Source organism: Danio aesculapii, chromosome 4, assembly GCF_903798145.1.
Source record: "Danio aesculapii chromosome 4, fDanAes4.1, whole genome shotgun sequence".
In the NCBI taxonomy this organism is placed as follows: domain Eukaryota; kingdom Metazoa; phylum Chordata; class Actinopteri; order Cypriniformes; family Danionidae; genus Danio; species Danio aesculapii.
This window is the reverse complement of record NC_079438.1, coordinates 29,736,202-29,880,380: the sequence shown is the minus strand read 5'-3', so window position 1 is coordinate 29,880,380 and position 144,179 is coordinate 29,736,202. Positions and strand designations below refer to the sequence as shown.

The following is a 144,179-nucleotide window of genomic DNA, read 5'->3' as shown; positions in this document are numbered from 1 at the left end:
GAGACAAAACTAAACAAAACTAGACAAAAGTAGACAAAACTAAACAAATCTAGACAAAACTAAACAAATCGAGACAAAACTAAACTAGACAAAACTAAACAAAAATAGACAAAATCAGGCAAAACTAAACAAAATGAGACAAAACTAAACAAAACTAGACAAAATCAGACAAAACAAAAGTAGACAAAATCTGACAAAACAAAACTAGACAAAAGTAGACAAAATCAGACAAAACTAAACTAGACAAAAGTAGACAAAATCAGACAAAACACAAGTAGACAAAATCTGACAAATCTAGACAAAATTAGACAAACAAAACTAGACAAAACAAAACTAGACAAAAGTAGACAAAATCAGACAAAACTAAACTAGACAAAAGTAGACAAAATCAGACAAAACACAAGTAGACAAAATCTGACAAATCTAGACAAAATTAGACAAACAAAACTAGACAAAACAAAACTAGACAAAAGTAGACAAAATCGAACAAAACTAGACAAAACTAAACAAATTTAGACAAAACTAAATAAACCTAGACAAAACAAAACAAGACAAAACTAAACAAAAGGAGACAAAACTAAACAAAAATAGACAAAACTAAACAAAATGAAACAAAACTAAACAAATTTAGACAAAATCAGACAAAAAACTAGACAAAATCAGACAAAAGTAGACAAAATCACACAAAAAAGTAGATAAAAGTAGACAAAATCGGACAAAACAAAAAACTAGACAAAAGTAGACAAAGTCAGAAAAAAGTAGACAAAATCAGACAAAAAGTAAACAAAATCACAAAAGTTGACAAAAACAGACAAAACAAAACTAGACAAAAGTAGACAAAAGTAGACAAAACAAAACTAGACAAAAATAGACAAATGCAGACAAAACGAAATTAGACAAAACTAAACAAAACTAGACAAAAGTAGACAAAATCTGATAAAACTAGACAAAACTAAACAAATCTAGACAAAACTAAACAAACCTAGACAAAACAAAACTGTACAAAACTAGACAAAATCAGACAAAACTAAACAAAACGAGACAAAACTAAACAAAAATAGACAAGGGTAGATAAAATCAGACAAAACAATACTAGACAAAACTAGACAAAAGTAGACAAAGTCAGAAAAAACAAAAGTACACAAAATCTGACAAAACAAATCTAGACAAAAATAGACAAAATCTGACAAAACAAAAGTAGACAAAAGTAGACAAAATCTGACAAAACAAAACTAGACAAAAGTAGACAAAATCAGACAAACAAAACTAGACAAAAAACTAGACAAAAGTAGACAAAATCAGACAAAACTAGACAAAAGTAGACAAAATCAGACAAAACGCTTCTAGACAAAATCAGACAAAACAAAACTAGATAAAATCTGACAAAACAAAACTAGACAGAAGTAGACAAAATCAGACAAACAAAACTAGACAAAAATAGACAAAATCAGACAAAACTAAACAAAAATAGACAAAATCAGACAAAAGAAAACTAGACAAACGTATACAAAATCAGACAAACAAAACTAGACAAAACTAAACTAGACAAAACTAAACAAAACTAGACAAAATCAGACAAAACTAAACAAAACTAGACAAAATCAGACAAAACTAAACAAAACTAGAAAAAGGTAGATAAAATCAGACAAAACAAAACCAGACAAAAATAGACAAAATCTGACAAAACAAAACTAGACAAAATCTGACAAAACAAAACTAGACAAAAGTAGACAAAATCAGACAAACACAACTAGACAAAACAAAACTAGACAAAACTCAACAAAAATAGACAAAATCAGACAAAACTAAACAAAATGAGACAAAACTAAACAAAACTAGACAAAATCGGACAAAACTAGACAAATCTAAACAAATATAGACATAACTAAACAAACCTAGACAAAACAAAACTAGACAAAATCAGACAAAACTAAACAAAACGAGACAAAACTAAACAAAACTAGACAAAGGTAGATAAAATCAGACAAATCAAAACTAGACAAAAATAGACAAAATCAGACAAAACAAAACTAGACAAAAGTAGACAAAATCAGACAAAACGAATCTAGACAAAATCAGAAAAAACAAAAGTAGACAAAATCTGACAAAACAAAACCAGACGAAAGTAGACAAAATCAGACAAACAAAACTAGACAAAACAAAACTAGACAAAAGTAGACAAAACAGACAAAACTAGACAAAATATACAAAATCAGACAAAACTAAACAAAAATAGACAAAATCAGACAAAACAAAACTAGACAAAAGTAGACAAAATCAGACAAACAAAACTAGACAAAACAAATCTAGACAAAACTAAACAAAACTAGACAAAATCAGACAAAACTAAACAAAACTAGACAAAATCAGACAAAACTAAACAAAACGAGACAAAACTAAACAAAACTAGACAAAGGTAGATAAAACCAGACAAAACAAAACCAGACAAAAATAGACAAAATCAGACAAAACAAAACCAGACAAAAATAGACATAATCTGACAAAACAAAACTAGACAAAAGTAGACAAAATCTGATAAAACAAAACTAGACAAAAGTAGACAAAATCAGACAAACACAACTAGACAAAACAAAACTAGACAAAACTCAACAAAAATAGACAAAATCAGACAAAACTAAACAAAATGAGACAAAACTAAACAAAAATAGACAAAATCAGACAAAAATAGACAAAATCAGACAAAAGTAGACAAATCAGACAAAACAAAAGAAGAAAAAAGTAGACAAAATCAGACAAAACTAAAAACTAGACAAAAGTAGACAAAGTCAGAAAAAAGTAGACAAAATCAGACAAAACAAAAGCAGACTAAATCAAACAAAAGTTGACAAAAACAGACAAAACAAAACTAGACAAAAGTAGACAAAATCAGACAAAACAAAACTAGAAAAAAATAGACAAAATCAGACAAAACTAAATTAAACAAAACTAAACAAAACTAGACAAAAGTAGACAAAATCTGATAAAACTAGACAAAACTAAACAAATCTAGACAAAACTAAACAAACCTAGACAAAATTAAACTAGACAAAACTAAACAAAAATAGACAAAATCTGACAAAACTAAACAAAACGAGACAAAACTAGACAAGGGTAGATAAAATCAGACAAAACAAAACTAGACAAAAATAGACAAAATCAGACAAAACAAAACTACACAAAAGTAGACAAAATCTGACAAAACAAATCTAGACAAAAATAGACAAAATCTAACAAAACAAAAGTAAACAAAATCAGACAAAACGCATCTAGACAAAATCAGACAAAACAAAACTAGACTAAATCTGACAAAACAAAACTAGACAAAAGTAGACAAAATCAGACAAACAAAACTAGACAAAAGTAGACAAAATCAGACAAATGTAGACAAAATCAGGCAAAACTAGACAAAAGTAGACAAAATCAGACAAAAAGAAATTCGACAAAACTAAACAAAACTAGACAAAATCGGACAAAACTGGACAAAACTAAACAAATATAGACATAACTAAACAAACCTAGACAAAACAAAACTAGACAAAATCAGACAAAACTAAACAAAACGAGACAAAACTAAACAAAACTAGACAAAAATAGACAAAATCAGACAAAACAAAACTAGACAAAAGTTGACAAAATCAGACAAAACGCATCTAGACAAAATCAGACAAAACAAAAGTAGACAAAATCTGACAAAACAAAACCAGACAAAAGTAGACAAATCAGACAAAACAAAACTAGACAAAACTAAACAAAACTAGACAAAATCAGACAAAACTAAACAAAACGAGACAAAATTGGACAAAACTAGACAAAACTAAACAAATATAGACATAACTAAACAAACCTAGACAAAACAAAGCTAGACAAAATCAGACAAAACTAAACAAAACGAGACAAAACTAAACAAAACTAGACAAAGGTAGATAAAATCAGACAAAACAAAACTAGACAAAAATAGACAAAATCAGACAAAACAAAACTAGACAAAAGTAGACAAAATCAGACAAAACGCATCTAGACAAAATCAGACAAAACAAAAGTAGACAAAATCAGACAAAACGCATCTAGACAAAATCAGACAAAACAAAAGTAGACAAAATCGAACAAAACTAAACAAATCTAGACAAAACTAAACAAACCTAGACAAAACAAAACTAGACAAAACTAAACAAAAATAGACAAAATCAGACAAAACTAAACAAAAAAGAGACAAAACTAAACACAAATAGACAAAATCCGACAAAACAAAACTAGACAAAATCAGACAAAACTAAACAAAACGAGACAAAACTAAACAAAAATAGACAAAATCAGACAAAAGTAGACAAAATCAGACAAAACAAAAGTAGACAAAATCTGACAAAACAAAACCAGACAAAAGTAGACAAAATCAGACAAACAAAACTAGACAAAACTAAACAAAACTAGACAAAATCAGACAAAACTAAACAAAACGAGACAAAACTAAACAAAAATAGACAAAATCAGACAAAAGTAGACAAAATCAGACAAAACAAAAGTAGACAAAATCAGACGAAACAAAACTGGACAAAAGTAGGATTATTGTCTATAGGATATTTTTGATTGTCAATTAATTATTTTTTAGATCACTATAGTATTAAATGTTTTTTTAAAGACCTATGATTTTTCTTAAAGGATATTGATTATAATATGAACATGTAAAATTACAATATAATAAACAATTCAGTAAACATTATATATCACATTATAAATATATTAAATTAAAATGCTGATGAAACAGGGGATGCAGTGGCACAGTAGGTAGTGCTGTCACCTCACAGCAAGAAGTTCGCTGGGTTGCTGGTTTGAGCCTTGGCTTGGTCAGTTGGTGTTTCTGTGTGGAGCTTGCCTGTTCTCCCTGTGTTTGCGTGGGTTTTCTCCGGGTGCTTTGGTTTCCCCCAGACATGTGGTACAGGTGAATTAGGTAGGCTAAATTGTCTATTGTGTGTGTGTGTGAGAGAGAGAGACAGAGAGAGAGAGAGAGAACTGTGTGTGAGAGTGTAGGGAGAGAGTGAACATTTAAGTGTGTGCAGGGCAATGTACGTGTGCGTGTGTGTGGGGGGGATGAGAAAGAGAGAGACTATGCATGTAAGTGAACATGCTGAATTATCTCATGAGTGAAGGGATTTTCTGGTGAAAGAGTCTGACGATTTGAGTTCTTGTACTATAGAAACTATTGACATCCATCATATATCTACAAAAAACAAACAATCAAATATCGATTTGTTACAGTTGTGCTAATGCTGGTACACAAGTATTTTCCATTTAAGAGGTAATCATCTTTGAAAGTTGTGATTTCCACACATAAGTTCTAAATAAAAATTCATTATATTTACCCTAAAAATATCCTAAAAGTGTCAAAAAATATATATACTTAAGAAATGATCTATATTCATAAATAAATAACAAGCTGTGTCATATTTATTCTGTGAATGATCAAAAGTTGATATTTCTCAGCAAACAGTCCATTCAGACTGCAGAAATGCAAGTTATGAAATCATTAGTTTTGCTTTTCTACCTTTACTATAAAGTGACAAATCAACCTTTTGGTCGAGCATGTTTTTGAAACATTAATACAAACACACTGAATATTTTTCATGGCACCAAGTAACATAACTTTGTAAAGTTAGAGCTCTTATGTCAAAAAAATATGCTTACCTTGCAAATTTTTACCAAAAACAGTTCACATGATGTCAGGACTGATTTCCTTGTTTTTGATTTGAATGTAGAAGTAATGTTGTGACGAGTGCTTTTGATTGAGTTAGAGACAACTAGTGGATTTTTTTGGCATAACATACTTCAACCAAGTGGTAGAGATGGCTCAATCAGGTTTAGTTAAGTTAGGTACTCCTCTCAATAAGATATGGTCAAAATATGCCAACCATTTGGTCGAGCAGGCAGTTAACGGAATAATATATAAATATTAATATATTTATAGATTTTAATTTAAAAAATTCTTGTGTTGTGAAGAAAAAATCTAATTATGTGTGGAAATCATCGTCAATGCTTAGATATAGATTTGAACTGAATCGATGGCATGATAATCGTAACTGAACCAAACCGTGAGACCAGTGTAATTTCACAACCCTACTCGTTACAATTATAGACCTTTTTCTTGGCTGCTGCATGGAGGGCGCCATAGCGACCAGCGTCTTCCGGTAGAATGTTTAGAACTTCCGTTTACAGCGTTTACAACCGGTAATTTGCGCTCCGAAAATGGGTTTCAATAGCATTTTAGTGGATTACGGAGTGTTTTTGAGACAACTTTGAAAGGTGTGTGTTCTGAGATCTGTAGTTCAAGTGCGAGAGAAAAACAGTATTGTAAGCCATGTTTCTTTTCGTTCTGCTTAATCACGTGCCCCAAAAAAGGATATTTAAAATAAACAAAACAATATGATGTCTTTTGACTGCTTTCTTTAATAACTACATTACACAATACTTGTACTTTTACTTTCAGTACTTGAGTAGTACATTTTGAAATAAACTACTTGCAATACTTAAGTACAAAAAATTTTGAATACTTTAGTACTTCAAGAGCACTTCAACTTCTACTCAAGTCACTTTTTGCTAGAGTGCCTGTACTTTTACTTAAGTCTGGGTCTCTAGTACTTTATACATCTCTGCTAAGTTGTTGCTAGTTGGTTGCTAAGGTGTTGCTAGTTGGTTGCTAAGGTGTTGCTAGTTGGTTGCTTAGGTATTGCTAGGCAGTTGCTAAGGTGTTGCCAAGCAGTTGCTAACCTGTTGCTAGGTGGTTCCTAAGGTGTTGCTAGAGTAGGCTGAAAGAGTAGGGCTGGAGTTTTTGTTTGAATGTGGAGCTGGAGGCCAAGGGAGGGGGGTGGGATTGCTTTTTTGGGCAATGGCTAGAGGTTCGATAACCAGAGCGAACAAGGGAGGTGAGAGTGGGCATCCTTGCCTTGTTCCTCTCCCAAGAGGGAAGTGTTTTGAATAGTAATTGTTTGTGCGTACGCAGGCTAAAGGGGAAGTATACAAAAGCTTTATCCAAGATATAAAATAATCATCTATTCCAAATTTTTTAAGAGTATAAAATAAAAAAAATATCCTACTCAACTCTGTCAAAAGCCTTTTCAGCGTCCATGTATATAATTAACTCTGGAGTCTTTTTATGTGGACTAGTGTAAATAATGTTGAAGAGACGTCTGAGGTTATGAAAAGACTGCCTTATTTTTAATGAAACCAGTTTGATCTGGGGAGATTATAGCCAGTAGTAGTGGTTCCAAGCGACATGCTAGTATCTTAGCAAATACTTTTCCATCTGCACACAGTAGAGAAATGGGACGATAATTATTACACTAAAGGGGGCCCTTATCATTTTTATGGATTAAAGAGATAGAGGCTTGGCGTAGAGTTTGAGGAAGTATACCAGATTTGTAAGATTCATTAAACATGTTCAGAATAAGGGGTGATAGTTTCTAAAGAGGTGATGTTCTAAAAAAAATTCCGCTGGAAACCCATCAGGACCTGGGCACTTTCCACTTTGCAAACGGCTCAGCTTTGTCTTAACTTCATTGAGAGTGATGGGATCATCCAATTTTAAGGCCAAATCAGAATCGATAAGGGGAATATCAAGATTATTGAAAAAACTATCAAGGTGTGATTCTTCGTTAAGGCTTTCTGAGGTGTACAAGGAGTTGTAGAAATTTCTAAATTGGTTGTTAATGAGAAGTGGGTCAATTGTGGGTCCGGAGAAGTTAAATAGTTTAGGGCAGAGGACTGACGTAGCTGGTGTGCTAATAGTTTACTAGGTTTGTCACCAAATTCATAGTAATTATATCGGCTTTTATGAAGCGCTTCAGTGGCCTCATTCATTGTCAGCAGGTCAAATTCAGTTTTTGTTGTAAGTAGTTTCTTAGACAAATCTAGAGTAGGTGAGGTTTCCATTCTGGATTGAAGCTCCGCTAGATATTTAAATTAAAGAAGACTTCTGTTCAGATACCTTTTTCCTCTGATGTGCTGAATAAGATAGGATTTCTCCCCTCAGAAAGGCTTTACAAGCTTCCCATATAATACCAGCTGAAGTGCTAGGGGTAACATTTGTCAGCACTTGTAAGATGAGTTTCTTGGATAAAAGCTTTTTTAGGTTTAGCTGCTTCAAATGGTTGAGAACTTTATCACGTTTTATAGGTGAGTTAAGCCCTTTGACATTCCAGCTGGAAAATGTAAATACACCAGTAGGTGTGCCACTGAACACAGAAGACATTAAAAACTATTTGTCACAAAAAATTTCTCTGGCTCCCGCAGAAGAGAAAAAAAAACAAACAAAAAAAACACCTACCCGGACCCTCCTAACCCACACACATAACTCCAACAAATGATGTAGGCAAGAACATCTACATCATACATATCTCCAACCAAAAACAGTTGCAAGCTTCCTTCTTCCTTTATACAATCCCTCCCCATGTTTTACTACACAACCTCATAGTTGTATTTATATCATCACTACATACAACAAACAAAAAATAAATAAATGGAATAAACATTATTTGAACTATGACTTATCCGTAAGCTGGTAACAAACATTGTATACAGTTTAACAAGGCTTTATCTGCAGAACACGATGATATATCATCATCCATGAAAAAGAAAAATAGGCGAGAAGAACGAGTCACCATTGTCATCAAAAAGCAATAACAGAATTGTCCGGAAAAAATAAATCACACTGCATCATGACATACAAACGTCTGTTATTGTAAATCGAATAGTCACCCAGTAGTAACTCCTTGAAGTGGCATGAGTTTTACAAGAAAAAAAAAATGCTCCAAGCAGTTTATAACTAGAGATGTGTTTATATCATATCAAAGTCCAAAGCAAAGAAGTGAACTACTATGCGTCTAAGTTCCGAATGTAGTTGTTGGTTTCATTAGCTGTTAGCAACCATAGTTTCTCACCGTTCGGTAGAGTGATGCGTAGTTTAGCTGGACAGAGAAGAGCAGGTCTGAGTCCGAACTTGTAGAGCGCCGTCATGGCATCTTTAAATTAACTGTGCAGCTTTAGGACATCTGGGCTGTAATCTTCAAAGATCCGAATCTTGTGATTTCGAAAGGTCAAAATCCCTTTTTTTGTCCGAGACTCACAAACTACGAAATTCTTCACCTGGTAAGGATGAAACCGCAGAACCACAGGATGCAGTCTCTTTCCTGGGGCAGGTTTGGGAGCAGGGATTCGGTGCGCTCTGTCCAGTTCAGGCGGTGATGCGAAAATGTGATCTCCAAAATGCTTGCTGAGATTTTTGGCTAAGAAGTTAGTTGGTCATGGTCCCTCAATTGACACAGGGAGCCCCACAATGCGAATATTCTGCCGCCAGCTGCGCCCCTCTAGGTCTGAAATTTTAGACCGCAGCCACTCGTTTTCTTTTGTGAGGCCGGAGCACGTGGCCTTTAGGTGTTCAAGGTGCTGGGTCACCTCCGTGAGTCCCAATTCGAGGCAACTGATGCGCTGGTCGTGAGCCGCGACTGTGGAGTTAATATTGTCCAACTAAGTGTCCAAGCTTTCAAAAGAGGCTTTAAAATCCGCGGCAAGAGAGGCTCTGAGCTCTCGTGCAGGGCGCTGATTTCAGCTAGCGTAACACTAGAGCTAGGCAAGGATGACGCTTCACAGTCTTTTTCCACCTGTTTGCCCTTTCCTTTCGACATGTTAAGTGAGAATATAATACTACGCACTCTAAGAAAGAAAAGTAAATAGATTAAGGTTCCCAAAAAGTTCTAAAACAGGGAAGTTTGTAAAGAAGAAATGAAAAGTTAAAGGGAGCTGGTCGCACTCACAGCTATACCAAAGGCGACATAACCGGAAGTCCTCAGGTGTGATTCTAAGATCTAGTAATAAGAGCTAAAATTCATTTGGGACGGTTGTCAACTCATTTTGCACAAGCACCAGAATTGAGAACTACTGCTCTGAGATACTCAAAATAAAAAACTATCATACTCAACATGAATTGCCTTTCTAAAGTTACTTCTCTACTTCAGTATATCCCTGTAAATATTTCTCTACAATATTTAAAACAGTTTGATCATTTAGTCAATTAATTTCTCTGGAACAATAAGCACCATAGGTTGCATAGGAGTACATCGCAACAACCAGTTGATAATAAAAAGAGTTGGGGCTTCCTGAGCACTTATTTCATTAAAGAGCCCATATTATGGATTTTTGAAAATGCCCTTCCATGTAGTGTGTCACACAGCTCTAAGTGAAGTGAAATATCCAGCTAAGGCTTAAATCTGTAAGTGTACAGTGTTAAAAACTATTGATTCATCTATAAAAGAGTCGACTCATAGTGCTTCAAACGAGTCGTCTTGATAACGAGTCATTAGGTGTTTCGCGATGACGCAGCTACGAAACACAAGTAGTTGGGCGCGCAAACCCGGGAGATTTGAAACCTGCGGCCCCGCCCACTAACAGAAAAAAAAGTCTCACACACACAGAGACACACACAGACACTGGTCGAATGAAGTCACGCTGTGCAGATGGATATTATGGACAGTCTAATCAAAGATGAAACATCAGCAATATAGCCCAGCCTTGAGCAGTTCTGAGTGCTTCTGAAAACTATATGCTTTCAAAGAAGACTTCATCAGTTTGTTAAAGGAAGGATCAGTAAAGACTGATGGATCAGAGCATCATGAATCAGTTTCTACCCCCATTTCACAAGTGTAAGTAAGTGCGATTAAAATTATTGCCTCGTTTACTCTAGCTTGCAAATTATGTATTTAGTTGTGTTTTGTTACTTGTAACTGAGTGTACTGTATCAGGTTAACTCTTTATATTCTCATCGCGTGTAAAGCCACGTTGAAAACGCGACGCGTGCCGCTTTGATTGCGGATCGTCAGCTGTTTACACACATGCAACGGACAAGTTTCAAAATATTTCAGCTCAATATTATTGTCTCCTCGTGTGTGTAACGCACGGGTATTCGCGGATATAACTGAGCGCCGCTCCTCTATGGACACGCCGGCCCTGTGTGTGTGTGTGTGTCTGTGTCTCCTCGTGTGTGTAACGCACGGGTATTCGCGGATATAACTGAGCGCCGCTCCTCTATGGACGCGCCGGCCCTGTGTGTGTGTGTGTCTCCTCGTGTGTGTAACGCACAGGTATTCGCGGATATAACTGAGCGCCGCGCCGCGCCCTCTCTATTCAGCCGCTCCTCTATGAACGCGCCGGCCCTCTGTGTGTGTGTGTCTGTGTCTCCTCGTGTGTGTAACGCACGGGTATTCGCGGATATTTTCTAGTCCATCGTCTGTGTTTACATTCACCCACTGGCAGCCAAAATCCACTATGAAGCGTGTGTGCACTGTGACTACTTTTATATTGTAGATTAGCAGCTGGGCATTTCACTCTCGTGCTGAAGCCTTGTCCATGTCGACCAATCGCAGCAGGCTGTCATCGGTCCAATCAGCGCAGATTAGCTTCGCGCTGAGGAGGGGTTTGGGAACAAATGAATCGCTGAACGATTCATATGGGAGTCGCTGGGATAATTAGGTAAAAATAAATGCAGACTATAAGACCATCAAAGTGTTTTTTGACCTTGCATGCATATTAGACTGTTGTTGGAGACCCTTACAACCTAAATATGACCCTATTTCATGTATAATATGGGCTCTTTAATACGCCTTCAGTCTGAGACATCTCGCGCACTGGTCCCTCCCTCCTGAGAGAGCTCAGTCTTGGTTTATGGTTGAACAAGCCATCCTATTTCCCCTCCCACCACTACAATGTCTATTCGTCCATCTATTTATTCGTTTTATTTTATAAATGTGTTATTTTTAAGGCTGATCTCAAAAATATTATATTTTTTTACTGACAGAATTTTAGGTGCAGGCTAGGACCGTCTCTGCCATTTCCAAATAACATTGTCCTTTTGACATTTTACAAAAAGTGTTATGACCCGCTTGTTTGAGTTGCAACATAAAAGAGAGATGAGCCAACAAAATAGCCTAAATGCAAATTATTTATTATAAAATGTAACTCAGAACAATCAATCAAAGCAACCAACAAATGTCTAGAGGTAATAATGAAGATAAAGAACTTAAGATACAATCACAACAACATGATATGTAAGTAAGTAATGCAAAACAAAACCATAAGGTTAAAGAGTCAATGAGATGGCAGGTCTTGACATGAGGACTCCTGAGAAGCAACAGCATCCTGGGGTAGCTAGCACAACAACTTTTATATACCCAATGATGAGTAATGCAGGCATCCAATCAGGATTTACCACATACTCCAATCTGGAGTCTTGGGATCATCACAGTGTATTAATATTGTAAAACTTAATACCTGTCACTCTGCCTAAATCATAAAATATTCATCAAGTTTGTATTCTACTCAAAAAAGTAAATGTAGTAAACTAGAAAGAATCTTGAACCTAAAAGTAAAGAAACTTTACTAATAAAAGCTGCAACACAGGGCAATTAAATGGGCTTTCTAAACTTGAGGCCCTGGTATACTGCAAACTAACCATCCTGGAGCTCCACCTTCTTTGAAGTGCGGTGTCTTCCCAGTGATTTGTTTCTCATTCTAGGAGTCAGAACAACACCAGCTACATGAATACACTGGAGAGTAGAGTACAGATGTATCTGCACTGTGGTACTGTTTGCCAGATGTTTTTTAAACTGTTCTCTCAGCCGCCATCATTGTGTTTATGGTAAACGCAAGGAGCGCAACAAATTTACAACCCCACCTACTGCAGTGTAGGACTGCTGGAAAACAGTATACCGTCACTCAGCCTTTTCTAACATTATTCAGACATGAAAAATCCTGTGAACATGAGAAAGTGTTTTGCTGCATTCATGTCATGTGTGCAACTTTTTGTCCATGTTTTTTAAGCTGCGCCGAATGAGCGAAACTCTGTAGACACTGATCAAATCTGTACGGTTTCTCTCCAGTATAAATCCTTTTTTGTGTTTTCAGATGTGTTAACTGAATAAACCTCTTGTCACAGTGTACTGTCTCTCCAGTGTGAGTTGTCTGGTGCAGTTTCAATTTTGGAGCTCATATATTCACACCAGTATGGATCTTTTTGTGTTTATTAAGGTTTGCTGATCGGTTGAAACTCTTCCCACACTGAGTGCATGTGAATGGTTTCTCTCCAGTGTGGATCCTTATGTGTTGATTAAGGGATGATGATTGGCTGAAACTCCTCCCACACTGAGTGCAAGTGAATGGTTTCTCTCCAGTGTGGATCCTCATGTGTTGATTAAGGGATGATGATTGGCTGAAACCCCTCCCACACTGAGTGCAAGTGAATGGTTTCTCTCCAGTGTGGGTCTTCATGTGTTTATTAAGGTCTGATGATTTTTTGAAACTTCTCCCACACTGAGTGCAAGTGAATGGTTTCGCTCCTGTGTGGCTCATCATGTGTTGATTAAGGGATGATAATTGGCTGAAACTTTTTCCACACTGAGTGCATGTGAATGGTTTTTCTCCAGTGTGGATGTGAATCTTAAGATGGTCTTTTCTTCCAAAACTCCTTCCACACTGAGTGCAGGTGAAACGATTCTTGTCTCTCCTTTTCAAAATACTATCAGTCTGTAAATTTGTTTTTTCCTCAATTTTGACATGATGTTCCTCCTCTTTACTCCCCTCATTCTCTTCAATTAGGTCTGAAATAAATAAATAAAACATAAGTTTTCATTAAGTCCTAAAAACTCATCAAAAGCTGAAAAGTGAAAAGACACTGGAAACATTGGCTACACACACTGTAATTTTGATGCACATTAAATGCAAAATAAATCAGATCATATTTTGTTCAGTCCATTAACGTGTACACATTTAAGCAGATTCAATTCATCTTTCAAGAGTTCACACTTAGCTCATGATTGATTTTAAGCAAGTTTGGCATTCTGTCCCTGGAGAGAGCCCTGAGCTCAAAAGGTCCTTGAGCCCTGGGCTCCCTCCCATTTGCAGGGCGAGAGGGGAGCTCTGAGCTCAGGTAGGTCTCGAGAACTCCCCCATTTTTGATAAGAGCTGATGACGGAAATTTTTTGTTATAAAGATATATGCTGCTGGATGTAAGTTTGACTGTAGTGCTAAATTTAGATTGATCAATTAACTTGTAGTGCATGTTTTTGGAATGTGGGAGGAAACCGGAGAACCCGGAGGAAACCCACACAAACACGGGAAGAACATGCCAACTTTGCACAGAAATGACAGCCGGCCTGTTAAAGGACTAGAGCCGGTGACGTTCTTGCTGTGAGGCAACAGTGTTAATCACTGGGCCACTGTGCCACCCTATGAAGAGAAAGGTGGAGGAGTAGGGTTGGAAAGGGGGATTCTTCAAATCGAAGATGACTATAGTGAGAAACCTTGGCTCTTTATATTGGGTTAGGAATCATTTGATTGGCGGTGATACGTAGCTAATGCAGAACCAGCCATGTTCAATCTTAATCACGTGATCCTCTCAAAATTAGTTTATAAATAAACTTCACTTCAAGAGTTCACACTTAGCTGATGATTGATTATAAGCAAGTTTGGCACGCTGTCCCGGGAGAGAGCCCTGAGCTTAAAAGGTCCTTGAGCCCTGGGATCCCTCCTGTTTGCAGGGCGACAGGGGAGCTCTGAGCTCCGGTAGGTCTCGAGAACTCCCCAAAATGCTCTGCACGGGACAGCAACTGCGTATTTTTAAGAACCCCCTAAAAGGCAATGAAGATCAACGCAATACCTGGCTGCTGGTATAAAAAAGGTGTTAAAATGGTACTTGAATAGCTTGTAGGATCAAAAACGGGGCCGGTGCGGGTATAAATGGAGAGATAAGAGTTGCTACCTGAGTGGTGTACTGACTGATGGAATATGTACAACTATATATGCTCCCGGGGCAGTGTTAATTGCATGGACCGGGCTGGAGAGTGAGGTAAATGTAATGACTTGAAGCATGTAGGCGTGAGCTCTGTTAGAGAGGCTTACTATGGCAGTGGTGAAATGTAGCTATGAAGTTCAGCAGAGTGTCTCTGCTGCTGCACATGTGCGGTGAGTGTTAGTATCATGGAATTATTGAAGAGTAACTATGCATGCACAGAGGCATTTAAACTACTGTGGCAAAACAGAGTAGAGTATCAGTGAAAATGAAAATTTGGAAGTGTATCAGAGGTCAGGCAGAGCGTCACTGCTGCGGCAGTGGTGCAGAGGGGAATGAAGCTCAGCGGAGCGCCTCTGCTGCAGAGGTGAAATGGAAGTCAATATTGGAAGGGAAATTTGCCTTCACAGAGACGTTTTAACTGCTTTGGCAGTGCTGGGGAGTGTATCAGTAGTGAATGGCTAAATGGAAGTGTATATAAGCTCAGCAGAGCATCACTGCTGCAGCAGTGGTGTAGAGGGGAATGAAGTTCAGCGGAGCATCTCTGCGATTGCAGAGATGCAATGGAAGTCAGTATTGGAAGGAAAGTACACCTTTGGAGAGACGTTTTAACTGCTGTGGAAGTGCTGGGGAGTGTGTCAGTAGTAAATGACTAAATGGAAGTGTATGTGAACTCAAGCAGAGCGTTACTGTTGCGGCTGTGTTGCAGAGGGGGAATGAGACTCAGCAGAGTGACTCTGCAGCTGCAGAGGTGCATTGGTAGTTAGTGTCTGGAGTGTTATGTGTGCTCTTACGGAAATGTTATGATGGAAGTGGATAGGAGCTCAGCTAGACTGACACTGTTGCTGCAGTGGTGCGATGATTGAGTGAAAAATTAGCAGATTAGAGAGTTGTGTGGAATCCCGCAGGAACATTGGTTCCGGTCAATAGTAATGTGGGTATGAGCTCACAAGACTAATGAACGATGAAGGAGAGAGAGTTACCTTTCTCTAACCCTCATCTGCTCTTACCTTCCTCTGACCTCCTCTCCTTTGAGTGCAAACAGCTAGCGCAGCTGACCATGAAGGCCTGAGACTCTCTGTCCATGGGATGGGGAACTCCCTGGCCACAGAGCCATGATACTCTTTGGTCATGGATGCCGGTACCCTCTGTAGGCACCGGTACCTTGGGTAGCGTTTAATGGCTTAAAACTGTCTAAATAATAAGCATGTAATTGTTTGTATGTAGATTCTGGTTCTTAAATGTACCTGGGAACAACTATACATTTGTTCACATAAGACATGACCTATAAGTTTAGCTGACTATTAGAACTCTTGACTGAGTGGTCAGACCACATTTTACAGTTGGTCCTTAGTGATTTGTAATGTGTTCTTTGATGTAATAGGTAAGACCCAAATGGTGTATGGGTACTTGTATCTCTGAGCATAATTCAATATGTCAAGTCTTCACTGATATTTGAGGTGTAATTATGTGCATGACCTGATTTTGGAAGTATAAAAGCGCAGCCATACTGATCAGCTTTGCGCTTTCTGACTTATCTATAATGAGGGTGGTTGCTCTTTATCCTCAACGAAGGACAAAGTAAGGATTTAGTTTCTGTTATTTGTCTTTTGTTTATTCTACTTTTTCACTGGATTTTATTTTATTAATAAAAGTGTATTTTATTAAATTTTTTTCACTGGAGTGGACATTGACTTAATTTTCCAGAACCCATCAGAGTTACCCTGTGTGGTAAAGTATGAATCTAATTTACTATTTTTTCAAAAACATTATAAAGACGATCCTTTAACTAAACTCTAGCTAAGAAGTATTGCGAAGGGAGGATCCTGGTTTATCTTTGTTTAAGTGGGGTAATTAAATAAAGTTAATCCAGCACATAGTGCAAAGGTTGAGTATAGCTCAGTAGAGCTTCTAGAGCATTGTTACTGCTACTATGTAATGTAATTAAATGGTGGTCAGTATGGAAGCAATATGTATCCCAGCTAAGCCTTTGCGGTTGAATTATTGCGGGGAGTGTGATGATGGTGAATAATATATATATATTTTTTTAAATAAATGAAAGTAAGTGAAATTATGAAGAGGAAGAGAAAAAGGGGAAGATAGTAAAAAGAGTCCTACACTAGTAGGGTGAAAAATAGGGAGAACTGCTGCTTAGAAACTAGAGTGTTGTTATTGGCTACCTAGAATCAGCTGGGCTTCTCTGAGGTGATATTGGCTGAGGCGAATGTATGATTTGAAGGCGTTAGAAGACCAACATCCGAGAGTTTGTATCTGTTGTTGGGAGAGGCCGTTGTGGGCTGCTGTAGTGGCTGCTCCTATCCTGAATGAGTGTGTAGAGATTGGTTTGGGGTGGTGGGAAGCCTGAAATGCAGAGAACTTCTTTTAGGGGGTTTTGAAACCAAAAACGTGTTACTGGACGGTTAGCCTCATCAGTAAAAAGGGAGGCGAGGGGGTTATGTTCTTGGGCTCTCCTGTAGTGCAAGAATGCTAAGAGGGTTTGGAATGGATGTGTGGGCAAGGGGATGTCAAAAATGAAATTAGATTGTTCTTTGTATAGCTGATCTGTTTTGCTTTGCTTATTATTGAAAGATAGAGTTTCTTTATCCAGCAAGGTTAGGTCAGATATGGTGGGGTGGATTGTGGGATTGAAATTAGATGTTATCGTTAGTTCAAAACCCCAAAAAATCTAGTGTGAACATGGCATCGAGTGTGCGGGCTGTATGTGTGGAAATAGAGTGTAATGGGTTGTCTGGCGTGGGGGGTGGGGGGAGTGGGGTTTTTTTTGTATGCCATTGATAAGGAGGGTGGTTTGAGAATTTGTAAGGACATCTGAAGGAGACCCGTGTATCAATTTGTGAAAAAATTGAATCCCACTTAGGTAGCTTCGAATTGAACTAGCTTGTATATCTTTTGAAATGTATAAATGTGAAATGAATGAGGTGATAGAGAGGAAGGAAAAGGTGTTTTATACAGAGAGTAGAAGTGTTTGAAAGAGCTCCATGCAGTGAGATATGACTGGAGAGTTCTAGGGGCGACTGCTTGAAGGATTAGGAAAATAGAGGATTCTTGGAGGTGATATAAAGGGTGGTTTATGGCAATGTCGTCTCTGAATAATGAGGAACAAGTGTTGGATGAGGGTCCGCTTCTGGCGCCAATAGCTAAAACTTATGAAAAGAAAAACGAGTCAGCAATTACATTTTTTGCAACCTGGTACATGTTCAGCAGTTATAATCAATTGTTTTGTGGCTGCTATCCAAACGAGGCGTCTTAATAAGAGCATGATTGATGGTGAGTGCGAGCGCCCTTTATTAATGTTTTTTTATTTTATTTTTTAACAGATAAGAAAATGCTATGGAATTTCACTGTGGACCAAGAATGGTTTAGTTACCTGTATTGTTCAAAATATCATGTTTTGTGTTCATCTGAGGAGAGATTTAGAACAAGGGGAGGGTGAATTAATGATGACAGAATTTCCATTTTTGTGTAAAATATCCCTTTAATAAATCCAGTGTACTGTTTGTATGGCATGGATTTAAGTGCTGTTTTTGTTTATTTATTTTTAGATTGCTCAGGACGGGTATTTTATACCCACGCACCAAAGAAACTTTTTAAGATTTAGGGAGATGCATCACTGCGGTTTCTCTCATATTGCAAAAAAAAAAAGAGAAGAGAGCCTTGGATCTACCAGTTCAAGCAAACATTTCATCTGGTGAGACAATCCTGCATAACAGCTCTGTTTTAATCCCAATTTGTAGCATTTCACCTTTGATATTAGGGGCTTGTTTTGAGTTTAATTATTGTGATTTCTTCTGTTTGATATAAAGACAGCCTTGGAGATCCCACTTTGGAGAGGGTGCTTTAACAACTCAGCCAGCTATCATTTCTTTACTGCCATACAGATTGTGCAGCAAAATACCAGGAGGCAAAACAAGAATTTGTTGATTTTTTACCTCTAGGTGCATTATTTATAACAATAAATGTTGGACATTATTTAATTCATGTGTGTATACTTGTATTTCATTCAGTACTTAGTGGAGGAGCAACAGAGACAGAACCCTTATGTCCTGCTGCTTGGGGATGAACTAAACTGCTCTCAGGCATTTATTATTGTGAAAGGAGTGGCACTAAATTCATGGATTTAAATAAAGCTTAGCCAATGTATTAAAAGCTGTGTATTTTTTATTTACATATAAAGATGACTACTACTACTATAATAATAATAATAATACAAATAATTTATTGCTATATAGTGGTTAAGCCACTTTTTGGCAAAATAACCCAACAAATTAGTTATTTTTGTGACCCAAATTGTTGGGTTAACCTTATCAACCCTATGGATTGGGTTAAAATAACCCAACAGAAAGTCGGTGCCAAATTGACCCATCTATGGGTTACCTGTTGGGTTATTATTAACCCAACTGTTTTAAGTGAGTATACATTTCTCACCTTAAGGTGATGCTCATGCAGACATCCCAAGTCTCTTGGAAGTTCCGGGAGTATCCTGCAAAATGAAAGATAATCTCCCGGAAATCGCGCATCTCCCGCCTGGTCCTTAAATACGTCGCACACCACTCTCCACCGCATCCCTCCCAGCTCTTCAGGTATGTCGCACGCAACTTACCCCCACCGCTCTTCAGGTACGTCGCGCGCAACTCACCCTCACCGCTCTTCAGGTACGTTACGCGCAACTCACCCCCACCGCTCTTCAGGTACGTCACGCGCAACTCACCCCCACCGCTCTTCAGGTACGTCGCATGCAACTCACCTACACCGCTCTCTTCAGGTACGTCGCGTGAAACTCACCCCCACCTCTCTACAGGTACGTTGCGATGTTAAATTCTGTGCCCCAGTATACCTATACTTTGCCCAGTGTGGCCATATACACATCTTATTTGACGGAATGCAAACTGGCAAAGAGATGTAAAATTTTTCATTACAATAAAAGGGAGGGTGGCATGTGTAATTTATTAAACTATCGAATCACTTATTTTTTCTTTTCTTGTCTATTTCTTATCTTATATTTCTTTTACTGATGCACAGGTGTAATCTGTGATTAAAACCTCGGCCTCTGTAAAGTGCGTTGCGCTTTTTTTTTTCACTGTGACTTGAAAATGCTTTCAGGTATGCGCCGTGCGCGCGCATTAACCCATGGTTATCTTCAGAAGGTTGATTTAACTAACTCTTATCAGCTGTTTTGGAACCGACATACTCACAATAAGCAGGTTTTGGGTTAATCAACCAAAAGTTCAGGGTTTAGCAGATGGTAAGTTAACCCAGCTTTCTGGAATATCCCCCTGGTCTCTAATCTGAGCTGCTGTTAACCTGCAATTTCTGAGGCTGGTGACTCGGATGAACTTATCCTCCGCAGCAGAGGTGACTCTTGGTCTTCCGACCTGGGGCGTTCTGCATGTGAGCCAGTTTCTTTGTAGCGCTTGATGGTTTTTGTGACTGCACTTGGGGACACTTTCTAAGTTTTCCCAATTTTTCGGACTGACTGATTTTCATTTCTTAAAGTTATGATGGCCACTCTTTTCTTGTCATAATACAAATTTTAACAGTCTGTTAAGTGGGACTATCAGCCGTGTATCCACCTGACTTCTGCACAACACAACTGATGGTTCCAAACTCATTTAGAAGGCAAGAAATATCACTAATTAAACCTGACAGGGCACACATGTGAAATGAAAACCATTTCAGGTGACTACCTCTTGAAGCTCATCAATAGATTGCCTAGGCGTGAATAGAAAGAGTGTGCAAAGCAGTAATTAAAGCAAAAGGTGGCTACTTTAAAGAACCTAGAACATGACATATTTTGTTACACATATATTTCCACATGTGTTAACTCATAGTTTTGATGCCTTCAGTGTGAATCTACAATTTTCATAGTCATGAAAATAAAGAAAAACTCTTTGAATGAGAAGATGTGTCCCAACTTTTGGTCTGTACTGTACCTTGCAGAATATTTCATTTTGGGGGTCAGAGAAAAACAAAGCTCTTTTTGTGCCTGTGGCTTTAAATGCAAATGATCAAATGCACTCGCTCTAGATTACTCATGTTGTGTTCCCTCATTTGTATCTTCCACTGGATTTAAAGAGCCCATATTATGGGTTTTTGAAAATGCCCTTCCATGTAGTGTGTAACACAGCTCTAAGTGAAGTGAAATATCCAGCTAAGGCTTAAATCTGTAAGTGTACAGTGTTTAAAACTATTGATTCATCTATAAAAGAGTCGACTCATAGTGCTTCAAACGAGTCGCCTTGATAACGAGTCATTAGGTGTTTCGCGATGACGCAGCCAGGAAACACAAGCCTCGCCAGTAGTTACGCGCGCAAACCAGGGAGATTTGAAACCTGCGGCCCCGCCCACTAACACAGAAAAAAACACTAGACACACACACACAGACGCCGCCGGTCGAATGAAGTCACGCTGTGCTCAGATGGATAATATTGACAGTCTCTACCCAAAGATGAGTTGTGAACTGTGAAGAGTCAGTGGTTGAGGTTTATTCACTAGTGTAAGTAAGTGCGATTAAAATTGTTGCCTCGTTTAACTTGCAAATTATGTATTTATTGTGTTTTGTTACTTGTTAACCTGGTACAGTACACGCGGTTACTCTTTATATTCTCTTATCACATGTAAGCCACGTTAAAAACGCGACGCGTGCCGCTTTGTTTACGGATTTAACGTTAAAGGCTTTTGTGAGCTCGCGTTCCACTGCCGTTTGTCGTTGCTATGGTGATCGTAAGCTAGGAGACAGGAGACTCGCGTCGCTTTCCCTAGTTCTTCTGAGGAGCGTTGTGTGTGTGAGAGAGAGAGACTCGCGTCGCTTTCCCTAGTTTTTCTGAGGAGCGTTGTGTGTGTGTGAGAGAGAGAGAGAGAGAGAGAGAGAGAGAGAGACTCGCGTCGCTTTCCCTAGTTTTTCTGAGGAGCGTTGTGTGAGTGTGTGAGAGAGAGAGAGAAAGAGAGAGAGAGAGAGAGAGAGAGAGAGAGACTCGCGTCGCTTTCCCTAGTTTTTCTGAGGAGCGTTGTGTGTGTGTGTGAGAGAGAGAGAGAGAGAGAGAGAGACTCGCGTCGCTTTCCCTAGTTTTTCTGAGGAGCGTTGTGTGTGTGTGTGTGAGAGAGAGAGAGAGAGAGATACGCATCGCTTTCCCTAGTTCTTCTGAGGAGCGTTGTGTGTGTGTGTGAGAGAGAGAGAGAGGCTAGGAGACTCGCGTCGATCTCCCCAGTTCTTCTGAGGAGGGTTGTGTGTGTGTGTGTGTGTGTGTGTGAAAAAAGCCTTACACTATGAAGCGCGTGTGCACTGTGACTACTTTTATATAGTTGATTACCAGCTGGGCATTTCACTCTGTCTCGTGCTGAAGCCTGTCACTGTCGACCAATCGCAGCAGGCTGTCATCGGTCCAATCAGCGCAGATTAGCTTCGCGCTGAGGAGGGGGTTGGGAACAAATGAATCGCTGATTGATTCATATGGGAGTCGTTGGGATAATTAGGTAAAAATAAATGCAGATTATAAGACCATAAAAGTGTTTTATGACCTTGCATGCATATTAGACTGTTGTTGGAGACCCTTACAACCTAAATATGACCCTATTTCATGTATAATATGGGCTCTTTAAAGTAATTAATGATGGCTACTCGCTTTTTCTTTACTTAGCTGCTTTTTTCATGAAAATAAAGAAAACTCTTTGAATGAGAAAGTGTGTCCAAACTTTTGGTCTGTACTGTACCTTGCAGAAGATTTAATTTTGGGGGTCAGAGAAAAACCAAGCTCTTTTTGTGCCTGTGGCTTTAAATGCAAATGATCAAATGCACTCGCTCTAGATTACTCGTGTTGTGTCCCTCATTTGTATCTTCCACTGGATTTAAACATTTGTAACTTGCTTAAAAGGCCTGATTGAGACAGATCCTGCATGTTCACAGCAAGTACGCATGAGTCATGCTTGTATTTGTGAGTTTGCATTATTGTATATAAATTATGCAAATGTTTCCCAGTACTGGGTTGCAGCTGGAAGGGCATCTGTGGTTTAAAACATATGCTGAATAAGTTGGTGGTTTATTCCGCTGTGGTGACCCCTGAGGAATAAAGGGACTAAGCCAAAGGAAAATGAATGAATGAACTTATGCAAATGCTTAATGCCACGTTTGCTGTAAACTGGAGTGATGAGGAGATGGCAAGATGACATACTTTGCTACTTGTTTTCATTCAGTTGTACTTTTGTCTTTGTTTTCCTGCCTTTGTGCATGTCCTGATGCTTAGCTGAAGACCAACATGACGACATGTTATATACCTTATAAGATGCAGAAATGCCATTTAAAAAGGTGACCTGCTGTTTGTCCAATGAGGGACAGTAACAACATAAATATAAAAATAATAATGTTAACCAGGGGTTTGCAAATGTGGACTGTCTGTTAATGAACACCAGGTATAGCATGAGCAGTGTGGAACGTGATTACAGATAACCCAGGATTCTGTTTTATAGAGGGTTAGAATGACCCAGGGTTAAACATTTGAAGTGTGAAAAGCCCTAAGAATACTCAGCATCAGATCTCAGAATAACCAGAGTACAATGACAAACAGCGACAATTGTCTGTCATGTCATGGTGACCTGATCTCATATGCTATTGTTTTAGCACTTCCAATTCAGTTGACAACTGGAGAAATGACCAGGAGTTATAAACGGCAGAAAACGGTCACACTACTTGTTCTACAAAACAAGTGTGTACATGACTATACTTACAAAGAAAAAAAAAAATGAAAATTTGACTTTGCAACATCAAGCAGCATTAGGCATGGTGATCAGGTTAAATCATTCAAATGAATCATTGACTTCTGCTGTCTTCATTTGTTTCAGAAACACAGATTTCTTTACTATTTAAAATGGCATCTTTGGATATTTTTTCTGCTGGAGATACTGTCCTAAAAAAACTTCAAACGTAAAAACAAAACCTTAGATATACAAGGTTTTAAAAGCTTGACTTTTCCAAACTGTGGTATACCTTATAAACTGTTATCGTCTCATGCCTAAGCAGCATAACACTGTATTTACGATCCAAAAATTAATTCTTAAAAAAAAAATTTCAGGCAAAAAGATTCTAATGACGGCGCCTGCTGGTATGTGAAGAATATGGTCAATACTGACGAACTTTACACTCAAATGTTTGCATATCATCAGCATGCTGTAATCCATTTCTTAAGCAGCAAAAATCATTTTAGACTAGTTTGTTGGCCAGTTGTAGTCAGTGCAATGCTAAACGTTATTGTTCCACTATAACTTGTTTGTTTTATTTCACATCGTCCCTCAGCAACATCATATAGTTTAGAATACTGTACAATGTTTAATATTAATTACTTTAGTGTCAATTTCATTCAGCATATTTAAAATTGGGGGCCTCCACATTTTCTGACATTCTTTAACCCAGGTTTCTTCAGGTTTCACCAAGTAAAATGCAATATTTTTATGACATTTTCAAGACAATTATGAATGAAATTTTAGACTCATAAAGGGAATTTTTCAAATGCCCCAGATGGAAAAGATTTTTATCTGCTCTATAAAAAAAATGTTATGATTTAATACATTTAATAATACAATAATAAATGAATAATAAAAAATTACAATATTTTAGATATTTCTTAGCAAAAGATTTTAAATATTATGTAAAAACAAGCAAGCTTTACTTGAATCCAAACACTTTTCCAAACACAAACTTTCTTTGAAAAAAATCAATAAAAAAAAAATAAACAAATGTTTTAAAAGTTAAAAGACTTTAAGGCCTAAAATTTAGATTTGGGAATTTAAGACATTTTAAGACCCCACAGAAACCCTGTTTAAACACAAAAGTCCTGGTAACTAGTTATTATAATAATGATGTAATTCTAACTCAGATACTATCTGTGAGAACTAGTAACAACTACTAGAAACAAGTTTAAACCCATAGAGAAGTTGATAAAAAAGGGAATTGTGATCAACGTGACATATGCAAATGGAAAGTACCAAGCCAACATCACTGTAATAGCAGATATCTTCTATGAGAATACTGTAGGTCAAATATCCTTAGCTCAGTTAAACTTTTTTAATTTATTGTTTTTATTTATTTTATATAGCGCCAGTGCTTAAGGATGCTTTACAAACAGTAGAAGAATAAGAAAAGCAATAACCTTAAGAAGGTAGAGAAATGGGAGACTAATCATACATAAAATGAATGACAAAAGACACGAGAACAAGTGACGAAAGAAACTCATTCCTGTCTTTCAATGAGTGCTTTTGTGCATTTAGGAGAACTAGGCAGCCTACTCAGGGCTGCAAGATGGATTTAATTTAGTATTCTTATTATTAAAATATATCTGAATGAGGATCAAATGACTGAGTTGGTCTTTGAGAATGAAAACCAACCTGTTTGTTCCTGCAGATCTTCCTGTTTGACTCTGAATGTTTCTTCACTCTTCACATCTTCACTCTCCTCTTTAATAAACGCCATCTTTATAACAGTGTGGAGATCAGTCGCTTCAGCAGTTTTTCTCTGCGTTTGGACACTTTATCCTGTTTAAAATGAACAAAACAATTTAAAAAAATGTAATGAATAAATTAATGAACAGAAACAAAATAACTTCTCTTCAACAATTGCTTCAACAGTTTCTTTATATGAGAGTAATTAACAAAAATAAATCAGGTAAGTTAAAGGAAAAAACAATAGCCACAAATGAGCTGATTAAAACTAGTACTCCATTTCTTATATATATAGTGATGTATACTTAGAATGGAATGACATTATACTATTTAATAAATTAAACCTTCATTAAAACACTTATTACACACATTTCTGCTCAAACAATAGTCCTCATTACTGTGAGTAAAATAATACTACGTTGTAAAAAGGGTTAAAATATTATTTTCAACAACAGGTACATAATTTAGCAAAGGATGAAAAAACCTGAAACTTTAATCAATCGGTTTATATATGTGTAAAAGTTTTAAAACAAACCTTTCTTCAGTTGAATCAAAGCATGGAATCACCGTGGAGGAGCGGCGCAGCCTTATGACATCATACCGCCACGCCAAAATAAAAGTCTTTTTTAAAGCTTTTTGCCACTTACTTTTATTCATGACTTATTGATAAAATTTTCCCCTCGTTTTCCCCTTTCCACTATATCTGCTCTCTCGCACACACACACACACACACACACACACACACACACACACACACACGCACACACACACACACACACAGGCATTCAGTATTTATAAACTTTAAGCATTTTTAAGACAATTTTGAAAAACATTTTTAATCCACTTGCATGTCTAAAACACATCACTTCCTATTAATATGAGTCCAAATCTCCTCCTCGTAATCATGACCTCTTCCTTCCTATTTTCACAACTTCCTATCTAAGGTTTATTTTTTCAAATAATATCTGTAATATAATATATAACTTTACCTTTACTTACAGAAGCATATAAGGGGGTAGTTCACACAAAAATTACAATTCAGCCAGAGCGGCCCACTGCAGATAATCAAAATGCTACCCATCTGTCCATGCCCTTGAATATGTTTAAATAAGCACAAAAGCCATACACACAAGTCTTCACACAAGTAATCAACATTTTGTTCCAGTTCCTGCCTGACTGCTTGAATCCATAAGTGATTCTTTTCAATTTACACACCAGTCTCTCTTTTCTTTCCGATTTTACCTCAAAATTAGGTCCAGACAGAATCTGCTGACATTGTTTTTGCAATTTCTGTGGAGAATTTTAACTAAAAACTTAACACATGAAATGAAAAATAATAGTTTATGTATATATATATATATATATATATATATATATATATATATATATATATATATATATATATATATATATATATATATATGTATTTGTATATATATATATATATGTGTGTGTGTGTGTGTGTGTGTTGTAGGACTCAAATGGTCCATTGCATGTTCAAAAATTGACGGAGATCTGAGTTGAAAATTAAGAAGTTTTATTTTGAATGCAAGAAGTTAGAGAATACATGTTCTGCGCAGAAGGGATATAATGGCAAATGAGCTTCCTGTATTCAGGCTTTTATACTGTCTCTCACACACTCCCTTAGCAGCAGGCCTCCAGTAGCAGGAAGTTGGGTTCCTCTTTCTTGTACACACATTATCAGTTAACCCTTTAAAAGAAGAAACCCTTTATGTTTGCATTTATTAGTAAATGTTTAGCAAAATCTAACAATAAAAAAATGCTATCCTTCAATCCCTCTCTTGGCCTCTGAAAAGAGGCCACACCACTTTAATAAACACTTAAAAAATCTCAGAATTCTTGGTCCAATATGTCCAGATGAGCTTGGGTCGAAAACCTCTGTGAGGAAAGACACCCAAGCGGCCCCCTAGTTAGCTTATGGGCAGCCACCACATGTTCACCTGACACATCATATCAGACTACTAGAAAGAAAAGTACTTAAAATGTAATAATAATAAAAAAAATAACATTCCCTACAAACCAGTGTGCTCAGGCTGGACTGGGCCGAAAACCCCTGTGGGGAAAGGCACCCAGTCGATTCCCTATTTTATGTTTGGGCAACCACAACATGTCAGCTGAGTCAATCACACTGAAATTATCTAAACTACAAACATTTCAATAATCAAAATTTAAATCTTAACACATTTTCAAACAGCAAATTTCTCAAACATCAATATCTAAAAAACACATAGCTTGTGATGTATCAGCATCTGCAAAGAAGCACAGTTATTGGGAAAAAACAATATTTATAAGTCATATTCCTCTTCCTCCTCATCATTATTTCCTGGAGATATCAGCAGAGGCATTGTGTAAGGGGGTGGAGCTCCATCTTTCTTTTCAATTGCTGCAATTATCACCCTGTTACACAATGTTCTGATACACGGCATGCTACACTATCCACAGGTCACTATTATGGCCACAAAGGTAGCTATAGAGATCAAAATTGATGTAAACATGGTTTTATATTTTCCAAACACACCGGTCAGCCAATCATCAAAAAGAGTGTTCTGCCATTGTTTTGGAAAGGGGTTTTAACCATTCTAAAGCCCTCATTACTGATCCGTCTGTGCGGTATTATTGGTAATAAAAGTGCAGCAAAATCTTGGAACATGGCACCCCTTTTCCGCCAATAGCATGTCTAGTGCTATTCTATTTTGTATTGCCATTAATGAGGTTGGAGCCAATTGTTCTGATAATCCTTCTACGGCATCTTGTGTCAGATTTGCCAATCTCATCACATTATAGTGCACATAATTTATTCTATCCACATTTTACTTGGGGTGACCGGGAATAGGGCTGAAATTATTGGGATATTCTCGAACCCGGCGGCAATTTGGTCTACTAGTTTGTATTCATCAAGGACTCCTCTCGGACTCCTATTTAGTCTATATAGGTTCGACAATTAGTAGTTAGATCAAAGCTTCTCCTTCGTCTCGTGGCTGTAATTTGGTGTTTATGTCCAATCATTGTGACTAGTGCAGCTAACCTGACCATTGCACATATACCTTCTGTAGTTTTCCCTTTTATTCTTACAAACAATCTTTTCCCTCCACAATAATAATATAGTCCTCCCCGCGCCCAAGGTCCTATTATATCCCCTGCATTGTTGATAATCTGTTTGCACCACAAAGGTTAATATGCTTTCTCTAGTATATCTTCTGGGGTTAATTTGGTATAATCCATTTCTATCACAACCCTTCGACCTCTAATTTCTCAACTATGATTTCTGATTGGGGTCCTATAGTTGTTGTCTTGCTTCTATCTATTACATTGACCTTATCTAAAAACTCAACTTCTATGATTCCCAGGGGGTCAGTTCCTGATATCTCAACTCCTAATAGTATATGGAGAAACTTAGGCGGATTGTTTTTTCCAGCATAATGGGTCTCATCTAGGGGGTATCCTGTCCACTCCCCTATTGACATAGTAATAGGGTTCTGGGTAGGACTATAATCCCTTTGTATTTTCAGTTTTCTCCACTCGTTTTTAAAATTCCCTAACCATGTTGGGTTTGGCGTCCATTTCCCTGTGTACCCCACTACTTGATCCCACCCTCTACACCACCTATTATCTGCCTTACCCATTGTGTTACACCATGCATTCATAGTCTGATCAAAACAAACATATATGTCATATCCTCGCCACGAACTATTGTGTCCCCCACAGTCAATTACCTGACATAGATCAAATGTGTAAGATGCTGTCTCTCCCTTTTAGATGCTCCCTCCCTCCCTTTACTTGGAACACCTCTTTTCTTTCCCTAGGGATCTTTTTACTCTGGTTGGTTTTACAGTTGAGGTTTCATTCCTGTTGTGACTTTTTCCTACTCCTAGAATTGTCCCCACTATTATCAGTGTTAATATCCCCACTATCCCCAGTAGTTTCCAGTTTTCCCACAACTTGACCCTCATGTTTTATTGATGCTGGTTTTCCTTATTATTCAATTCTGATCCTCCCTTTATCTTATTTTTCACAGTGTTATTGTGTTAACAGCAAATAATATATAATCAATATCAAAGCTACAATAAAAATAGCAAGCACAGTAAACGTATTCTAACGTATAAACTGAAATAGTTATATTCTGGCCTTTAAACGTCTTTTCAATAATGTGGAGAACTCTATAGAATTCCAACTTGTCCAAACCACACCCCAGCCGGGGTATTGACAATCTGGTGATGTGTAATTTGTCACACCACGTTCTCATGCAGATTAGACTGCTCTCAAAATCCTCATATGTGGGTAGGTCTCTAGCAAGTGTTTTTGTGATCAGGTGGAAAACTATTCTGTCTGCCTCGTGAGTTAAAGCACAGTCACCTTTCGTTTTCCTCTGGGCCTTTACCTTGTCAACCCCATATCTTTCTCTGAATTTTTCCGCTATGCCCGCTCCAAATACACAGTCTGCACTGACACAATGGGCTACAGCTTCTCGTTTAGGGCTGTGAATAAGTCCCTAGTTTTGTGGTCCACCTGCAAAGTTTGTAGGTTACTTTGTGATGGATGAAAATTTTTCTGTGTGTATGTGTTTGTGTGTCACCTCCTTTTCTGGTACCCTCAGTCCCTCCTGTATCTCCTGTGGTATACTCCCTCTCTTGGACCTGCAAAGCAAGGTCCACTCTGGTGTCGTTTAATTATCTGGACTGTGGGTCCGCTGGACATTACTTAATTTGAGCAGACCAGCGAGGCTCTTTCCATTTACACCTGTAGATTCTCAATATCACCCAGTCCCAAGTTTGGTCAGGTAGGGGTGCTGGATATTCGTGTCCCCTAAAATCAGTTGGTAACATTTTGTCAAAAGATTCAATTAGAGCAGTCAATTTGTCATAGTAAATTTTGTGTGATAACGGTTGTACTGGTTCCAATTGTAGTGTGGTCAGTGGGCCAGGAAATTGGCGACCAGTCAACAGTTCGAACGGCGTGTATCCTGTTGCCCTACTCACAGAGCTCCTTACTGACATCAAAGCCTGTGGAAGAGCAGCTAACCATGTCAATTTAGTCTGTGCACAGATTTTAGCCAATTTGTTTTTCAATGTTAGATTCAACCGATTCAACCGCTCAACCTTGACTGTGGGTGATAGACTGCCCCGAAATGGTGTACTAAACCCAATGCATTTTCTACATCAGCCAAATGTTCATTTTTAAAGTGTGAGCCGTTGTCAGATCTTACCCGGCTCGGAAAACCATGACGTTGGATGTAATTGTTTATCAGACATTTAATGACAGCAGTGCTGTCTTCCTTGCCCACCGGGAAGGCCTCTGGCCATCCAGTATATGCATCAATCTTAACAAGCATGTATCGTTTACCATTTACCTTTTCAATCATGTCAGTGAAATCAATTATAACTTCATCTCCAGGGCCATTTGCCAATGGGAACGATCCCTGAGATGGTTTCATAGTTGGTTTGACATTGTGCATCTGACAGATGTCACATGTCTTTATGTACCCAGAAATTAGGTGTGGCATAAAGGATGCCACCATGATTGCAATGCTCGTGTCATTTGCTTATCACCACAGTGTGCATGTGTGTGGGCATCTTTCAACACGCTTGGGACTAGTGACGTTAGGAGCAAAGCTCTACCATCCGGTGCTGTCCAAAGGCCATCCTCGTGTCTGATTGCCCCTTTGTTTATCCACACAGACTTTTCTTCAGGAGCAGCCATGTCTTGCTGCTTAGATAAGAATTCTCTTGAGAATTCTGGTAGGAGGGATGTCACGTCTGGCTCAGATGTGACCACAAACTGACCCTGTAGGTAGTCTAAGGCACGTTTTGCCGCCAAGTCTGCTGCTATATTCCCTTTTGATATTAAGTCAGTTCCTTGAGAATGACCAGTGCACTTAATAATAGCCACTTTGTTTGACAACATTATGGCTTCAGAGAGCTCTCTTGCTTCTTTCTCATGAGTAATAGGCCGGCCAGAAGAAGTTGTGAATCCACATCTGATTCACACAGGCGGCTCCACGTGGGCTGTGGACACTGCATATGCAGAATCAGAGTAGTTGACAGACTGTCCTTTTGAGTGTCTCAATGCATTGATTAGGGCCAATAGTTCTGCTTTTTTGTGCAGATTGTTTGCCAATTAGGGGTTCAGATTGTATAGTGACCAATTGATCATTCTGTAATTTAACCACAGCAAAGCCTGATTTCATAGTTCCATCATCTGCCCTGTGGCAGCTACCATCCGTAAATACTGTGATTAGGTTGTCTGTTTCAGGAAGTGGGGAGGCATTCAGGCCCTCTCTAGCAACTGCTAATCTGTTTTTAGTTAACTTCCTTTTCTCAAGCTATAGTTTCAAAATTCTTTTTTTTTTTCAGCTTTAACAACTCACTTCCTTCTTTGTCCGCTCTCTCTACTGCTTTGTCTATGAAATCTACTGCATACCTTTGCATTTAGTATCATCACTGCCTGGTACCTCAGGAGACTGTTCCATGGCCTGGGTGACACCAGCAGGAGCTCCTTGTAATACTGCTGATCTGAAAATTCTATTAGTAACAGCGTTAGACATTTGGTTTTCATCGCATGCTTCTTCTCAGTCTTTGAAAGTATCTATTTATGTATGCTGCTCCTTTTTTACTATCCCAATGTTTAAATTTCATGTTTTCTATTGACCACTAACTGCTTCGACTGCTAGCTTATAAATGGGTTTTGGAGTGATCTTGGTATAGTCTCTGTATGGTGGGGCATAGGGCGTCGCTATCTGATCAGTCTTAGTCTCAGCCTCAGCTTCCTGTTTTTTACTCAGTTTAGCTTCAGCTTCTTTGCTGTTCACTTCCCTTTTCTTTGATTTTAGTACAGATGCTGCGAGTGTAACTCTAGAACTTCTTCTCAAATCTTTATCTAACTGTTTTTCTTTCTTTGCATGGGCTCGCTTGTGTAACAGCCTTACTTCCTCTTTTCTGTGTCTGAAAACAGCTTCTTGTGCTCTTTTCTCTTTTATTCCCACTTTCTGAAACAGAGACCGCTTTTTGTACATACAATCAGTACTATAATGTTTAATCATTTCGCGCGTATATTTTCCCAGTTCTTTTATCCGTTTTTCCTATCTTTTTTGATCAGTTTGTGCCAATAAGATATCTACCATTTTATCCCATTGTTGTCTTAAAGGAGGACAATCATATTCCTCACGTTCTCTATCAAATTCTCGTTCCATTTTTTAAATTTTTTATTTATTTATTTTTATTTTATTTTTTTTTATTTTATTATCCGTATCCCTACACTCTCACTATTTCTCAATTCACTAAACCTGCTATCCTTGAGAAATGTCTTGAAGATATCAAGTCCTCGTCAAGACCAGAGGGATCTTCAAGTTTTTTGCCTTCTCAGGAAAAAGGACTTCTCCGTTAGATAGATGTAGGCCTTTTACATACACTATCCATCCTGATTGTTGAAGAGTCAATTGTCTTCGTCAAGACAAAATTTCTTCAACTAGTTTTGCCTTTTTAGGGAAAAGGACTTCTCTTTAGACTCTAAAAGTCTACCCTAAGTGCCTCCTTAGAGAAAAGGACTTCCCCTAGATCCTAGTGATCTACTCTAATTCTCTTTATTCTTTCTCTCACAACTCATTAATCTATATTCATTCACAATTTCAAATTAGTTTAATTTACGTATTTTATAATTTCTTGCATGTCAAAATGTCATCAAATACATGAACATTGTATTTACTGATGCCAAAAACCGTTCATTTAGAATATTCAATAGCAGAATTTAAGTAAAAGGTTTCTGCTTACCTTTGTATAGAGAGGCCTCTCTGGTTTTGGCATCAGAAACAAACGTCCATATATTTGACAATCTCCAGTCAATCACGTCGGGGTCACCAATTGTAGGACTCAAATGGTCCATTGCATGTTCAAAAATTGACGGAGATCTGAGTTGAAAATTAAGAAGTTTTATTTTGAATGCAAGAAGTTAGAGAATACATGTTCTGCGCAGAAGGGATATAATGGCAAATGAGCTTCCTGTATTCAGGCTTTTATACTGTCTCTCACACACTCCCTTAGCAGCAGGCCTCCAGTAGCAGGAAGTTGGGTTCCTCTTTCTTGTACACACATTATCAGTTAACCCTTTAAAAGAAGAAACCCTTTATGTTTGCATTTATTAGTAAATGTTTAGCAAAATCTAACAATAAAAAAATGCTATCCTTCAGTGTGACCTTGATAACTTTCACATTGTAACACAAAACATAAAATAACAGTCAATATGCAGAATCTACGGACATCTTTGGTTATTTCTGTGGAGAATTTTGTAAAAAAATCTGCTGATTTATGTGAAATTATTTTGGGAGTATCTTAACTAAAAACTTAACACATGAAATGAAAAATAATAGTCTGTGTGTGTGTGTGTGTGTGTGTGTGTGTGTGTGTGTGTGTGTGCGTGCGTGCGTGCGTGCGTGCGTGTGTGTGTGTGACATTGATAACTTATACATTGTAACACAAAACATAAAATAACAGTCAAAATGCATGAGTAGTTTTGGGATTAATAAAAATAAAAATGTTTTAAAGCACCAAATCATTAGAGTGATTTCATGTAGGACACAAATGCCTCAAATGCAGCTTTCACATCATTGGAATAAATTATATTTTAACATATTCAAATAGAAAAGTTAACATATTAAAAAGGAATAATTATTTACAAGGTTACTTTTATATCTGCATCTTTATAAAATAAAGCAGTCGTCCCGAACCTTTGAAAAATAGTCCATATTGACTTTATATTTTTAGATAGCTTCATTTATTACTAACTTTATGCTTTCAAAATTATGCAGTTGAAGTAATATTGTGCTACTTTTGTACATAGTCGAAGTGAACTAGTTTTGTTTTGTGTTTAAGCCACAATGGCCATGCATGTTCATAACCACACTTCTTTGTATGAGTGCTTTATTGGGACCTTATATGCACATTTTGTGCCTGGACTCAACTTAGTATTAGTGAGACCTAACTATTTTTTAATTACTAAATACCCACAGAGCATGCTCATAGGGCATACTTCTGACCCAGATTCTGTGCCCGAGTATACCTATACTTCGCCCAGTGTGGCCATATACACTCCACTTTGTGTGGATTTGCTATGGGCCCACAGTGGACTTCTGTTTTGTGTGGGCCAGCCCACAGGTTGGTCTGGCGGCATAGTTTATATTTTTGGTCTAGGCATGTTTGTTTGGAAATTTGTGCACTAATACTGCACATCCAAGTATCCTGCATGGTGCCTACAGAGAAGAGACTGTGTACAAACACAAAAATGGTGCTTACATATAAAGCTGGTGGGTTGTTCAAGATCCATAAACAAATCTAACAACTGAATCATTGCCGCTCCTTTTTTTGTCTGTATAATTTTACATGTTGGACTGATTTAGATCAGAAGTCCACTAAATGTTCATTAACTAAAGTCACAGCAAAAGCTGCTACAATTAACATAAAAACACCATAAAAAGCACAGCACCGCTACGTTTTCTATGACAGTCGCAGGGCTTGTCCAGGATTCAAACCTCTTAGGGGACCTCTCGCACCCTAAGCGAGAATCACACCCCTAGACCAACGAGCCCCATAAAAGCACTCTGCAGTGCCACAAAAAATTCTGTGAGACTGATCCGATCTACTCTTTGTTCATGTTGTTTTTGTTACGTGTGTCAGCAACTCCCTGGAGGCATATTACAGTTCACAGGCAGTAAAAAGCAGCCCAGTGGCCTAATGAATAAAGCACCAGCCTTCGAAGCTGGGCATTGTGGGTTTAAAGTACCAACTGGGTTATCTTTGATGCAGTTCCTTTTAAGTTGGCTGTGCAAGACAATCCAGTGTGACCTTTAAAAAGCTAGGTTCATACCCTTAGGTCAAAAAGACATGACAATGGAAAACTCCTCAGAGAAGCTGTTTTGTCATTAGGTGTACACACCAGATCGTCTGAATGCAATATGGCATAGGGATCCTAAAGTACTGTTTTCTGATATGATATGACAAGATATGACAAAGGCTAGTGTTGACCCAGTGGCCTAATGGATAAGGCATCAGACTTTGAAGCTGGGGATTGTGGGTTCAAGTCCCATCTGGTTTGTGTTTGTTGGGTCATGTTTAAGTTGAGTGAAAAAATTCCGACTTGTCTTCTCAAAACTTAGGCGTGATGATCTGAGGACAATAGTTAGCTTCAAATTCTCAGACTTGCTGCACACTTCAAATAAGATTAATCCAATCTTGCTAGAATCTCACTGTCACATTACAAACCTAAAAGGTTCCGCTAAGCTTTGGTAGTTAGCGGGTTTTGGTTTTCGGCAGCTTTCATTTGCATTCTTCGAGCATACCTATTGAGACAAAGTTTAGCATTTCTACTACAGTTGGATTGGTCTCTGAGTCTCTGTGACGCAATCGGTTAGCGTGTTTGGCTGTTAACTAAAAGGTTGGTGGTTCGAGCCCACCTAGGGACGAGTTAAGCTTTTTCTCTGCCTTGCAACTGCTAACACGTGCACCGAGCAATGGTCCTGGGCCACGTGCTGTCTGGTGTTACAAGATGACATCAGGATTTAGCAGAAGTTTGTTGTCCAGTGCCTGGATCGGCCAAGTTACTCATTCCAGTTGACTTAAAATCAGCATCAAACTTTACACAGGTAGGGAATGTATTGATCAAAACAGTGACTAGGATGTACGTATCAGAAGGCCTGCTAGCTCAGTCGGTAGAGCATGAGACTCTTAATCTCAGGGTCGTGGGTTCGAGCCCCACATTGGGCGTTTCTGTTACCTTTCTCTCTCTCTTTTCGGCAGCTTTCATTTGGATTCTTCGAGTATACCTATTGAGACAAAGTTCAGCATTTCTACTACAGTTGCATTGCTCTCTAAGTCTCTGTGGCACAATCGTTTAGCGCGTTCGGCTGTTAACCGAAAGGTTGGAGGTTCGAGCCCACCCAGGGACGAATGAAGGCTTTTGCTGCCTTGCAACTGCTATGACGTGCACCGGGCAATGATTATGGGCCGTGTGCTGTCTGGTGTTACAAGATGACATCAGGGTTTAGCAGAAGTTTGTTGTCCAGTGCCTGGATCAGCCAAGTTACTTATTCCAGTTGACTTCAAATCAGCATCAAACTTTACACAGGTAGGGAAGGTATTGATCAAGACAGTGACTAGAATGAGTGTCTCACAATCCCAGCTAGCTCAGTCGATAGAACATGAGACACTTAATCACAGTGATGTAGGATCGAGCCTCATGTTGGGTGCTTCTGTTACCTTTCTCTCTCTCTTTTCGGCAGCTTTCATTTGGCTTCATCCAGCAGACCACTTGAGACAAAGTTCAGCATTTCTACTACAGTTGGTTTGGTGTCTGAGTCTCTGTGGCGCAATCGGTTAGCGCGTTCGGCTGTTAACCGAAAGGTTGGTGGTTCGAGCCCACCCAGGGACGAGCGAAGGCTTTTGCTGCCTTGCAACTGCTAACACTTGCACCTGTGCAATGGTCCTAGGCCACGTGCTGTCTGGCGTTACAAGATGACATCAGGATTTAGCAGAAGTTTGTTGTCCAGTGCCTCTATTGGCCAAGTTACTTATTCCAGTTGACTTAAAATCAGCATCAAACTTTACACAGGTAGGGAAGGTATTGATCAAAACAGTGACTAGAATGAGTGTTTCACAAGCCCGGCTAGCTCAGGTGGGAGAGCATGACACACTTAATCTCAGTGACGTGGGTTTGAGCTCCACGTTCGGTGTTTCTGTTGCCTTTCTCTCTTTCTTTTCAGCAGCTTTCATTTGGCTTCATCCAGCAGACCACGTGAGACAAAGTTCAGCATTTCTACTACAGTTGGTTTGGTGTCTGAGTCTCTGTGGCGCAATCGCTTAGCGCGTTCGGCTGTTAACCGAAAGGTTGGTGGTTCGAGCCCACCCAGGGACGAACGAAGGCTTTTGCTGCCTTGCAACTGCTAACACGTGCACCGGGCAATGATCCTGGGCCACGTGCTGTCTAGCATTACAAGTTGACATCAGGATTTAGCAGAAGTTTGTTGTCCAGTGCCTGGATTGGCCAAGTTACTTATTTCAGTTGACTTTAAGTCAAACTTTACACAGGTAGGGAAGGTATTGATCAAAACAGTGACTAGAATGAATGTATCAGAAGCCCGGCTAGCTCAGTCGGTAGAGCATGAGACTCTTAATCTCAGGGTCGTGGGTTCGAGCCCCACGTTGGGCGTTTCTGGTACCTTTCTGTCTTTTCGGCAGCTTTCATTTGGATTCTTCGAGCATACCTATTGAGACAAAGTTCAGCTTTTCTACTACAGTTAGATTGGTCTCTAAGTCTCTGTGGCGCAATCGGTTAACGGGTTTGGCTGTTAACTGAAAGGTTGGTGGTTTGAGCCCACCTAGGGACGAATTAAGCTTTTTCTCTGCCTTGCAACTGCTAACACGTGCACTGGGCATAGATCCACGTGCTGTCTGGCGTTACAAGATGACATCAGGATTTAGCAGAAGTTTGTTGTCCAGTGCCTGCATCGGCCAAGTTACTCATTCCAGTTGACTTAAAATCAGCGTCAAACTTTACACAGGTAGGGAAGGTATTGATCAAAACAGTGACTAGAATGAGTGTCTCACAAGCCTGGCTAGCTCAGTCGGTAGAACATGAGACACTTAATCTCAGTGATGTAGATTCGAGCCTCACGTTGGGTGCTTCTGTTACCTTTCTCTCTCTCTTTTCGGCAGCTTTCATTTGGATTCTTCGAGCATACCTATTGAGACAAAGTGCACGAGACTCTTAATCTCAGAGTCGTGGGTTCGAGCCCCATGTTGGGCGTTTCTGTAACCTTTCTCTCTATCTCTTTTCGGCAGCTTTCATTTGCATTCTTCGATCATACCTATTGAGACAAAGTTTAGCATTTCTATTACAGTTGGATTGGTCTCTGAGTCTATGTGACGCAATCGGTTAGCGCATTTGGCTGTTAACTGAAAGGTTGGTGGTTCGAGCCCACCTAGGGACGAATTAAGCTTTTTCTCTGCCTTGCAACTGCTAACACGTGCACTAGGCATAGATCCTGGGCCACGTGCTGTCTGGCGTTACAAGATGACATCAGGATTTAGCAGAAGTTTGTTGTCCAGTGCCTGTATTGGCCATTTTTTATTCCAGTTGACTTAAAAACACCATTAAACTTTACACAGGAAGGGAAGGTATTGATCAAAACAGTGACTTTCTCTTGAATGAGCATCTCACAAGCCCTGTCTGGCGTTACAAGATGACATCAGGATTTAGCAGAAGTTTGTTGTCCAGTGCCTCTATTGGCCAAGTTACTTATTCCAGTTGACTTAAAATCAGCATCAAACTTTACACAGGTAGGGAAGGTATTGATCAAAACAGTGACTAGAATGAGTGTCTCACAAGCCCGGCTAGCTCAGGTGGGAGAGCATGACACACTTAATCTCAGTGACCTGGGTTTGAGCTCCACGTTCGGTGTTTCTGTTACCTTTCTCTCTTTCTTTTCAGCAGCTTTCATTTGGCTTCATCCAGCAGACCACGTGAGACAAAGTTCAGCATTTCTACTACAGTTGGATTGGTGTCTGAGTCTCTGTGGCGCAATCGGTTAGCGCGTTCGGCTGTTAACCGAAAGGTTGGTGGTTCGAGCCCACCCAGGGACGAGCGAAGGCTTTTGCTGCCTTGCAACTGCTAACACGTGCACCGGGCAATGATCCTGGGCCACGTGCTGTCTGGTGTTACAAGATGACATCAGGATTTAGCAGAAGTTTGTTGTCCAGTGCCTGCATCGGCCAAGTTACTTATTCCAGTTGACTTAAAATCTGCATCAAACTTTACACAGGTAGGGAAGGTATTGATCAATACAGTGACTAGGATGTACGTATCATATGGCCTGCTAGCTCAGTCGGTAGAGCGTGAGACTCTTAATCTCAGGGTCTTGGGTTCGAGCCCCACATTGGGCGTTTCTGTTACCTTTCTCTCTCTCTTTTCGGCAGCTTTCATTTGGATTCTTCGAGTATACCTATTGAGACAAAGTTCAGCATTTCTACTACAGTTGCATTGCTCTCTAAGTCTCTGTGGCGCAATCGTTTTGCGCGTTCGGCTGTTAACCGAAAGGTTGGAGGTTCGAGCCCACCCAGGGACGAACGAAGGCTTTTGCTGCCTTGCAACTGCTAACACGTGCACCGGGCAATGATCCTGGGCCTTGTGCTGTCTGGTGTTACAAGATGACATCAGGGTTTAGCAGAAGTTTGTTGTCCAGTGCCTGGATCAGCCAAGTTACTTATTCCAGTTGACTTCAAATCAGCATCAAACTTTACACAGGTAGGGAAGGTATTGATCAAAACAGTGACTAGAATGAGTGTCTCACAATCCCAGCTAGCTCAGTCGGTAGAACATGAGACACTTAATCACAGTGATGTAGGATCGAGCCTCATGTTGGGTGTTTCTGTTACCTTTCTCTCTCTCTTTTCGGCAGCTTTCATTTGGTTTCATCCAGCAGACCAAGTGAGACAAAGTTCAGCGTTTCTACCACAGTTGGTATGGTTAGTCTGAGTCTCTATGGAACAATCGTTTAGCGAATTCGGCTGTTAACCGAAAGGTTGTTGCTTTGAGCCCATCCAGGGACGAACGAAGGCTTTTGCTGCCTTGCAACTGCTAACACTTGCACCGGGCAATGATCCTGGGCCTTGTGCTGTCTGGCGTCACAAGATGACATCAGGATTTAGCAGAAGTTTGTTGTTGAGTGCCTGGATTGGCCAAGTTACTTATTCCAGTTGACTTAAAATCAGCATCAAACTTTACACAGGTAGGGAAGGTATTAATCAAAACAGTGACTAGAATGTATGTATCAGATACCCGGCTAGCTCAGTCGGTAGAGCATGAGACTCTGAATCTCAGGGTCGTGGGTTCGAGCCCCATGTTGGGCGTTTCTGTTACCTTTCTCTCTATCTCTTTTCGGCAGCTTTCATTTGCATTCTTCGATCATACCTATTGAAACAAAGTTTAGCATTTCTACTACAGTTGGATTGGTCTCTGAGTCTCTGTGATGCAATCGGTTAGCGCATTTGGCTGTTAACTGAAAGGTTGGTGGTTCGAGCCCACCTAGGGACGAATTAAGCTTTTTCTCTGCCTTGCAACTGCTAACACGTGCACTGGGCATAGATTCTGGGCCACGTGCTGTCTGGCGTTACAAGATGACATCTGGATTTAGCAGAAGTTTGTTGTCCAGTGCCTGTATTGGCCAATTTTTTTATTCCAGTTGACTTAAAAACACCATTAAACTTTACACAGGAAGGGAAGGTATTGATCAAAACAGTGACTTTCTCTTGAATGAGCATCTCACAAGCCCTGTCTGGCATTACAAGATGACATCAGGATTTAGCAGAAGTTTGTTGTCCAGTGCCTCTATTGGCCAAGTTACTTATTCCAGTTGACTTAAAATCAGCATCAAACTTTACACAGGTAGGGAAGGTATTGATCAAAACAGTAACTAAAATGAGTGTCTCACAAGCCCGGCTAGCTCAGGTGGGAGAGCATGACACACTTAATCTCAGTGACCTGAGTTTGAGCTCCACGTTCGGTGTTTCTGTTACCTTTCTCTCTTTCTTTTCGGCAGCTTTCATTTGGCTTCATCCAGCAGACCACGTGAGACAAAGTTCAGCATTTCTACTACAGTTGGTTTGGTGTCTGAGTCTCTGTGGCGCAATCGGTTAGCGCGTTCGGCTGTTAATCGAAAGGTTGTTGCTTTGAGCCCATCCAGGGACGAACGAAGGCTTTTGCTGCCTTGCAACTGCTAACATAACCGGGCAATGATCCTGGGCCACGTGCTGTCTGGTGTTACAAGATGACATCAGGATTTAGCAGAAGTTTGTTGTCCAGTGCCTTTATTGGCCAAGTTACTTATTCCAGGTGACTTAAAATCAGCATCAAACTTTACACAGGTAGGGAAGTTATTGATCAAAACAGTGACTAAAATGAGTGTCTCATATGGAACAAAATCAATGCCAAAAGTATTGAAATAAAAAGCTTGTCGAATTACACTAACTAAAAAAAATAATGCATAGAATTAACAAGTGCTTGCATTTTAATGACATGAATTGTCAGGGTTTGTATTTTTATGTCCCGAAATTTAACATAGCTGTTTATTTGAGCTGTGAATATTTCAACTAAAAATATTTTGCACTTATTTTCATACTTAAATTCATTAGTTCATAATTCACCATTCAGAATTCAATTCCAAAAGATTCAGTTCTGTTTAAAAATACGATATATATTATTCAAAATGCAATTTTCAGTGCATTTTATTTCAGTTCAAAAATTCGCTTCCATAAATTCAGTGGTTCAAATTTGACTGTTAAAATTTGACATTACATCCGGGAACTGCAGGAAAAAGCAATGGAGTACGGATCCAAGATCACTCTCTACTGTTAGACGTCCTCGCCAGCAGGTGGTGCTAGTGTAACGGGTGTCCCTTCAGCAACACACCCGTCCATATTAATCAACAAGCAAATGCAAGACGACGTGTTAATGGGCAAAGATGGACCAAGAGGTGAGTATTAAACACTAATTAAGACATAACATCTAAGATTAATTCTTCAAATTGCTTATAATAATATGTAATTCATCTGAATTAAAGTCGAGCTTATGTCACTGTAACATTAAAGGGCTCTCAAGTTTAAGGAAAACTTTGGCGTGAAATTAAGGAGTCGACTGTTTTTTGATTGTTAACAGCGGGGGAGAGGAGATGGGGGTTGATTGATGGGGAGCTTGGTCGGAGAGACCTTTGTATATAATAAACGCAATAAACGTATTGGGTCGTTTACGCCAGATGCGGCTTGCACTAATATATCACGCCATTTGCGCGTAAATAGACGCGTGGACATTTTGAGTGAACTTGCTACACGATTCGCGCGTAAAATTTCCGCTGCAATAGACGCGGATTATCGTCATGGAAGGCGCGTCCCCTCAGACGTGCACCAGCTCTATGAGTTTATCAACACTTCTAGAAACTGTGCCTGGATGATGAAGGGTTTATTTTAAAATGTACTGTATATGGCTTGCAGTAGTCACTGAAAATGACTAAAACTCAGCCACTGAAATATGTTAGGCTACCTTATTTGTTGACTGATTGTAATATTCGAGAAAGGTTATGTGTCAGTCCATCATCTTGCTTTTTTATAAAGCAAGTAATTTGAATCTATATTGCACAAAGTACATTTCATAACGAATCCTACAAACTACCAGCCTAGCAGGAGACAAAGAGCGACAGAATAAAATTTTATTTTTTACAAGAATTTGAATGGTCAAAAGTCACGACTACATTAAAGCACTTCCATGAACCTGTTTTCCAAATCCCAGAATTGAAAACATCCTTTTACAGCACCGAGTATATTGATTATGTGAGCTCATTTGCCCCAGTGTTGACATTTAAATTTACACATTTATATCTGGATACATTATCAGAATCAGAATCAGAAAGAGCTTTATTGCCAGGTATGTTCACACATACTAGGAATTTGTTTTCGTGACAGAGCTTCTACAGTGCAACAGGATTACAGAGACAAGACAAAAAACAGATAAATATATTTAAAAAAAAAATAGAAGTAAGTAGTGAGTGCAAATATACAGATTGACAAGTGTATGTACATGTTTATTACTATATACAATGTTATATGTGCAGCTGTTATGTGCAAATTGGCATGTAAAGTGTGTTGTTAAATAAGTGTATATGTGTATAAAAGTGTATAACAGTAGTGATGTTGGTTCCGCAATTATTATCATCAAGTGTTCATGAGATGGATTGCCTGAGGGAAGAAACTGTTTCTGTGTCGGGCTGTTCTGGTGCGCAGTGCTCTGTAGCGTCGACCAGAAGGTAAAAGTTCAAAGAGGCAGTGTGCTGGGTGTGAGGGGTCCAGAATGATTTTGGCAGCCCTTCTGCTCGCTCTGGATAAGTACAGTTCTTGGGGAGTAGGAAGGGTTGTACCAGTGATTCGCTCAGCAGTCCGAACTATTAGCCGTAGTCTTTGGAGATCGTATTTAGTAGCTGAGCTAAACCAGACAGTTATTGATGTGCAGATGACTGATTCAATGATGGAGGTGTAGAACTGTTTCAGCAGCTCCTTTGGGAGGTTAAATTTTTTCAGCTGATGAAGAAAGTACAGCCTCTGTTGAGCTTTTTTGACAATGGAGTCAATGTGAGTGTCCCACTTCAGGTCCTGAGAGATGGTGGTGCCCAGGAACCTGAATGACTCCACTGCTGCCACAATGCTGTCCATGATTCTCAGTGGGGGGAGAGCAGGGGGGTTTCTCCTGAAGTCCACTATCATCTCCACTGTTTTGAGCGTGTTGAGCTCCAGGTTGTTGTGGCTACACCAGACAGCCAGCTCCTTAACCTCCTGTCTGTAAGCAGACTCGTCACCGTCCTGAATGAGGCCGATAAGTGTGGTGTCGTCTGCAAACTTCAAGAGCTTCACAGAGGAGTCTTTTGATGTGCAGTCATTCGTGTACAGGGAGAAGAGCAGTGGGGAGAGGACACACCCCTGGGGGGCGCCAGTGCTGATTGTGCGGATGCTAGATGAGAATTTTCCCAGCTTCACCAGCTGCTGCCTGTCCGTTAGGAAGCTGTTGATCCACTGACAGACAGAGGTGGGCACAGAGAGCTGAGTTAATTTGGGCAGGAGAAGTTTTGGGATGATAGTGTTAAACGCCGAGCTGAAGTCAACAAACAAGATCCTCACATAGGTCCCTGGTCTATCTAGGTGTTGCAGAGCATAATGCAGTCCCATATTTACTGCATCATCCACAGACCTGTTTGCTCTGTAGGCAAACTGAAGAGAGTCCAGTGAGGGTTCAGTGATGTCCTTCAGGTGGGCCAGCACCAGTTTTTCAAAAGACTTCATGACCACAGATGTTAGTGCCACCGGTCTGTAGTCATTTAGTCCTGTAAGTTTGGGTTTCTTTGGGATGGGGATGATGGTAGAGCGTTTGAGGCAGGAGGGCACTTCACACAGCTCCAGTGATCTGTTGAAGATCAGGGTGAAGATGGGGGCCAGTTGGTCAGCACAGGACTTTAAACAGGCTGGTGTTATGAAATCTGGGCCTGGTGCTTTTTTCCTCTTCTGTTTCTGTTTATCTTAAATTATCTTAAATGAAACCGACTTGCATCAATATTGTGCAGGCAACAAGAAGGTTATTGTTTTGATTTCTGAAAAAAATTGTATTGGAAGAAAGTCAAGATATGAACAGGTATAGCACCATTTGAAAGAATTTCAAGTGAATGTCAACACATATGTTATGAGAACTTTTAATAGATAAATTATTTTGTGGTTTGTCAGATCATCTCAGGTTGTCAGACCGAGAGTTGCAACTCTGGGGCCATCATCGGTTCAGTCAGAAATGACTAGGTCAGTACAAAGTCACCTTTGTTTATATAACACTTTTTTTTTTTTTTAATAAATACAATTTTTTTCCAAGCAGTTAAACAGTGGGAAAAAATATGTGATGTTTGCCAATTGGACATTAAGTGAACTGACTTAGTTTAGTTAATCGGTTATTAATTTGGATAATTTAATCTATACTACAGCTCTGCAGAAAACAGTGCTGTATCCAGCCAACTCAGTTGAGATGTGAAATAATTGAATTCCACTATACAGTTAAAAAGGTGTCTCTATGGCACAAAATTAATTGCTCAATCAATCAAGGTGAATGCAACAGTGGCGAGGAACCTAAACTCTGATTGGAGACAATAAATAGGCTTAGTCTGGAGGGCTTGTTCTCTTTTGACCATCAAAGCTCCAAAGCTGTAAAATGCATTCCTACATTTTCTGATGTAATATTTCTGTTCTGATTTTGTTCTGGTATTCTGATTGGTCCTTTCCTGGATTATTCACAAATCAAAGAGGGAAACGACGATTCACTGGCACAGGTCCTTTACCAAATAAACCCAAACCATTTCAGGTGACATTTCACCTACTTCCGGGCCAGTGTGAACGGTCTCCTAGTGGTCCAGATCAGCTTCTACATACTCAAGCAGGACTAGGGCGCAGAACTGCAATGCTGGATGAAAATATGACTCATCAGGAGGTACCTAACCATACATAACATAATGTGCCTTTAAATTCTGCTCATATTATTTTTATGAATGTTCATACGGAGAAGTGATAGCAGCTTGATTAATTATTCTTGTTGTCCTTAACAGTTATGTGATAAGCTCATCGAATTATATCCTAAGCTTGGTGGGGTAATGGGTGGTTGGCTTCTTTACAAAGCATCAGGTAATATTCACTGTCTTGAGTAAGATATTGTAATTGTATAAAAGCATAGTAAATAGTAATGTGTGTAAATATGCAGTTTGTGCCTAGTTGCTTTACACATTTGTTCTTGTCATATTTAGTTTTTTTTACCAATTTCAATCTTTTCGATTGGATAGTTAACTTAAAATTAAAAATGTTGTCATTTACTCCTCTATATCTTGTTCTAAGTTCCTTTCTTCTGTTAAGCACAAAATATGTTTTTTGTAATGTTAAGAAGCACCCATCTGTAGTAGGAACACAAATATTATGGCTAATACTAAATACTTGTTATTGATAGAACAAAGAAATGTGTGTGGAAAAATCTGAGGGTGGATAAAAGCCAAGATTTTATTTTTTTGATATCCCTTTACACCTGGGTGTATGCACACAAGACAATGTTGGCTTTAATGGAGTCCAAGCTCAATTACCACATCCCGTTTTTCTGTTTATTATACTAAATGCTAATAATGTTTAATTTCAAAAATGTGTTACATTGGCACAAGCTGTTAGTACAATTTGCTTTTAATATGTTGTTAGGTAAACAAAAAAATGTATGTAATTATGGGTGTAACAATGTATCGTAGTACAATTTATTGCAATACAAAAATGTCACAATATGCATTGTGGCGTTCTGACAATTTTATTGCAATATGACATCTATTCTCTTATTGGTTAAGCTACATTCCACCTGCTGTCACATGCATTCAGATTGCTCGAACTAGTAGCAGGGCAATATGTGTGTAGCTGAAATAGAGGATGACTCATTCTCTTATAAGTCCAACATCTGGCAAAATTTTGGTTTTCCAGTTACTGAAGAGGACGGTAACAAGAAAACAGACAAAACACAAACTGTGTGTAAAGACTGTAAAGAAATGCTGCCATACAAAGCTGCAAACACAACAAATATGATGTGTCATTTAAGCCTCAACTATAGCACCAAAGTGCAATCGAGTGTCTCACTTAAGTGTCAAAGCTGAAGAAATGACGAGATGCATAGGAATATTTATGGTAAAAGACATAATGCCATTTTCTATGATCGAAAAAGTTGGATTTTGCTAACTGAATATAAATAAAATATTGTGATGCATATTGTATCGTGAACATCATATCGTGAGCTGAGTGTATTGTTACACCCCTATAAGTAATAGAAAATGAATTTTAGATTACTCATTTTTTATTTTATTAATAACATATAATAAGGCATTACGTAGCAGTCTTGTTTCTACTTTCAGGAGGTTGGGGAAGTCGTAAACTTGTCCTAATGGCACCTGCAGACTGTGGGTACACTGGCAGGCTCATTAAAGCTACCAAAATAGGAGAGAATTCAGTCCTCTACATAGCTCCTCTTCAGGATGAGCTTGATACTGCTTCCTTACCACCATCTTCTGAAGCCTTTCGTGATATGCCTATGGCAATATGCAAAAAATGCAACGAATCCTACCCACTTCAGCTTTTAACCAATCACATTAAGTCCTGTACTGATGTTGTTGTGGTGGAGGATGAGAATGATTCTCAAGATGAGTATCAGCAGGAGGCAGAATGTGAGAACAAGGACAACGAAGTCAAGAACAATGAACAGGTTAGTTTCTTGCTAATGTATATTTGACCCAAGGTGATATAAAGTTGAATTTTTTGTTTATTTGGTTATCGGCATTATAGGCTTGCTGTCCTATTTGTCAAGAAGTAATGCCATTTGGAATTTTAGAAGTCCATGCCAGTGAATGTGGGGAAAGGTGTGCTAGCTGTAAAATATTTATTTTGTGAGACACGGAAAATATGTTATATTTACCTTGCACTGTAACATTTTCCATAATTTTAATTGTTTACCATTTTTAAATTGTAGTCCAGTGAATGATGACAGTAACAACACAGCTGAGTTTTCTTTCATGGATAATGAAGTGAACAACACTGCTGATTTTTCAATCATGGATAATGGTAATTATTTGTGTGTGTGTTTTTTACATTGTTGTGCTGCTGATGCATTGTTAAAATAATGTAATTTAATTGAACAGATTGGAAGACTCATTTGGATCCAAAGACAGCTGCATTGTTGTACAGAAAACAAATACTTCAGCTACATGAGACAGGGAAGCCCCTTTTCATGTCCATGGATCTTAGATCAAGTGTGGAAGAACAGGACAGGCAGCTAATCAACTTCTACAAGCAAAGAAACGTGGAGTGGGCATGTCCTGTTAAATGTCAGCTTCAAGGTGCAGCCTAGAGTAAAAGAAAGAAAAACTTGGATGCAATAAAATATGCAGTTCATATAGCATATTCATGCCTATAGCTTTAGTTACTATATCTTCATTGTTTTAGGAGATGCTGCAGTTGGTGATGGTGTTTCCAGACATTTTTTTTTCCACAGTTCTGGAAAAACTGAAATATGGTTTCAGATTGAACTTCGGTATGACATTTTAATACTTGCACTACAAAATTTATGTTTTTATTTTTTTGATGGGATTTACATAATACTGATTTGTAACTAACAGGCAACACTGGAGTCACTTGCCTCTTTGAGGGTGAGGCAGACCACCTAGTGCCTTCATCATCGCAGTTTCTCATTGAAAGTGATCTCTTTCAAGTAGCAGGGAGAATGCTAGGCCATTCATTTCTGCATGGCGGGCCATGCCTTGCTGGGCTTAGCAGAGCATTTGTTCATGTTCTTCTTCGAGGCTCTGAGGACACAGCAACCTTACAGTTAGAAGATTGCCCAGATATCGACCTTCGCGAGACCATCAACTTGGTATGTATATATTTGTAAACTTGTTTGTAAATTTTTTTAATGTTTACATCTATTTGGAAAAAATTGTTGTTGTTGTTGTTTTTTCTTTTAGCTCAGTGGACAGTCTCCACTGACTGAGGATGCATACACAAAAATCCTGGAACTGTGTTTATCCTGGGATCTTCCTGGTCCAACAGATGAAAACAGAAGGTGGCTTTACGAACGCCTTTTGTCTCATGCGGTAATTAAAGTATATATGTAATGTCTGTGACAATAGAAAGTGCCCAAGGTTTTCTATACATTTCCGTAATTTTTTGCAACTGATTTTTCTTGAATACCTAATGCAGTTTAGTCATGCCTTTAATGGCTTGATAAGAATATATACAGCCATTTTAAATTAGTGATTTAATTTCACTGTAAACTGCTTTAAAGCAGCATCTCATAATTGATGTTGTGTCAAACTTAGTGTTTGTGATTTTGATTATTGGATGTTTCTTACATTTTCAGTTTTCAGCTATTTTATTCATTTGTGGGTGTGCTGATAATATAGTTTTTTTAGGTTATTGGGAGAAGAACACGCCAAATCAAACAAATTAAACGAGGGCTGAAAGACACTTTTGTTTGGAATCTTTTAACTGAGAGGAAGGATGTGGTATTCTTCCCAAATGAATCAGAGGACCTGGTCACCTCTGAGGTAAGGCTTCCTTCTGGTTTAGAGAACTGCAAATGCCGTTCCCCTTGCAAAGACCAAGTCATTTTGATTTAGGGTTTCCGTGGGGTCTTAAATATGGAAGGTAAATCCTGCCAATTTTAAATAAATCAAATAAACATTTGAAATGAAAATGAAAATCAGATTAACAATTTCATTTTAAAACACTGTTCGCAAAATATCTGCCAAAATTGAAATCGAAATGAAATTATTTAATTTTCATTTTCACTTTGACAACACATCGTCCCTGTCAAATTGATAATTAAAATAAAGTTTCCAATTTAAGATTTAATTTTCACTGCATTTCCGCGTCAAGACTGCCAATATTAAAATGAAAAGCCAAACTGAAAAATAAAATGCAAACACAGTTTTTACAAAGCATGTTATTAATGTTCACGCTATAATAGTGACAAAATTCAAATTAAAATGTAAATTTAAGCTTTCCTTTTATTGACACTTTTTCATTTCAGTTTTCATTTACGATTTCATTTTCAACGTCAACCTGTATGCAAAGCCTATGGTAATTAGTGGGAGGGGCGTATTTAAGTGACGTCGAGTGTTTCCACAGCTCGAGGGGAGAAGCCGCAAAGCCGGGTTTTGACAGCGAGAGTTACTAACATTACTGTTACGTTTATTAAAAGGAATAAAATGGAAAAAACGGTAAGCCAGCTTTTAAGAGAAGCAGCTGCTGCATTGGAACAGCAGGAGGAACGACGGACACAGGAAACACAACCGTCAAATATTCATTCCACAGCAGTCCCTCAGGAGTCACGGGCTTCTTCAGCAGCAAGAGAAACTGTACAGCGTAAGTACGGTAACGTTAGGCCATGTGATAAATTCGTATAGTACACTGTATTCGGTCTTGTGTGGTAATGTAACGATTCACCGTGAGCCGATTGAAAATGTATTAAATTATGTGACGTTTCAAACCGGTTAAATGAATCGCGATACATGTTTTGAACAGAGGGGGCGCTGTGATTACAGGCGCAAGCTTACTTTACCTGCACATAAGCGGCGAGCAAGAGGTGGGGCGGCAGAGTAAAGTAAGTAGCAGCAGTGAAGTGTACCAATGCCAGAGAACTACTGTTACAGACGTCTACCCAAAAAAAAACTATTAATAAGCCAAACCGCGCTGACCGGTTGATTTGCAGCTCTGCTAGCTCTGACGAGTGCAACGGATATCACACAGTGCATCAATGTTTTCATAGCGCAGGTGTAAAAATGATTTTCAGATTGAAAGAGAAAGTTGTGCTGTTACAGACCCAGGTATTACTTAGTTTTACCCTCTCCTTATCAAATTAGTTTATGCATATTTTAATAGTTTGTTTATTGTTATTATTATTATTATTGAATAATTAAAGTTTTTACAAGATGATCTCCTCTTAAGTGCATCACACTGATACTTATACTATTTAAATATACAAGTAATGATAATTATTTATGTTTATAATCATGTTTAACTCCTGTCTCTATCCTACTATATAATTAGTCATTTTATAATCAGAATTTTTATGCCGGTGTTTAGTGGAGGAGCAGATGGCCTACTGACCTCCACTATACACTGGTGTTTGGTTTACGGAAGGCTTTCCTCTCAACACTAGCCATCTCAGCCACCAGTGAAAGAGTTTTTCATCAGCAGGGGACATTGTAAATGTGCAAAGACCTCCGCTTATGCCAAAAAACAGATATGCAGTTATTTCATTTTAAAACTGTAAAATCCCAGCACAGTCACCGCTTTAGTTTGTTTATACTTATTTATATTAGTCTTTAGTTTTTTTGGGAATTTGATTTTAAAATAGCAATGTTAGTTTTGGCAGAAAATATATTTTGCTAAAAATGTGCATGCATTCATATATATATACACACACACACACACACACACACATACATACATTATATATATATATATATATATATATATATATATATATATATATATATATATATATATATATATATATATATATATATATACATATACATACATACATACATACATGTATTATAATTATAGTTAATTTTGTAAAAAAAAAAAAAGTGAAAATCATGTATCGAATCGTGAGTCAGGTGAATCGTTACATCCATAGTCTTGTGACATTAACAACTTGTTTGTACTAAAACCTTTCAAAGACTGTAAAATTATTATTACCAGAGCTAAAAAAATTCCCTGTGTTACATCAATTCTGTGACCATTGAAATCTTTGACTCGTGGTTATCACTGCTGCGTGATGACAAAGTCTATAGAAAACTGGGAGGCATGCATTATCAGTGCTGATATACAGCCATATCGCACGCTACAAGTGTGATATTGCGTTTATACGACAGTTTGACGGCACAATAGGGTATAAAAAAAAGAAAATCAAACACAGAGTCTAAAATCCTTTTGTATTAGAAACTAGTTTTTTCCGCCATTCATTCCAGTGTTTCTTTAAGGATTCTTTTCAGCTGTGGCAGCAGGCCTTTTTTTTTTAACACAGAACTACCTGTGGAGTTATTTTAATGGCAAATGTCGTGAGCGCAGTGTTAGAAGTCGCGATTTAGTGAGTTTATGTAACGAGTATGTCTCCAACATTTATTAGATTTGCTAGGAATATTTATGAATCTCTCTAATAGACCTACACAGCGACATTAATGCGTCCTGAAGTAAGGTGAAACTGCTATACGTCATGTTTGCTGGCCTCACGCATCTGTCAGTCAGCCATTCTGTCAGCACGTAACCTTAACAGGGTAAACAAATAATGGACAGCACTACTACGGTTGCAGAGAAGTTTGCGATGTTATAATTATCACTTTTAATACGTTTCGGTGCGATTATTAACCGCTATTAAAAAAATAAAATGTTTTGAATGAGAAGATGCAATGTAGCCGTGGTGGGATGAATTTTGTTGTGGTGCCCCACCATGGAAGAACGAATGTAGCGGAAACCATGTAAATTATGTATGAAGCACAGTATAAAGCAAAAATATGTAGACAGACAGACAGACAGACAGATAGATAGATAGATAGATAGATAGATAGATAGACAGACTTTGTCATCATTGGTTTAATAGGCAGAATATACGCAGTTTGCATAGGTCACACAGCAGAGTGATATAACCACATCCTCTAGGGTCACAGAGTTCGATTGTCACAGAATAATACATAATATAATATATTTAATTTTAATATAAATTAAACCGAGGCGCATGTCTCAGCAAAATGTTTCATGTCTGAAAAAAAAGGAAAAACTTTATCAATCTAATGAAAGTTAGTTCTGTTAAACTATATGTGTCTGCAAAACCTGAATGATTTGAATACTAAACATCCTGTAAAAACGAGCCATCAGGAGGGATTCCTTCTTTTGCGAATGTGCAACATCTTAATGCTATCAAATCTGTAACTTTAGCAGTTACTTAAAGCCGAAAATATTTCATCTTTTGAGTTTTTGATTCGAGTAGTTCAGTCATTTGTGGAATTAGTTCATATTTTTGATTATGTTTATTCATATTTGCTTGTTATTATTATTTTTTATTATTATTCATTTCCAGGTAAATAATGCATTTGTGGTCTGAAACTAGCTTTATATCTTACAAAATTACAAAAAAGAGACTTTTTTTTTCAACAGATATTTTCCATAACATTAATAATAAAATAAAGACTTGGATTAAACTTTAAACATCATGTGAAGTAATTATTTATGAATTTTTGGGGTTCTCGTGATAGTCGAACTGCATAAACCTAAAGATTTCAGTGAAGACCTAATAGTTTTTCTTCTACTTAAACTGCATGGACTAAGCAAATTTCTGTCATTAGATGAACATATGATGCAAATCCAAAGGCTCACAAGATTATCTAATATTTTCGGTTTTTGGACTAGTAAACTTTATAGCTTTGGATGTATAAACCTGCTCTTCATGTCTCCACAGGTGAAGTGTCAAGACTCTTTACACCATATGCCCATAGTACTCCATTTCTTATATATATAGTGATTCATACTTAGAATGGAATGACATTATGCTATTTAATAAATTAAACCTTCATTAAAACTCTTATTACACACATTTCTGTTCAAACAATAGCCCTCATTACTGTGAGTAAAATAATACTACGTTGTATAAAGGGTTAAAATATTATTTTCAACAACAGGTACATGATTTAGCATAGGATGAAAAAACCTGAAACTTTAATCAATCGGTTTCTATATGTGTAAAAGTTTTAAAACAAACCTTTCTTCAGTTGAATCACAGCATGGAATCACAGTGGAGGAGCGGTGCAGCCTTATGACGTCACACCACCACGCCAAAATAAAAGTCTTTTTTAGCCACTTACTCTTAGTCATGACTTATTGATACATTTCTCCCTCGTTTTCCACTTTACACTATATCTGCTCTCTCTCTCTCACACAGACACACAGATATTTAGTATTTGAAGCTGATCAAAACTTTTAAACATTTTTAAGACAATTTTTGAAAAATGTTTATAATCCACTTTATGATGACTTTCATGTCTAAAACATACATACTACTGCCTTTGCGCATGTCCTGAGGCTTAGCTGAAGACTTGCAAGATGACATTTTATATACCTGACGAGATGCAGAAATGCCATCTAAAAAGGTGACCTGCTGTTTGTCCAATGAGGGACAGTGACAACGTAAATATACAAATAATAATGTTAACCTGGGGTTTGGAAATGTGGACCGTCTGTTAATGAACACCAGGTATAGCATGAGCATTGTGGAACGTGAACGTCAAGTTAAATCATTCAAATTAGTCATTGACTTCTGCTGTCTTCTTTTGTTTCAGAAACACAGATTTCTTTACTATTTAAAACTGCATTTTTGGATATTTTTTCTGCTGGAGATACTGTCCTAAAAAAAACTTAGATATACAAGGTTTTAAAAGCTTGACTTTTCCAAACTGTGGTAGACCTTGTAAACTGTTATCGTCTCATGCCTAAGCAGCATAACTCTGTATTTAGGATCCAAAAATTTATTCTTTGAAAAAAACAATTTCAGGCAAAAAGATTCCAATGGCGGCGCCTGCTGGTACATGAAGTATATGGTCAATACTGACGAACTTTACACTCAAATGTTTGCATATCATCAGCATGCTGTAATCCATTTCTTAAGCAGCAAAAGTCATTTAGACTAGTTTGTTGGCCAGTTGTAGTCAGTGCAATGCTAAACGTTATTGTTCCACTATAATTTGTTTGTTTTGTTTCACGTCGTCCCACAGCAACAGCATATAGTTTAGAATACTGTACAATGTTTTATAATAATTAATTACTTTAGTGTCCATTTCATTCAGCATATTTAATATTGGGGGCCTCCACGTTTTCTGACATACTTTAACCCAGGGTTTCTGCAGGTTTCACCAAGTTAAATGCAAGAATTTTATGACATTTTCAAGACAATTATGACTAAAACATACTACTACCCATTAAAATGAGTCTAAATCTCCTCCTCGTAATTAAGACCTCTTCCTTCCTATTTTCACAACTTCCTATCTAGGTTTTTTTTTATATAATATCTGTAATATAATATTTAAGTAGTTCACACAAAAAAATTTGCAATTCTGTCCTTTACTCATCCTCTACTTGTTCCAAACCTCTTTGATTTTCTTCTGCTGAATACAAATGAAGATAGACTAAAGAATACAGGGGCAAACTACAGCCATTACATGGTTCAACAGTTCCATGGCTGGACTGAGACAAAAAAAATCAGCCCTGGCATTTTGGGTCAGAGAGGCCCACTCCATATAATCAAAATGCTACCCATCTGTCCATGCCCTTGAATATGTTTACAACTCCTATTCTATAAAAGCACAAAAGCCATACACAAGTCTTCAAACGAGTAATCAACATTTTGTTCCAGTTCCTGCAAGACTGCTTGAGGTTATAAAGTGATTCTTTTCCATTTACACACCAGTTTCTCTTTTCTTTCAGATTTTACTTCATAACTAGGGCCAGACAGAATCTGCGGACATTTTTTGTTATTTCTGTGGAGAATTTTGTAAAAAATCTGCAGATTTATGTGAAATTATTTTGGGTGTATCTTAACTAAAAACTTAATATATGAAATGAAAAGTAATATTTTTTGAACGTTTATTTAATGTTTACAATGCAAATCTATCTAGATCCACTTGTTTGGTAAACAAAGCAAGTCTCTCATTTAATTTCTACTAAAAGACAGAAAATATTACTTTACACACTGTATTGTAGATAAATCAAACAAACACTTTCATATTAGTTAATAATATTATTAAAATTAATTTAAAAAATTTACACACATTTATACAAGTAAATAATTAGACTCACTGAAGGGCTAAACATCTGCGGATTTCTGCACGCGCACATTCCGTGTGGGCCTACTCATTAAACCCTCTGGCTGTTTTATAAAAATGTCACACTCTATTGGTGCATATAAATATGCTGCTTTTACATCCATCTGGTGAACAATCAGGGGCGATGCGGTGGCCCAGTGGGTAGCATGTTCACCTCACAGGAAGAAGGTCACTGGTTCAAGCATCTGCTGGGTCAGTTGGCACTTCTGTGTGGAGTTTGCATGTTCGCGTGGGTTTCCTCTGGGTGCTCCAGTTTCTCTCACAAGTCCAAAGACATGTGGTACAGGTGAATTGGGTAAGCTAAAATTGACTGTAGTGTATGTGGGTGTGTGTGGATGTTTTCCAGTGATGGGTTGCAGCTGGAAGGGCATCTGCTGCGTAAAACATGTGCTGGATAAGTTGGTGATTCATTCTGCTGTGGCGAGCCCAGATTAATAAAGGGACTAAGCCGAAAAGAAAATGAATAAATGGTGAACAATCAGATTTTCTTGTACAGCTTCTGCATTAACACTCTTACACTAGTCATGTTAGCAGTTGGAGAAAAACTCTTGTCATAGTTCACACCTTTTTCCTAGTTGTACCATTTGGCAAAATACCATGTTTTGTATTTGTCAGACCTTCACTATTTTTCTTAATTGCAAAAATCCATTTACCCCCCACAAGATCTTTGCCTTCAGGTAGGTTGGTAAGAGTAAAAGTTGCATTTTTTTTTCACGATTGCATTTCTTTATCCATAGCTTTAACCCATTCACTTGCATTCACTGATGTTACCTTTGTATGTTTGTGGTACATTACACACAAGTCTATGACAATAATCAATGTTGACCACATCACCTTCAAAACCACAAGCATAATTGCTTAAATAAGCTGTTTTTTTGTCTCTCTCTCTTGCAGGATCTCTTTACTTCTGGTTCATTTTCAACCAGTTTGTCTACAATGACCTCTTTCTCAGCACTTTGTGGGCTCAGTTCTGGTTCTAACTTTACAGACTCCCTAGAACTCTTCCTGATCTCAAAATCATTCTCAACAACTGCAATTTTTGATTCAGCATTTGTTTCAGATACATTCTGAACAAGTCTGTGTTTCTGTACTTTGCTGCTGTAAGGATAGTAGATTATGTATGCTGGACTGTTCTTGTTCCCCTCTCACACCTTGAATCCAACTTTCCTAACTTTGCTTTGTCATTTCTGTGAGCGTAACATCCTAACCCACACTTCTGTATTCTAGCAATGTTAGGCTGTCTGTCAGTAAACATCAAGTATGGTGTCTGTTTTGTGCAGTTGTTAAAACACTATAGTTGCTGTTTGAACTGCATATGTCCACAGTGTCTTCAGTAACCCGCTCTATATTATCATGCTTCTAGTCATTTCAAATAATGTTCTCCAATTTCATTCAGCAGTGCCATTTTGGTGCAGAGAATATGGTGCTGATGCCTCATGTCTACTACTTAGAAGTATTTAGCACTCTCTCTCTGTGAATTCTGTACTATTGTCGGACCTGATGAGTTTAACCCTTCCATATGGAGTTACATCAGACAGGAATTTTTCAGTAGATGTAAAGCGCCATCTTGCCGACAACATAGTTTTAACATGTCCCCATAACTTCAAGTTACATTTCTAACATACTAGAAGTTACGCTCCAAAAGGCCCCTTCAAGTTACGCCCGTCTTGCAGTCCGCAGACAAACCCTATTCAAAGTGCATGCTTGTAGGGGCGTTATGCTTTTCCTGGTTACATGGAGCCGGTCCACGACTCACAGCACATTATGTTATCTGACCAATCAGAGCCTCTTGATGGCGGGCCTTTCAGAGGAACTAGGAAATATGACAGTCATTTTCATGTTAGCTGAGTAGCTGTACATAATGAAAGTAAGTGATTTTCTACAAAAGAAGCATGCGCACACATTCCTTTGCATCCGATAAACACAACCAAGCTTTAAAAATACACTCTGGACCACCCCTTTAACAGAGTACTTTTTTTGCACAGCGTTCTTAATGTGAATAATCACACACGACATGAACTTGCACTTTTCTTACTGCAGTCACACCGACTGGCATAGGCATTTTATTTAAATAGAGAACATGTATTAACTGTTTACATCACATGAAATAATTGGTTGTCATGAAAAACAAAATAAATACAAAGGAAATTGAGAGCATACATAAATATTCAACGATTATTCCCATAGACTGTAACCACAGCCATTTATCTGTATCTGCATCACTCATCAGTGAAAAACAACAGAGCCAAGCTGACTGTTGATGCCAATTGCAGCCCTTTCTGTTGAGTGTGGGAACACAATGAATGACCAATCACAGGTTTTTAAGAACTCGCTTGGCGGGGGTGTGGTTATGACTCTGAGCTAGGCACATCCTTTTTTGTGAGCTCCTGACATCTTTCGTTGAAAATCCTGAATTTCAGCCTTTTTATTCACCGACACGTTTTCGACTTGATTTATTAACCCTTCGTGGTAATTCAACAACCAAGATACCATCGAAAAAAAGTCAGGTCAAAATTGAACTTTTCTCGAGCTTCGGAACATGGCGAGGAAGACGATTAGCTCATCTGATACCGTGAACAGTTCACCTCAAAAAAAGACAACCTGTGACAATGCTTGCCAAGAGTTAGATGTGATTAAAAACTGGACCTTATGAGAAGTGACTTTATCACAAAGCTTGATGGAGTGTTAAGCGCGATTCATGATATTAAAAAAGGACATGAAAGATTTTTCTGGGCGCATGGATATGGCGTATAAGTAATGTTGAAGATGTGGTTAACTCAGAAAAGAGCAAGCTGGAAGAAGCTACAAAACACATTACCTTCCTCACACGCAAACTTGACGACCTTGAAATTCGCTCAATTCTGCCTTATTCTCTGATAAAAATCGGAGGGAAAGATTACACTTTGTGTTTTTATGAGCATTACCCATCATCCTCCGCCTCATGGGTCATTCAACGCATTAATTCATCTCATCATTGCGCTCATAGCTCCATTCAGGTAAGTCATGACTCATATAATGATCGCATAATGTCTAAATGTTCAGCCTGATCTCACGAGAAAACGTAAGTATTTTACGTTTTGTCAGTTTAGTGGCTAATTCGTACGAGTTCAGTCGTACGAAATTGTACGATTTTAAAAAGGAGGCGTGGCACCTAACCCCACCCCTAAACCCAACCATCATTGGGGGATGAGCAAATCATACTAAATTGTAGAAATTAGATCGTACAAATTCATATGAATTAGCCACTAAATCAAAAAGTTACGAATTGCCGTGAGATTGTGTTGAAATGTTTACATTTATGCCTTTCTTTTTGCAAGCATTAAACTGACATGTTGTACATTTTAGAGAAAAAAAATCAAAACCCGATTATAGGTTAACATCTCATAGACAAAAGTTAAATAAAATGTAGGCTTGTGAAACATGCTAAACTTGGTTAACTTAGCTACTTAAGTACAAGCTAGCTCTATTAAGAAAAAGAAATCCAAGACGTACTACATTCAGTCTAAAAATGTAAAAAACAAAACATTCAATCATGGCCATCACTACTAATTATTTAACATAATTTCAACACTGTACATCGGTGCATTTGGCCTTAAGTTTTCAGAGTTTGGCTATAATCAATACATAGCGTTAATATCAACAGGTGTAACGTTGGACAGTATTAGTCAGTAATCTTTAATAGATAAAAAACGTAAAGGTACAGAGATTCAAAGTATGAAATAAATAAATGACCACTTATTCCTAGTAAAAGGTAAATCTAGTTTGTTATCAGCTGAAGGTGATCTCACTTTCTTTACATGTGAGATCAGGAACCTCAGGCCCATGTTTTATGCCTTTTAACATGTAGTAATAATAATAATAATAATAATAATAATAATAATAGTAATTAATATGTTCTGTTCTACTTGCAGATTTTCTCGAACAAGTCTCCTGTCACAACACACACGCACAAACACAAACATTTAACGAACCCAAAGGCACTTTTAAGAGCCAACATCCATCCATCCATCCATCCATCCATCCATCTATCCATCTATCTATCTATCTATCTATCTAAGTTCAAGTTGCTGTATTGGCATGACATTCAATACAGTATTGCCAAAGCACTTCAAGTATGTAGTATATTAAAATCATTAAATAATAATAATAAAATAATAAAATATAATAATACAGTAAATAAGACATAAATGACAAAAAAACAACAACAAAAAACAAACAGATAATAGATAAATATAACAATTATAATAATAAAAAGTCTAGATTATTTAAATAAGATACATAAATTTACATTAACCATTTCTTATTGTGTGTAGGGTGTATACATATTTTGCAGCTAGTCTATACGTCAATTCATTCTCTCCGAGTACATGGTAAAGTTTTTAAATTCATTTAAATTAAAATTCATTTAAATTAAAAAAATGAATCAGTCAGTGTTTCAAATTGGGGGAAAATATTTCTCTAGTTGTGGTGTATTTGGGGCAGAACAGAAGGAAGTGCATCTCATCCTCTATTTGTTTTGTCACACTGTTTGCATATTCTATGTTCTTTAGGAGACCAGGATTATTTATGTCTGCCTTTTTCTATTTCTAGGTCATGATCACAGAGGCGATATTTAGAAAGAGTGTGTTTTTCTTTGAATTGTTTTAAAGAGCCCATATTATGGGTTTTTGAAAATGCCCTTCCATGTAGTGTGTAACACAGCTCTAAGTGAAGTGAAATATCCAGCTAAGGCTTAAATCTGTAAGTGTACAGTGTTTAAAACTATTGATTCATCTATAAAGGAGTCGACTCATAGTGCTTCAAACAAGTCGCCTTGATAACGAGTCATTAGGTGTTTCGCAATGACGCAGCTACGAAACACAAGTAGTTGGGAATAATGTTATTGTCTTAGGAGATTTTAATGCTGTTTTAGAAAGGATAGATGTAGATGATTATATGGTTTATAGAGCAGATGTTGGAAGAAAAGAACTGAAATACATGATTGAAAAACATAAATATGTAGATGTATGAAGAGAGAGAAATAGAGCCAAAAGAGAATACTCAAGAAGGCAGTGGGTGAATACAGTTTTAAAACAAAGTAGATTAGACTATGTTTTATGTACAAGAAGATTAGAATCTTTTATTTCAAAGATTTTTTACAAGATTTTTAGCTGTAGTGACCATGATTTTTTGTATGTAATGATGGATTTCAGTGGAGTTGAAAGAGGACCAGGTGTATGGGTGTTTAATACAGAGCTCTTAAAGAATGATTTTTATAAAATTGAAATAGAAAATATTATTAATAGTGTAAATGATGAGTTATATGATGAAGAAATAAGTGTGTGGTAGGACAATGTCAAATTAGAGGCCAAAAGATTTTCAATAGAATGTTCAAAGAAAATGCAGAAAGCTAATCGAGCTAAAGAAAGACAATTAAACAAAGAATGGGAGAATGAAATGGAAAAGATAACAGAAGGAAATATGGATATTAGGAGAATAGTGATATTAGAAGAGAAACTGAAAAAAGCAGAAGAGGAAAAATGTATGGGAGCTAGAATAAGAAGCAAGATGAAAAATACAGTGGAAGGAGAAAGAAGTACAAAGTTCTTTTATGATTTAGAAAAAACACGACAAAAAGCCGATTTGATAAAGAATGTCTCAATAAAAGGGGAAAATGTCAAAGATAAAGAAAGTATTTTAAGAACAGTTAAAGATTTCTATGGAATTTTGTTTAAAGGAGAAGGAGTTCATGAAGAAGATAAGGATTTTTTATTGAATCAAATAAAGGTTAAAGTAAGTGAAGAGGATAAAGAACGGTGTGATAGTGATATAACTGAAGATGAGATAAATGAAGCTATAACACAATTAAGCAATGGGAAAAGCCCTGGTTTAGATGGTTTGTCATCCGAATTTTATAAGACTTTTAAAGATGTTTTAATTCCAATTTTAAAAGATCTTTTTACTGCTATTTTTAAAAAAGGAGAGTTGAGTGAGAGTATGAAGAAAGGAATGATTAAAATAATTTATAAAAATAAAGGTGATAAAGATGATTTGCAAAATTATAGACCTTTAAGCATGCTTAATACAGATTATAAGATATTAGCAAAGATTTTAGCAAACAGACTTAAAAAGGTAGTTCCCACTCTTATCACAACTAATCAAGCTTATGGTGTAATAGGCAGAGATATAGCAGACACAATAACAAGTATAAGAGATTTAATCTGATACATATAGATAAAAAAGGATTTTTATTCAGCATAGACCTAGAGAAAGCTTTTGATAGAGTTGAGCACAGCTATTTATTTGACTTAATCCAGAAATTTGGCTTTGGTGAGAATTTCATTAAGTGGATAAAATGTTTTTATACAGACATTTTTAGTTGTTGTAAAATAAATGGATTTTTAACAGACTAGATTGAGATTTCCAGATCTATAAGACAAGGATGTCCTTTATCAGCGTTATTATACACACTAGTTGCTAAAATCAGCATCAAACTTTACACAGGTAGAGAAGGTATTGATCAAAACAGTGACTAGAATGAATGTATCAGAAGCCTGGCTAGCTCAGTTGGTAGAGCATGAGACTCTCAATCTTACGGTTGTGGGTTTGAGCCCCACGTTGGGTGTTTCTGTTACCTTTCTCTCTCTCTTTTCGGCAGCTTTCATTTCGGTTCATCCAGCAGACTAAGTGAGACAAAGTTCAGGGTTTCTACCACAGTTGATACGGTTAGTCTGAATCTCTGTGGCACAATCGGTTACCGAGTTCGGCTGTTAACTGAAATGTTGGTGGTTCGAGCCCACCCCGGGACGAACTAATCTTTTCTCTGCCTTGCAACTGCTAACAAGTGCACTGGGCATAGATCCTGGCCCACGTGCTGTCTGGCGTTACAAGATGACATCAGGATTTAGCAGAAGTTTGTTGTCCAGTGCCTGGATCGGCCAAGTTACTTATTCCAGTTGACTTAAAAACACCATTAAACTTTACACAGGTAGGGAAGTTATTGATCAAAACAGTGACTTTCTCCTAAATGGGCATCTCACAAGCCCTGTCTGGCGTTACAAGGTGACATCAGAATTTAGCAGAAGTTTGTTGTCCAGTGCCTCTATTGGCCAAGTTACTTATTCCAGTTGACTTAAAATCAGCATCAAACTTTACACAGGTAGGGAAGTTATTGATAAAAACAGTGACTAGAATGAGTGTCTCACAAGCCCGGCTAGCTCAGACGGGAGAGAATGAGACACTTAATCTCAGTGACGTTGGTTTGAGCCCCACGTTGGGTGTTTCTGTTACCTTTCTCTCTCTTTTCGGCAGCTTTCAATTGGATTCTTCGAGCATACCTATTGAGACAAAGTTCAGCATTTCTACTACATTTGGGTTGCTCTCGAAGTCTCTGTGGCGCAATTGGTTAGCGTGTTCGGCTGTTAACCGAAAGGTTGGTGGTTCGAGCCCACCCAGGGACGAATTAAACTTTTCTCTGCCTTGCAACTGCTAACACGTGCTCTGGGCATAGATCCTGGGCCACGTGCTGTCTGGCGTTACAAGATGACATCAGGATTTAGCAGAAGTTTGTTGTCCAGTGCCTCTATTGGCCAAGTTACTTATTCCAGTTGACTTAAAATCAGCATCAAACTTTACACAGGTAGGGAAGTTATTGATAAAAACAGTGACTAGAATGAGTGTCTCTCAAGCCCGGCTAGCTCAGACGGGAGAGCATGAGACACTTAATCTCAGTGACGTTGGTTTGAGCCCCACGTTGGGTGTTTCTGTTACCTTTCTCTCTCTTTTCGGCAGCTTTCATTTGCGTTCATCCTGCAGACCAAGTGAGACAAAGTTCAGCTTTTCTACAACAGTTGGTATATTTAGTCTGAGTCTCAGTGGCACAATTGGTTAGCGTGTTCGGCTGTTAACCGAAAGGTTGGTGGTTCGAGCCCACCCAGAGAAGAACGAATGCTTTTGCTGCCTTGCAACTGCTAACACGTGCACCGGGCAATGATCCTGGGCCACGTGCTGTCTGGCGTTACAAGATGACATCAGGATTTAGCAGAAGTTTGTTGTCCAGTGCCTAGATTGACCAAGTTACTTATTCCAGTTGACTTAAAATCAGCATCAAACGTTACACAGGTAGGGAAGGTATTGATCAAAACAGTGACTAGAATGAGTTTCTCACTAGCCCGGCTATCTCAGTCGGGAGAGCATGAGACACTTAATCTCAGTGACATTAGTACAAGCCTCACGTTGGGTGTTTCTGTTACCTTTCTCTCTGTCTTTTCGGCAGCTTTCATTTGGGTTCATTCAGCAGACCAAGTGAGACAAAGTTCAGCGTTTCTACCACAGTTGGTATATGTAGTCTGAGTCTCTGTGGCACAATCGGTTAGCGCGTTCGCCTGTTAACCAAAAGGTTGTTGCTTTGAGCCCATCCAGGGACGAACGAAGGCTTTTGCTGCCTTGTAACTGCTAACACGTGCACCGGGCAATGATCCTGGGCCACGTGCTGTCTGGCGTTACAAGATGACATCAGGATTTAGCAGAAGTTTGTTGTCCAGTGCCTGGATCGGCCAAGTTACTTATTCCAGTTGACTTAAAATCAGCATCAAACTTTACACAGGTAGGGAAGGTATTGATCAAAACAGTGACTAGAATAAATGTATTGGAAGCCCGGCTAGCTCAGTCGGTAGAGCATGAGACTCTTAATCTCAGCGTCGTGGGTTCGAGCCCCACGTTGGGAGTTTCTCTCTCTCTTTTCGGCAGCTTTCAATTGGATTCTTCGAGCATACCTATTGAGACACAGTTCAGCATTTCTACTACAGTTGGGGTGCTCTCTAAGTCTCTGTGGCGCAATTGGTTAGCGCGTTCGGCTGTTAACCGAAAGGTTGGTGGTTCGAGCTCACCCAGGGACGAATTAAGCTTTTCTCTGCCTTGCAACTGCTAACACGTGCAATGGGCATAGATCCTGGGCCACGTGCTGTCTGGCGTTACAAGATGACATCAGGATTTAGCAGAAGTTTGTTGTCCAGTGCCTGTATTGGCCAATTTTTTTATTCTAGTTGACTTAAAAAAAACATTAAACTTTACACAGGTAGGGAAGATATTGATCAAAACAGTGACTTTCTCTTAACTGAGCATCTCACAAGCCCTGTCTGGCGTTACAAGATGACATCAGAATTTAGCAGAAGTTTGTTGTCCAGTGCCTCTATTGGCCAAGTTACTTATTCCAGTTGACTTAAAATCAGCATCAAACTTTACACAGGTAGGGAAGGTATTGATCAAAACAGTGACTAGAATGAGTGTCTCACAAGCCCGGCTAGCTCAGACGGGAGAGCATGAGACACTTAATCTCAGTGATGTTGGTTTGAGCCCCCCGTTGGGTGTTTCTGTTACCTTTCTCTCTCTTTTCGGCAGCTTTCATTTGCATTCATCCTGCAGACCAAGTGAGACAAAGTTCAGCGTTTCTATCACAGTTGGTATATTTAGTCTGAGTCTCTGTGGCACAATCGGTTAGCGCGTTCGGCTGTTAACCGAAAGGTTGTTGCTTTGAGCCCATCCAGGGAAGAACGAATGCTTTTGCTGCCTTGCAACTACTAACACGTGCACCAGGCAATGATCCTGGGCCACGTGCTGTCTGGCGTTACAAGATGACATCAGGATTTAGCAGAAGTTTGTTGTCCAGTGCCTGGATCGGCCAAGTTACTTATTCCAGTTGACTTAAAATCAGCATCAAACTTTACACAGGTAGGGAAGGTATTGATCAAAACAGTGACTAGAATGAATGTATCAGAAGCCTGGCTAGCTCAGTCGGTAGAGCATGAGACTCTTAACCTCAGGGTTGGGGGTTCGAGCCCCATGTTGGGCGTTTCTCTTACCTTTCTCTCTCTCTTTTCGGCAGTTTTCATTTGGGTTCATCCAGCAGACCAAGTGAGACAAAGTTCAGCGTTTCTACCACAGTTGGTGTGGTTAGTCTGAGTCTCTAAGGCACAATCGGTTAGCGCGTTTGGCTGTTAACCGAAAGGTTATTGCTTTGAGCCCATCCAGGGACGAACGAAGGCTTTTGCTGCCTTGTAACTGCTAACACGTGCACCGGGCAATGATCCTGGGTCACGTGCTGTCTGGCGTTACAAGATGACATCAGGATTTAGCAGAAGTTTGTTGTCCAGTGCCTGGATCGGCCAAGTTACTTATTCCAGTTGACTTAAAATCAGCATCAAACTTTACACAGGTAGGGAAGGTATTGATCAAAACAGTGACTAGATTGAATGTATCAGAAGCCCGGCTAGCTCAGTCTGTAGAGCATGAGACTCTTAATCACAGGGTCGTGGGTTTGAGCTCCACGTTGGGCGTTTCTCTCTCTCTTTTCGGCAGCTTTCAATTGGATTCTTCGAGCATACCTATTGAGACAAAATTAGGGATTTCTACTACAGTTGACTTGCTCTTGAAGTCTCTGTGGCGCAATTGGTTAGCGCGTTCAGCTGTTAACCGAAAGGTTGGTGGTTCGAGCCCACCCAGGGACGAATTAAGCTTTTCTCTGCCTTGCAACTGCTAACACGTGCACTGGGCATAGATCCTGGGCCACGTGCTGTCTGGCGTTACAAGATGACATCAGGATTTAGCAGAAGTTTGTTGTCCAGTGCCTCTATTGGCCAAATTACTTCTTCCAGTTGACTTAAAATCAGCATCAAACTTTACACAGGTAGGGAAGGTATTGATCGAAACAGTGACTAGAATGAGTGTCTCACAAGCCCGGCTAGCTCAGTCGGTAGAGCATGAGACTCTTAATCTCAGGGTCGTGGGTACGAGCCCCACGTTGGGCGTTTCTGTTACCTTTTTTTCTCTCTTTTCGGCAGCTTTCATTTGATTCATCCTGCAGACCAAGTGAGACAAAGTTCAGCTTTTCTACAACAGTTCGTTTGGTGTCTGAGTCTCAGTGGCACAATTGATTAGCGTGTTCGGCTGTTAACCGGAAGGTTGGTGGTTCGAGCCCACCCAGGGAAGAACGAATTCTTTTGCTGCCTTGCAACTGCTAACACGTGCACCGGGCAATGATCCTGGGCCACGTTCTGTCTGGCGTTACAAGATGACATCAGGATTTAGCAGAAGTTTGTTGTCCAGTGCCTCTATTGGCCAAATTACTTCTTCCAGTTGACTTAAAATCAGCATCAAACTTTACACAGGTAGGGAAGGTATTGATCGAAACAGTGACTAGAATGAGTGTCTCACAAGCCCGGCTAGCTCAGTCGGGAGAGCACGAGACACTTATCTCAGTGATGTGGGATTGAGCCCCACGTTGGGTGTTTCTTTTACCTTTCTCTCTCTTTTCAGCAGCTTTCATTTGGGTTCATCCAGCAGACCAAGTGAGACAAAGTTCAGCGTTTCTACCACAGCTGGTATATTTAGTCTGAGTCTCTGTGGCACAATCGGTTAGCGCGTTCGGCTGTTAACCGAAAGGTTGTTGCTTTGAGCCCATCCAGGGACGAACAAAGGCTTTTGCTGCCTTGCAACTGCTAACACGTGCACCTGGCAATGATCCTGGGCCACGTGCTGTCGGGCGTTACAAGATGACATCAGGATTTAGCAGAAGTTTGTTGTCCAGTGCCTGTATTGGCCAAAATTTTTTTATTCCAGTTGACTTAAAAACACCATTAAACTTTACACAGGTAGGGAAGGTATTGATCAAAACAGTGACTTTCTCTTGAATGAGCATCTCACAAGCCTGGCTATTTCAGTTTGTAGCGCATGAGACTCTTAATCTCAGGCTCGTGGTTTTGAGCCCCAAGTTGGGTGTTTCTGTTACCTTTCTCTCTTTTTCGGCAGCTTTCATTTGGATTCATTGAGCATACCTATCGAGACAAAGTTCAGCGTTTCTACCACAGTTGGATTATTTAGTCTGAGTCTCTGTGGTGCAATCAGTTAGCGCGATCGGCTGTTAACTGAAATGTTGGTGGTTCGAGCCCACCCCGGGATGAACAAATCTTTTCTCTGCCTTGCAACTGCTAACACGTGCACTGGGCAATGATCCTGGGCCACATGCTGTCTAGCGTTACAAGAGGACATTAGGATTCAGCAGAAGTTTGTTGTCCAGTACCTGTATCGGCCAAGTTACTGATTGCAGTTGACTTAAAAACAGCATCAAACTCTACACAGGTAGGGAAGGTATTGATCAAAACAGTGACTATAATGAGAGTATTAGAAGCCTGGCTGGCTCAGTCGGTAGAGCATGAGATTCTTAATCTCAGGGTCGTGGGTTTGAGCCCCATGTTGGATGTTTCTGTTACCTTTCTCTCTCTCTCTTTTCGGCAGCTTTTATTTGGATTCACCTGGATACCTATCATGACAAAGTTCAGCGTTTCTACCACAGTTGGATTGATTAGTCTGAGTCTCTGTGGTGCTACCTGGATCAGGATCGTCTGTCTCGGTCTCTCTACTCGTCCAATCGTTGCGCTCGCTCTCCATTGTGAGAATGGATGGGAGCCAATCGCCGCTCTCGCTCTCCATTGTGAGAATGGATGAGAGCCAATCGCGTCGCGTGCAAATGAATGACAACTCCGCTGTCTTCTGACGAGAGTACATCATCATATAACCGATCAAGGTAAGTTATTTTTGTCAACGTCTATATCTACTGATAGAAGTTGTTTTGTCGATTGTAGTCTTTTGTTATGTCAGTCTTGGCTGATTTATAATTTTATGACAAGAACTTTAACAAAAGTCACCCTAAATTCACGTGCATGGTGTCAAAGGTCACGACCCCGCACCCTGTGTGTTTAAATTAATAACTGTATCTATATATACATGCATATATACTGTATATACAGTTGTTTGGATGTGTTTATCAAAACGTTTCTCGACGCGTCAACAGCTCCCTCCCCCCGTATTTCTTAGCCAAAAACAAAATAAAGTTTACACAAAAATATAGGCTTTTTCTGCTAAATATTCATTAGCTAAATGAATTGTAAGAATAAATTAAAAGGTGTAATTGCCTGCCTTTTGTTGCTAACTGTTACTACAATGGTGTACCCATAAATGATATTGCTACTAAATGATAATTAGCTATATGAATTATAGTTATTTATAACTAATGTGTTACAGTCATTCTACAGTGAATAATAAAAATGTCTGTCTTTTGAACCTAAATGTTTATTATAATGTTTACTATTGTGTTATCGTGTTATAATTACCCATCTGATAACATTATCAATTAATTAAATATTTCATGTTTCTATTAATTAATATGTTTTAGTACTAGGGACTTTTAGTCCCTTTACCATAGCAGAGAAATTACCTGGGAAATGTGATCTTTCTTTCGCTTGTTTCAGGCAACAGGCTACAGTATTGTAATTAATGCACTTGTTAAGTTTTATTTACATTTTATGTTCAGATGAGCACTAAGCCAAAAAGCCACAAGGCCATGGGTGATGGGGAGTGGATGGCCAGGTTGAGAGTCTTTGCCAGCTCTGGTGTTTGGCCTTCTGGAGCAGGCAATCGACCAGCTCCAAGACGGAGGAAGTGATATGACATTTATCAGAAGGTAAGGCAAAATTACTTATACTTCATGACATTATATGTAGTATGCAGATTGGTTGGCAATGGTGCAAACAATATCAGTGCTTTGACGTTAAAAACTCTTATCTCCTAATCATGAAAATAAATAACCATAGAATAGAAAAATAAGTACACAATGTCAAAAACAATAAATATGTGATTAAATTACATGAAGAATGTTTCTAAATAATGATATGATTAATTAAAGTATTCGAAGCAAAACACAGAGGTTAGAAAGAATCCTCAGATCTTTCAAATCTATCTTTTCAGCATGAGAAATGTCCCATGCATGCCCGCGGACAGACCACCCTCTTTGGGGGATCCAGGACCTGCAATTGTGTATTTCACACCACTAAGGTGATATACTAAAAAGGCATTAATGATAATGCAACAAATATATATTTTTATTAGTGCTGTTATGCTTTTTCACTATATCTTTTTTTTTTTTTTTGCAGCCTGCCACTTACACCCAGTCTCCCACTGCACCACCAGTCTGAGGCTTCAGGCACAGCTTCTGGCACCACTGGCCCACAGTCTGAGGCTTCAGACACAGCTTCTGGCGCCACTGGCCCACAGTCTGAGGCTTCAGACACAGCTCATGGCGTCATTGGCCCACAGTCTGAGGCTTCAAACACTGCTCCTGGCACCACTGGTGCACAGTCTGAGGCTTCAGTGCCATGGTCTTTCCTAAGGCCCCCTCTAAGTTTGTCAATGGTGAATATTTTCTGTGTAATTAATGCTTGCTTAAAACCTTTTAGTATGTTTTTGACAGGATGTACATACCACTAGCTTCAGAATGTTTCTAGCATAGTCCTGCAGGTTAATGGTGTGGATGCCCTACCACCTGTGGAAGGTGAGGTTCTCCTGCCCAACTTGTGGCAAGAATCTGACAGGTTTGGTGTCCACAAGAGGGCTCGAAAGGTCCTGGACATTGACAGATACTACCTGATGTTGATTGAGACACTCAGGTGCACTATGTGTTCTCTGAACTATCTGTCAACAAGTCAGATTGTCCGCGACCAGCTTGACCTGCCACACCAGAAAATGTTCAGACTGATTCTGACCTGCAAGTAGGTATAGCAGAGTAGAAAATGTGGTAGTTATGTAGACCCAAACCACTGACCCTCCAATAATTACCTGCAATTAATTACAACAACAATGCGCATTTCAGGTATGCCTGTGACATCCTTGTCATTAGGTTGCTCCGGGACAGGACATTAGGCAACAGTCCGGCTCGACTGGTGAAGCAGCTGAGAGAAAACCATGGGGAGAAATGGCTGAAGAGGTTGGCACACTATCTTGGAGAGTGTGCTGACTTTGTTGATCGACCCAGCCTTTTTCCTGTGGCCTGCCAGGAGCCTCCAGAGCCCATCGACATCCCCACCAGTCGTTGGCTACTCTCAGTGTATGGCAGGGACATCCTCTCCAGGCTAGACCACATTAAGGCCAGCATCACATCCATCTTTGGGACTATATTAAAGATTCATTCTACCAAACAGGTAATGCATCACTGACTCTCAAAATTCTATATTATTGCCATATTATTATTGTTGGCTGTGATAAAATTCGAACATAAATGCTTTGCTACATTTATAAATTCCAGATCACAAAGAAGTTGGCTGGTCATGGACGTGGGACAGCACTCTGGGTGACCTCCATTAGCAATGAGATTGGCCAGATTCTGACCAGTGTCCTGACAGTGCAAGAGGGGCCAGGGCTGAACAGAATGGTGGCTGGTGTCATGGAGCGGTACCGCCATGTGGACTGTGGCTGCTGCATATATGAGGGAGCGACCAGTAAGTTGCAGAATAGGTTTAGAGAATGGCCAGATCTTCACATAAGGCTGGACATATGGCATTTTATGAGGTGGCTGGCTGTGGGCTGCACCACTGATGCCCATCCGCTATACCCCACCTTTATGGGATGCCTGTCCGCCTGTATCTTTGAGTGGGATGCAGGAGATCTCAGCCTGTTGCGGCAGGCAAAAAAAAAACAGCTGATGCAGGAGGGTGTGCCATCTATAAGTGATGACATGGTGGACAGAAGCATCACCAAAAAGGATCTTAGCCGTTACTGCCGCAGGAGGACACGTGGCGAGGAAGACACCATATGCCTGATTGAGAGGCTGCTGCAGGAACTCGGGGAAGCAAATGGGAGGGACCTTATGGGTGTGCCCTTAATGGATGAGGTGCACATGGAGCACATCTGGCGTGTTCAAAAACATCATATCAGATGCATCCAGGATGTGCCTGGAGTGCCACTCTATATAGAGGTAGGCACCACCACAAAGTCTGGGGTCATTCTGACAAAGTATCGGTGTGCTAGACGGTCCACATCCCTGGAGTCTTTTCACTGCCACCTGAACAGGTTCATTCCAGGTTGGTATCTCACATGTGTGAACTTCTAAATAATTTTTAAAATGTAGAAAATTGCGCCTTTTTATTAATTTGCTTTTTTCTGCTAGGAACCAGTGCCAATGCACTGAATTTTCAACTATACCTCCTGGAAGGCCTGAACAGGTGGAACCAGGATCAAGGGACTGCGGCTGTGACCAGCAAGCCAGCATCCCTTCTCACATACTCCTGGCATATGGCCCACTCTGTCAACACCAACAGCCTGAAGGTGTTTGGTCGGGCTTTTATACCAACATTCAGGCCTCCTGCCCAATACACCGGTATGTCATACACTTATGTGCATAATACTTTTGGTTTGGGGGTGTTCACTGTTATTTATTTATTTTTTTTATTATTTGCATCACCAAAGCCAACCATGTGGTGAGTGGCAAATACAGAAGTCTAGATATTATTGAAAGTCTTTGTAGTATTATTATGGAATGCTTTAAATATGATAAGTCATAAATGTCTGTGTCTTTTTGTTCTCCATTTGTAGGAGAGCTGCTTGGTGTTGACTACCTCCTGAGTCAGACTGGACAGCCCATGGCATTAAACCCAGACTCAGGAAATGTTGGAGGATGTGGATGAAGGTGGGGAAGAAGATGAGGGCTTCGGGGAGGATGAAGTATATGATATAACTGTGCCAAGTCTCTCCGATGACCCAAACTTCTCCATCTCCTCCCACTTCCTGCCCACCTCTGAGCCCATTGCCATGACCCCAGCTGCTGTCTCTTCCATCCACCCAGCTGCCTCCACTGCCCTGGCAACTAACTCCTCTATCCATCCTCCAGCCTCCACCACCCTGGCAACTACCTCCTCTATCCATCCTCCAGCCTTCACCGACCTGGCTGCGACCTCCTCCATCCACCCTCCAGCCTCCACCACTCTGACTGCCACCTCCTCTGCTGTTTTTACCGGCCTGGCTGCTGCCTCCACTGACTATCCTGCTACTGTCTCCACCCAGTCTGCTGTCTCCACCGCCCTGGCTGTTGCCTCCACTGCCTATCCTGCTTCTGCCTCCACCCAGTCTGCTGTCTCCACTGCCCTGGATGCTGCTGCACGCTCCACCCAACCCCCTGCCTCCTCCATCCAGCATGCTTCCTCCTCCCAACCTGCTGCAATCACCATCTTCTCTGATGCCTCCTCCCAGCCTGTTGCCCACTCCACCCAACCTACTGAACCCTCCACCCAGCCTGATGCCTCTGCCACCCTGGTTGCTGCCTCCATGTTGCAGCAAAGCACATCGACATCTGAGTCTGGTGTATGTAAATATCTTGTAACCTATCTATGTTTACGCATCTACAATCTATGTTTTGTGCCTATGTTTGTTATGTGTGTGTGTATTATAATTATTATTTAAATTTTTTTAGGCTGTGGATGGCTCAGGTGTACCAGGTATGGACAGAGTGGACAGCCTGGCAGAGTATCTTGTGGACCTGAGGAATCAGCCCTCCCTTGTCCTCACCAACTAGCAGGTAAGGAATATAAACCCACTCTTTGTTCACTCTTTAACTTGTCATACTTGCTTACCTTTTGCACATTTTGCTTTCTCATTAGCATGTATTATCTGCTTTTTCTGCTTAGGTGAGCAATATTGTTGCTCTTTGGCAGAACCTGCTGGACTATGACAAGCAGAGGGTGGTGTTTGCAGCCAGGCATCAAGCAAAGCTGGACACAGGGAGGTTTAGGTCCCCAAAGAAGAGGCAGGAGTTTACCCCAGGAGTGGAGAGTTTGAAGAGGCATGCCCTGACCACCTCTGCTCCACTTGCACAGTGGCCAGATTGCTGTCGCTTGGTTGAGACTATTTTTTGTCAGGCTCTGTGCCATACATAGAACACCCAAAAAGAAGGGGACCGGCACAGTGTCGAGATGGGATCCCATCCTGGCAGACTACAGAAAAATCAGGTGCAGCATTCTGGCCAATGCTATAGTGATGAAGCAGATTAACCTTCAACTGGTGGATGTGAGTCACACCACCCTGGTACAGTGGCATAATAAAAAAGTTAAACAGCAGGACACTGCAGTTGTGATTGCAACTTCCAAGCCGCTTGTCTGTGGTGGCTGACCCCCTATTGCCTGCCAATGTGCGCCCCCCCATCTCCACCACCTCAGCAAGGCCCGGCTAACCAGTACCACTTGGCCAGTAGCACTGTGGGCCAGGCTAAACTAAAAAGAAAAAGGACCATTTTGTCAGACCCACCAGCTTTGCCACCTGCTCAGATGCAGCAAGCCCAACGGCAACTTATTCCTGCTCCACCACCAGGGACTCAACTGGTCATCCTGATGCCAGTGGCCTCACACGGGTCTATGATGGCTTCTGCTTCACCGGCTTTTGGGTTTGGCCTCCCTTCTGCCCCTCCTGCCATTCCATCCACACCTGGTACTGCTGTTGCTCCCGTTCGTAAACTGACCCGCAAAGTACAGTATAATACATGTAAGAAATGTGGGCAGTTTAGAACAGCGGAGACTGGACTCTGTAGAGGCCTTGCCGAAGAAGCAGTGGTTGGAAAGAATTAAAAAAGGAGAAAAATAATAAAAATGTTCCAGAAGACCTGGGCACTTCCTGAAGTGTTTATTTTTAATATTGACATTTAAATATTTTCAGGGGTCTTTTGTTTTACTTGTTGTTGTTTTTTACTTTAAATTATAATTTAAAAAAATGTAAATTTCTAATTTATTTGTTTTTATCATTTGTTTATTTGCACATTTTGTATTATTTTTATTTATTCCAAGAAACATTTATTTATGTAGACTGCTTTATTTATTTATGTGTGTAATTATTTTCTCTTCTTTTGCACTTGTTTGCACTGCTGTTGAGCTATTATATTGTAAATGTTAATAATTGGCTATGACTAATTTTAAATAAACTGTTTCTCTGCTTGTTTCTTTAGCTGGTTGTGTTTTGCCATAGTATAATTCAAAAAATTAAATGGGCACAAAATGAAATAGTCCAGAAAATAATGTTTCAATAAAGAAACTAATTTGTAGTTTCTCTATACTTAGCAAAATACTTAGCAGAAATGTACCTAAAAGCAAATATATTTATAATAAAAAAGCTAATAAAATATGTAGTATTAATCAAATGTTAATAGTACAGAGTGACTTTTTTACCTGTAAATAAATTATTAAAAACTAAATAAAAAATATTTTCCTCTTCCGCCCATTTTTCTTCTCTTCTTTCTCTTTTTCCCTCCTTTTCTTCTCTTTTTTCCTCTCCTCCCTCTCTTCCCCCTTCTTCCCTCTCTTCCCCCTCCGTAACAGACTATTGTTCCCCAACACTCACCAATGTATATCAAGCAGAAATGGGAAAGGGAAGCCAATATAATAATAACAAATGAGGAATGGTTAACTATTTAAAAAACACAGATGGTCACAATTCAGATTCATGAAGGGAATTTATTTGGAAAAATGTAATCAGGTTCTTTATAACACCTGAAATAAAATACTTTCAAACTAGAGATCAAAAAATGGTGAATGCTGGAGAAAATGTGGAAATGTATTGGCAGATCATTTCCACATATTTTGGCACTGTAATATTATACACACCGTTTGGCAAGATTTAAATAAAGAGATAAATGTAATAATGCGATTGAATCTGGAATGTAATTTTAAAACTATGTACCTGGGAATTTACTCTGCAGAAATACCAAAAAATGATGTGTATCTTCCTAACACACTACTAACAACTAGCAAAAAGGCCATTACAAAGAAATGGCTCAAGAAAGATCCTCCATCTGTAGGCGAATGGTATGATATTGTTAAAGAGGTGTATGACATGGAAGTACTGACATTTACCTTGAGACAACAAGACTATAAAATGTCTGCATACTGGGGTAAATGGTTGAGAAGAAAAGTATTGTTTTAATTTCATTGTGGTGCTTTTATTTTATATGTTTGGAGCCTGTTGATCTTTGACATGAAAACCCTTAACAAAATTTTATATAGCAACATTTTATTAACAATAAATATAAATGTAAATAAGATTGTATTCGGTTACCTTTGACACTTGTATGTCTTTTTTGTTTCCATGTTCCTTTAAAAATGTCTGATTGTGTGTTTGCTTGTTTTTATTGCTGTTTTGTTCTAAACTGTTTTGAAAAAGGAAAAAAAAAATGTATCATCATCATCATCCTGACGCAAACTCAGCATGCAGTTTTGCTGCTGTTAGATCAAAAACAACGGCTGCCATTCATGTTCATACACTGTAAAAATAATTCTGTAGGCCTGTCTGTCTTTATAAATAATGTCTTACATTTTACACTGAATTTTGTCCAAAATATATTGACTTTTTTTTCTCTTTTGCTAAAATAAATTCTTATTGTATTTGACTGTATATTATCTCTTTTGAATTAGGCTAGCTGCCTTATTCTCTTCAAAGAGCAGCTCTCATACAGAGCCTGTTATTTCAGTGTTTTTCCTTCTTTCTTGTCCTCGGCTGATCAAATGGTAAATTTGGAATTTGATCATTGAGTTGTTTTTCCCTGTCATTTTCCTTTTTTTCTTATTTATTTAAACTATCACACACTTTTCAGGTGAAGGGGAAAAGTGTTGCACTTATCTGAAAAACCTTTTTATGTATTAAATAATAAAGTGTTTTTTTTTAAAGGATTACTTGTTTTTAAATGAAATAAATAGTTAGAATTATTGTTAAATATCCTAAACACTGTGTCTGTGTTTACACCTTTATTTAGTTTAAAAAGCATAAAATGAATGTGAAATAACAGTACAGTGGAAGACTATATATAATAGTAATATAAAATAATAACTACACTAAAGAAAATAAACAACTTCCAGTACATACTGTAGGACTCTAATGGTCCATTGCATGTTCAAAAATTGACGGAGATCTGAGTTGAAAATTAAGAAGTTTTATTTTGAATGCAAGAAGTTAGAGAGTACAAGTTCTGCGCAGAAGAGATGTAACCTCAGTTCAGCTCTTTTTAAGGCTCTCCTTCATGCTTTTATACTGTCTTTCGCACATTATCTAATCCCAACCCTCTTGATTTATATGGTGTCGCCTTGACAGTTTGACCATTCAGCAACCAGACGTTCCTCTTTCTGGTCTCTGTGTATACCACAGAAAACTGAACAAAATCTGAACATTAATCAAACAACATAGAGACAACATAGGTAATGTCTTAAATTAAAAATGGTGGTGAATCCTAGGATGAATATACTATAGCTTGCTTAAAGAATTAACATGCCTGGTTAATTCTCAGCAGTGAGGTCCATGGCTTTTTTTGTGGTTGAAATTAAGGGTTCGTGGGAGGGAGGGTTACGAGCAGCTTCAGCATACTTACCAGGCTGTAATTCCACATGTGTTGCAAAGAATCCAGAGAGAGAGGAGAGAATATGGAGTAGCCTACTCACACTCTCACTATTGCATAAAGGAAGCTTATGAGAAAAAAAGAGTGAAAAAAGACAAGTCAGTAAGAGAAAATACAGTTCTCTGGAAGTGAAGGTGAATGGTTTGTAAGACCCACTCATTCAGCCTATTACAACCAAGTCTCTATTTAGAGAGAAGTGTTGGTGCTTGACATTGCAGGAAGAATCCTTCAGGGTGAGAAGAGCAGTGATGGTTGTCCAGAGTCCAGAGAGAGAGGAGAGAATATGGCCACAGGTGGAAACTTGGAGTTGGACATGTTAGAAGTGAGTGAGAATGGGGGATGGAAAGATGTTCTTTCACATCCAGTCCAATTCCAGCCCTTTCCCGGCAAAAGATCTCCTCTTTGAGCCATAATTATAGAGTAACTCCTCATCACTCAAAATGTCTTTTGTAGCAATGAAGAGAATGATGTCTCTATCATTAAGGACATACAGCCTGGGCCGGATATTGGCTCTTTTGCTGGAGTGACGTATCAGGCGTCCGTAATTGAACTTCATGGGATGGCACTGGCAACTTTCTTCATGTGCGTCAATGCACATGGCTTCATGTTGCTTGTTCTTATAAAAAAACAAATGTCCAGGTCTAATGCCACTGGTCGAAACAATTGCCATCCCATCTTCATGGCTAACCAGCTGGCCGTGGTATTCACAGACAACCTCCCCAATCTGAAAGGGTTTTTTGGTGAAAACACCATCACCCTTGTCAGGGACGGGTCTGACAGTCAGTCCTTTCCAGCGTTGAGACAAAATCATTTTATGCACAAAGCTGCTGTCGATGACCGAGTCCAACCTGGCAACAGGCTTCCACTGCTTCAGAACCACTGAAGCCTGTGGGACATTTGACGTCCACCCTTGTTTGTCCATCCAGCGGTTCATTTTGGACTCTGATGGCTGCTGTCCAGCAAAATGTTCTAGAAACACAAAACACATCAGTATTTGGCTATTCTCACTCAATTTCACTGTTTGTGTCATTAATCATCTGTATACTCACCAAGAGCATGCTGTTCACGCAGCTTGAGCTGCTCACTACGCCAGCGGTCATAGCAGTGCCTCTCATGTTCTGAGCCACACAGCTCATTCCTGCGTGCCCTTTTTGGAGGAGGCCCCTCCAGAGTCACTGGACAGAACTGCTCAAGAGTTTTGTAGGCTGTCTCTTCGTCCACCCTTGTCTCTTGGCTGGAAGCTCTACTGGACCTTTGTCTATAAGATCACAAAAAATAAATATTAAAGGAAGGAATGGCAAGGCTGTGGGTTGCAAATTTAAGAATAAGGATCATTGTTGTTAGATTCTTACCGTGTTTTTCCAGCAAGCTGATCTAGCACACTTAGAGCCAGAAATGCATCTGAAGACGTTTTCCTCATGTTGTTCCTTTCAGCTGTTTCTGGCATGTGCCCAAACAGCCGTGCCAACACATTTCTCTCCACTTCTGACTTCAGGTTTTGTGCTGCTGCCTCAAACACTCTCTGGGCATCGCCAAAGGTCACACTGGGGAGACTGTATCTGAAACACAAGGCATCGTAAGAATGCAAAAATTGGACGGATGAACACGTAGAGTTAAAGACAGGTGTAATGTTGCTTACTTGTCATGTAGTCTTTTTAAGTCATTGGAGGGGTTATAAATCGATCTCCCACTACTTGATACAAAAAATGAATCAACTGCCACATCGTCGCCGGTGCGGTTTTCTTGTAGCATTGCTGGCCGCACCTCATTGAAGTACAAGTCAAACCACTAGTTAGAGAAAGGACAAAAATAAGTATGACTTAACCACAATATATTTATTGCTGTTATAATTTAAAGTACAATATAAACTTACAAGTTCCTGTTCAGTGTGACAACAATACTTTGTGCTCCTTCACTGCAACACAGACACCATTCTCTATCCGGCTTCTCCCCTCCCAATCCTCAACCTGCAAACAGACAGTTTTGCACATTGATGAAGCATAGGACGAAAGAAGAGAAGGGAGGGAAAAACAAACACTTACAGTCATCTGTGTCACTACAGCAGGTCGCTGAAGTAGCTTCAGCATGATAATAGCCTCCAGGTAGTACAGGACGAGCAGCCGTTCATTTTTAGTCAAACAGTCCCCTGTGATGGCTCCTGGATCCTGCATTTTACACATCACGGCCTGGAAATCTTTGAATGCAGCCTCCAAAACAGCAAGGCAGTCCTTTGGCAAAATTTCTTTGCCATTCCCAAGCTCTGACTTTTTCCCTGTGACCTCCATGCTCACTTTTTTGGACATAGCACTCTCTATTTCATACAGCACATCCAAAAAACTCTCACAGTCCTGGAACAGAGATGGATTGTTGTGGCGAATGTCTGTGGTGGTAATAATGTATTTCATGAACCTTGAGAAGAGATCAAAATTAGGTTGTTACAGTCAGAACACAGCACAGCTGACATTATTAGTTAACACGTACATGGCAAACTTGTGGTTGTTCCACATTACCGACCTCTTGAGACTCTTCCAGTAGTTGAACACTGTCCATTTTGAGAGCTTTGTATCTGACAAGATGTTAAAGTACTCTCGCACTTTCTCCACCTGACGAACAAACATCAAGTTTGGCTCAGTGGGGTCCATGTAATGTAAGAACCTGGACACTGTTTCCACCTGAAATGACACATTTCACAATTAAATAAACTCTCCTGCATAAAACAAGACCTGCATGTACATTTTTTTGCATGTATACCTTCACTCATTTAATTAACTTACTACTTGTTTGCTGTTTTTATGTCCTAGGTCAATGTGCAGGTCCTTATTAAATCCTGCTAGAAGGGGGTGGTCAATGGAGTGCTTATTGTAAAAGCCTTTTTTGACCATTTCCACCCTCACGGAAGAGGTCCACTTCGGTCCAACAGTGCTGAAATAAAAACAATAAACAGCAGGTGATTAAAACGACTGTGTCTTTTAAGAGAAATCATATCCACAGTGTACATTTATTTTCTGGGAATGCCGATGTGAAACTGTACCTCTGATAGTACTCTCCAGAGCTCTCGTCAGATAAGGGCTCATTTGGAGGCTCAACTGGACCTTCTCCAGAGCTTTGAGACACAGAAGATGTAGTCGATTGAGCTGGTTCCGGGAGGAGTGAAGGTAAGTTATTAATGACCAACCCCCTCGACTGCATCTCCGCAATCATCCTAAAACAAGGAACATAAAATAAGGTCAAATAAACAATACCAAAAATGCAGATTCATTAATGTGTAGATGTTTGATTTGAAGCCAGATACATCAAATCAGAGAAGTTACAAACCTGTCCAGAGGATTAGTAGAGTCCAATATGTCACGAATTTCTCCAAACTCCCAGAAACGTCCTCTGTGACAGAATTCGGACAACTCCTTCTTGGCCTCTATGACGACAGCCTGGATCTCTGCCTTTGTGCTGTTCCTCATACACACCTCCCTGAGATGCCCAGGAAGAGAGTGAGGAGCCTTTTTGCACACAGGGCAGAGGAAAAACATGCTGCTGTGAAAGGATCTGTGTGGATAATAAAACAACATGTTATAGAATGAAAAGACCAAGAGCAGCTTTGTGAAGGTTTGGGGTTTACTGCAGCCCACCCCAACTCCAGGTACAGGAACAAAGGAATGAGCTTTTTTATTTAAAGATAAAACCTAAAATAAAAATATAATTTTCAGTAATAATCGATTATATGGTTTTATATATATTTGTGTGTGTGTGTGTAATTTTAAATAAGACAATTAAATGAAAAAATAAAAAGCTTGTCAATAAAATTGTTTATCCATAAGAGTATGTGTTAGGGTCTTGAAATTCAAATAAAAAAAGAGACTTGTAACACATTTAAAGTTGATTTATACTTAGTTTGGTGATAGATACAATAAATAAAATAGAATATTTGATTTTCTGATATATGTCTGCTCCAGGATGGAGGAACACATATCCTTTCTTATGTCTTATGATTATTAATAAAGTTGAATGGTTAAGAGTCTAGATCATATGATGACCATGGTGTCATCTCTCTTTAGAGTAAATCTGGAGTAATATGTGTGTGATTGTTTGTCTGTATGCCAAATGATTTGTTTCCTCAGGATCTAGCCAGCCAGGTCAGAGGTCATGGAGACCTCTCGAGTGGACCTGGAGTCTTGAAGAATCGGAAACAAATGTTTCCTGAGTTATTTGCCATTTTAAGTTAAATCTTTTAAAGTGAAGTGCTTTGTATGTAAGCTGCCAGTTTGGATGTTGAATGTATTTTAATATATATTATTCTTATATTGTTACATACATGTAAGAACAAAATATATTTTAATAATACACATATATACTGTACATACAAAATTTATTGAAACATAATTTGTTCTTACATGAACACAGATCTTTACTCTCAATTGTTGGCTGGAGTGGGTGTTAATGTTATTAATTAGCTAATGTTGCTGGGTGATGGAGGTATGAATAGTCTCGTTAGCACTTTGTTGTTCTTACATGAATACTGATCTGAACTCTTAATGGCTGGAGTGAGCTTTAACGTCTAATTTGCTTATGTTTTGCTGTGGATATATGTATGGTCTCGTTAGAAAGGTATTGTTCTAAACCATTGGTGCTTTGGTGGTAATAGTCAAATGCAAGCTTTCCCAAATTACTGCCAGAATTTTATTAAAAATTCATAAAAAAAACTGTTCTGTTTAATTGACCTGTTGGTCGAGGCTAATACAATTTCTCCTGTGTATTCCATTGTAGACATGGGCCGATATAAGATTCTGATGGTATGATAACCTTGGATGAAAAAATCAGTTTCTCAATATTGTGATTACTGCTCTAAAATATATTCTCTTTAAATGTCTGGGTAAAAAACAAAACCTTTTCCCTTTTGAGCACAATATATTTTATTTTGAGAAACATTTTAAATTATTTGGAATAGTAAAGTAAAGAATGAAAATGAATCATTGACTTCTGCTGTCTTTATTAGCTTAAAAAACACTAACTTCTTTACATTTTAAAATGGCATCTTTGGATATATTTTCTGCTGGAGATACTGTTGTCCTAAAAAAAAAAAAAAAAAAGTAATAAAAAAAAAAAAAAAACCTTACATACACCGTAGGAACAATATAGCAGAAACTTTTGGCAGTTTTGAAACCTTGACTTTTTCAAACTTCGATATACATTGAAAACGTTACACAAACATGTTTGTGTGTGTGTGTATATATAACTATTTAAACCAAACCCTAACACATACACATTTTAATTTCTAATCTATTGTGTGTGTGTGTGTGTGTGTGTGTGTGTGTATGTATGTATGTATGTATGTATGTATGTATGTATGTATGTATGTATGTATGTGTATATATATATATATATATATATATATATATATATATATATATATATATATATATATATATATATATATATATAGGGGATCAACCTACGTTTTAAGATCGATCAGGGATTTATTAGCTCATTTCAATGAACTGTATCTTAAAGATTCGAATCATTGATTCGACTCAATTAAGATTCGACTGAATCAGATTAAAAGATTCACTCTTTATCTACCATTTGTCCTGCAAATAGAAGACATCGTATCTTACCAATCTTGTTAATATTATTTATGTGGCCAACGATAATAACATAACACAGTATTGGGTTAACTTTTAGCAAGGTAACAAGATCTACAGCTCGAGGCAATGACTTAGAAGCACATAAACAAGAACACAGTTCTTACAAAATGAGAATAAAGATTTAATGAGCTACACTATGATACATGAAACTAACTACGTAATAAGCAAACAACAAACAAACTCACACACAAATTCACACATACACATAGAGGAAGTTCAGAGGATGTAAGATGAGTTGAACAACCGTCCCAAACTAATTCTGATACTTCTTCCAAGATCTTAGAATAACACCTGAGAAACCACAAAAGCTTCTCTTTATCTGCTTAAGATCAATCTGCACCAGATCAGCAAGAGACAACATTAGTTTGTGGTACTTGCGCCCTTTTTGCCAAAGTCGAATTTCCCTTGCCGGCTGACCTCAAGGTAATACGGTGCTCCTGATTAGCTTGTGGCTTCTGTGACGTCCTTGGGATTCCCTCGCTCGTGAGTGGGTCGTTCTGGGTTACCGAGGTGACGGACTGCTGAGAGTTGGTTTGCGGAAGTTCGTGCGGTTTCGGTGGTCCCGAAACTTAAGAGGTTTGCATGGAGAGTTCGTGGTGACCCAATCGCTTGGCGGTGCAATGTCCGAGCAGGCGAACGGGGGCAGAAAGCAATAGCATGTGCAAGCCAGCTAATGCAAAAAGCAAAGTTTCTTGCAAGGTGTTTTAAGTGACGTGGTTTGGTCCATCCCCATGGCACTGTCTTCCAATGAGCAGTTGCCATGAGGGGCGGGGCCACGCCCCGTACCATTGTAGAAAGGGTCAATAATTAACAGACTGCATGTAGAATTCTCGTGGTAAGTTTTGTGACTATATCACATCAAAAGTTACAAGACGAATACTGTTTGTGCTACTAGTTTTTCATTTACACCAATGTATCGCAAATGTCCCTAGCTTTTGTTCAATACCAGACATCATACATTTCAGACACATACAGATCATTTTAATCTGCTATAAGGGTTAAAACAACACATTAATTTACCTGGTTGGTTGGAATAAACAGCATATGAGGAAAACTAGGGCATATTATTTAAAGATACATCTGCCTTAGTTCTAACATTTTAAGAGATTGTCTTTTGTTCGTATGCATTATTTCTCTTTGTCTCTACGAAATTGTACATCTGGCAGGATGTGCTCAAGGCGAGCACATGACCATGCAGAGGAGTCATTCAAAAGTCTCGTGAGGCGGTTCCCGCTGAAAATCCTGTAAAGCCCCATTGTCATTTGCTAAGTTGGTTGAAGGGTCTTTCGAATATCTGCGTACAGAGTATTGGTCAAAATAGTCAATCAATTGATCCTCTGTTATCGTGATGTATAGGCCCTCAAGCCAGTTCAATGACTGAGACAATCTGGCACTTGCCCAAGATTTCAGATTCAACTCGTGTTGACCATTGCAATATGCCCATGAGTTACTTCACACCATATTCATCGAACCACTTGCAGCAGCTATTCGTCAAAACATCTACATCAAAGGAGTTCAAACATTAAACATACACCACAAAATAAGTCTTTACGCTGATGACGTATTATTATACTTACAAAATCTCCAAACATCATTACAAGAAACAATAAAACTTATTGACACTTTCTCAAATATTTCTGAATACTCAATCCACTAGAATAAGTCTGCTATACGCCTATTAAATTCCACCAGTGTGGATGTGACATCCCAAACACCACAAATCCCTCTGTACACCAACTACATCACATATTTGGGTTTCAATGTTCCCCCAGGCTGTCAGAGTTGTTTGCCCTCAACTATACGCTGTTACTTAAAAAAATAGATGACGATCTTCAGCGTTGGATAAACTTACCACTATCCATCATGGGCAGAGTATCAGTAACCAAAATGTCCATACTCCTAAGAGTAAACTATTTATTTTCACTGATTCCAATACAACCCACCCATACCTGTTCAATTCTACTGGAAAATCATGACCCCAAGAATTAAATTGACAACCCTACAGAAATATCACGAGTCCAGTCGAGTCCACATCATTCACAACACAAATAAAGAGATTAAAAATGAATAAATAACAGTATAAAACTATAACAAGAATTTAGCGAACTCTCTGGCTGCCAGCATTTAAAACCGCCACCGCACAACACCGGCAGGCAGCAGCAGCACGCCTTTACCTTAAACGTCTAACCAAAAATAGCCATATCAGCGTGGCTAGGTCTAGGACAATAATGTCTTTAAAATCAGCAATAGTTTGTCTTCTACCGATGTGTTGAAAGAAAACAAAGAAAGGTAAGAGCTTATTTGAATTGTATATTTATATCATAGGGACGATGTTTACTGTATATATGCTGAAGATATTGTTTTGTTGCTTATATTGGTGTCAATATATCCGCAAAGAACTGCGTTCAGCGCTTGATTTAGGCCAGGGCTTCTCAAATCCAGACTCCATAATATTCAAAGTTTTCCTACAATGACGTGCCACTATCATCCCGTTTCATTTTCCATTACTTCCCCCTTATGATTAATATTTCTATGCAAAGTGAAAGTACCGTCAACACAGCCGATCTCAAAAGTGATAGAACTGCAAGAGCTGTTCAAGAGAATTTTGCTTTCGCTTTATTTTTGGCTTGAATGCACGTTAATATGAATATAAAAACGTCTGCATTCACTTTCTTTCCATTAAAGTGGTGCATTGATCGTCACAATTTCTGAATCAGTGTAGCCTGCATGCTGACTGACGGACGCGTTCCTTATAATAAACTCATCCCAGATCAGCTTCTGATTTTGGGGGGTAGAGTTAGGAAAGTATAAAGAGTGTGTAAACTTACAGTAATTAAATAATGGAATAACTAAAATGTTGTAATAATGATCTTGCTTCTAGTTGCATATTAAGTCTATATAAGCACAAATGGATTTAATATAGAATTATATTTAAATTCAGTCAACATTAAGAATGGATCATCACTGGACTAAGTCCACAAATTCAAGCAATATTATAATCTTTTTAAAGAGAGAATAAGGTTTGTGTAAAAATTAATATTCAGGTAATATTATGATGAGAGACATTGGAGAGATTGAGTTTTCCTGTGTCCACAGTGTGAGTCTTCTGTGTGAGAATAAACATTTACTGATTGTGTGCGGCAGTATATCTGCCCTACATGTTGAATATGCAAGAGAGAATCTGATAATGACAAATTTCTGATTTGAAAATAGTCTATTTATATGTAGTCAATGACAAAGTGCAAGAATATGAGTATAGCATAATTAGTATTAGCATCATAGTTTCATTTAGAAATTATTCAGAATTATGCATAGTTGTATGCTGATGTCATCACTGTCTTTTAAACTGAGGACCAGGACCATGACCTATCTTCAAAAGCCCCCTGCCCACCATTTATTTATAATGTTTTTATAAACAAATAAATTAAAGATTTATTTTAAATAAATAAAAGTATTATTAATTTTATTATACAATTAATATTCTAAATAAATAACATAAATTTGTCCTAAATGTAACTGGAACACAAAGACATGTGATATACTAAGAGTGATATACTAAGATCATTTAAGAAGTCTTTTGCAAGAATATTCATTTAATTTGACAATTCCATAAGATACAAAAAATTATCTGTGGGCTGCACAGTAGCGTAGTGGGTAGCGCTGTCACCTCACAGCAAGAAGGTCGCTGGTTCGAGCCACGGCTGGGTCAGTTGGTGTTTCTGTGTAGAGTTTGCATGTTCTCCCCGTGTTGGCGTGGGTTTCTTCCGGGAGCTCTGGTTTCCCCCAAGGTCCCAACACATGTGCTATATGGGAATTGATGAATTAAATTGTCTGTAGTGAATGGGTGTATGGATGTTTCCCAGTATTGGGTTGCAGCTGGAAAGGCATCCGTTGTGTAAAACATATGCTGGATAAGTTGGCAGTTCATTCTGCTGTGGCGACCCCTGATTAAATAAAGCGACTAAGTCGAAAATAAAATGAATGAATGAGAATTATCTGTTGTCTTTTTAGACCTGAATCGTGAACTGTTTTAGGCCTAATCTTACCTCCCTGACTCTTCATCCCTCCTTTCTGCTTTATAGCTTGGTTAGATAAAATAAGATCATCTTCATATTGTTTTAATTTTTGTTTTGTCCACTTGCAAAACTCACTGTGCCGACATGAAAGGCCGTTACACAGGTTTCACAATGCATGAGCATTGCGTATTTTTTCGACGTGTCCCACAGTTGCAAAAACTTTTAAGTATTTTGAATGTACAATTGCTTTATTTAATTAAAAGAATGTCCAAGATGAAGCTAATAAGTTTCTTATGAGTATATGTACACTAGCAGTGGAATTTACCGGAATTCACTCGAAATCTTACCTAGGGCTTTAAATTGGTTAAGGCTGGCCTAATCATGATCAAGCTGGATAATCGCGCGCACACACCTGCTTTAACACACTGCAACAAAGCGATCATTTGAATGGATGAAGATGTCGGCCTCATGGAAACGAAAACTTGATGAAGAGAATAGACAGTTCAAAGTTGAATGAACAGATAAGTATGTGTTCATTTTGCCACAGCCAGCTCGAATCAGTGACCTTCTTGCTGTGAGGTGATTGTGCTACCCACTGCGCCACCGTGCTGTCTGTGATGCATCTTATCGATGTTTATTAAAAACAAGTTATGTAATATCAATTGTTTCATACCTTTGACCTTTATAAAAATTCAGATTTGGACCTTTTAATATAGACATTGAGAACCCCTGTTTAGGCTATCACTAACAGGCGGACCCAGATCATCAGCCTAGAAATCTGCACTGGACAGTTTTTTTCAGTCTCATTCCTGCTGGGTTTTATTTTGCACCAATTCGCCCCCGCTATTTATTCACTCTGTTTATTTGGAACAAATTTCTTCTGACTGTTAATTCCCTGTTAAGACAAGAGCGAAGCCGAATGGTCTCTCTTTGCTGAACCTTTATGTTCTGTGCAGATCTGGGTCAGGCGGCATGAATATGGTTTCATTCACTGGGGCTGATAACAGAGTTCTCTTGAATTAATGTTAATTAAAATAAAATGTTGCCTCGGTAACGTAAGCGTAATTTAAACAGAAGAAATGTGAGAAAGTGGCATGAGAATAATGTCAGATGTGTGGGTCTTGTAAAATAATAAAAGTTCTACATATATTCTCCTATTTTCATTTTAATTTGAAGCAAGTAAAAAAAAATACAACCCATTTTGTAAAATGTATCAAAAGTTTAAAATATTAATTTAACAGTTTAATTGTTAATTGAAATTTGTATTTGATTTATTATTTTTATTACTATTATTCTCAATTTTTTTAACTTTGGTGTTACCATGGCTCAGTGCTTAGCAATGTTGCCTCACGGCAAGAAGGTCACTGGTTCAAGTCCCGACTGGGCCAGGAGTGTTTCTGTGTAGAATTTGCATGTTCTTCCCGTGTTGGCGTGGGTTTCCTCTGGGGGCTCCTTTTTCCCCCACAGTCCAAACACATGCGCTTTAGGGGAATTGAATTTACTAAAATATCCAAGATTTGTGAGTGTGTGTGTGTGTGTGTGTGTGAATGAGAGTGAATGGGTTGCGGCTGGAAGGGCATCCGCTGCGTAAAACATATGCTGGACTAGTTGGTCGTTCATTTCACTGTGGCGACCCCTGATAAATAAGGGACTAAGCCAAAAGAAAATTAATGAGTGAGTTTTATGACTGTGTGAACTCGGCCGGACTCGACTCGGATGTTAACGACTCAGACTTAAGTCCAACTCGACCCTTTTGGACTCGGACTCGAATGGTTAAGGACTTGGTCTTGACCCCAACTCTAGCAAATTCCATAAGGTCACAAATTTCCCACTCACACCATTTAAGTAAGCCCCAATCTGGAATAATCCTGACTTCCTAGCTAAGTAGCCACTGAACTTTCGCACACGGGCAGATAAGGGAATCACACAACCTCAACATATCTTTAATAATAATAACCTGGCACCATTTTCCCATATATCCCAGACATACAGCATTGGGAGTAATTGCTTGGAATATTTACAAATCAAATCGTCAATTAAATCAAAATTACTTAAAAAAAAAAAAAATCAATCTTTCCCACTGTTTCCGGTCTAAGCTGCAGTCATTGTCGAGTTATTATGGGTTTCACACATCAGTATCTGCTTCTAACTCGAAAGAGCTTCAGCCAATAACAGGGGACACAGGGAACAACTCCAAAGCTGTTTCAGCATTTGTATTTTCAAGTTTGTCAGATTTGACAAGCATTTAGTTTGTCCAATAATACAACACTGTAGCGGTGTAACAGTAGTAGTAGCAATAGGTTGATAACCTTAGAAAAGGAACAAATATATAAATATACAGTATTATCAATACTGGCTTAAACAGAACACAATATAATGTAAATAAAGACATTTACTTTACAAACTTTGTCTCAGTGTCCGATAATTTGCATATTCAAGTAATATTTCCAGTATTAATGCAAGCATTTCACTTTACATAACCTATTTAAACAAATGAACAGTATAATTAACTGAATATTGTGGACAAAATAGTATAATGCACAAAATAATCAACTACAGTGCAACAAAACAGCAGTTATGTTTTATATTGCACATAATTATGGATAAGGCGATGCATATGACGGTCCTATACAGGTAAAGTTGGTTTTATATTCGCACATTCGTTCATTTAGAAGTCTATATATTGTTTACCATGTTACTTTGAATATTCGATCGGAATTAGCATGCAAGTATGACTTGAAAACAACATTAACACTGTTTATTTGACTGTGAACAATGTTGTACTTTGATAGTTATTGGCTGCTAATATGATTTCTCTATTTAGAGTTTGCAAATAATACTTTTATGAAACTACATTATTAGGGAGAATCTCTGAATATCCCAATATAAAACCAACGTTACCTCTATGACGGTCCTTTATAATTAGAAAAAGTCATTTCTCATACCATCAGTGTCCCTGAGATGACCAAGTGCTGATGTGCTTCCCCTTTCTCACTCACTGCAGCTTTAAACTTTATGCATGCAATCGTGAGTGTTTATTAATGCAGCGATGGCGTTCTCCAGCTTTCAGCGCTTGTCGGCGTGCATCTGCCATGTGAGTTTTCCGTCTTCCGCGTTGACTCGGCACTTTCCGTATCTCTTCGGCAAGCTCCGTCAGTCAATTGCCTCCGCCAAATACTTTCAGTTTTGATAGTTCCGCCTAATTCCTTAATGCACTTGTAATAATTTTTTTCTTTTTTATTGTTGCAAAAAAAGTTTACGTCGCAAAACAGGGAACAATCAACATCGCAAGACATGTTTATCATTAAAAGAAAATTTGTAAAATTTTTATAACTGCAACACAGAGCAAGCAGCGGTACAAAAGACCTACATCAAAGGAAAAAACAAAACATAACAATAAATATTCTGAAAATTAAGTACAGAGAGCTTAATGCATTGATTAATATGAAGTGCAAATCCGCGATTTACAGTCATGCTGGGCTTTTCCCTCCATATACTTCCATTCATACGCATGCGAATGCGTCAGACGGGAAACGCAGGGTCATGCGTTAAGTTTCGCAGTTTGCTGCGGTGCAAAGTTCAAGCTTTATGAACGCTGACCTGCGAAATCGCATCACTGGGGGATACTACAAGTCTGTAAAAATGAAATATCTGGTTAAATATTTTAATATTTAAAAAAAAAAAAAAAAAAAGTATTGTGAAAAGTACAGAGCCAGGAGTGACACTTAAAAATAAAAAATTTAAATCATTCAAACAAGTAAAATCACACTTAAATGTGTAAATAAATAATTATTGGATAACACTTTATTTTGATGGTCCATTTGAGTATTAGTAGACGGTCTGCTTAATATCTGTTAATACTGCTCCCTTAACAGACATTTAAAATGACTATAAGTAACTTTGCAAGTACATGCCAATTTACACTAACCCTAACAGTCTGCCTATAATCTAATGAGAATTAGTTGGCATATAGATGCACTGCAACTTAAACAGGTCAGCGCCAACAGCCTAGTGGTTAAGTGTGCTGACATAGCACCCTGGTGCTCATAGCAACCAGAGTTTGATTCCCAGCTCGAGGTCCTTTGCCAACCCTTTTCCTCTCTCTGCTCCCAATACTTTCCTGTCTGCGACCTCCACCATGCGGTCCAAATTAAAAAGGTGAAAACCCCCTTTAAAAAAAAAAAAAAAAAAAAAAAAAATTAAATTAAACTGAACATTTACTTTGTTCATGCTGTGGGTAGTGTATTAAAATAAACTTGAACAGTTTTAAAAGAGTATGTTTACACATGTCAAATTCTTTATAAAAAAAAAAAAAAAAAAAAAAAAAAAAAACAACAATTAAAAATATTTCAAGTTAAAAGGTGATTTATTAAAATATTTATAATAGTAATCAGAATAAACAAATGATATTGTATATCCATACATTCCTTATTAACTGCATTGAGTTATCAAAATAAAAGCACAGCTCGATCATGAACACTTCTCACCAGCCAACTTTGCTTAGAAGCCATCAAATCTTAACACTCATACAAAAATAAAATACCACAGCATACAGTTCGCTTTGGTTTTATTGGTTTAAAGTGGGATACAGAGAAGGTATTAGGATATTCAGTTGAAGTTATTCTCAACACTGTAAAGTGAGCAGTTCAGGCAACTGTAAGAGGATGACTGCATTCAATCACAGTTTTTTAGCACACAAATAGCCCATTGCTGTTGAACAGCCCAGATTGTTCCAGCAATGCTTTGCTGTAGGATTAAAAAAAAAAAAAAAAAAAAAAAAAAAAAAAAAAAAAAAAAAAAAAAAAAGATCAGCAGTGGAAATGCACATATACATACAACTTCAATCTTTTAACAAAATGAGGCCCCTCCTATTTCTTTATAAAGTTAAACCTCTAAAACACGGGTCACCAATCTCGGTCCTGGAGGGCCGGTGTCACTGCGGGGTTTAGCTCCATCTTGCCTCAACACACCTGGCTGGGTGTTTCAAGTATACCTAGTAAGACCTTGATTAGCTCATTCAGGTGTGTTTGATTAGGGTTGGGAGCCAAAATCTGCAGGACACCGGCCCTCCAAGAACAAGTTTGGTGACCCCTGCTCTAAAATGACCACTCACATGTCCAATTGATCTCCAAGCAGTTCTCGTTCCCCTTACTAGGCTCTCCTGAGCACCAGTTGGTATAACTAAACCTAGACCCATCAGTCCACAACCACTGTCCATCCTGAGTAGAGGAAAATCAGATTTATTAGAAGTTATTTAAAAAAATAAATAAAATTATTATTATTATTATTATTATTATTATTATTATTATTATTATTATTATTATTATTATTATGCCTACTTGTTCACCACCATGACCACCAATCCAGCAGCGTGTGGAAGCGGGCACCAAACTCAGCAGAAAAATATTGTCTGCTTTCTTATGCACCGAAGCGAGATTCGCACCAAGACTTTGACAGTTTTTCTGAAGGAGACACAGGTTGTTTGTTTATTTATACACTTCTAATTGTCAAAAGTTTTGCAAGAATTATAAAATGGCCTCTAACACATTACCTCTGCTGTGTTCCAGTTAACAGACGTGGAGAAAAACTTAAAGCATCGAGATCCAGAATTTTTCCATCCACAGGGGCATTTCTCATCTTGGCCTATACAGCATACAAATACGGCCATCGTGATAATCCCAGAAAAATTACTTAATTTAACTTGTCTGTCAAAGCTCTGATTGATTTAACTAAAAAGAAACTCAGTACAAAAGTACATTCTGTAAACCAAATAAGAGGCAAATAAAGATGCTTCAGGGCGAAAAACTTAAGTCAGCTTCACATTTTTTAATTCTTTTGAATAATTAGGTCTGGTAAATACACCAATTATGAGGGTTTTGACAAATTGATTGGTTACCTGCTGCATTCCCCATGCAGAACAAGAAAAGCAGCAGAAATCTTCCCAGCATCATGAACCTGAAAGTAACAAAGGTTCAGTGTCTGAATTAATGTTAAGAAGAAAACCCTTAGTATAAAAATTGTTCAACAGCTTGTGATTATTTATGAAAATAAACAAAATCACCTTGGTGTTCAGATTGTTGCCTTCAGTGTAATTCAGACCAGACAAAAACACTTGAGTACAAAAAAAAAAAGGGTGCTGAGGAACTCAAATACACTCACTGATCAATAATACAGGTGATTCAGATTGAACTAAGCCTCGACACAGGTGAAGGAAATTAGTGGCAGGAACTGAAACAAAGGGAAACTTCCGGTGTGTTCCAAACGAGATATAAATGGCCCTCTGAAGGGCACACATATTCATTGTACACATCGCTGTCAATTTTACATTGTCCTGTTTTTTTGGGAGTATGCTGTTGTATTTGCACTGTCTGTATTTTGCACTGTCGTTGTATTTGCACTGTCTGTATTTTGCACTGTCGTTGTATTTGCACTGTCTGTATTTTGCACTGTCGTTGTATTTGCACTGTCTGGAGCCAGCATCTAAGCTTTTCACTCATCACAGCACACGTGCTGCTGATGATGTGACAGTAATGAATGAGCACCTTGTTGAGTCCTACCGAAGTGCTCAAAACTGGACCCTTTGAAATGAAGGATTTTGAAGGGTAAAACTAATGGACACTTCAGACATCCATGATCCTTTGCACACTGAAGTTTTGTTTTATTTTAAATGTATATATTACATATATATAATAATGAAAATACAAATGGCAATGACTGCAGGTTCTGAAGCACATTGGTAATGAAGTGAACATTTGGATGTTGCATTATTTGTTCACGAAACGTGTATATAGTATTCATTTTCCCCACCACAGTTAAAATATTAAAGTATTTTTAGTATTGTTTTAAACTGACCTAAAAAAGCCCAATAAAATTTTATTAAGATATTCAGCGAAAGTTTAATTTCAGAATATCATTTTTGTAAAGATTGTATTGGTACAAATAAATGGAGTACAGATCAATGTAACTGAAGCAGAACGACTGCATTTGAGCTCAGTTTTTTACCAAACAAATATCCCATTGAGGTTAAACAGCCCTGATCGTTCCAGCAACGCTTTGCTGTAGGACAGAAAGAGAGAGAGAGAAAAGTTAAGTTACATTCTTTTGGACAATTGAGGCATTTCATGTTACTGGATAAACTTAAACAACAGTAAATAATTCCTGAAACAAATAAATAAATAAATATTGCACTCTCACAGGTCAGTTATCTGCAAGTAGTTCTCAGTACCCTTGTTAGTCTGCTTCATACACACATTTAGAGCATTACATTAAAGTCTTGACAAACAAATAAATCTTATGCCTACCTGTTCATCATCATGACCACCCATCCAGCAACGTGTGGAAACAGTCACCAGACTCAGCAGAAATTAATACAAACAGGTCTGGAGGAAAATCAACCTGAGGGTTCTTTGAGGGATGTTATAAGCCATGTAGAGTAGACAATGTTCATTAAGGGGTCAGACAGTATATTTCAGGGATCTGAGTTCAGTAGAATGAAAATAAAAATTCATATAACATCTGATTTATTATTCAAACTTTTTTTTAATTATGATTAGAATCTGACATTCGGTAATTGAAGATACTTTAATTCAGAGGTGGCAAACTCGGTTCCTGAAGGGCCGCAGCCCCGAACAGCTTAGTTCCAACCCTGCATCTAAATTGACTTACTTTTGGGTTTTATGCATTTACAAGTCTTTTTTTACAAGAAAAGATTTTAGAACACACATAGACCCAGTTTCACAGACAAGGATTAGGGCTAGTCTAGACTAAACTTGAGTTGTCTTTACTGAAAATAACTTGCAGTGAAATATCTTAAAATACACTGGTGATTGTTTTGGCCCAAGATGCACAAGCAATGTGTTTTTGTAAGTTATTTTTATGAAAGCTGCTTAAAAACATTACTTTCACTAAGGCTTACCCCTGGCTTAAGCTATGCCTATGCCTTATTTTTTTTAGGGAGCAAGAATAAATTCATTAATTAGGAGGACTTAAACCCATCCTAATAGAGCTTTGGTGCTGGCCTATTGCTTTTCTCCGAAAAAAAAAAAAACTACCTCAAGAGGTTCCAAATCTTTAGGAGTTTCAGTTTTGTTAAACACGACACATTTCAGAAAGCTGAAAACCTGTAATCCGTTTCATGTAAAAAAATAAATAAATAGAAAGAAATAATAATAATGTTTGTATAGCAATGGTATTATGACATCACCAAGGCTGGAATTTACACAAGTTGTGCACACCTGACAAACATTAAAACACCATGTCAGTGCCACGCGAGCCCTTGATTTACCTGAATTGCAGTTTTAACTTAAGAGCATCAAGTAGTCATCTGCTAGTATATATTAAGGGCACAAAAACTTGGCTTACATTATAGATCAGCAATTAAGTGGTCATGTCATATGAATTATTTTTATTTATTAATTTTTTAAACTGAAACAGAGGTTCTTCATCTGCAAATTGATCATGAGCATGGAAATGTAGACAGTTTTTTTCCAGTTCCTTCTTGGAAAACAGGACAGCAGTGTGTGGTCTTTTGAATAGTTCCATTTAGCAGTCCTCTCCTTCCTGGGGTAAGTGTTTTTCCCCTCTTTACAATAATGGATAATGCATTACAAGAATTGCAAGATTTGGTAGTTCAGTTGACAGTGCGCGGCTGCAGCGAGAGGGGTCTGGCTGCAGACTCGGTGCAGTGCAATCTGAGCTGCATCCAATGCTTTTTAAAGAGCTCACCTAACCCTCATAGTGACATCACTCGTTCCATTTGAGTGCATAATGCCTGACATTGTGTCGCTGAGTGATGCAATCTCAGCTTGCATCATAAAGAGTGCATCCAGATACTATTGGCTGCAGCAGGCTCAGGCACCTGTTGGATTGCTTGGCCCTGATGCTGAACACTTCTACGGTTCCAGCGGTTACACCTCCACCATGTGGTGTTACACATTTGTTTTCATGCCATGAGATCAACAGTGCCCAAAACTTAAATGGCACAAATCAGGTTTGGTCATCGATGAATGGGTTGAGGAGGCACAGACATGCATGAAGTTGCATTTTATAATCGATAGCAGATAAAGCTTTTTAAATTGATCATTTGTAAGGAGAGGCCAGAGAAGAGATCAGATACCGTTCTGATCTAGAACGCAGGGATCCTGACAAAATCAAAAGGCATTGCGTGATGTCTATAGTTGCTTTCAGTCGTATGTTGCCTTGCATGAAGCCTTTTCTAGAAAAGCAACTTGAGGGTGAGACTTTATGCAGTATTCACACTAGATGTGGAACGCGCATCAAATCGGGAGTAATTTAAATGTTAAGTCAATGCAAATGCACGAATAGACATCCTGCGGCACGATACGCGTGACACAAATGATGTGAATTGCACGGTGTGAATGGAGGATTTTGCACGTTGGAAGTGCTTAAAGCTGCAGTCAACACTTGACTTTTCTTCCCATAGACTTCCATTCATACGCACGTGAATGCATCAGACCGGAAACACAAGGTCATGCGTCAAGTTTCGCATGTTGCTGCGGTGCAAAGTTCAAGCTTGGTGAACTCTGACCTTATTTAATCCCGCCCCTTTTCGCAGCACCATACAACAGAATTTCGCACAGACAAAGCCTAGTGTGACCATAGCTTAACACGCGAAATGCTGGAGTTTAAAAAAAAAGAAATATCTATACTTCGGCGAACATTCGTGCTGCATTAACCAATCAGGAGCTTGCTCTTGTGGGGGTGTGATTGTGACATACTGCCTGTTGTTGGTGTCCCGGGACAGGTCTTCCAGCCGATGCAGACAACAGTTCATCAAACTGGGCTCATCTCAGTCAGAAGCACTTCTGAAAGCCTCCATTATCCAGATTAAGTATCTGGAGGAGTTTGAGCTCACAGAGCTGGACGCACCTCTGAAAGGATCTAGTGGACTGAGACACGGCCCTAAACGGATCGACGCTGTTTTTCAGCCTTCATTTATATATATATATATATATATATATATATATATATAAAAAAAAAAAAAAAACAAACACTTATTTTCTCAATCCATTTTAGCCATTTAGCAACAAAGCTACAGTCACTAGGCAGACAGAAGCTGTGCCCATGATGCGAATCCACATCTGTTCTGAAGTGAATTTCAGGCACAAATGAAGAGAGTAAACTCAAGGGTTCATGTTTCTATTTACACGCGTATAGTGCGATTAATCTGCGCCTGGTGTGAACACAGCATTAGACTTCTCTCCTACACTTATTAGAAAGGTTTAAAGAAAAAATAAATAAATAAAATACAGATAGCATTTCAAATAGCACAATATGAACACTTTAATCTGTATCTCCAGCAACACCTGGTGCAAAACATATCTTAAAAGTCTAAAGCCATTGTGTCACTTTCTCCCATATTACATCCACAATGCAGGGTTCCTCAAACAGATTTTCATCTGTGTGACACCGGACTACCAGCACCTTGGATTACACGTAATAGTATTCTGATAACCACACCCTAAAAATTAACCATGTTTTACACACATACACCACAAGAGATGATTACAACAATTTAATTTATTGAAGCAGTTCAGAGCTGATGAGAATAGAATCTGAATTTAGCCCAATCATGACTGCACACCACAGGTATCAAATCACAGTTTTCTGGCACAAATATAGCCTTGTGCACTTGAACAAGGTGTATTATTCCAGCAGTGGTTCGCTGAGGAAGGGGAAAAGACAATTTTATAGATTAAAAAGAAATAATAATAATAATAATAATAATAATAAAGCCCTCTTACCTGTCCAGTTGATCTCCAAGCAGTGCTCTGTATTCTTGTTGTTAGGCTCTCCTGAACACCAGTTGGTATAACCAAATGGAGATCCATCAGACCAAAACCAATTTTCTGCCTAATGAGAGATCACCTCATGTGGATTAGTACTCATTCTCAGACCAGTAACCCTACCAAGCATGCCAAAGTGAAGCCTTACATCTTCAGCATCATAGCCCCCAATCCAGCAACGTGTGGAATCACCAGCCAGACTCAGCAGGAAGTCATTTTCCACTTTGTTATGCACAGAAGCAAGATTCGCACCAAGACTTTGACAGTTTTTCTGAAGAGACAGGTTTATAAATAGTCAATTAAATGTTCGTATTAGCCAAGATCATGAAGGGCTTTAAAATTAAATGTCTCACACACATTACCTCTGCTGTGACCCAACTAACAGATGTGGAGAAAAACTTAAAGCATCGAGATCCAGAGTTTCTCCACCCACAGGGGCATTTCTCATCCAAGTCTAAACAGTATATAAAACACAGGGTTATGATATTCCCAGCAACATTAGTAATATTTGACACTTAAAAAGAAATCATGATCAAGTCTGGTAAACATGCGTAATCCTCATTCTCGAACCCAAAAAGTAAAACTTTTAAAGAAAAAGTTGACAAGTTCACTGGTTACCTGCAGCATTCCCCATGGAGAAAATGAAAAGCAGCAGAAGACTACTCAGAATCACCATCATGAACCTGAGAATTAATAAACAGGAAAATTCAGTGTTTGAACTAAAGTAAAGGGAAAAATTCAGAATATTAGAGTTGTTCAGTAGCTCATGATGCCTAAATCATCTCAGTGTTAAGCTTATTTAATGAAATTTCAGAAGAGTTTGTGAAGTTGCTCAATCAGCCCTGCTGTCATAAAGTGAGTACACAGACAAACAAACAAAATAACAAAAGCAAAAACATTAAACATCTAATAAAGTAAACATTCACGAATCCAAACACAGAGACAGCAAATAACAACAGAAACCTGAAGAAAACCAAACCAGCTAAAAACTACAGGGTGTTGAGGAACTCAAATACACTCACTGATGAACTAATACAGGTGATATAGATTGAACTAACCTTCGACACAGGTGAAGGAAATTGGTGGCAGGAACTGGAACAGGGGGGGGGGGGGGTGCAGAAAAACACTAAAACAAGTCCCAAACTGTGACATCTGCTTTTATACTTGCCTTGATAAGTAAACCCTGATGATACAGAATTTCAAATAAATCAACACAATTCATAAATGGGAGAATGTGGATAAGACATGTAAATAAAGACATATCTGAATAAAAACTAAATATCTAGATACATATTTAAGCTCTCATAAAATTATGGTGGACCAAAAGTGACACTTGAAATTAAAATGAAAAATACTGACCAATTTAATAATTCAAACATGTTAAACACATTAAAATGTGTAAAAAAAAATCACTGTTTTAAAATGTAAAAAAAAGAATAAAAGCATTTCAGCAAATGCTATTTTAAAATCTTTATTTAATATGTTTGATGTTTTGATTAATCAGTGGATTAAAAACTACAGTGGCTGAGAGATCTTAACATGCTCAATTTAAGTAAACACGTGCAATTACAAAAAACACCAGTAAATTATAAAAAGATTTATCCATGTAACAGCACACATGCTGCAAATCCTCACAATGCACATGAAAAATTCACTGCATTTTCCCACAACAGAAACAAATTAATAAAACGTGCTGCATTTTCTCACAACACAAAAAGAACAGAACACAACGGAAACGTTTCAAGGGGACCCAAAAATGTGACCGACGCCACTGTGCCATGACTATTCCTCAGTAAAGTTGTAGATGATCTTTGAAAGGTGAGTTTTTTGTTTGTTTATTTTAATATCCAGTTCCTGTGTATTTAGTATTTATTAGCCTAAATAACCATAACCTAAATTGCCGGGTCCGTCACATTTTAGGGTCTCCTTGAAATATTTGCATTGTGTTGTGAGAAAATGCAACAAGTTTTTGTAATATGTCTGCACTGTGAGAAAATGCAACACGTTTTTTGCATTGTGTGAAAATACAGCATGTTTAAAAATGTGTTTACGTTGGGACAATTTGCGGTACATGCGCTGTCAAACTGATGAAGATCTTTTCTTAATTTGATGGTGTTTTTGTAATTGCACGTTTTCTTAAATTGCAGCATGTTACGCTCTTTTGGTCATCGTAATAAACAATTTTGAACAGTTTTAACCATTTTTAAATTAATCTGTTTATTAAATATCATTTAAGAAATCAAATTGCGTATTTGTTCATGTAAAAGGGTGATTTAATATTAAAATGTACTCGATTAGGGATCAGAGCTCTAAAATACCTTAGGTATAAAAGTTGTTTAAACATAGATTTTTTTTAGAAACTCATTGCTTTAATATATATATATATATATATATATATATATATATATATATATATATATATATATATATATATATATATATATATATATATATATATATATTTTTTTTTTTTTAATATATATTTATATATATTTAATATTTTAATATTTAATATATTATATATATATAAACCACAGACACACAAAGAACATTTCTCACCAGCCACCACTGCTTAGAATCCAACAAATCTTAATACAACACACATTTACCACAGCATATACAATTAAGTTAGCTTTTATTGATTGGAGGTGTGACGAAGAGAATGTATTAGGATTCAAGTGAAGTCATACATATACAACAACATTGTAAAGACACTGGAAAAGTGAGCAGTACTGGAAAACTGTAACAGGATGACTGCATTCAATCACAGTTTTTTAGCACACAAATAGCCCATCGAGTTCGAACAGCCTTGATTGTTCCAGCAACGCTTTGATGTTGGGAAGAAAGAAAAAGAAACTTAGATCAGCGGTGATCATGCATGTTTGTACATGTATAATATCAACTTTAATCCTTTGACAAGATGAAGCATTTCAAGTTACTGTGTGAAGTTAGACCACTAAAATGACCAAACACTCTCACTCACATGTCCAACTGATCTCCAAGCAGTTCTCGTTCCCCTTACTAGGCTCTCCTGAGCACCAGTTGGTATAACTAAACCCAGATCCATCAGTCCACAACCACTGTCCATCCTGAGTAGAGGAAAATCAGATTTATTAGAAGTTATTTATATATACACTGTAAAAAATGTCTGTGATTTTAACAGTAAAAATATGTACAATCTACAGTGAAAACCTGTTAAATGACTAACAGCTCATTTCAGTGCAAAATACGGAAAATAACTGTAACAGATCTAACCTTTGTTTTCGAGAAACTAATCAGAGTGTCTGAAATCTCACCACACACCCTCATTCACTAGTCCCTAAATTAGTCAATTAGTTTAGTCCACTAGACAGAGTGAATGACCACAAATAAGTGAATTGATGAACACCTGCAGCACACAACCAGTAATAAAACTACAGACACCGCCACATACCAAACCAACTTAATTAAAACAGGATTAAACAACTCCATTAAATAACAGCATTAGCAGCTTCACTGATTACAATTTGACTTCAATTCTCTCATATCTGCAAGAATATTTAATAATTAACAGAGGTTTATATTTTTATTGAAAATGTTTGATTTGACCTCACTATCATGGAGATCAGAGGCTGCATTAGTTGAGCTCTTAAACATTTAAACTTCTGAAAAATGTTTCTCTGGCTGTTATAACTGAGTTTGTGAAACTCATCAGTTACAGCAACACAAGAGATGAAAACTTTTAAGTACTTATTACAGAATTGATTTTAATAAGTCACAACAAAATGTTGGAATTAATTGTAATTAATTTATGTGATGTAGTACAGCAGTACAGCTTCCAGAAGGGTCAACAAACCATTATAATGAAATTAATCATTAGAGTTTCATTCAGAAAACCTAGAGCGCTTTAGCAACTCAACCATGGTTGCTGAAAAAAAACCTGCTTAATTCATTCATGCTGCCATGCATGCTGGGTGCCAGCATAGCACAAAAAAACTCCCAGCATGCATTGCAGCATGAATAAATTATGCAGCGTTATGCTCTTAACATTTCTTTCTTTAATTTATTTTGTTTTTGGGGTGTAATGTTTCAATATTTGGGGTGTAAATAAATATTTTTTATTTTTTGTTAGTCACCATTATTGATATTCAAAGACTAATTGTTGACATCTGTGTTTTCAAGTTCTGCCATAGTTCAAATGTTCTCATAATGGCTGGTGTATTTAGACCTGTTAATCTGTCATTGATTGCTGAAGCTCCAGTGGTTTCAGTTATGTATTGTATTCAATTCTCACACTTAAGATGATATTCAACAAAAATGCACAGGTAACTTTGATAAGATAGTTAATCTCATCACACTCAATTTTATGTTTGTTTAAGCTTTTCATGTTATGCAATTAGCGTGATTATCACAATTAATTATTGCAACCAAAGTAAAACCTATTTTGAATCAAGAAGTTGAAGATCCTGACTAAAACAGACTCTGTCTTCCATCATGGTGACTTCAAATGAACGACAGAAATTTCATTAAGAGCTTTTGTTCATGTGACAGAAACAGTCAAAGGTCAGTAATAAGTGAAGCTCCTGATGTTTGTGGAGTTGTTTAATGATCTCTGCTGAGATCTTGAGAAATAAAAGTTTTATTGTGTAATTATTTTTATTAATTATTATTTTTATTTAGAGTTTTATCCTCAGTTGATTTCATCTTTGATTTTGGCTGTAATTTGTGTTATTTGGTCTTGTTTTTCTTTCCTTCAGTGATTCTGCTTGTTAACACTTGTTCATCAATAATTATTAATCCTCCTTTAATTAGACACGTATTTATCTCATTAACATCACTGTCTGAGTGTTCAACCCTCTGTAGTGAGGACACTAGTGAGGATTTTGCTCTGCGATTTTAGGGGTTAAATTTGTTCGATGAAAAATACAGACTGTGGAATGTATTTTTAACAGAAAAATTCTGTAGATTGAATTTACGACTGTAAAATGTTAAAAACAGTAGATTACTGGCAACCACAGCTGCCAGTATTTTTTTGTAAAATCAGGAAAAACAACAGCAAAATACTGTAAAACATTTTTGTGTCACCATTGTGGAGGATAGTAGCATCTGTGTGCAAGTCCAAGATGAACTCGCTGAATCTGATGTTATGCTGCATCTTTTGTTTAAAGGTAACTGTAGTTACTAATGCAGTGAAAGTCTGTTTGTTAATTACAGTCACACATGAACACAATAATGCATTAAATGACTTTATTTAAAAAGTTTTGTAGTGAACTGATGTACGATGGTTCTCAATATGCTCAGATATATTACTTAGACATTTAAAATGTTGATTTTAATGCCAGTAAATGCCAATTAAAACGTAGTTGCTTTCTGCGAATATAAATAATCAACTCAAAGGTTTGTAAATGATCATTGCATCAGTTAATGAATACAATTTACTCTTGTTAAAAATACAACATGTTTCTGTAAAAACAATTTTACAGAAAAATTCTGTATTTTTTACAAAAAAGTTCTGGAAACCATAGCTGCCAGTATTTTTCCGGAAATTTTACAGAATTTTTTTTACAGTGTAACTTACTTGCACCCTCTTTGTGCTTCGAAGCATGTTATGCCAAAATTGAGTGTCATCTTCACGAAAATAGTTGCAAAAACATACACGTACACATATGTGCCACAGTCCAGCCTCCATCAGTAAAGTGGCGAGGTGGCCGGGTGGTTAAGGCGATGGACTGCTAATCCATTGTGCTCTGCACGCGTGGGTTAGAATCCCATCCTCATCGCTCAAATGCTCTGGCATTTGAGAGATCCCGGTAATTCAGTGGAAGGTGTTTCTCATGCCCTCTTAGCGTTTTGAAGGATGTTGCTGCAAAATTTAATGTCATCTGTATCAAAACTAGCTGCAAATACGTACATATATGCCAAAGTCCAGCCCCCATCAGGAAAGTGGCTACATGCATGACAAGGTGGCCGAGTGATTAAGGTGATGGACTGCTAATCCATTGTGCTCTGCATGCATGGGTTTGAATCCCATCCTCGTCGTTCATTTAAGGAAGCCCGGTGCTTCCGGGGAAGTTATCTTACTTGCACCATCTTTGTGCTTCGAAGCATGTTATGCCAATATTGAGTGTCATCTTCACGAAAATAGTTGCAAAAACATACATATACACATATGTGCCACAGTCCAGCCTCCATCAGGAAAGCGAGAATATATGTGACAAGGTGGCCGAGTGATTAAGGTGATGGACTGCTAATCCATTGTGCTCTGCATGCATGGGTTTGAATCCCATCCTCGTCGTTCATTTAAGGAAGCCCGGTGCTTCCGGGGAAGTTATCTTACTTGCACCCTCTTTGTGCTTCGAAGCATGTTATGCCAAAATTGAGTGTCATCTTCACGAAAATAGTTGCATACATATACACATATGTGCCACAGTCCAGCCTCCATCAGGAAAGCGAGAACATATGTGACAAGGTGGCCGAGTGGTTAAGGCGATGGACTGCTAATTGATTCTGCTGATGAGGTGGCCGAGTAGTTAAGGTGATGCACTTCTAATCCATTTTGCACTGCATGTGTGGGTTTGAATCCCATCCTCGTCGCTCATTTGCTCTGGTGTTTGAGAGAGCCCGGTGCTTCCGTGGAAGGTGTTTTACTCGCACCCTCCTAGCGTTTTGAAGGATGTTATGGTAAAAGTTAATCCAGCCTCCGGCAGGGATGGACGGCAAATCCACTGTGCTCCGCCTGTGTGGGTTCAAATCCCATTCTCGTCGTTCAATTGCTTTTGCATTTCAGAGAGCCTGGTGCTTCCATGGAAGGTTTCTTACACGCACTCTGCTTGCATTCTAAAGAATGTTATGGTACAGGTTAATCCAGCCTGCTGCATGTTTAGGAGCTCAACGAAAGTTGCAACATGTTAATGAAACAGAAGCACAGCTATCCTTTTCAACAGAACATTAAGCCTACTAAAAGGCTGACAAAAATTGCCAGAGCTGACTGTATTTCAAGTCATCTCAGCGAGGTATTGGGTAAAGTTTTCAACCAGCAATGATCACGCCTCGGATAGACCTCATAGGCTACGATATTGCCTCTGCGAAAGAATAGCTGTAACAGCTATGAACTCTTCTGTGTACCAATCTGGACATGCAACGACAAGGTGGCATCAAACTTTAAACTGCCAGCAATCAGCCCTCTGGCACTAATGAGTGCATGCTGTGTCAGCAGAACAGGGTATTGATTTGTCCAAAAATAATTACTTATACATTGTTTCATTTTTGCTTAAAAGAAAAGTATACACTACTTATGTGAATCTGGGAGAAGAGAATTGTGGGTAATCTGGTAAAGGGGGCGGAGTCACAACGCTGAACGGCAGAGAAAAGGGATGAGATTGGGATGTATTTATTGGGCTGTACAGGGATTGGGGTAAGGTAATGAAGAATGCAAGGGCACTGAAACCATATTTTGACAGAAATCCAAGGTCAGCGATGCTGCCGTTTTTAGACTCAGGCATTCTGTCTAGTTTCTCTCCAACAAAACCAGAAGAAACATGTTGCAGTTAATGTTGAACAATAAAGCCTGGTTTATACTTCTGTGTCAAGTGATCAGCGTGATCCACGGCGCAAGCCTTGCGCGTAGCCGTGCACTTATACTTCTGCGCACTGTTTCTGTTGCTCTGCAATACACTTCCGAAACGCTAGGTGGCAGTAGGTGTTTATGTTTCTCTGTGTTGAGTTTCTTTGCTGGTGTTTTGTTTTTTTCTGAACGCTTCCTTAATGTGCATGTGGCTCAAATTCGCTCATTTTGAGGCAGGAACCAGTGGACGTGCAACAACTTTAATTAAAAGGTAAACACAAAACAACAGTCTCCATGCGGAGCTCCTTCATGGGACTCCACACTTTTTTTTTTTTCATGGGACTCCACACTTCACGCTCGTGAGGCTCTCACCTCCGCCCACACTCGTCAGCGCTACCAAATCGACCAATCTCAGAGCTACGCGTACGCGTTACATTTTTTGAGAGGTGCGCGTCAATGTCGCCGACGGCCACAGCGAGGTGCTATGCAACTACGTGTAGGCTGCGCCGTAGCATACGCGTGAGCTTGACGCCGAGGTATAAATCAGCCCTAACTCTGGGGCACTGATCAGAGCTACTGATAAAGCTCCTTATGACAACCTTTATCTTCATCTTTTCTGTAAAAACATCCATTCGAGTCCCAAAAGTTAATCCTTTCTCTAGCACAACGCTGTGCTTACACGTGACGAGGTGGCCGAGTGCTTAGGTTAGTATGTTGTACTCTGCAAGTTCTGGTTTAAATCCCATCCTCATAGTTTCACTGTTTTGAGAGAGGCAACTGCTTCTGTCTAAGGTTTCTTACTTGCACCTCTCAGCGTCTTAAAGGATGTTTATGGCAAAATTGTGTGTAATACTTAGCGAAAATAGCTGCAAAAACATACGTATATGCCATAGACCAGTCTCCATTAGGAGAGCACCTATATGCGTGGCGAGGTGGCTGAGTGGTCAAGGCGATGCACTGCTAATCCGTTTTGCTTTGCATGTGTGAGTTGAATTCCAGCCTGGTCATTCGTTTAAGAGAGCCCGGTGTTTACGTGGAAGGTAACTTACTTGCACCCTCTTCGTGCTTCGAAGCATGTTATGGCAAAATTGAGTGTCATCTTAACGAAAATAGTTGCAAAAACATACACGTACACATATGTGCCCTCTAGAGTGCCCTCTAAACTCTGGTTGCCTTTCACAGTTTTTAAATTATAGTTTTTATTATAGTTTTTAAAACATTTGTTCGAATTGTTTTATTTTATTTTTTTTTTAAATGTTATTTTGCAAAAAAGTGTATGCATATAAGTAAAGCTTGCTTGTTTTTACTCAATATTTAAAGTCTTTTGATAAGAAATATTTAAAATATTATTATTTTTATTATTATGATGATACTCAGCTATACCTCTCTTTTCACCCTGATGATCCCTCGGTTCCAGCTCGCATTTCAGCCTGCCTGTCAGACATTTCACACTTGATGAAAGATCATCATCTTCAGCTTAACCTCGCGAAAACGGAAATGCTTGAAGTTTCTGCCAACCCGACTCTTCACCATAACTTTTCAATCCACATGGATGAGGCAACCGTTACTGCATCCAAAATGGTAAAAAGCCTTGGAGTAACGATTTATGACCAACTAAACTTCTCTGACCACATTTCTAGAACTGCTCGATCTTGCAGATTCGCACTTTATAACATCAGAAAGATCCGACTCTTCCTATCTGAACATACAGCTCAACTCATTGTTCAAGCTCTTGTTCTCTCCAAACTGGACTATTGCAACTCTCTACTAGCCGGGCTTCCAGCTAATTCTATCAAACCTCTTCAGCTGCTTCAGAACGCAGCAGCACGAGTGGTCTTTGATGAACCCAAAAGAGCACGTCACTCCGCTACTCACCCGTTTGCACTGGCTGCCAGTTGCTGCTCGCATCAAATTCAAAGCTCTGATGTTTGCTTACAAAGCGACCTCTGGCTTTGCTCCTTCTTATCTGCTCTCACTTCTGCAGATTTATGTGCCCTCCAGAAACTTGCGTTCTGTGAATGAACGTCGCCTCGTTGTTCCATCCCTAAAAGGGAAGAAATCACTTTCCCGAACTCTCACATTCAATCTGCCCAGTTGGTGGAATGAACTCCCTAACTACATCAGAACAGCAGAGTCACTTGCTGTCTTCAATAAACGACTAAAAACTCAACTGTTTAGTCTCCAATTTCCTTCCTAATCTTAACTGCCTCTCTGGCTATACCACTAACTGTACTCTCTCTCTCTCAAAAAAAAAATAAATAAATAAATAAAATAAATTTACTAATGCTTAGCTTCTTAGACTTTACACACCTGAAACTTGTCTATAGCACTTGTTTACTGCTGCTCTTATAGTTGTGTAAATTGCTTCCTTTTCCTCATTTGTAAGTCGCTTTGGATAAAAGCGTCTGCTAAATGACTAAATGTAAATGTAAAATGTTATGTTAATGTACAAAATAAACCTGATTTAACGCCCACAAACCGGGATTGAAGTGTCTTCTTTTATAATTGTTCTAACACACAGCTGTGCTGATGAAGTAAAGCTAAGCTAAATTGCTGTAATTCATTACACACATGCAATGTTTTAAAAACATTTTAAACTTGTAAAACTCACTCTTGATCACATTTGATGATCATTGATGATCCTAGCGAACTGAACAGACCTTTTATTCCCGGTTGCTTGCACGTCTGGTCTTGTTGATATGATTATACACGTGACTACCAGGACATGTTAATACGCACAGCTGTCAATCAAGTCAGTGGTCAGGGGGACCGCACTCCTACGTCAAGTTGCAGTCGATCTGAAAACTGCACCAATTGGTCCACCATTTTTATAATGTTAAATTTGAAGAAAAAAACAAATAAAGGATATAATTTTATACAGAGTAGACAAAATCAGATGAAACAAAACTAGACAAAACCTGACAAAATCAGGCAAAACTAAACTGGGCAAAACTGTACAAAATTGGACAAAAAAGCTAGACAAAAGTAGACAAAATCAGACAAAACAAAAGTAGACAAAATCAGACAAAGCAAAAGTAGACAAAATCAGACAAAACAAAAGTAAACAAAATCAGACAATACAAAAGTAGACAAAAAAAGACAAAAAAACAACAAAACTAGACAAAAGTAGACAAAACAAAACTAGACAAAAATAGACAAAATCAGACAAAACGAAATAAGACAAAACCTAACAAAACTAGACAAAAGTAGACAAAATCGGATAAAACTAGACAAAACTAAACAAATCTAGACAAAACTAAACAAACCTAGACAAAACAAAACTAGACAAAACTAGACAAAAGTAGACAAAATCAGACAAAACAAAACTACACAAAATCTGACACAACAAAACTAGACAAAAAAAACTAGACAAAATCAGACAAAAGTAGACAAAAGTAGACAAAATCAGACAAAAAGAAATTAGACAAAACTAAACAAAACTAAACAAAATAGGACAAAACTAAACAAATCTAGACAAAACTAAACAAAACCGGACAAAACTAGACAACACTAAACAAATCTAGACAAAACTAAACAAAACGAGACAAAACAAATCTAGACAAAACTAAACAAAAATAGACAAAATCAGACAAAACTAAACAAAATGAGACAAAAATAAACAAAAGTAGACAAAATCAGACAAAACAAAACTAGACAGAAGTAGACAAAATCAGACAAACAAAACTAGACAAAACAAAATAGACAAAAGTAGACAAAATCAGACAAAAAGAATTTAGACAAAACTAGACAAAATCGGACAAAACTAAACAAATCTAGACAAAACTAAACAAAACTAGACAAAAGTAGACTAAATCAGACAAAACGAAATTAGACAAAAGTAGACAAAACCAGACAAAACTACACAAAAGTAGACAAAACAAAACTAAACAAAAATAGACAAAATCAGACAAAACTAAACAAAACTACACAAAAGTAGACAAAATCAGACAAAACTAAACAAACCTAGACAAAACAAAACTAAACAAAAATAGACAAAATCAGACAAAACTAAACAAGACAAAACTAAACAAAACTAGACAAAAGTAGACAAAATCAGACAAACAAAACTAGACAAAAAAACTAGACAAAATCAGACAAAAGTAGACAAAATCAGACAAAAAGAAATTAGACTAAACTAAACAAAACTAGACAAAATAGGACAAAACTAAACAAATCTAGACAAAACTAAACAAAACTAGACAAAAGTAGACAAAATTGGACAAAACTAGATAAAACTAAACAAATCTAGACAAAACTAAACAAACCGAGACAAAACAAAACTAGACAAAACTAAACAAAAATAGACAAAATCAGACAAAACTAAACAAAATGAGACAAAATTAAACAAAACTAGACAAAATCAGACAAAACAAAACTAGACAAAATCTGACAAAACAAAACTAGACAAAAGTAGACAAAATCAGACAAACAAAACAAGACAAAACAAAACTAGACAAAAGTAGACAAAATCAGACAAAACAAAAGTAGATAAAAGTAGACAAAATCAGACAAAACAAAAAACTAGACAAAAGTAGACAAGTCAGAAAAAAGTACACAAAATCAGACAAAACTAAACAAATCTAGACAAAACTAAACAAAACCAGACAAAAGTAGACAAAATCGGACAAAACTAGACAACACTAAACAAATCTAGACAAAACTAAACAAAAATAGACAAAATCAGACAAAACTAAACAAAATGAGACAAAAATAAACAAAACTAGACAAAAGTAGACAAAATCAGACAAAACAAAACTAGACAGAAGTAGACAAAATCAGACAGAACTAGACAAAAGTAGACAAAATCAGACAAAAAGAATTTAGACAAAACTAGACAAAATCGGACAAAACTAAACAAATCTAGACAAAACTAAACAAAACTAGACAAAAGTAGACAAAATCAGACAAAACGAAATTAGACAAAACTAGACAAAAGTAGACAAAACCAGACAAAATTAGACAAAACAAAACTAAACAAAAATAGACAAAATCAGACAAAACTAAACAAAACTACACAAAAGTAGACAAAATCAGACAAAACTAAACAAACCTAGACAAAACAAAACTAAACAAAAATAGACAAAATCAGACAAAACTAAACAAAACAAGACAAAACTAAACAAAACTAGACAAAAGTAGACAAAATCAGCCAAAACAAAAGTAGACAAAATCAGCCAAAACAAAAGTAGACAAAATCTGACAAAACAAAACTAGACAAAAGTAGACAAAATCAGACAAAAAGAAATTAGACAAAACTAAACAAAACTAGACAAAATAGGACAAAACTAAACAAATCTAGACGAAACTAAACAAAACTAGACAAAATTAGACAAAATTGGACAAAACTAGACAAAACTAAACAAATCTAGACAAAACTAAACAAACCGAGACAAAACAAAACTAGACAAAACTAAACAAAAATAGACAAAATCAGACAAAACTAAACAAAATGAGACAAAATTAAACAAAACTAGACAAAATCAGACAAAACAAAACTAGACAAAATCTGACAAAACAAAAGTAGACAAAATCAGACAAACAAAACTAGACAAAACAAAACTAGACAAAACTAAACAAAACTAGACAAAATCAGACAAAACTAAACAAAACTAGACAAAAGTAGACAAAATCTGATAAAACTAGACAAAACTAAGCAAATCTAGACAAAACTAAACAAACCTAGACAAAACTAAACTAGACAAAACTAGAAAAAAATAGACAAAATCAGACAAAACGAAATTAGACAAAACTAAACAAAACTAGACAAAAGTAGAGAAAATCTGATAAAACTAGACAAAACTAAACAAATCTAGACAAAACTAAACAAACCTAGACAAAACTAAACTAGACAAAACTAAACAAAACGAGACAAAACTAGACAAGGGTAGATAAAATCAGACAAAACAAAACTAGACAAAAATAGACAAAATCAGACAAAACAAAACTACACAAAAGTAGACAAAATCTGACAAAACAAATCTAGACAAAAATAGACAAAATCTAACAAAACAAAAGTAGACAAAATCAGACAAAACGCATCTAGACAAAATCAGACAAAACAAAACTAGACAAAATCTGACAAAACAAAACTAGACAAAAGTAGACAAAATCAGACAAACAAAACTAGACAAAAGTAGACAAAATCAGACAAATGTAGACAAAATTAGACAAAACTAAACAAAACTAGACAAAATCGGACAAAACTAGACAAAACTAAACAAATATAGACATAACTTAACAAACCTAGACAAAACAAAACTAGACAAAATCAGACAAAACTAAACAAAACGAGACAAAACTAAACAAAACTAGACAAAGGTAGATAAAATCAGACAAAACAAAACTAGACAAAAATAGACAAAATCAGACAAAACAAAACTACACAAAAGTAGACAAAATCTGACAAAACAAATCTAGACAAAAATAGACAAAATCTAACAAAACAAAAGTAGACAAAATCAGACAAAACGCATCTAGACAAAATCAGACAAAACAAAACTAGACAAAATCTGACAAAACAAAACTAGACAAAAGTAGACAAAATCAGACAAACAAAACTAGACAAAAGTAGACAAAATCAGACAAATGTAGACAAAGTTAGACAAAACTAAACAAAACTAGACAAAATCGGACAAAACTAGACAAAACTAAACAAATATAGACATAACTTAACAAACCTAGACAAAACAAAACTAGACAAAATCAGACAAAACTAAACAAACGAGACAAAACTAGACAAAGGTAGATAAAATCAGACAAAACAAAAATAGACAAAATCAGACAAAACTAAACAAAACGAGACAAAACTAAACAAAACTAGACAAAGGTAGATAAAATCAGACAAATCAAAACTAGACAAAAATAGACAAAATCAGACAAAACAAAACTAGACAAAAGTAGACAAAATCAGACAAAACAAAAGTAGACAAAATCTGACAAAACAAAACCAGACGAAAGTAGACAAAATCAGAAAAACAAAACAAAACTAGACAAAAGTAGACAAAATCAGACAAAACTAGACAAAAATATACAAAATCAGACAAAACTAAACAAAAATAGACAAAATCAGACAAAACAAAACTAGACAAAATATACAAAATCAGACAAACAAAACTAGACAAAACAAAACTAGACAAAACTAGACAAAATCAGACAAAACGAAATTAGACAAAACTAAACAAAACTAGACAAAAGTAGACAAAATCTGATAAAACTAGACAAAACTAAACAAATCTAGACAAAACTAAACAAACCTAGACAAAACTAAACTAGACAAAACTAAACAAAACGAGACAAAACTAGACAAGGGTAGATAAAATCAGACAAAACAAAACTAGACAAAAATAGACAAAATCAGACAAAACAAAACTACACAAAAGTAGACAAAATCTGACAAAACAAATCTAGACAAAAATAGACAAAATCTAACAAAACAAAAGTAGACAAAATCAGACAAAACGCATCTAGACAAAATCAGACAAAACAAAACTAGACAAAATCTGACAAAACAAAACTAGACAAAAGTAGACAAAATCAGACAAACAAAACTAGACAAAAGTAGACAAAATCAGACAAATGTAGACAAAGTTAGACAAAACTAAACAAAACTAGACAAAATCGGACAAAACTAGACAAAACTAAACAAATATAGACATAACTAAACAAACCTAGACAAAACAAAACTAGACAAAATCAGACAAAACTAAACAAAACGAGACAAAACTAAACAAAACTAGACAAAGGTAGATAAAATCAGACAAAACAAAAATAGACAAAAATAGACAAAATCAGACAAAACTAAACAAAACGAGACAAAACTAAACAAAACTAGACAAAGGTAGATAAAATCAGACAAATCAAAACTAGACAAAAATAGACAAAATCAGACAAAACAAAACTAGACAAAAGTAGACAAAATCAGACAAAACGCATCTAGACAAAATCAGACAAAACAAAAGTAGACAAAATCTGACAAAACAAAACCAGACGAAAGTAGACAAAATCAGAAAAACAAAACAAAACTAGACAAAAGTAGACAAAATCAGACAAAACTAGACAAAAATATACAAAATCAGACAAAACTAAACAAAAATAGACAAAATCGGACAAAACAAAACTAGACAAAAGTATACAAAATCAGACAAACAAAACTAGACAAAACAAAACTAGACAAAACTAGACAAAATCAGACAAAACTAAACAAAACTAGACAAAATCAGACAAAACTAAACAAAACGAGACAAAACTAGACAAAGGTAGATAAAATCAGACAAAACAAACCAGACAAAAAAGACAAAATCTGACAAAACAAAACTAGACAAAAGTAGACAAAATCTGACAAAACAAAACTAGACAAAAGTAGACAAAATCAGACAAACACAACTAGACAAAACAAAACTAGACAAAACTCAACAACAATAGACAAAATCAGACAAAACTAAACAAAATGAGACAAAACTAAACAAAACTAGACAAAATCGGACCAAACTAGACAAAACTAAACAAATATAGACATAACTAAACAAACCTAGACAAAACAAAACTAGACAAAATCAGACAAAACTAAACAAAACGAGACAAAACTAAACAAAACTAGAGAAAGGTAGATAAAATCAGACAATCAAAACTAGACAAAAATAGACAAAATCAGACAAAACAAAACTAGACGAAAGTAGACAAAATCAGACAAACAAAACTAGACAAAACAAAACTAGACAAAAGTAGACAAAATCAGACAAAACTAGACAAAAAATATACAAAATCAGACAAAACTAAACAAAAATAGACAAAATCAGGCAAAAATCAAACAAAAGTAGACAAAATCAGACAAAAAAGTAGATAAAAGTAGACAAAATCAGACAAAACTAAAAACTAGACAAAAATAGACAAAATCAGACAAAACAAAAGTAGACTAAATCAAACAAAAGTTGACAAAAACAGACAAAACAAAACTAGACAAAAGTAGACAAAATCAGACAAACAAAACTAGACAAAAGTAGACAAAATCAGACAAAACAAAACTAGACAAAAATAGACAAAATCAGACAAAACAAAACTAGACAAAAGTAGACAAAATCAGACAAAACAAAAGTAGACTAAATCAAACAAAAGTTGACAAAAACAGACAAAACAAAACTAGACAAAAGTAGACAAAATCAAACAAAACAAAACTAGACAAAAATAGACAAAATCAGACAAAATGAAATTAGACAAGACTAAACAAATCTAGACAAAAGTAGACAAAATCGGATAAAACTAGACAAAACTAAACAAATCTAGACAAAACTAAACAAACCTAGACAAAACAAAACTAGACAAAACTAAACAAAAATAGACAAAATCAGACAAAACTAAACAAAAAAAGAGACAAAACTAGACAAGGGTAGATAAAATCAGACAAAACAAAAACTAGAAAAAATCAGACAAAACAAAACTAGACAAAAATTGACCAAATCTAACAAAACAAAAGTAGACAAAATCAGACAAAACGCATATAGACAAAATCAGACAAAACAAAACTAGACAAAATTTGTCAAAACAAAACTAGACAAAAGTAGACAAAATCAGAAAAACAAAACTAGACAAAAGTAGACAAAATCAGACAAATGTAGACAAAATCAGACAAAAAGAAATTAGACAAAACTAGACAAAATCGGACAAAACTAGACAAAACTAAACAAATATAGACATAACTAAACAAACCTAGACAAAACTAGACAAAATCAGACAAAACTAAACAAAACGAGACAAAACTAAACAAAACTATACAAAGGTAGATAAAATCAGACAAATCAAAACTAGACAAAAATAGACAAAATCAGACAAAACAAAACTAGACAAAAGTAGACAAAATCAGACAAAACGCATCTAGACAAAATCAGACAAAACAAAAGTAGACAAAATCTGACAAAACAAAACCAGACGAAAGTAGACAAAATCAGAAAAACAAAACAAAACTAGACAAAAGTAGACAAAATCAGACAAAACTAGACAAAAATAGACAAAATCAGACAAAACAAAACTACACAAAAGTAGACAAAATCTGACAAAACAAATCTAGACAAAAATAGACAAAATCTAACAAAACAAAAGTAGACAAAATCAGACAAAACGCATCTAGACAAAATCAGACAAAACAAAACTAGACAAAATCTGACAAAACAAAACTAGACAAAAGTAGACAAAATCAGACAAACAAAACTAGACAAAAGTAGACAAAATCAGACAAATGTAGACAAAATTAGACAAAACTAAACAAAACTAGACAAAATCGGACAAAACTAGACAAAACTAAACAAATATAGAAATAACTAAACAAACCTAGACAAAACAAAACTAGACAAACCTAGACAAAACTAAACAAAACGAGACAAAACTAAACAAAACTAGACAAAGGTAGATAAAATCAGACAAAACAAAACTAGACAAAAATAGACAAAATCAGACAAAACAAAACTAGACAAAAGTAGACAAAATCAGACAAAACGCATCTAGACAAAATCAGACAAAACAAAAGTAGACAAAATCTGACAAAACAAAACCAGACAAAAGTAGACAAATCAGACAAAACTAAACAAAACGAGACAAAATCGGACAAAACTAGACAAAACTAAACAAATATAGACATAACTAAACAAACCTAGACAAAACAAAACTAGACAAAACTAAACAAAACTAGACAAAATCAGACAAAACTAAACAAAACGAGACAAAATCGGACAAAACTAGACAAAACTAAACAAATATAGACATGACTAAACAAACCTAGACAAAACAAAACTAGACAAAATCAGACAAAACTAAACAAAACGAGACAAAACTAAACAAAAGTAGACAAAGGTAGATAAAATCAGACAAAACAAAACTAGACAAAAATAGACAAAATCAGACAAAACAAAACTAGACAAAAGTAGACAAAATCAGACAAAACGCATCTAGACAAAATCAGACAAAACAAAAGTAGACAAAATCTGACAAAACAAAACCAGACAAAAGTAGACAAAACTAAACAAAACGAGACAAAACTAAACAAAAATCAGACAAAACAAAAATAGACAAAATCAGACAAAACTAAACAAAAAAGAGACAAAACTGAACACAAATAGACAAAATCAGACAAAACAAAACTAGACAAAATCAGACAAAACTAAACAAAACGAGACAAAACTAAACAAAAATAGACAAAATCAGACAAAAGTAGACAAAATCAGACAAAACAAAAGTAGACAAAATCTGACAAAACAAAACCAGACAAAAGTAGACAAAATCAGACAAACAAAACTAGACAAAACAAAACTAGACAAAACTAAACAAAACTAGACAAAATCAGACAAAACTAAACAAAACGAGACAAAACTAAACAAAAATAGACAAAATCAGACAAAAGTAGACAAAATCAGACAAAACAAAAAGTAGGAGTATTGTCTATAGGATATTTTTGATTCTGTCAATTAATTATTTTTTAGATCACTATAGTATTAAATGTTTTTTTAAAGACCTATGATTTTTCTTAAAGGATAATGATTATAATATGAAAATGTAAAATTACAATATAATAATCAATTCAGTAAACATTATATATCACATTATAAATATATTAAATTAAAATGCTGATGAAACAGGGGACGCAGTGGCACAGTAGGTAGTGCTGTCACCTCACAGCAAGAAGTTCGCTGGGTTGCTGGTTTGAGCCGTGGTTTGGTCAGTTGGTGTTTCTGTGTGGAGCTTGCATGTTCTCCCTGTGTTTGCGTGGGTTTTCTCCGGGTGCTTTGGTTTCCCCCAGACATGTGGTACAGGTGAATTAGGTAGGCTAAATTGTCTATTGTGTGTGTGTGTGAGAGAGAGAGACAGTGAGAGAGAGAGAGAGAACTGTGTGTGAGAGTGTAGGGAGAGAGTGAACATTTAAGTGTGTGCAGGGCAATGTACGTGTGCGTGTGTGTGGGGGGGATGCGAAAGAGAGAGACTATGCATGTGAGTGAACATGCTGAATTATCTCATGAGTGAAGGGATTTTCTGGTAAAAGGGTCTGACGATTTGAGTTCTTGTACTATAGAAACTATTGACATCCATCATATATCTACAAAAAACAAACAATCAAATATCGATTTGTTACAGTTGTGCTAATGCTGGTACACAAGTATTTGCCATTTAAGAGGTAATCATCTTTGAAAGTTGTGATTTCCACACATAAGTTCTAAATAAAAATTCATTATATTTACCCTAAAAATATCCTAAAAGTGTCAAAAAATATATATACTTAAGAAATGATCTACATTCATAAAATAACAAGCTGTGTCATATTTATTCTGTGAATGATCAAAAGTTGATATTTCTCAGCAAACAGTCCATTCAGACTGCAGAAATGCAAGTTATGAAATCATTAGTTTTGCTTTTCTACCTTTACTATAAAGTGACAAATCAACCATTTGGTCGAGCATGTTTTTGAAACATTAATACAAACACACTGAATATTTTTCATGGCACCAAGTAACATAACTTTGTAAAGTTAGAGCTCTTAGAGGGTAATATGTCAAAAAAATATGCTTACCTTGCAAATTTTTACCAAAAACAGTTCACATGATGTCAGGACTGATTTCCTTGTTTTTGATTTCAATGTAGAAGCAATGTTGTGACGAGTGCTTTTGATTGAGTTAGAGACAACTAGTGGATTTTTTTTGGCATAACATACTTCAACCAAGTGGTAGAGATGGCTCAATCAGGTTTAGTTAAGTCAGGTACTCCTCTCAATAAGATATGGTCAAAATATGCCAACCATTTGGTCGAGCAGGCAGTTAACGGAATAATATATAAATATTAATATATTTATAGATTTTAATGAAAAAAAATTCTTGTGTTGTGAAGAAAAAATCTAATTATGTGTGGAAATCATCGTCAATGCTTAGATATAGATTTGAACTGAATCGATGGCATGATAATCGTAACTGAACCAAACCGTGAGACCAGTGTAATTTCACAACCCTACTCGTTACAATTATAGACCTTTTTCTTGGCTGCTGCATGGAGGGCGCCATAGCGACCAGCGTCTTCCGGTAGAATGTTTAGAACTTCCGTTTACAGCGTTTACAACCGGTAATTTGCGCTCCGAAAATGGGTTTCAATAGCGTTTTAGTGGATTACGGAGTGTTTTTGAGACAACTTTGAAAGGTGTGTGTTAAAGCTGTTATAATCTGTCAGATCTGTAGTTCAAGCGCAAGAGAAAAACAGTATTGTAAGCCATGTTTCTTTTCGTTCTGCTTAATCACGTGCCCCAAAAAAGGATATTTAAAATAAACAAAACAATATGATGTCTTTTGACTGCATTCTTTAATAACTACATTACACAATACTTGTACTTTTACTTTCAGTACTTGAGTAGTACATTTTGAAATAAACTACTTGCAATACTTATGTACAAAAATTTTGAATACTTTAGTACTTCAAGAGCACTTCAACTTCTACTCAAGTCACTTTTTGCTAGAGTGCCTGTACTTTTACTTAAGTCTGGGTCTCTAGTACTTTATACATCTCTGCTAAGTTGTTGCTAGTTGGTTGCTAAGGTGTTGCTAGTTGGTTGCTAAGGTGTTGCTAGTTGGTTGCTTAGGTATTGCTAGGCAGTTGCTAAGGTGTTGCCAAGCAGTTGCTAACCTGTTGCTAGGTGGTTCCTAAGGTGTTGCTAGAGTAGGCTGAAAGAGTAGGGCTGGAGTTTTCGTTTGAATGTGGAGCTGGAGGCCAAGGGAGGGGGGTGGGATTGCTTTTTTGGGCAATGGCTAGAGGTTCGATAGCCAGAGCGAACAAGGGAGGTGAGAGTGGGCATCCTTGCCTTGTTCCTCTCCCAAGAGGGAAGTATTTTGAATAGTAATTGTTTGTGCGTACGCAGGCTAAAGGGGAAGTATACAAAAGCTTTATCCAAGATATAAAATAATCATCTATTCCAAATTTTTTAAGAGTATAAAATAAAAAAATATCCTACTCAACTCTGTCAAAAGCCTTTTCAGCGTCCATGTATATAATTAACTCTGGAGTCTTTTTATGTGGGACTAGTGTAAAGAATGTTGAAGAGACGTCTGAGGTTATGAAAAGACTGCCTATTTTTAATGAAACCAGTTTGATCTGGGGAGATTATAGCCAGTAGTAGTGGTTCCAAGCGACATGCTAGTATCTTAGCAAATACTTTTCCATCTGCACACAGTAGAGAAATGGGACGATAATTATTACACTAAAGGGGGCCCTTATCTTTTTTATGGATTAAAGAGATAGAGGCTTGGCGTAGAGTTTGAGGAAGTATACCAGATTTGTAAGATTCATTAAACATGTTCAGAATAAGGGGTGATAGTTTCTAAAGAGGTGATGTTCTAAAAAAAATTCCGCTGGAAACCCATCAGGACCTGGGCACTTTCCACTTTGCAAAAGGCTCAGCTTTGTCTTAACTTCATCGAGAGTGATGGGATCATCCAATTTTAAGGCCAAATCAGAATCGATAAGGGGAATATCAAGATTATTGAAAAAACTATCAAGGTGTGATTCTTCGTTAAGGCTTTCTGAGGTGTACAAGGAGTTGTAGAAATTTCTAAATTGGTTGTTAATGAGAAGTGGGTCAATTGTGGGTCCGGAGAAGTTAAATAGTTTAGGGCAGAGGACTGACGTAGCTGGTGTGCTAATAGTTTACTAGGTTTGTCACCAAATTCATAGTAATTATATCGGCTTTTATGAAGCGCTTCAGTGGCCTCATTCATTGTCAGCAGGTCAAATTCAGTTTTTGTTGTAAGTAGTTTCTTAGACAAATCTAGAGTAGGTGAGGTTTCCATTCTGGATTGAAGCTCCGCTAGATATTTAAATTAAAGAAGACTTCTGTTCAGATACCTTTTTCCTCTGATGTGCTGAATAAGATAGGATTTCTCCCCTCAGAAAGGCTTTACAAGCTTCCCATATAATACCAGCTGAAGTGCTAGGGGTAACATTTGTCAGCACTTGTAAGATGAGTTTCTTGGATAAAAGCTTTTTTAGGTTTAGCTGCTTCAAATGGTTGAGAACTTTATCACGTTTTATAGGTGAGTTAAGCCCTTTGACATTCCAGCTGGAAAATGTAAATACACCAGTAGGTGTGCCACTGAACACAGAAGACATTAAAAACTATTTGTCACAAAAAATTTCTCTGGCTCCCGCAGAAGAGAAAAAAAAAACAAACAAAAAAAAACACCTACCCTCGCCCTCCTAACCCACACACATAACTCCAACAAACGATGTAGGCAAGAACATCTACATCATACATATCTCCAACCAAAAACAGTTGCAAGCTTCCTTCTTCCTTTATACAATCCCTCCCCATGTTTTACTACACAACCTCATAGTTGTATTTATATCATCACTACATACAACAAACAAAAAATAAATAAATGGAATAAACATTATTTGAACTATGACTTATCCGTAAGCTGGTAACAAACATTGTATACAGTTTAACAAGGCTTTATCTGCAGAACACGATGATATATCATCATCCATGAAAAAGAAAAATAGGCGAGAAGAACGAGTCACCATTGTCATCAAAAAGCAATAACAGAATTGTCCGGAAAAAATAAATCACACTGCATCATGACATACAAACGTCTGTTATTGTAAATCGAATAGTCACCCAGTAGTAACTCCTTGAAGTGGCATGAGTTTTACAAGAAAAAAAAATGCTCCAAGCAGTTTATAACTAGAGATGTGTTTATATCATATCATAGTCCAAAGCAAAGAAGTGAACTACTATGCGTCTAAGTTCCGAATGTAGTTGTTGGTTTCATTAGCTGTTAGCAACCATAGTTTCTCACCGTTCGGTAGAGTGATGCGTAGTTTAGCTGGACAGAGAAGAGCAGGTCTGAGTCCGAACTTGTAGAGCGCCGTCATGGCATCTTTGAATTAACTGTGCAGCTTTAGGACATCTGGGCTGTAATCTTCAAAGATCCGAATCTTGTGATTACGAAAGGTCAAAATCCCTTTTTTTGTCCGAGACTCACAAACTACGAAATTCTTCACCTGGTAAGGATGAAACCACAGAACCACAGGATGCAGTCTCTGTCCTGGGGCAGGTTTGGGAGCAGGGATTCGGTGCGCTCTGTCCAGTTCAGGCGGTGATGCGAAAATGTGATAGCCAAAAATCTCAGCAAGCATTTTGGAGAAGAAGTTAGTTGGTCACGGTCCCTCAATTGACACAGGGAGCCCCACAATGCGAATATTCTGCCGCCAGCTGCGCCCCTCTAGGTCTGAAATTTTAGACCGCAGCCACTCGTTTTCTTTTGTGAGGCCGGAGCACGTGGCCTTTAGGTGTTCAAGGTGCTGGGTCACCTCCGTGAGTCCCAATTCGAGGCAACTGATGCGCTGGTCGTGAGCCGCGACTGTGAAGTTAATATTGTCCAACTTAGTGTCCAAGCTTTCAAAAGAGGCTTTAAAATCCGCGGCAAGAGAGGCTCTGAGCTCTCGTGCAGGGCGCTGATTTCAGCTAGCGTAACACTAGAGCTAGGCGAGGATGACGCTTCACAGTCTTTTTCCACCTGTTTGCCCTTTCCTTTCGACATGTTAAGTGAGAATATAATACTACGCACTCTAAGAAAGAAAAGTAAATAGATTAAGGTTCCCAAAAAGTTCTAAAACAGCGAAGTTTGTAAAGAAGAAATGAAAAGTTAAAGGGAGCTGGTCGCACTCACGGCTATACCAAAGGCGACATAACCGGAAGTCCTCAGGTGTGATTCTAAGATCTAGTAATAAGAGCTAAAATTCATTTGGGACGGTTGTCAACTCATTTTGCACAAGCACCAGAATTGAGAACTACTGCTCTGAGATACTCAAAATAACAAACTATCATACTCAACATGAATTGCCTTTCTAAAGTTACTTCTCTACTTCAGTATATCCCTGTAAATATTTCTCTACAATATTTAAAACAGTTTGATCATTTAGTCAATTAATTTCTCTGGAACAATAAGCACCATAGGTTGCATAGGAGTACATCGCAACAACCAGTTGATAATAAAAAGAGTTGGGGCTTCCTGAGCACTTATTTCATTAATACGCCTTCAGTCTGAGACATCTCGCGCACTGGTCCATCCCTCCTGAGAGAGCTCAGTCTTGGTTTATGGTTGAACAAGCCATCCTATTTCCCCTTCCACCACTGCAATGTCAATCCGTCCATCTATTTATTCATTTTATTTTATAAATGTGTTATTTTTGAGGCTGATCTAAAAAATATTATAATTTTTACTGACAGAATTTTAGGTGCAGGCTAGGACTGTCTCTGCCATTTCCAAATAACATTGTCCTTTTGACATTTTACAAAAAGTGTTATGACCCGCTTGTTTGAGTTGCAACATAAAAGAGAGATGAGCCAACAAAATAGCCTAAATGCAAATTATTTATTATAAAATGTAACTCAGAACAATCAATCAAAGCAACCAACAAATGTCTAGAGGTAATAATGAAGATAAAGAACTTAAGATACAATCACAACAACATGATATGTAAGTAAGTAATGCAAAACAAAACCATAAGGTTAAAGAGTCAATGAGATGGCAGGTCTTGACATGAGGACTCCTGAGAAGCAACAGCATCCTGGGGTAGCTAGCACAACAACTTTTATATACCCATTGAGGAGTAATGCAGGCATCCAATCAGGATTTACCACATACTCCAATCTGGAGTCTTGGGATCATCACAGTGTATTAATATTGTAAAACTTAATACCTGTCACTCTGCCTAAATCATAAAATATTCATCAAGTTTGTATTCTACTCAAAAAAGTATATGTAGTAAACTAGAAAGAATCTTGAACCTAAAAGTAAAGAAACTTTACTAATAAAAGCTGCAACACAGGGCAATTAAATGGGCTTTCTAAACTTGAGGCCCTGGTATACTTGCAAACTAACCATCCTGGAGCTCCACCTTCTTTGATAATGCGGTGTCTTCCCAGTGATTTGTTTCTCATTCTAGGAGTCAGAACAACACCAGCTACATGAATACACTGGAGAGTAGAGTACAGATGTATCTGCACTGTGTTGCTGTTTGCCAGATGTTTTTGAAACTGTTCTCTCAGCCGCCATCATTGTGTTTATGGTAAACGCAAGGAGCGCAACAAATTTACAACCCCACCTACTGCAGTGTAGGACTGCTGGAAAACAGTATACCGTCACTCAGCCTTTTCTAACATTATTCAGACATGAAACATCCTGTGAACATGAGAAAGTGTTTTGCTGCATTCATGTCATGTGTGCAACTTTTTGTCCATGTGTTTCTTAAGCTGCGCCGAATGAGCGAAACTCTGTAGACACTGATCAGATCTGTACGGTTTCTCTCCAGTATAGATCCTTTTTTGTGTTTTCAGATGTGTTAACTGAATAAACCTCTTGTCACAGTGTACTGTCTCTCCAGTGTGAGTTGTCTGGTGCAGTTTCAATTTTGGAGCTCATATATTCACACCAGTGTGGATCTTTTTGTGTTTATTAAGGTTTGCTGATCGGTTGAAACTCTTCCCACACTGAGTGCATGTGAATGGTTTCTCTCCAGTGTGGATCCTTATGTGTTGATTAAGGGATGATGATTGGCTGAAACTTCTCCCACACTGAGTGCAAGTGAATGGTTTCTCTCCAGTGTGGATCCTCATGTGTTGATTAAGGGATGATGATTGGCTGAAACCCCTCCCACACTGAGTGCAAGTGAATGGTTTCTCTCCAGTGTGGGTCTTCAAGTGTTTATTAAGGTCTGATGATTGGTTGAAACTTCTCCCACACTGAGTGCAAGTGAATGGTTTCGCTCCTGTGTGGCCCATCATGTGTTGATTAAGGGATGATAATTGGCTGAAACTTTTCCACACAGAGTGCATGTGAATGGTTTCTCTCCAGTGTGGATCATCATGTGAATCTTAAGATTGTCTTTTCTTCCAAAACTCCTTCCACACTGAGTGCAGGTGAAACGATTCTTGTCTCTCCTTTTCAAAATACTATCAGTCTGTAAATTAGTTTTTTCCTCAATTTTGACATGATGTTCCTCCTCTTTACTCCCCTCATTCTCTTCAATTAGGTCTGAAATAAATAAAACATTAGTTTTCATTAAGTCTTAAAAACTCATCAAAAGCTGAAAAGTGAAAAGACACTGGAAACATTGGCTACACACACTGTAATTTTGATGCACATTAAATGCAAAATAAATCAGATCATATTTTGTTCAGTCCATTAACGTGTACACATTTAAGCAGATTCAATTCATCTTTCAAGAGTTCACACTTAGCTCATGATTGATTATAAACAAGTTTGGCATTCTGTCCCTGGAGAGAGCCCTGAGCTCAAAAGGTCCTTGAGCCCTGGGCTCCCTCCCATTTGCAGGGCGAGAGGGGAGCTCTGAGCTCAGGTAGGTCTCGAGAACTCCCCCATTTTTGATAAGAGCTGATGACGGAAAATTATTGTTATAAAGATATATGCTGCTGGATGTAAGTTTGACTGTAGTGCTAAATTTAGATTGATCAATTAACTTGTAGTGCATGTTTTTGGAATGTGGGAGGAAACCGGAGAACCTGGAGGAAACCCACACAAACACGGGAAGAACATGCCAACTTTGCACAGAAATGACAGCCGGCCTGTTAAAGGACTAGAGCCGGTGACGTTCTTGCTGTGAGGCAACAGTGTTAATCACTGGGCCACTGTGCCACCCTATGAAGAGAAAGGTGGAGGAGTAGGGTTGGAAAGGGGGATTCTTCAAATCGAAGATGACTATAGTGAGAAACCTTGGCTCTTTATATTGGGTTAGGAATCGTTTGATTGGCGGATGATACGTAGCTAATGCAGAACCAGCCATGTTCAATCTTAATCACGTGATCCTCTCAAAATTAGTTTATAAATAAACTTCACTTCAAGAGTTCACACTTAGCTGATGATTGATAATAAGCAAGTTTGGCACGCTGTCCCGGGAGAGAGCCCTGAGCTTAAAAGGTCCTTGAGCCCTGGGATCCCTCCTGTTTGCAGGGCGACAGGGGAGCTCTGAGCTCCGGTAGGTCTCGAGAACTCCCCAAAATGCTCTGCACGGGACAGCAACTGCGTATTTTTAAGAACCCCCTAAAAGGCAATGAAGATCAACGCAATACCTGGCTGCTGGTATAAAAAGGTGTTAAAATGGTACTTGAATAGCTTGTAGGATCAAAAACGGGGCCGGTGCGGGTATAAATGGAGAGATAAGAGTTGCTACCTGAGTGGTGTACTGACTGACGGAATATGTACAACTATATGTGCTCCCGGGGCAGTGTTAATTGCATGGACCGGGCTGGAGAGTGAGGTAAATGTAATGACTTGAAGCATGTAGGCGTGAGCTCTGTTAGAGAGGCTTACTATGGCAGTGGTGAAATGTAGCTATGAAGTTCAGCAGAGTGTCTCTGCTGCTGCACATGTGCGGTGAGTGTTAGTATCATGGAATTATTGAAGAGTAACTATGCATGCACAGAGGCATTTAAACTACTGTGGCAGAGCAGAGTAGAGTATCAGTGAAAATGAAAATTTGGAAGTGTATCAGAGGTCAGGCAGAGCGTCACTGCTGCGACAGTCGTGCAGAGGGGAATGAAGCTCAGCGGAGCGCCTCTGCTGCAGAGGTGAAATGGAAGTCAATATTGGAAGGTAAATTTGCCTTCGCAGAGACGTTTTAACTGCTTTGGCAGTGCTGGGGAGTGTATCAGTAGTGAATGGCTAAATGGAAGTGTATATGAGCTCAGCAGAGCATCACTGCTGCAGCAGTGGTGTAGAGGGCAATGAAGTTCAGCGGAGCGTCTCTGCGATTGCAGAGATGCAATGGAAGTCAGTATTGGAAGGAAAGTACACCTCTGGAGAGACGTTTTAACTGCTGTGGAAGTGCTGGGGAGTGTGTCAGTAGTAAATGACTAAATGGAAGTGTATGTGAACTCAAGCAGAGCGTTACTGTTGCGGCTGTGTTGCAGAGGGGGAATGAGACTCAGCAGAGTGACTCTGCAGCTGCAGAGGTGCATTGGTAGTCAGTGTCTGGAGTGTTATGTGTGCTCTTACGGAAATGTTATGATGGAAGTGGATAGGAGCTCAGCTAGACTGACACTGTTGCTGCAGTGGTGCGATGATTGAGTGAAAAATTAGCAGATTAGAGACTTGTGTGGAATCCCGCAGGAACATTGGTTCCGGTCAATAGTAATGTGGGTATGAGCTCAGCTAAAGCTACAACATTGGTGTAGTAGTTGTGATGAATGGTGCCATTATTAATGTGAGACGAGGAAGATACAAAAGTAAACCTCTCCTATACTGACATTCCGATACTTCAGAGCTCAACTTTATCTGAAAGTGTAAGCAAAGAGCACAACGTAACCAGCAGAGGGCACACAAGACTAATGAATGATGAAGGAGAGAGAGTTACCTTTCTCTGACCCTCATCTGCTCTTACCTTCCTCTGACCTCCTCTCCTTTGAGTGCAAACAGCTAGCGCAGCTGACCATGAAGGCCTGAGACTCTCTGTCCATGGGATGGGGAACTCCCTGGCCACAAAGCCATGATACTCTTTGGTCATGGATGCCGGTACCCTCTGTAGGCACCGGTACCTTGGGTAGCGTTTAATGGCTTGAAACGGTCTAAATAGTAAGCATGTAATTGTTTGTATGTTGATTCTTGTTCTTAAATGTACCTGGGAACAACTATACATTTGTTCACATAAGACATGACCTATAAGTTTAGCTGACTATTACAACTCTTGACTGAGTGGTCAGACCACATTATACAGTTGGTCCTTAGTGATTTATAATCTGTTCTTTAATGTAATAGGTAAGACCCAAATGGTGTATAGGTACTTGTATCTCTGAGCATAATTCAATATGTCAAGTTCTCACTGATATATGAGGTGTAATTATGTGCATGACCTGATTTTGGAAGTATAAAAGTGCAGCCATACTGATCAGATTTGCGCTTTCTGACTTCTCTATAATGAGGGTGGTTGCCCTTTATCCTCAACGGAGGACAAAGTAAGGATTTTGTTTCTGTTATTTGTCTTTTGTTTATTCTACTTTTTCACTGGATTTTATTTTATGAATAAAAGTGTATTTTATTACATTTTTTTCACTGGAGTGGACATTGACTTCATTTTCCAGAACCCATCAGAGTTACCCTGTGTGGTAAAGTATGAATCTAATTTATTATTTTTTCAAAAACATTATAAAGACGATCCTTTAACTAAACTCTAGCTAAGAAGTATTGCGAAGGGAGGATCCTGGTTTATCTTTGTTTAATTAGGGTAATTAAATAAAGGCAAACCAGTACATAGTGCAAAGGTTGAGTATAGCTCAGTAGAGCTTCTAGAGCATTGTTACTGCTACTATGTAATGCAATTAAATGGTGGTCAGTATGGAAGCAATATGTGTCCCTGCTAAGCCTTTGCGGTTGAATTATTGCGGGGAGTGTGATGGTGGTGAAAATTTTTTTTTTTTTTTTTAATAAATGGAGGTAAGTGAAATTAAGAGGAAGAGAAAAAGGGGAAGATAGTAAAAGGAGTCCTATGCTAGTAGGGTGAAAATTAGGGAGAACTGCTGCTTAGAAACTCATGAGTGTTGGTGTTGGCTACCTAGAATCAGCTGGGCTTGTCTGAGGTGATATTGGCTGAGGCGAATGTATGATTTGAAGGCGTTAGAGGACCAACATCCGAGAGTTTGTATCTGTTGTTGGGAGAGGCCGTTGTGGGCTGCTGTAGAGGCTGCTCCTATCCTGAATGAGTGTGTAGAGATTGGTTCGGGGTGGGGGAAGCCTGAAATGCAGAGAACTTCTTTTAGGTGGTTTTGAAACCAAAAACGTGTTACTGGACGGTTAGCCTCGTCAGTAAAAAGGGAGGCGAGGGGGTTATGTTCTTGGGCTCTCCTGTAGTGCAGGAATGCTAAGAGGGTTTGGAATGGGTGTGTGGGCGAGGGGATGTCAAAAATGAAATTAGATTGTTCTTTGTATAGCTGATCTGTTTTGCTTTGCTTATTATTGAAAGATAGAGTTTCTTTATCCAGCAAGGTTAGATCAGATATGGTGGGGTGGATTGTGGGATTGAAATTAGATGTTATCTTTAGTTTGAAACACAAAATAAGCTAGTGTGAACATGGCATCGAGTGTGTGGGCTGTATGTGTGGAAATATGTGGAGTGTAATGGGTTGTCTGGCGTGGGGGCCGGGGGGGGGGGGGGGGGGTGGGGGGGGTTGGGGGGTGGGGGGGGGGGGGGGGGCAGGTTGGGGGAGTGGGTTTTTTGTATGCCATTGATAAGGAGGGTGGTTTGAGAATTTGTAATGGCACCTGAAGGAGACCCGTGTATCAATTTGTGAAAAAATTTTATCCCACTCAGGTAGCTTTGAATTGAACTAGCTTGTATATCTTTTGAAATGTGTAAATGTGCAATGAATGAGGTGATAGAGAGGAGGGAAAAGTCGGGAAAAGGTGTTTTATACAGAGAGTAAAAAGTGTTTGAAAGAGCTCCATGCAGTGAGATATGACTGGAGAGTTCTAGGGGTGACTGCTTGAAGGATTAGAGAAATAGAAGCTTCTCTGAGGTGATATAAAGGGTGGAGTCAGCAATTAATTTTTTTGCAACCTGGTACATGTTCAGCAGTTATAATGAATTGTTTTGTGGCTGCTATCCAAACGAGGCATCTTAATAAGAGCATTAGTGATGGTGAGTGCGAGCGCCCTTTATTAATGGTTTTTGATTTATTTATTTTATTTATTTCTGCTGACCACAAATGATAACTTTAAAGGACAAAGCAAATCAAAAACTTGATAGTCCCCACTGACTTCAACAGATAAAAAATGCTATGGAATTTCACTGTGGACCAAGAATGGTTTAGTTACCTGTATTGTTCAAAATATGTTTTGTGTTCATCTGAGGAGAGATTCCAGCCTCCGCCACTGAGACTGCAGCTCTGCACAAGACGTTTGGCCAGCGGAGAAATTAAAATGATCGTGCCCAACTGAGTCTGGTTTCTCTCAAGGTTTTTTTTCTTCACTTCCGCCATTTAGTGAAGTTTTTTTCCCTCTCCGCTGTCGCCACTAGCTTGCATGGTTCGGGATTTATAGAGCTGCACATCGTTGGATTTGCTCTTCAGTGTTTGGACTCTCAGTAGTGATTATTAAATCACACTGAACTGATCTAAACTGAACTGAACTTAAACACTACAAGCTGAACTACACTGTTCCAATTTACTATGACCTTTTATGTGAAGCTGCTTTGACACAATTTACATTGTATAAGCGCTATACAAATAAAGGTCAATTGAATTTAGAACAAGAGGAGGGTGAATTGCCGATGACAGAATTTCCAATTTTGTGTAAAATATCCTTTAATAAATCCAGTGTACTGTTTGTATGGAATGGATTTAAGTGCTGTTTTTGTTTATTTATTTTTAGATTGCTCAGGACAGGTATTTTATACCCACACACCAAAGAAACTTTTTAAGATTTGGGGAGATGCATCACTGCGGTTTCTCTCATATTGCAAAAAAAAAAAAAAAAAAAAGAAGAAGAGAGCCTTGGATCTACCAGTTCAAACGAACATTTAATCTGGTGAGACAATCCTGCATAACAGCTCTGTTTTAATCCCAATTTGTAGCATTTCACCTTTGATATGAGGGGCTTGTTTTGAGTTTAATTATTGTGATTTCTTCTGTTCGTCATAAAGACAGCCTTGGAGAGGGTGCTTTAACAACTCAGCCAGCTATCATTTTTTACATACAGATTGTGCAGCAAGATGGTTCGGCCCTCATACCAGGAGGCAAAACAAGAATTTGTTGATTTTTTACCTCTAGGTGCATTATTTATGACAATAAATGTTGGACATTATTTAATTCATGTGTGTATACTTGTATTTCGTCAGTACTTAGAGAAGAAGGAGCAACAGAGACAGAACCCTTATGTCCTGCTGCTTGGAGATGAACTAAACTGCTCTCAGGCATTTGTTTATGTGGAAGAAGTGGCACTAAATTCATGGATTTAAAAAAGCTTAGCCAATGTATTAAAAGCTGTGTATTTTTTATTTACATATACAGATGAATACTACTACTATTACTACTACTATAATAATAATATTAATAATACAAGTTTTTTATTATTATATAGTGGTTAAGCCACTTTTTGGCAAAAAATAACCCAACAAATTAGTTATTTTTGTAACCCAAATTGTTGGGTTAAACTTATCAACCCAATTGATTGGGTTAAAATAACCCAACAGATGGTCGGTGCCACATTATTATTAACCCAACTGTTTTAAGCGAGTATACATTTCTCACCTTACGGTGATGCTCATGCAGACATCCCAAGTCTCTTGGAAGTTCCGGGAGTATCCCGCAAATGCATAGACTCCCGGAAGCACGCAAAATGAATGATAATCTCCCAGAAATCGCGCATCTCCCACCTGGTCCTTAAATACATTGCACACCACTCTCCACCGCATCCCTCCCAGGTCTTCAGGTATGTCGCGGCAACTCAATCCCACTGCTCTTCAGTTATGTCACACGCAACTCACCCCCACCGCTCTTCAGGTACGTCGCGCGCAACTCACCCCCACCGCTCTTCAGGTACGTCGCGCGCAACTCACCCCCACCGCTCTTCAGGTACGTCGCGCACAACTCACCCCCACCGCTCTTCAGGTACGTTGCGCGCAACTCACCCCCACCGCTCTTCAGGTACGTCGCGCGCAACTCACCCCCACCGCTCTTCAGGTACGTTGCGCGCAACTCACCCCCACCGCTCTTCAGGTACATTGCGCGCAACTCACCCCCACCGCTCTTCAGGTACGTTGCGCACAACTCACGGCCACCGCTCTTCAGGTATGTCGTGCACAACTCACCCCCTCAAATACGTCGCTCACTGCATTCACAACAAAAAGCATTAAAAAACCTTAAGCTACCTGACAACAATCACTTACAACTGTGACAGATTGTGTGGTTTAAGTCAAATAACTCAACCACTGATGAGCCTTTATTAGAGGACAGAGCAGCTCCTCAAACTGGTGGCCCACAGTTAGACAGGCCCCAGTCTCCTTTCTATTAGCTGCATGACAGAAAGTATATTCTAGAGTGTTTAATACAGCTCCATTAATCAAATATTACCTTTTCAGAGAATGTTTCTGTTTAATTATGACTTTGGACAGAGTTCTCAGAGCTCCAGAAGGATTACAATTTCTATAAGCCTTATACACTACTGCAAATTAAATGCATGAATGATTACATAACATACTCAAAAATTATGTTAAAGAGAAGTTAAAATTTTCCATTACAATAAAAGGTAGGGTGGCATGTGTAATTTTTTAAACTAACGAATTTTCTTATTTTTTCTTTTCTTATCTATTTCTTATCATATATTTCTTTTTTCATTGATGCAGATGTGTAATCTGTGATTAAAACCTCAGCCTCTGTAAAGTGCGTTGCCCTTTTTGCTCATCGTGACTTGAAAATGCCTTCAGGTATGCGCCATGCAGGTTTTGGGTTAATCAACCAAGAGTTCAGGGTTTAGCAGATGGTAAGTTAACCCAGCTTTCTGGAATATCTCCCTGGTCTCTAATCGGAGCTGCTGTTAACCTGCAATTTCTAATGCTGGTGACTCGGATGAACTTGTCCTCCGCAGCAGAGGTGACTCTTGGTCCTCTGACCTGGGGCGGTCCGTATGTGAGCCAGATTCTTTGTAGCGCTTGATGGTTTTTGTGATTGCACTTTGGGACACTTTCAAAGTTTTCCCAATTTTTCGGACTGACTGACCTTCATTTCTTAAAGTAATTAATGATGGCTACTCGCTTTTTCTTTACTTAGCTGCTTTTTTCTTGCCATAATACAAATTTTAACAGACTGTTCAGTGGAACTATCAGCCGTGTATCCACCTGACTTCTGCACAACACAACTGATGGTTCCAACCTCATTTATAAGGCAAGGAATCCCACTAATTAAACCTGACAGGGCACACCTGTGAAATGAAAACCATTTCAGGTGACTACCTCTTGAAGCTCATCAAAAGAATGCCTAGGCATGAATACAAAGAGTGTGCAAAGCAGTAATTAAAGCAAAAGGTGGCTATTTTGAAGAACCTAGAACATGACACATTTTCAGTTGTTTCACACATTTTTTTCTCACGTATACATTTCCACATGTGTTAATTCATAGTATTAATGCCTTCAGTGTGAATCTACAATTTTCATAGTCATGAAAATAAAGAAAACTCTTTGAATGAGAAAGTGTGTCCAAACTTTTGGTCTGTACTGTACCTTGCAGAAGATTTAATTTTGGGGGTCAGAGAAAAACCAAGCTCTTTTTGTGCCTGTGGCTTTAAATGCAAATGATCAAATGCACTCGCTCTAGATTACTCATGTTGTGTTCCCTCATTTGTATCTTCCACTGGATTTAAACATTTGTAACTTGCTTGAAAGGCCTGATTGAGACAGATTCTGCATGTTTACAGCAAGTACGCATGAGTCATGCTTGTATTTGTGAGTTTGCATTATTGTATATAAATTATGCAAATGTTTCCCAGTACTGGGTTGCAGCTGGAAGGGCATCTGCGGTTTAAAACATATGCTGGATAAGTTGGTGGTTTATTCCGCTGTGGTGACCCCTAAGGAATAAAGGGACTAAGCCAAAGGAAAATGAATGAATGAACTTATGTAAATGTTTAATGCCACGTTTGCTGTAAACTGGAGTGATGAGGAGATGGCAAGATGACATACTTTGCTATTTGTTTTCATTCATTTGTACTTTTGTCTTTGTTTTCCTGCCTTTGTGCATGTCCTGATGCTTAGCTGAAGACCAACGTGACGACATCTTATATACCTTATAAGATGCAGAAATGCCATTTAAAAAGGTGACCTGCTGTTTGTCCAATGAGGGACAGTGACAACATAAATATAAAAATAATAATGTTAACCAGGGGTTTGCAAATGTGGACTGTCTGTTAATGAACACCAGGTATAGCATGAGCAGTGTGGAACGTGATTACAGATAACCCAGGATTCTGTTTTATCGAGGGTTAGAATGACCAAGGGTTAAACATTTGAAGTGTGAAAAGCCCTAAGAATACTCAGCATCAGCTCTCAGGATAACCAGAATACAATTACAAACAACCACAATTGTAAATTATGTCATAGTGACCTGATCTCATATGCTATTGTTTTAGCACTTCCAATTCAGTTGACAATTGGAGAAATGACCAGGAGTTATAAACGGCAGAAAACGGTCACACTACTTGCTCTACAAACAAGTGTGTTCATGACTATACATACCTAGAAAAATAAAAAAATGTGAAAATTTGACTTTGCAACATCAAGCAGCATTAGGCATGGTGATCAGGTTAAATCATTCAAATTAATCATTGACTTCTGCTGTCTTCTTTTGTTTCAGAAACACAGATTTCTTTACTATTTAAAATGGCATCTTTGGATATTTTTTCTGCTGGAGATACTATCTTAAAAAAACTTCAAACGTAAAAAAAAAAACCTTAGATATACAAGGTTTTAAAAGCATGACTTTTCCAAACTGTGGTATACCTTATAAACTGTTATTGTCTCATGCCTAAGCAGCATAACACTGTATTTACGATCCAAAAATTAGTTCTTAAAAAAAATACATTTCAGGCAAAAAGATTCCAATGGCGACGCCTGCTGGTACATGAAGAATATGGTCAATACTGACGAACTTTACACTCAAATGTTTGCATATCATCAGCATGCTGTAATCCATTTCTTAAGCAGCAAAAGTCATTTTAGACTAGTTTGTTGGCCGGTTGTAGTCAGTGCAATGCTAAACGTTATTGTTCCACTATAACTTGTTTGTTTTATTTCACATCGTCCCTCAGCAACATCATATAGTTTAGAATACTGTACAATGTTTAATAATAATTAATTACTTTAGTGTCCATTTCATTCAGCATATTTAAAATTGGGGGCATCCACGTTTTCTGACATACTTTAACCCAGGGTTTCTTCAGGTTTCACCAAGTAAAATGCAAGACTTTTATGACATTTTCAAACAATTATGAATGAAATTTCAGACTCATTAAGGGAATTTTTCAAATGCCCCAGATGGAAAAGATTTTTATTTGCCCTATCAAAAAAATATTATGATTTAATACATTTAATAATACAATAATAAATGAATAATAAAAAATTACAATATTTTAGATATTTCTTAGCAAAAGATTTTAAATATTGTGTAAAAACAAGCAAGCTTTACTTGTATCCAAACACTTTTCCAAACACAAACTTTCTTTGAAAAAAAATCAATGAAAAAAAATAAACAAATGTTTTAAAAGTTAAAAGACTTTAAGGCCTAAAATTTAGATTTTGGAATTTAAGACATTTTAAGACCCCACTGAAACCCTGTTTAAACACAAAAGTCCTGGTAACTAGTTATTATAATAATGATGTAATTCTAACTCAGATCCTATCTGTGAGAACTAGTAACAACTACTAGAAACAAGTTTAAACCCATAAAGAAGTTGATAAAAAAGGGAATTGTGATCAACGTGACATATGCAAATGGAAAGTACTAAGCCAACCTCACTGTAATAGCAGATATCTTCTATGAGAATACTGTAGGTCAAATATTGTCAGCTCAGTTAAACTTTTTTATTTTATTGTTTTTATTTATTTTATATAGCGCCAGTGCTCAAGGACACTTTACAAACAGTAGGAGAACAAGAAAAGCAATAACCTTAAGAAGGTAGAGAAAATGGGAGACTAACAATACATAAAATAATGACAAAAGACATGAGAACAAGGAACAAAAGAAACTGATTCCTGTCTTTCAATGAGTGCTTATGTGCACTTAGGAGAACTAGGCAGCACACTCAGGGCTGCAAGATGGATTTAATTTAGTATTATTATTATTAAAATATATCTGAATGAGGATTAAATGACAAATGAGTTGGTCTATGAGAATGAAAACCAACCTGTTTGTCCCTGCAGATCTTCCTGTTTGACTCTGAATGTTTCTTCAATCTTCACATCTTCACTCTCCTCTTTAATAAACGCCATCTTTATAACAGTGTTGAGATCAGTCGCTTCAGCAGTTTTTCTCTGCGTTTGGACACTTTATCCTGTTTAAAATGAACAAAACAATAAAAAAAATTTATGAAAAAATTAATGAACAGAAACAAAATAACTTCTCTTCAACACTTGCTTCAACAGTTTCTTTATATGAGAGTAATGAACAAAAATAAATCAGGTAAGTTCAAGCAAGAAACAATGGCCACAAATGAGCTGATTAAAACTAGTACTCAATTTCTTATTTGTATACTTAGAATGGAATGACATTATACTATTTAATAAACTAAACCTTCATTAAAACACTTATTACACACATTTCTGTTGTTCAAACAATAGCCCTCATTACTGTGAGTAAAATACTACGTTGTATAAAGGGTTAAAATATTATTTTCAACAACAGGTACATAATTTAACATAGGATGAAAAAAACTGAAACTTTAATCAATCGGTTTATATATGTGTAAAAGTTTTAAAAACAAACCTTTCTTCAGTTGAATCACAGCATGGAATCACAGTGGAGGAGTGGCGCAGCCTTATGACGTCACATCGCCACGCCAAAATAAAAGTCTTTTTTAAAGCTTTTTTGCCACTTACTTTTAGTCATGAATTATTGATAAAATTTTTCCCTCGTTTTCCACTTTCCACTATATCTGCTCTCTCGCACACACACACACACACACACACACACACACACACACACACACACACACACACACACACACACACACACACACACACAGCTGTGGTTATAAATGTGTCTCTTCTTGTGTTCAGATGCCTGTTTTCTCACTCTGGATCCAAACACAGCACACACTCGTCTCAGTCTGTTTGAGGAGAACAGAGCGGTGAAGTGTGTGGAGTGGAGGTTATGTGGATATATCAATGTCATATATGAGCATCTGGAGGATTGTGATTGTGTGTTTGGATTTAATGCTCAGTCCTGGAGTTTGTACTGTTCTTCCTCCAATTGCTCATTCAGACACAATAACACACACACTCGTCTCTCAGTAAAGCAGCTGAGCAGGAGAATAGGAGTGTTTGTGGATCACAGTGTAAGAACTCTGATCTTCTACAACATCTATAGAGACACAATAAGCCTCATCCACTCAGTCCAGACCACATTCACTGAGCCGCTCTATCCTGGGGTTAGGATTGATTCTCCTGGATCATCAGTGCAACTGAGCTGAAGACTAGTGAAAGATTTACCCATAATCCACTGCAGTCAACAGCAGCAGTGTGTGTATGTGTGTGCGCGCGCATGTGTCCACTACTGTCTCTGTGTGTGTGTGTGTGTGTGTGTGAGAGAGAGAGTGTGTATGTGAGAGAGTGTGTTTATGTGTGTGTGAGTACATGTCTTCACTACTGGGTGTGTGTGTGTGCGCGCATGTGTTCACTTCTGCTGTGTGTGTGTGTGCATGCGTGCATTTTCACTGCTGTGTACATGTGTGTATGAGAGAGAGAGAGAGACTTATTTACAACCACTTTTTTAACACATTAATGAAAAAAATCACAAAAAGTTAGAAAAAAAGGAAAATAAATATATATGAGCTGGTTAACTCACAATCATACACCAATCAAACAAGTATTTCCAAACAACCATTTTGACCAACTTCACAAAGACATTGATTAATACACCATTTAGATCTGAAAGTGTCCAAATCATCAATCAACTCATAATACGCATATTCTACTTTAATACAGGATTTAATAAGTTCCTTAAAAACCATCAGTCAAACCCAGACCTGTCAGTTTCCTTTTCTGTGACAACCAAATAGCCAATTTTGCTTTTCCAAAAATAAAATGTAATAAAACATGGACTTGCATCTTGTTCTTGTTGTATGTAGGCCCACAAATAAAAAGACTGAGCGTAAAAACCTCTCCCAACATTTGACAGTATTCATTCAGTTGATAAAAGAACATTTGTAATCTAGAGCAATTTAAAAATAAGTGAAACACTGTTTCATCCACATTGCAAAAAGGACACCCCTCCCTCACCTGTGGATCAATGTGTGCTCTGTGTCTGTTTGTGGCTATTATCCTCCAGCAACCTTTGGATCTGATACAAATCCAGAAAAATCTGATCCAAAAAAGAGTCTGCCACTTATATTCTTTCATACTTTCAAGCATGTGGAAATGCACTACTTTTACACAAAGAATATACAGAGTTTTTTCCTGCTTCTTCAAAAAGACTTGGCTGAGGTGTTCTAAAAGAGAGAAGTCCTCCTTCTGTCTCCTGACATCCTTCTGTATCCGCTGAAAGAATCGACTCTGGAAATACAGAAGCGTCCTCCTCCGAAGTCAATCTAATGTTCACTGGCAAATTCTCCCGTATTTCAATCAACAGCCACCCAAACTGATCTCATGCCCAATCTTAAGGCTAAGGCCTCAGCATTTATCCATTGTCCTTCAGAAACCAAATGTCCAATTTTAGGGATCTTTGCAGACCACAACGCTTTTCTGGAAGAATCAGATTTAAAAATGTCCAGGTCCATAGCAGAGTTAAAAAGGAGTGGTTCTTGTCTCGAGCAGAGGCCCCGTACACTCCGAGTTCTCTTGAAACCTTAAATCGTGACCATGTTCTCAGCAGTGATCTGTAAAAAGCTTAGACCAGTTAAATTCAGCTTGTTAGAGTCCATTAAAAATAAGTGACGATCCAGAACCATGTTACCAGCTTTCTTCAAGAGCGCACAGGCAACTCCTGCCCAAAGAGAGAGAGAGAGAGTTTGTGTGTTTATGTGAGTGTGTGAGAGAGAGAGTGTGTGTTTTTGTGTGTGTGTGTGTGTTGAAGAGCCACTGAGCTAACAGCTGACAGGCCGGGGAAACACACACACTCTGTATATCTGACGGCAGACACGTGAATTAGGAAAACGTTTTTCTCTCGCGCTTGAACCGCATCTGACAGATTATAACGGCTTTAACATACACCTTTCCAAGTTGTGTCACATAAACACTCCGTAATCCATTAAAACACTATTGAAACCCATTTTCAGAGCACAAATTACCTATTGTAAACTCTGTAAACAGAAGTTCTAACCATTCTTCAGGAAGACGCTGGTTGCTATGGCGCCCTTCATGCAGCAGCCAAGAAAAAGGTCTATACCCTGCTCTGTCCTTCTCCACCAACTCTTTATCATCTGGCCTCCTTCTTTACACAAAAACACTCAAATTAGCTGTCTATTTCCCACCAAATCCAACCCAAATCTCCATCAAACAACACCCTCTGAAGAAAAATTCACTCTCTTCCTTCACTTCACACTGGCACATTCCCAACCACTTTTAAGCAGGTGTAACGGAGGCCAGCTAGTGAAGTGCTGTGCAGGTAAACCTCACTCCTCTGACCTCTAAAAGTGCTCTGGTGACAGACATTAGGGGCCATGGTCTTTAGCCCATTTGTTAGAGCAACTGCCATGCGGAAGGTTGCTGGTTCAAATCACAGCTCGGAGCGGGTTAGGTGGTGTAGGGCCAGCGGGGTTATACAGGCCTGGGTAAACTCACTGTTCAAAAAAACATCACTCAACACCTCATTGGATGAAAAATACAGACCAGTCTCTCTCCTTCTATTGCCAAAACGCTACAAAGGGCTGTTTTCAACTAAATTTCCACATTTGTAACTCACATCAAACTGCCTGAAGGATATCGGCTTACATCACCTGCCATGCAACTCCACACATTCAACACAATTTCTCAATCCAGCTGGGATCATCCACCATTACCCCATGTAGTTCGGTAAGAAATCTTGTAATCTGATTCTGGATGATCAGTTGTCCTTCAAAGAGGACGTTGCTAACACAGCTCCATCATGCAGATCTGCACTTTTCAACATCAGAAAAATCAGACTCTTCTAAAAAGATCATGCTGCACAACTTTTAATGCAAACTCTTGTCATTTCAAGGCTGGACTCCGACAGTGCTCTTCTAGCTGGATTCTCATCCTGCACCCTTAATCCTCTACAGATGCTCCAGAACGCTGCAGCTCATCTGGTCTTCAATGAGAGCCCATGTAACTCCTCTCTTTACCCCTCTGCATTGGTTACCGCTCGAGGCTCATATTAAGTTCAAATGACTGGCACTGCACCCTCTTACCTCCACCTACTGCTGAAGGCCTACATCCCCTCCAGAAGCCTCAAATCTGGGAGTGATTGCAGGCTATAAATCACTTTCCAAAACATTTTCATTGACTGTTCCATGCTGGAGGAATGTCTTCCCATTCCCAACTAAATGTAAAGGTAAGATTCTCAAATGTAAGATTCTCAGTCTCAAAAATAATTAAATAAAATAACTAAATAACATTCATCCATGCACAGCAATAATCATTTGCAAAATCCAATTAATAAATTCAAAGACAATTAATTTGTGAATTTAGGAATTGTGTGCTACTTTAAAAAATTCCAGAGATTTAAGGTGATTGCAAAATTTGTCCCATCTGGGGCAGTGGCTTTCTTTGAATACTACATGTGTTTATTGCAACCAAGTTAATCAATCGTGTGAAATGTATATTGTGTGGTACTAAACAAAGAACTAGTATCAGAAACAGTATTTGCAAACCGACTGTCTGTCACCCCGGTAACTTACGACAACTTCCACTCACAAGTAAGTGAATCCCAAGGACCTCACTGAAGCTGAGTCACCAACCAATCAGGAATGCTGTGTTGCGTCGAGGCCAGTCGGCGAAGGAACTCAAACAAATGTTGTCTTTTGCTGATCTGGTGCAAATTGATCTTAAGCAGTTAAAGACAAGCCAAACTTCTGCTTTTGTGGTTTCTCATGTGTGATTCTAAGATCTAGTAATAAGAGCTCAAATTAATTTGGGACGGTTGTCAACTCATTTTGCACAAGCACCAGAATTGAAAACCACTGCTCTGAGATACTCAAAATAACAAACTATCATACTCTAAATGAATTGCCTTCCTAAAGTTACTTCTCTACTTCAGTATATCCCTGTAAATATTTCTTTACAATATTTAAAACAGTTTGATAATTTAGACAATTAATTTCACTGAAACAATAAGCACCCTTGGTTGCATAGGAGTACATTGCAACAGCCAGTTGATAAAAAAGGGTTGGGGCTTCCTGAGCATTTATTTCATTATTACGCCTTCAGTCTGAAACATCTCGCGCACTGGTCCATCCATCCTGAGAGAGCTCCATCTTGGTTTATGGTTGAACAAGCCATCCTTCCCCTTTCACCACTAAAATGTCTATTTATTCATTTTATTTTGTAAATGTGTTATTTTTGAGGCTGATTTTAAAAAAATTATAATTGTTACTGATATAATTTTAGGTGTAGGCTAGGACTGTTTCTGCCATTTGCAGATAACGTTGTCCTTTTGGCTTCATAGGACATGGACCTTCAGCATGGATGGTTTGCTGCTGAGTGTGACATAACAGGAAAAGAAACAGTACCTCTAAGTCAGAAACCATGGTGCTTGACTGGAAAAAGGTGGCCATCTCCAGTTTGAAGGAGAGTCATTACCCTAAATGGAGTTCAAATATCTGGGGGTTTTTTTCCCGAGGAATGAAATGTGAGATTTAAAGATGGATCAGTGCAGTGGCAGCAGTAATGCAGTTGATGTGATTGTCTGTTGTGGTGAAGGAGCTGAGACGAAAGGTAATGTTCTCAATTTACCGCTTAATCTAGGTTCCTACTCTCACCTATGGTCATGACTGAAAGGACAAGGTCTCGGATACAACCGGACACATTTTACAAAGTGTTATGACCCGCTTGTTTGAGTCGCAACATAAAAGAGATATGAACCAACAAAATAGCCTGAATGGAAAATATTTATTATAAAATGTAACTCATAAAACAATCAATCAAAGCAACCAGCAAAAGTCTTGGGATAATAATGAAGATAAAGAACTTAGGATATAATCAAAGCAACACTTTAACTACATGATACAAGTAATGCAAAACAAAACCTTAAGGTTAAAGAGTCAATGAGATGGCAGATCTTGACATGAGGACTCCTGAGTATCCTCTTTTGTGTTTTCAGATGTGTTAACTGATTAAATCTCTTGTCACAGTGTGAACACTTGTACGGTCTCTCCAGTGTGAATCGTCTGGTGCACTTTCAATTTTGGAGCTGTAATAAAAGTCTTCTCACACTCAAGCACATATACTCTTTCACACTAGTGTGGACCTTCATGTGTTCATTAAGGTTTGCTGATCGGTTGAAACTCTTCCCACACTGAGTGCATGTAAATGGTTTCTCTCCAGTGTGGGTCTTCATGTGTTTATTAGGTCTGAGAAGTTGCTGAAACTCATCCCACACTGAAGCTGCGGTCACACTAGAGTTTGGGTGTGTGTGCCCAGCTGACACAGACTGCCTGTGTTGCTATTCTCTAACACTCTTTATTCATCTAATTAATTAAATTGTTTAAACATATTTAAAGCCTCTAAATGATGTTTTAACCTGGGGAGACTAGGAGTAGTCTAACAGTATGAATGGAAGTCTATGGAGAGAAAAATCCGTCCGTGGCTTAAGTGCAAGTGAATGGTTTCTCTCCAGTGTGGATCCTTGTGTGTAGATTAAGGGATGATGATTGGCTGAAACTCTTCCCACACTGAGTGCAAGTGAATGGTTTCTCTCCAGTGTGGATCCTCATGTGTTGATAAAGGTTTGATGAGCAGTTAAAACTCTTCCCACACTGAGTGCATGTGAATGGTTTTCTCTCCAGTGTGGATCCTCATGTGTGTATAAAGGTTTGATGATTGGCTGAAACTCTTCCCACACGGAGTGCATGTGAAAGGTTTCTTTCCAGTGTGGATCCTCATGTGTAGATTAAGGGATGACGATATGCTGAATCTCTTCCCACACTGAGTGCATGTGAATGGTTTCTCTCCAGTGTGGATTTTCATGTGATCATTAAGGTGTGATGATTGGCTGAAACTCTTCCCACACTGAGTGCATTTGAATGGTTTCTCTCTAGTGTGGGTCCTCATGTGAGTCTTAAGATTGTCTTTTCTTCCAAAATCTTTCCACACTGAGTGCAGGTGAAATGATTCTTCAAAATACCATCAGTCTGTAAATGAATTTTTCCCTGAATTTTGACATGATGTTGCTCCTCTTTACTCCCCTCATTCTCTTCAATTAGGTCTGAAATAAATAAATAAAACATTAGTTTTCATTAAGTCTTAAAAACTCTCATCAAAATCTGAAAAGTGAAAAGACACTGGAAACATTGGCTACACACTGTAATTTTGATGCACACATATTTTAAAATAAATCAGATCATATTTTGTTTGGTCCATTAACGTGTACACATTTAAGCAGATTCAATTCATCTTTATTTATCTAGTGCTTTTACAATGTAAGTGTGTCAAAGCCGCTTAACATAGAAGTTATAGTAAATGGACTCTATGCATGAACTCTGCTGACGTGTTTCCGGTAGAATATCAGTTAGGCTCTTTACGTCCACATAGCGTGTTCTACAGCGAAATCAAATAGCAGCGAAACCTAAAACACATCAGAGCATGGCAAAGAAGGGAGATTTACACTTAAATTGATGAGGATCTAGTGCCAGTGGATGTCCAGCATCTGGAACATCATTATTGTTCAGTTCTGGAACCCACGGTAGTTGATTAATACACCAGATCAGGCTGACACTGCTTCGAAGCTGTTTTTGGTGATGTTATAAATTTCTAACGGTACAGTTAAAAAATTATGTACTATAATTTAACCCATATGAAAGTAGTAACAGTTGTAATTGTATTTTATATTAAATATATTATGTTTTTAAACATACTTTTAAAAGTTCACACTTAGCTGATGATTGATTATAAAGCTTGTTTGGAATGCTGTCCCGGGAGAAAGCCCAGAGCTCATAAGATCCTCGAGCCCGGGGCTCCCTCCCGTTTGCAAGGCGACAGGGGAGTTTGAGCTCAGGTCTCGAGAACTCCCCTGCTGTAGTAGCTAATGAACAGATAGTGATTACTCTTAAGAGATAACTACTTACTAGGAGCATGTCTATGGTGTTGATTTGGACTAGTCAAGTAACTTAAGTTAAATGTATGGACGGTGGGAGGACCCAGGGGAAACCCACGTGAGCATGGGGAGAACGTGTAAACTCCGCACAGAAATGCTGGCTGGCTTGGTAAGAACTAGAACCAGTGACGTTGTTGCTGTGAGGCAACAGTGCTAACCACTAGGCCACCGTGCCACCCATCTAGGAAAGGAGGAGGAGTAGGGTGGAAGGGGGGATTCTTCAAAATAAAGATGGCTGTGATATGGAACTTAGGGTATTTATAGTGGCTGAGAAATTGAATAATTCGGGGCCGGCTGCAAGCAATCATAAGCACGTGATCCTCTCGAAATTAGTTTATAAATAAACTTCACATAGTAAATTCTATTATACTGTATATATTGTATACATGCATATACACACACACAAACACACCAAACATTCTAGTGTCATGTAATAGGCACATAACAAACTGAAACAAAGGTGTTAAGCACAAGTATTTACATGCAAAACCTAATATATTGCTTTCTGACTTATAAATCTACATCCTACAACATCCAGAGTAGTGTGTCCAGAGTAAAAGCAACTGTGAGGGAGACGACGTCCATCACAAGGCTGAACAACATCTCTTTCTATTACAACGAGCATCAACCAGATTTACACAATGGCTTGCCTTCTGCCCATCAGTAAAAGCTTGAGCTAAAGATTAAAGAGTAGATGATCAAGCAAAATTTTGTCATGTAAAAAAATTATATAAACACAAACTGCACATAATTTCTATGTTGTTGTCTGCACTGCAGGAATATAAAATTGTCAATATAATAAACATTAATTTTCAATGCATTAATATACATAAATAACAGAACAATTTGAGTGAGCATTTGCTCTGCACTAATGTAAATATAAATAACTTTAGATACTTGTACTGCACTAATGTAAATATACAGGGTTTTTTTGTGCAGAATTATGCGATGGTTACCGTCATCAAATGTACCACCTCAGTCTTTTGGCAAAAATCAGGCAGGCAACTTCTATCAGACCCCCAGTGATGCTCAATAATGCAAAATGCATTTGTTTTCAAGTAGGGAAAATGTAATGAATGGGATACCACCTCCAACTCATTTTCAACAAGGAAAACCCTGAACTATGTAAATATAAGTAACTAGACATTTGCACTGCAGTTATGTAAAAAATTAATTTAGACATTTGCGCTGCAACATAAATATAAATACATTTTTTGACACGTGTAAATTTGACACAATGTTAAGCAAAAAAAGCTGTGTAAGTGTGTTTGTTCAAATCTGTAGTCATCTTGACAGGTAACAGTAAAAAAAAAAAAAAAACATTCAGAGCTTTCGCTGAAACATGTTGATGTTATTTTAGTTGAGCTGGATCATCATGTCATCCTGAGTATAAATTACCTTTCACTCAAACTATGCAGCTTCTCTGACTTCATCATTGACCTGAAATGCTGATCTCTCCTGTCACTCCAACCTTATAGTTAGTAATGTTCATACTTATTGAAATTGTTTATTTATTTATTTCTGTTTTAATGCCATATCAGCAGCATTATTTATATTCATGGCAAAAACATATACTAATTAATATACAATATATAATCATAAAATCAAATCAGTTTCTTAACATACATTATAAAAAAACAACAAAAAGTATAC

At 37.9% G+C, this 144,179-nt stretch overlaps 4 protein-coding genes, 1 long non-coding RNA gene and 11 other non-coding genes across 16 annotated transcripts; 12 read left to right on the top strand and 4 right to left on the bottom strand.

Annotated features, from left to right (window-relative positions):
- The first annotated feature begins 36,629 nt into the window (after nt 1-36,629).
- On the top strand, nt 36,630-36,703 carry trnan-guu (transfer RNA asparagine (anticodon GUU)). The gene has a single exon. It is a non-coding gene; the product is annotated as a tRNA-Asn (tRNA).
- A 409-nt stretch (nt 36,704-37,112) lies between these two features.
- trnan-guu (transfer RNA asparagine (anticodon GUU)) lies at nt 37,113-37,186 on the top strand. The gene has a single exon. It is a non-coding gene; the product is annotated as a tRNA-Asn (tRNA).
- Nucleotides 37,187-37,407: 221 nt separating this feature from the next.
- On the top strand, nt 37,408-37,480 carry trnak-cuu (transfer RNA lysine (anticodon CUU)). Its single transcript has one exon. It is a non-coding gene; the product is annotated as a tRNA-Lys (tRNA).
- Nucleotides 37,481-38,839: 1,359 nt separating this feature from the next.
- On the top strand, nt 38,840-38,913 carry trnan-guu (transfer RNA asparagine (anticodon GUU)). The gene has a single exon. It is a non-coding gene; the product is annotated as a tRNA-Asn (tRNA).
- A 1,193-nt stretch (nt 38,914-40,106) lies between these two features.
- Nucleotides 40,107-40,179, top strand: trnaq-cug (transfer RNA glutamine (anticodon CUG)). Its single transcript has one exon. It is a non-coding gene; the product is annotated as a tRNA-Gln (tRNA).
- Nucleotides 40,180-48,212: 8,033 nt separating this feature from the next.
- On the top strand, nt 48,213-48,901 carry LOC130222856 (uncharacterized). The gene is made up of 3 exons (XR_008836544.1): nt 48,213-48,286; nt 48,378-48,506; nt 48,825-48,901. It is a non-coding gene; the product is annotated as an uncharacterized LOC130222856 (long non-coding RNA).
- A 12,925-nt stretch (nt 48,902-61,826) lies between these two features.
- trnae-cuc (transfer RNA glutamic acid (anticodon CUC)) lies at nt 61,827-61,899 on the top strand. Its single transcript has one exon. It is a non-coding gene; the product is annotated as a tRNA-Glu (tRNA).
- A 761-nt stretch (nt 61,900-62,660) lies between these two features.
- Nucleotides 62,661-62,734, top strand: trnan-guu (transfer RNA asparagine (anticodon GUU)). Its single transcript has one exon. It is a non-coding gene; the product is annotated as a tRNA-Asn (tRNA).
- Nucleotides 62,735-64,097: 1,363 nt separating this feature from the next.
- On the top strand, nt 64,098-64,171 carry trnan-guu (transfer RNA asparagine (anticodon GUU)). The gene has a single exon. It is a non-coding gene; the product is annotated as a tRNA-Asn (tRNA).
- Nucleotides 64,172-65,705: 1,534 nt separating this feature from the next.
- On the top strand, nt 65,706-65,779 carry trnan-guu (transfer RNA asparagine (anticodon GUU)). The gene has a single exon. It is a non-coding gene; the product is annotated as a tRNA-Asn (tRNA).
- Nucleotides 65,780-66,006: 227 nt separating this feature from the next.
- On the top strand, nt 66,007-66,079 carry trnak-cuu (transfer RNA lysine (anticodon CUU)). The gene has a single exon. It is a non-coding gene; the product is annotated as a tRNA-Lys (tRNA).
- A 4,954-nt stretch (nt 66,080-71,033) lies between these two features.
- On the top strand, nt 71,034-73,112 carry LOC130222848 (uncharacterized). Its single transcript, XM_056455420.1, has 5 exons — nt 71,034-71,182; nt 71,269-71,478; nt 71,694-72,458; nt 72,568-72,672; nt 72,782-73,112. The coding sequence occupies exons 3-4, from the start codon at nt 71,766-71,768 to the stop codon at nt 72,667-72,669; spliced, it is 795 nt and encodes a 264-aa protein (XP_056311395.1). The 5' UTR covers nt 71,034-71,182; nt 71,269-71,478; nt 71,694-71,765; the 3' UTR covers nt 72,670-72,672; nt 72,782-73,112.
- Nucleotides 73,113-76,049: 2,937 nt separating this feature from the next.
- On the bottom strand, nt 76,050-89,276 carry LOC130223506 (uncharacterized). The gene is made up of 11 exons (XM_056456350.1): nt 89,122-89,276; nt 79,840-80,064; nt 79,556-79,726; nt 79,299-79,446; nt 79,039-79,196; nt 78,567-78,933; nt 78,426-78,491; nt 78,164-78,312; nt 77,877-78,083; nt 77,574-77,782; nt 76,050-77,493 (listed from the first exon to the last, which is right to left on the bottom strand). The coding sequence occupies exons 2-11, from the start codon at nt 80,046-80,048 to the stop codon at nt 76,880-76,882; spliced, it is 2,298 nt and encodes a 765-aa protein (XP_056312325.1). The 5' UTR covers nt 80,049-80,064; nt 89,122-89,276; the 3' UTR covers nt 76,050-76,879.
- A 1,450-nt stretch (nt 89,277-90,726) lies between these two features.
- On the bottom strand, nt 90,727-92,305 carry LOC130222851 (ladderlectin-like). The gene is made up of 6 exons (XM_056455423.1): nt 92,238-92,305; nt 92,073-92,131; nt 91,728-91,819; nt 91,516-91,638; nt 91,290-91,395; nt 90,727-90,922 (listed from the first exon to the last, which is right to left on the bottom strand). The coding sequence occupies exons 2-6, from the start codon at nt 92,125-92,127 to the stop codon at nt 90,855-90,857; spliced, it is 444 nt and encodes a 147-aa protein (XP_056311398.1). The 5' UTR covers nt 92,128-92,131; nt 92,238-92,305; the 3' UTR covers nt 90,727-90,854.
- Nucleotides 92,306-96,692: 4,387 nt separating this feature from the next.
- Nucleotides 96,693-97,707, bottom strand: LOC130222850 (ladderlectin-like). The gene is made up of 5 exons (XM_056455422.1): nt 97,600-97,707; nt 97,344-97,435; nt 97,130-97,252; nt 96,940-97,048; nt 96,693-96,860 (listed from the first exon to the last, which is right to left on the bottom strand). The coding sequence occupies exons 1-5, from the start codon at nt 97,658-97,660 to the stop codon at nt 96,793-96,795; spliced, it is 453 nt and encodes a 150-aa protein (XP_056311397.1). The 5' UTR covers nt 97,661-97,707; the 3' UTR covers nt 96,693-96,792.
- A 6,206-nt stretch (nt 97,708-103,913) lies between these two features.
- On the bottom strand, nt 103,914-104,054 carry LOC130224137 (U4 spliceosomal RNA). Its single transcript, XR_008837212.1, has one exon. It is a non-coding gene; the product is annotated as a U4 spliceosomal RNA (small nuclear RNA).
- Between the last annotated feature and the right edge of the window lie 40,125 nt (nt 104,055-144,179).

Bases quoted from the DNA above. Each gene is read 5' to 3' on its own strand.
- LOC130223506 (XM_056456350.1), bottom strand. From the start codon at position 80,048: ATGTTTTTCCTCTGCCCTGTGTGCAAAAAGGCTCCTCACTCTCTTCCT. The intron at 79,197-79,298 runs GTAAGTTAATTA...GTGTCATTTCAG, and splicing joins ATAAAAACAGCAAACAAGTA to GTGGAAACAGTGTCCAGGTT. The intron at 78,084-78,163 runs GTAAGCAACATT...CTTGTGTTTCAG, and splicing joins TTAAAAAGACTACATGACAA to ATACAGTCTCCCCAGTGTGA.
- LOC130222850 (XM_056455422.1), bottom strand. From the start codon at position 97,660: ATGATGGTGATTCTGAGTAGTCTTCTGCTGCTTTTCATTTTCTCCATG. The intron at 97,436-97,599 runs GTAACCAGTGAA...TATACTGTTTAG, and splicing joins CTCCATGGGGAATGCTGCAG to ACTTGGATGAGAAATGCCCC. The intron at 97,049-97,129 runs GTAAGGCTTCAC...ATCTCTCATTAG, and splicing joins GGGGCTATGATGCTGAAGAT to GCAGAAAATTGGTTTTGGTC.
- LOC130222851 (XM_056455423.1), bottom strand. From the start codon at position 92,127: ATGATGCTGGGAAGATTTCTGCTGCTTTTCTTGTTCTGCATGGGGAAT. The intron at 91,396-91,515 runs GTAGGCATAATA...TCCTCTACTCAG, and splicing joins GTGGTCATGGTGGTGAACAA to GATGGACAGTGGTTGTGGAC. The intron at 90,923-91,289 runs GTGAGTGGTCAT...TTAATCCTACAG, and splicing joins CTTGGAGATCAATTGGACAT to CAAAGCATTGCTGGAACAAT.
- LOC130222848 (XM_056455420.1), top strand. From the start codon at position 71,766: ATGTTGGAGGATGTGGATGAAGGTGGGGAAGAAGATGAGGGCTTCGGG. The intron at 72,459-72,567 runs GTATGTAAATAT...AAATTTTTTTAG, and splicing joins CATCGACATCTGAGTCTGGT to GCTGTGGATGGCTCAGGTGT.